The sequence below is a fragment of the Chiloscyllium punctatum genome, chromosome 3 (assembly GCF_047496795.1).
Source record: "Chiloscyllium punctatum isolate Juve2018m chromosome 3, sChiPun1.3, whole genome shotgun sequence".
NCBI classification, from domain to species: Eukaryota; Metazoa; Chordata; class Chondrichthyes; order Orectolobiformes; family Hemiscylliidae; genus Chiloscyllium; species Chiloscyllium punctatum.
In genome coordinates this window covers 90,501,631-90,634,782 of record NC_092741.1, presented here as the reverse complement: position 1 = coordinate 90,634,782, position 133,152 = coordinate 90,501,631, and the positions used below count along the sequence as shown (strand labels likewise).

Here is a 133,152-nt window from a genome sequence, read left to right as displayed (position 1 = left end):
CTGACATGAACAGGTATCCTGTGATAAAAAAAGGGATAAACTGAGCTTGTTTGCATTGGAATTTAGAAGTCTGAAAGGTGACTTTATTGAAGTGCATGAGATTCTGAATGGTCTTGACAATGTGGGCTCAGAGAGAATGCTTCCTCTTGTTTTAAAATTAGGAGTCGGGCTTTCAGGATAGAGATGAGGAGAATTTTTTTTTCTCTCAGTGGGTTATGGGACTTTGGAACTCACTGCCTCAGTGAGCAGTGGAGGTCGGATCAATTAATACTTTTAAGGTTGATGCAGAATAATGCTTGTTCAGTAATGCAATCAAACGTTTTCAGGCCGAGGTGAGAACATTGAATTTAAAGCAAAAACTAAAAGGACATGATCTTATTTAATGCCAGATCAGGATTGAGAGGTCCGAGGGCCTGCTTCAGTTTCAATTTATCATGCTCATTGATATATCTTTGATATAATTCACTATTCTTTGGGATATATGACCAACATACCTAGTCTCAAATTGGAAATAAATCCATATTATCAAAGTCATCACTTTTGGTCCCAAAATGCACCCATACTACCTCAACTTATCTTGGAAGAACCAGATATCACAAATGTTTGAGCAGTAGGCAAAGCTAGTTGTTTCACACTGCTGCTGTGCAGTGGTAACATGACTGAGAGAATATGTGCATATACTGTGTTTATTTCAAGACAATAAAACAGATGACTGCCATTTTCTGTTTAATGTCAGCAATCGGATTCAATTTGCTGATTAAAATTTAAACAAAGCTTGGCAATCAACTGTCATTCATCATCTTATGGGTGCATGGCAACTTCTCTACCATTCAGCACTGTCTTCACATATCATATAAAAGCTTTCCCTTTACATTGGTATTTCTTGTTAATTGTGTTAATGGTTAGAAGATAAATAGTTTTGAAAGGATGTATTTTTGCAGCAATATTAAAGTTCTGTATTACCTGTGATGATACTGTGGCTTTAAGAGTTGCGTTTTGTCCTGGTTTCTTTTAGAGTGAGACTAGGGGGAATAGTTGATGCATAGGCTATGAGAAGACAAACAACTTGTGAGGCCTTGGGTTTTTTTAACTTTGGGACAATAGAAGCAGGCTGAATGGGTGTTGTCAAGTACTCACAGATCAAGGATTTTTAGTTTGCTTGCAGCAGTTGCTGTTGTGGGCTTGAAGAAGTGGACGCTATTTTTCCCTATCTTGCCTACAGCCAAAAACTGGGAGTTCTCTTCCTAGACTGTATGAGACAAAATCTGTTTTCTAAATTAGCTTTTTTGCCAAAGTGTGTGCTTATGGGATATTACTAAAGAAGAACAAAGAACAAAGAAAATTTACAGCCCAGGAACAGGCCCTTCGGCCCTCCAAGCCTGAGCCAATCCAAATCTATTGTCTAAATCTGTCGTCCAATTCCTAAGCATCTGTATGTCTCTGCTCCCCACCTACTCATGCATCTGTCCAGATGCATCTTAAATGAATCTACCTAGCCTGCCTCTACCACCTCCGCTGGCAATGTGTTCCAGACACCCACCACCCTCTGTGTAAAGTACTTGCTGTGAGTATCCCCCTTAAATCTTTCACCTCTCACCTTGAAAGCATGACCTCTTGTTATTGAATCCTTCACCCTGAGAAAAAGCTTATCTCTATCTACCCTGTCTACACCCTTCATGATTTTGTCAACCTCAATCAGGTCCACCTCTTTCGAATGAAAACAAACCTAACCTACTCAACCTCTCTTCATTGCTAGCACCTTCCATACTAGATAACATCCTCGTAAACCTTCTCTGCACCCTCTCCAAAGCGTCCACATTCTTTTGGTAATGTGGCGACCAGAAATGTACACAGTATTCTAAATGTGGCTGAACCAATGTCTTATGCAAATGTCTTGTTACTTTATTCAAACAGTTAATTAGTATAGTTACTGTATCTATTATTCTGTTGAGCTTTCCAATAGAGTTAAGTGATTTTAAGTTCTTCTTTCTTTAGTTGTATTTTAACTATAACCTTTGAATAAATTGTGTTTTGCTTCATGTTGAGTAGTTTAACCAGATGAATTGCATCTGGAACACAGTACTTTAGATATCCTTTCAAAATAAAAGAAAGTTAGGCTCTAGGTTACCTTCTTAAAATATTTTGAGGGGGACTGGTCTGGTCCATAACAAACCAAATGACTAAATGGCTAAATCATTAACTCTAGGATCTTGTGGTTAACGTTCTTTTCCAAAGACTATTCAGGACAGCCTTACAAAATGCCCCAGGGACATGTTCACAGAATATCAGTAGTGTGTTTTAAGGTGTAAGGTATACAATCAAAAAAAAGTACAGTCACAAATAAGAAAAAAAATCATGGCAGGCCATGCAACAAGATGTAGAGATAAAAAGTTACTAGCAGCACCTGTAACAGAGATGCTGAGAGGGATTTTTTTTTGTCAGATTTCAGTTAATGAGTTCTTTAATTAATGTAAGCCTTTGCAATGAATTTCTTCAGTGTATTCAAAAAGATAAACTATCTTGCCTTTTTATACTACTGTTGTATTTAATCTACCTATAAAATAGGTAGATTTCCATACTCACCTTATCTCACTGCCACAGAATCTAACCTCCAATCTTGATTTCTGCAGTGCTTTTCTAAATGGCCTCCCAATCTGCACTTTTCATAAACATTAACTGACCCAGAACATTGCCACATGTACCTTTGCCAATGTTAATTTCCTTGCACTTATTATTGCAGTCTTTAGTTAACTCCATTGTCCCTTCATCCCTAACCATATTAATTTCAATATCCTCATCCACATTTACAATCCTCCTGAGCCTTGATCCTAATGACCTCTTCTTAGATATATTTATGGTCATAATTCACTTTTCAAACTATACTAAATCTAATGTAATGTCTCCTCTTTTAATGTTGTTGCATGATTGGATTAGATTAGATTCCCTACTGTGTGGAAACAGGCCCTTCGGCCCAACAAGTCCACACTGACCCTCTGAAGAGCAACCCACCCAGACTCATTCCCCTACACATAACACTATGGGCAATTTAGCATGGCCAATTCACCGAACCTGCACATCTTTGGACTGTGGGAGGAAACTGGAGCACCCGGAGGAAACCCACGCAGACACGGGGAGAATGTACAAACTCCATACAGACAGTTGCCCGAGGTGGGAATTGAACCCCGGTCCCTGGCGCTGCTAACCACTGAGTCACTGTACCACCCGCATGTTAACATCAATGAGTTAATGGGTCATGTTAACTCATTGCAAGATTTATTTTTAAATGATTTATCTGACACAATTGGCACCATTTTGTTCAGCTTTTGCTGTTCTCTGTTGCTCTCTGACTTTGGCAGCCTTCTAATGTGCAACCCCTTCCTGTGCTTAACCAGCTGACTTGCAGCCGCATCCTGTGTCCGACCATCCAAGATTGGAGCACAGACCAAGCTGAGTCATGACTGACATTCTGTTGCCCAGGAGAAAGGAGAGTAATCTCCATCTAGCCAAGAGAAAAAGCTCCACCATGGCTAAGCAGATCCTGGAGGAGATGCTGGCCAGCAAGAAGGGATGCCACAGCCTCACAGAAAGATTCTCTCAGGAAGCAGCTGCAAGATGATCAGGAACAAGCAATACAGTCAGTCAAGAAGGTAGTCAGTTATAATGAAGACTCAAGAAAGAGACTATCAAATTCTCAAGATTAGGAATTGAAGCACTGTTTAATTCAATTCAGGACATGCGATAGAAAATAATCTTCTCTCTCTAGTGTGAGTACTATAAAAGAGTGCTTTTAGGCTTTATGAGGTTGTATTTTACCATGTGTTTTGAAATCTTTAAACATGTGTTATATGTAAATAGTTCAGTTTAATCTATTTTATTCTTCGCATAATAAACCACTATTTTATTGTTAAAATCTTACCTGCAACATTATGTACTTGTGTTTCAGTTAAAGGCCATCTCATTACAACCAAAAAAACAAATCTATGAGGCCAGATTTCAGTCTGGGATCTGATTTATCTAGTAACAATATCAGTTGGAATCATGACAGGATGAGCTAGAGAAGTGCTTTCCCACCTAGTTAATGGAGTTAGACAGAAGAATGAGTTTGAATATACATTGCTCAGCTCTTTTTTATAGATCATGGACAAGAGCAGCCAGCACATGAGCTTGTGTCTGAGAAGGAGGAGACTTCAGAGGATGCAATGTCATATCATTCCCCTGCACCTTTCACTAGAACAAGTACTCTCACATCAGGCAAGGAGTGAGGGGCACAATTTGTTGAGAATTGCAGCCAATGGAGAGGGTGACAATTGACATCAACCATAATTAGAGGGACTGAGAATGGCAGTAGTGATGCTGAGCATCAAGATATTTGAAGCCTCTTGCACAGTCAATGAGGCAGCAAATGTTGGAGCTGCAGCTGAGGTGAAAGAACATCCGCCAGAACTTCTAAAGCCTAAGCACAGCCATTCTGGACTCAAGAGGAGTACATCCAGGCAATGAATGTAGCCATGACTTGTACAGGCATGACGTCCTCCATTGAGAGTCTAAATTAGAGTGGTGCTGGAAGAGCACAGCAGGTCAGGCAGCATCCGAGGAGGAGAAAAATCGACGTTTTGGGCAAAAGCCCTTCATCAGGAATAGAGGCAGGGTGCCTGCAGAGTCCTCCATTGAGAGACTAGTGATCCTCTTAGGAAGTCAAATCCAGTGACACAACATAAGTTGACAGGATGAGCTGGAGAAGTGCTTTCCTGGACTGCACCTCCATGAGCTCTGTGCTGCAGTGGCAGATTGAAAGGGGAAGCAATAGTCCTTGAACTCCTCAGGAGAGCAGAGGGATGCAATATGCCTTGTAGGTGAAAAGGAGTTGCTGTTTGAAGTTTCTACTAAGGATACTGCTGGTGTAGATGACCTCAATGCTTCAGGAAGCTGCAAAGACAGTGGCAACTCTTACATCTGTGCAATAGGCTTCTGGTGTACCAGTGCCTTCTAGAACTCAGGCAACCAAAGGATGAGCAGCATGGTTCCCAAAAGTCATGGAAAAGGAAGCTTACCTGTCTGATTCCATTCAGCTGACAGTGCAGGGAGAGCATTACATAGGAGTGCCAAACGTCTATGTAAAGAAATACACTGATCTGGATGCAGGTTTGACAAGGTGAGCCTATGTGTATAGATCTTATTTTGTGTTTTACTTGTCTGAAATGTACAATAATATGCTGCAACACAGATATGCTATTCCTTCAGCTATTTAAACACAACTGGGTGACTAACAGATGGATGTCTTTCACAAAGGGTGCAATGGAATGAGTACACTGGATGAGGTCAGTGGGTCAGGCCATGGGTGAATGTGATAACAGATACAATGAGATGATGAGGCAATCAAGGAAAGTGCCACAAAGATTTATGAGGTGGAAGATTTATTTGAATAATATAAGGCATATAGCTTGGGCTCATGCAAGACCTGTCTGTATTGTGAGCCTCACTTGAACAAATTGTTGTTTTTGTCTTCATTATACTGTGTCTGCTCACAGTCCCTTTCCACATCTTTATCTTCAGGTGGGGCTTCATGTTCCCGAATGTTTTTTTTTGTACTACAATTCTTCCCTCTGTACTGTCAGTTGCACAGTGCACCACATACTGCCATAATACACAACACCATTGGTGAGATACATTGAAGGACTCCACCAGGCCTCTGAACGCATTGAAACCACATTATCTAAAGTCATATTTCCTGCTCAATAGCCACTCAGCTGGTCCCATGGTGATGCTATATATCATTGCTCTGAATCGGCGCTTGTATTTTCCACACAGACATGAGTAACCATCTCTTCAGCAAGGAGCCTTTGTCACCCAATATCCCTTTTTGAAGACATGAGTGATTCTGAAAAAGTCAAGCACCTTGGACTGCTTTAGAATATTAGTGTCATTTCAGATTTCCAAGAATTTTATGTAAAACTGAAGTAACTGACTACAGCAGTTATAGACCATTTACATATTAAATGGGGTAGAAGTCCTCCCAAGTGGTTAAGCTGGAAGTGTTGGTACCATATTATAGAGTCAATCAGACCCTGCATCAGGGAGACTCCACTGATGGCCTGAAATTGTACAATTCTCTCAGCCTGACTATCTGGATTGATGCCAAATGTCTTTCTTCAAGTTGGCTTTGGTGATTGTCATTAAATGGCGGTTAATGCAGAATATGAAATCCCACAACTATCTCCAGAAGATTCTGGAATAATTATGAGGCATAGAAATTCAGCCCCTGGTAACCACCAAAACAACAGGCATTGGGATTCACCATTGGGTTCAGCTCCTCCTTCAACACATCACAAAATTACTAAATTGGTACGATGCAGAAGGAGGCCATTCAGTATATACTGGCTCTTTGAACATTTTAAGTTAGTGCCAGTCTCCTGTTCTTTTTTTCCATCAGCTTGCATATTATTTCTATTTAAATAATTATCCATTGCCCTCTTGGCACAGTGCTCAATTAATCTTTCTCTGAAGAGATATAATCTTTGTCACCCAATTTCCCCTTTTTGAAGGCATGAGGTGGTCCTGAAAAGGTCACACACTTTGGGCTGCCTTAGAATATAGGTCACCTGTCAGGTTTCCAGGAACTTTACGCAAAACTGCTGCTCCAACATTGCAGGAAGCAGAGTCTCTGATAATATAATTCCTCCCTATTGGGTAATGCCTTTTGTGCCTAAGAAACTAGTTTCAGTCATCCTATTTCCTATTCTCTGCCAGTCTTGTACCCTGGTGCATCCTGGGGGATACTGCTTTCTCTGCCTCTAATGGTGCTCTTCACAGGAGGTACCAAGGCCTGACTGAATAATCCCCATAGTAAATTGATGCAATCACTATCAGGCCTCCAATATCCACATACACAAATTCCAAATCAAGTGTGCTTGACCAGAATGCTTGGGTTGCCTCCAGATTGCAACTGTCACTGTTTACTCAGTATCAATAATGAAATTAAAGAAAGTATGTGGGGAAAGTGACTTGTGGTGGTTGGGAAAATATAGAAAAGGTTTCACAGTAAAGAGGGAATGGCTGGTATTTAAAGAAGTATTGCATGGGTTACAACAGATATACCTTCCACTAAGGCACAAGCACTGAATAGGAAATATGAATCCAACGTGGCAAGCAAAAGAAATGAAATATTTCATTATATCAAAGGAAGTTGCTTATAAGGATGCCGGGAAAAGTGTATGGGATTGGGAATTATGTACTGACATGGGTAGAGAACTGGTTGGCTGGAGACCAACTTTCGGTGTTTGAAATTGATTGTCACTATGGCTGATGAGAAAAAAAATGCAGCAAATTCCAAGATGAAAACCATCAAGAAGATGGCAGGAAAAAGCAGCAAGAGAAAGAGAAAGTCCAGGAAAGAAAGTTACTCCATCTATATTTACAAAGTGATGAAACAGGTTCATCTGACACCAGCATCTCCTCCAAGGCTATAAGCATCGTAAACTCGTTCATCAATGATATTTCCAAGCGCATCATGGGAGATGCTATCTGCCTGATCTATTACAACAAGCGCAGCACTATCAGCTCCTGGGAGACCCAGACCACCGTGTGCCTGCTACTGCCCAGACAGTTGGCCAAGCATGCCATGTCAGAGGGCACAAAGACAGTGGCCAAGCACAGTAGCTCCAAATGAAATACCACATTATACAGTTTGTTCTGCTATAACGCGCAGTTCATCAATGCAAATTCGCTATAACACAATTGATGAATTGGGGACACTGTTTCTAAAGCATGTATTGGTTATAATGCGATTCAGGCCCCATTAGTTTAAATGGTGCTGCTATTACCTCATTTTCTTATAACACGGGAGTGCATGAGAATGGAACTACCATGTTATAGCAGAACTGACTGAGCGAGAAAACAAAGCAAACAGCAAGAATAGACGGCTCTTTCTCCAAGTGAAATAGCATAGTGCTCATTGCTTGGACCCCAATTATGAATCTGTGCCTCTATTCATAACACATATTACTGATTTAGATGTGGAAACTTAAACAAAATGTCCCCATGTTTGTAAACAATGCAAAGTTGGATGGCACAGTGAGATAAAAGGAGGATGCAGAGATGTTTCAGTGTGATTTAGACAAATTCAGTGAGTGGGCAAATGCATGACAGGTGAAGTACAATGTAGATATATATGAAGTTTTCACTTTTGTAGCAGAGGCAAGTAAGTGGATTACTATCTGAATAGTGATAAGTTAGGAAAGGGGAAGGTGCAATTGGGTGTCCTAAACCAGTCGTGGAAGGTAGGCGTGGAGTTGTAGCAGATAGTGAAGGAGGTAAATGTTATGTTGGCCTTTATAGTGAAAGGATTCAAGTCCGAGAACAAGGATGCCTCCTAAAATTGTACAGGTCCTTGGTGAAGCAACACGTCAAGTACTGTGTGCAGGTTTGTCTCTTTTTCTGAGGAAGGATGTTTGATCTATGGAAAAAGTGCAACAAAAGTTTACCAACTGATTTGTGGAAATGTAAGACTGACATATGAAGAGAGACTAGATTGGTTAGGATTACATTAATTGGAGTTTAGAGGAATAGCAGAGGCACCGCATCCTCATAGAAACTTTCAAAATTTCAATGGGATTAAACATGGCAAATGCAGGAAGGATATTTTGCAGAATCTAGAACCAGGAGTCACAGTTTAAGTATGGGTATCTGCTATTTAGGTCTGAGATGAGGGGGATCATCTTCACCCAGAGACTGGTGAGCCTGTGGAATTCTCTGCCACTGAATGTAGCTGATGTCAAAACATTGAATGTTTAAAGAAGGAGCTAGATTTAGTTCTTCTGGCTAAAGAGATCAAAGGGGACAGGGAGAAAATGGGAACGGGCCACTGAATTGGATGATTAGCCATGTTGAATGACGGAGCAAACTCGAAAGGCTGATTGGCCTACTCCTGCTCCTATTTTCTATATCTCTATGGTAAGCCTGAGGTTTGGGAGCAATTTAGAATCCAGAAAAGTATAATCAAGAAATGGATTAATAAAGAGGAACAGAGGATATGAATGCAAACATAAAGGTAGAATATAAAATTTCTTCAGGTGTGTGTAATGGATAAGATTAGCTGATACAAATACAGGCTCTTTACAAGTGGAGAGAGAAGAATTTATAGTGGACACCAGGGAACAAGCAGAAAAACTAAACAAATCATTTTGTATCTACGTTCACGAAGGAAGACTCAGAAAATCTCCCAGAAATACTAAGCATCCAACAGTAATGTGAAAATGAGAAATGAAGGAAACTCATAATAAAGAAGCAGTTCTGGAATATTAACTAGATTGAAGGCTAAAAAAATCCCCAAGAGCAAATGAGATATGTCCCAAGTGTTGAAAGAAGTGGCTAAAGAGATAATGGATGCATTGGTGGGATCTTTCAAAGATTCCTGCCGACTGGACAGTATCAAATTGTGATCCCATGGTTGAAGAAATGAGTGAGATGGAGAATGGAGAATTAAAGCTCTGTTAGTTTGACATCATTAGAAAGGAAAATGTGAGAATCTATTGCAAATACACTTAGAAAATAATGTTAAAGTAGACAGAGTCAACAGGCTAATTGAATGAGCTGTAACAGGATAGATGGAAAATAATGTGAATATGTGTGGAGTTATTCACTTTGTTGGAAAAACTGAAATACAGAAGATTTCTTAAATGGTGAAGCGTTGGGAGATGGTGGTATCCAACGTGATCTGGGCGTCCTTGTCATGCTTCACTAAAAGGCACAACAATCAGTAAGCATTGCTGAGAAAGGTACATTTTATCTGAGCTTTTTGTCTTGCCATTATCAAGACAATCAGCACTCTCTTCTCATACAGTGTGGATGAGTTGATCCCTTAAACATTGGTATTCTTGTAAACTGCTCTGATGTATGTACAATGAAAAGATTTGACAAAATGCATCATTTCTTAATAATACTCAAATTCTACACATAGTAAACAACTAATTGATAAACAAGGCAAGTAACTTGTTGGCCTTCAAACAATTAAATTTGAATGCAGTAATAAAGATGTCTTGCTGTATCTTGGTGAGACCACACCACATTGTGTACAGTTGTGTACTTTCTGTGGAGGAAATGTAATGGAGGCTCACCAGACTAATCCCTAGATGGCAGAAGTGTCATGTAAGGAAAGCTTAGAGGAAACCCTGTCTTGTATTTCCAAGTGTTTTGAAAATTGAGAGGTTACAAAACTTACAAAATATTTACAGGCATGACAGGGTGGATGCAGATAGGATGCTCCCCCGGCTGGTGAGTCAAGTTCCAAAGAATACAATCATCAGAATAAAGAGTTGGCTGTTTAAGACTAAGACTAAAACTGCGATTGAGGAAGTGGTGAGCTTTTGGAATTCTCTGCCCCGAGGGCTGAAGAAGCTCAATTATAGAGTATGTTTATGACAGAAACCAATCCAATATCTGGAGAGTAATAACATCAAGACATATGGAGATAATACAGAAAAATGGCGTTGAGGCAAGTGATCAGCCATGATCTAATTGAGAATGGTGGAGCAGGCTTGTTGGATTGAATGACCTAGACCTTTTCCTATGTTCTAATCTCTCTACTTTCTTTTAGCAGTTGAGGCATTGATACATCATTGCTCTTGTTTACCACTTACAAAACGTAAAAATGTTGGTAAATTTGTAGTTAATTGCAACTTTAAAAGACTTAAATACTTGAGACCGGCAAACAGAGATATCCCACCAATGGGATATCTCTGGGAGTAAATATCCCAAACTTCAGATTACAACAGGATCTTGACCAGATGGGCCAATGGGCTGAGAAGTGGCAGATGGAGCTTAATTCAGATAAATGCGAGGTGCTGCATTTTAGGAAAGCAAATCTTAGCAGGACCTATACATTAATGGTAAGGTCCGAGGGAGTATTGCTGAACAAAAAGACCTTGGAGTGCAGGTTCATAGCTGTTTGAAAGTGGAGTCGCAGGTAGATAGGATAGTGAAGAATGTGTTTGGTATGCTTTCCTTTATTGGTCAAAGTATTGAGTACAGGAATTGGGAGGTCATGTTGCACCTGTACAGGACATTGGTTAGGCCACTGTTGGAATATTGCGTGTAATTCTGGACTCCATCCTATCGGAGAGTGCGTGTAATTCTGGACTCCATCCTATCGGAGAGATGTCGTGAAACTTGAAGGGTTTAGAAAAGATGTTGCCAGGGTTGGAGGATTTGAGCTATGGGGAGAGGCTGAACAGGCTGGGGCTGTTTCCCTGGAGCGTTGGAGGCTGAGGGGTAACCTTATAGAGGTTTAAAAAATTATGAGGGGTATGGTAAATAGGCAAAGTCTTTTCCCTGGGGTCAGGGAGTCCAGAACTAGAGGGCATAGGTTTAGGGTGAGAGGGGAAAGATATAAAAGAGACCTACAGGGCAACTTTTTCACATACAGAGTGGTACGTGTATGGAATGAGCTGCCAGAGGAAGTGGTGGAGGCTGGGACAATTGCAACATTTAAGCGGCATTTGGATGGGTATATGAATAGGAATTGTTTGGAGGGATATGGGCCGGGTGCTGGCAGGTGGGACGAGATTGGTTTGGGATATCTGGTCGGCATGGACGAGTTGGACTGAAGGGTCTGTTTCCATGCTGTACATCTCTATGATTCTATGACTCAATGACTCCCAATACCTATCGCTGAAATTTTCTTTCTGTCCCAAAGCACTCTTCAGTAAGTTGAGAAAGTCCTGACCTATGAGATTACGATCAATAGCAACTCCAGCTATGTTTTAAAGTGTGGACATGTAGGTGTGTAAGCATCTGTGATGTATTGTCTTTCAGTACTTATTATTCAATGTTGTTGCTAAATGGGAACATCAAGTTCTGTTTTTAATTTCTTTGCACCGATAAGACTGGCTGTTTTCACATGACCAGGAGGCAATCAGCGGGCACATTGTAAGTTTTGTATCACCCAGGTGAAGTGGGAATTGAAGGCAGATGAGAGGCATATTAGTGAAACCCCATGATTATAGCAATTGCTTCTGGCAGGGCCTTAAAAAGGACATGGTAAAAACTGCCCCCCAGGAAATGAACAGTGGTTTACTCCATCTACTTTGCATATGCTTACAATCATTTTGTGAAGTGCACTATCAATCCAATTTGTTGTAATTGTGTGGGTGACTTACAAACTCTCCCCATGGATTTACCCCCGTTCTTCATAAACCCTTTTCTGTGGCCCTGATCGTGCTTCAGCCTCCTCTGCTTTCTTTTTAAATCCTTTCACATCTCTATAAATTAGCACACGTTGCCACTAGAGGCCATGACTCTGGAGATTCCTTTGCTCTTGATGGCCCTCTGCTCTCCAAATATAGAGGACAGAGTAACAATGACTTGTTTGAACAACCCCCAACCTCTTCAAGAGCCCCTCCACCAAATTCACTGCCAGCTGCAACTTCTACTTGCAATTGCGCCCGTCACTGCTACCATTCTCTCTGTGACCAAATATAATAAAGCCCATCCACAGATTTTCATGATTGATTATGGCCCAAGCCCCAGTCTGCAAGGGGATGGATCTTCAGACTCATAGGACAAGAGCTGGATTGCCTGTGGCCAGCCCATGGTCTTTATACAGACCAGCTCCTTGACTGACTGTGGTTGGACCCTCTGATCCATCTTCTCTCTAATAAACACTTGTCCGCCTTGCTTTCTCTTATCACCATTTACTTCAAGCACATGCAGTGTATTTGCTGGGTAAGCTGCTGACATGTGCAATAGGAGAACACTGTACAGCAACACGTCCTCTGACTGATACATTTAATTTCCAGTGCTCCTCACCACCAATAATTGCCTGTCTCTCTTTTTGTGCTAAAAAGCAAAGAGGTTAAGGAGAAAAAAACATGGAAAATGCACAGGGCTGCCTGCTTATAAGTACTCAATAAAGACCTTGTGTAGAAGAAAAATAAGCTAAGACCCAGGAGATAACTGGTTCCATGTTAATGCTAACAATCTTGCACAGATAAAAGAAATGCCTGTCTGTCTCTCAGCAGCAAGTGATCTGGCAGGTGCAGCTAATCCCGCCTTTCCCTCAGCTTTAAGGTAGATGTTGGAAGCCCTAAAATGGTCGGCTCAGAAAAACTATGACGATGATGTGAGGCTGGTGGTTTGCTGATGCCAAGTTGCGCTGGCCAGGTTGTGTTGATGAGAGGCCAAGGAAAAGTGTGGCCACTGACCATAGAGGCAGAAGAAGTGACTGTGCGCACAGAAGAGCTAAATGGCTGGTTACAGGCATTTCATGAGCTGCAATGGACACTGCCAGAAAAGGCTCGGTTTTATATCATAAATGGGCACAGTTGGATTTCTTGTTTATGGAAAGGAAGATCAGGAGTGCAATGTTAATATGGTGGGTTGGGGTATTAATAAAATGCAAATATATGGAAACAAGCTTCCACTAATCATAGACGAGACTGTGATCTCACCATATAAGTCAAGAGTGTAATGCTGGAAAAGCACAGCAGGTCAGGCAGGATTCATTCCTGAAGAATGGCTTTTGCCCAAAACATCAATTTTCCTGCTCCTCAGATGCTGCCTGACCTGCTGTGCTTTTCCAGTACCACACTCTCGACTCTAATCTCCAGCATCTGCAGTCCTCACTTTCTACTACCTCACCATATAAGGCTTGTGGACTAAATTGGCTTGTTTTCCTTGACTGTTTATTTTCAATCCTGCCCTATTTAGTCATCTCACTCACTAGTAAGCTTGACATCTCAGTGAGGGGAAAACTATACTCTGTGTTTATAAAATAGGTGCTTGCACCTAATTGTGTTACTAATTTCCTGTCTTGTGAATCCCTTAGAACTTAATCTTAAAAGTCTCTCCACAGAGTACCTTGCATCAAGATCTAGGAGAACTGCATAGGCCAACTCCTTAGTGAAGCCAGTGTCAATAGGTTTCACCTAGCCTCTCAGTGTGTAACAAAATATGAGCATATAGCATTCCATACTCATTGAAGCACCTGTTGCATTAGAGAAACAATACTCCATCATATGGGGACCATGGCAAAGCCTGAAACATAATCAAACACAGCAGTTTAAAAGGTTGAATTGTATTTACAAAATGGTTCTCATGTGTTTTGATCCAACATTAATGGAACTACACTCACTTCTGCTCAGTAATGTGGACTGGCATATTATCGTCATCATTACCCTCTACTCTAATTACCTCACTGCACGGATACCAATCTATTCTTCTGTTGCTATCATATTTTGTTCAAGTGAACTCTCATGACACAGTGCAAGTAAAATAATCTTGCTTTATTTATTAATTTTGCTCACTGCAATACTGAGAAGCATGTGTACTGAACAGATTAAATTTTCCTCATGTCTAGCTTTACAGTAGCAGCATGAAAGAGACAGGTGGGGACAGGAAAAATAACAGAGTTGAGCTTAATGCATGTTTAACAACATGCATGTTATAGTCAAATAAAGTAGTAATGATATGGTAGCCCTGAAGATCAAATTGTGCTTGTCACTACTTAATTAAGATTCCTGAAGAAGGGCTGATGCCTGAAACGTCGATTCTCCTGCTCCTTTGATGCTGCCTGACCTGCTGCGCTTTTCCAGCAACGCATTTTCAGCTCACTACTTAATTTATTCTTGTCAGAAGCAATATCTCCAATAAAACAGATACCTAGTCTTGCACTCACAAAGGTGAAAGAGAATTTAAAAGGTCACAGCATGCTGTTAATTATCTGGGCTTTTGAAGGCACTGAAGGAAGGAAGTTAAACTTTCACACAAGGTGTATAATGCCCCCTGCCACCCCAAAATAATACCCATACTCAAGAATATTTGGAACACGTACTTCACAAGGGATGCACTCAATGAATTATTTTGGATTTGTTAACTATTACCTCTACATGGAGAACTTTGGCAGTGACTGAATAACCCACTGCCCTGCACTTTGATGATCTGGACAATATGCCAATGGACATCATTAAAATGGGACAATCAGTTGAGCATGGATACATTAAGTAAGTGAAAAATCCTTCCCTCCCTTAATCTCTGCTATTCGTAATCAACCTTTCATTTATTTGGCCCCACTGCTCCCATTGTGACAGCTAAGACCACTTCTGATCATTTATTTGTAGCGCTCACTACCCACTTCCCTCTCCAAACCTAATTTCCTTCTGGAGTCATCCCTGGAAAGAAACCTCTTTCAATTAAGTTACTTACCACTGCATTTTAAAATTCACAACTAACTGCCTAGCCGTGAAACCCCTATGCTTCATGATCTTTTTGCAATTAATGATTTGCAAAATGATATCGGCAAACAGAATTGGCATACCATCACTCAGAACCAGGGAGGGTTGAGCATTTGCCTAGAATTGCTGGCTGATAGAGGATCCGAGGAGGAGGCTATTTCAGTTGCTGGGAATTAAGCGAAGTGTTGGATTTTAAGAATGTAATTTTAATTTTTTTTTGCATACTTAAAGTGCGAAATTGTGGATAATGGAAGAGTAAACTTTTTAAAGATTGTAATTAGAGCTCCTTTTTGTAGGCCTTACAATATAAAATGGGCATTACGTTCTCCTAGCACAGAATGTTAACAGCAAGGATTTACAAACACTGGGACCCTAGCTATTCTCGGCAAATTTACGATTGTTAATTTTTACGGGGTAAGTGTGGTAATCAGCAGAATGGTATGCTCGTCCTGTCAGATGTGGGAGATCATGGAACAGTTGTCTGTCCCTTGAGACTACGTCTGCAGGAAGACCATTTGGATGCAGCCTGCATCAGACAGTTTTGATTAGCTGAAGACACAGTTGGAGTCACTGAGGTGCATTCAGGAGGCAGAGAGTATGATGGACGTGAACTTTAGAGAGGTGGTCACACTGCATGTACAGTCAGTTGACCGTCAGGAGAATTAGGAAGGTAGTGCAGGAGTCTCCTGTGGCTATCCCTCTCTCAAACAGCTATATTGTTTTGGATACTGCTGGGGGTCAGAGGAAAATAACAGTGGCAGCCCAGTCTTGGGCACCATGACTGAATCTTCTGTTAAGTAGAATTTGTCAACTTTCAAACAAACAGCTGTTATAGGGGACTGTCTAGTCAGGGGCACAGACAAGCAATTCTACAGTCGTCAGTGAGACTTCAGGGTAGTGTGTTGCCTCCCTGGGGCCAGGGTCAAGTTTGTCATAAAGAGGTTGCAAAAATTGTCAAAGGGGCGTGTGAACAGCCAGAAGTCTTTGTACACATAGGCACCAATGATGTAGGTAGAGAACGGGATGAGGTTCTGCAGAGTAAATATAGGGAGCTAAGCAGGAGGCTAAAATGCAGGATCTGAAGGCTAGAAATCTCTGGATTACTCCCAGTGCCACATGCTAGTGACAGTAGAAATAGCAGAATAGGGCAGATTAATGGGTGGCTGAGGAACTGATGCAGGGGCCAGGGATTCACACTTTTGGATCATTGAGATCTCTTCTGGGGCAGAGGTGAGATATAAAAGAGGGACAAGTTACACCTGAATTGGAGGGGAACCAATATCACGTTGGGGAGATTTATTTTTGCTACTCAGGAGGATTTAAACTGATATGGGTGTGGGTCGGATTCTAAGCAGTAGTGAGAAAAGGTTGAAGGCTGAGGATGGTTTAGATGTTAAAGAGAGCAAGTTAAATAGACAAGACGGGCAAGAGCACAGCAGACAATGAGGTTAAAATGAAGAATTAAGCTACATTTAGTTCAATGTAAGAGGCCTGGCAGGTAAGGCGGATGCGCTCAGGGCATGGATGGGAACATGGGACTGGGACATCATAGCTATTACGGAAATATGGTGGAGGGAGAGACAGAATTGGCAGCTTAATGTTCCAGGATATAGATGCTAATAGAAGAACAGAAAGGGAGGCAAGAGAGGAGGGGAGTGGAGTTTTTGATTAAGGAAAACATTACTGCTGCACTTAGAAAGTATATTCCTGGAGGACAACTTAGTGAAGTTATATGGGTGGAACTGAGAAATAGGAAGAGGATGATCACCTTAATAGGATTATATTACAGGCTCCCGCAATAGTCAGCAGAAAACTGAGGAGTAAATATGTAGGGAGTTTGCAGATATCCATAGGATTAAAAGAAGCGGTTTTTAAATTTCCAAACCTAGACTTGAACTGTCATAGTGTTAAGTGCTTGGATGGGGACAAATTTGTTAAATATATTCAAGAAAATTTTCTTTATCAATATGTCGATATATCTACTAGAGAAGGAGCAGAACTTGACATTCTCTTGGGAAATAGGGCAGGGTAAGTAACTGAAGTTTTAGCTGGGGACTAGTTTGGGATCAGTGATTATAATTCTCTTAGTTTTAAAATAGTTATGGAAAAGGTAGGGGAGTTCAACATTAGAGGGCATAATTTTAAGTTGAAAGGGGAAAGATTTAAAATGGAATTGAGGGCAACTTTTTCACATAGAGGTTTATTTGTAAATGTAATGAAGCACCAGAGAAAGTGATAGTTCTGGATGTAGGTTTGCCCGCTGAGTTGGAAGATTCATTTTCAGATGTTTCATCACCATACTAGGTAACATCATCAGTGAGCCTCCGGATGAGGCACTGGTGGTATTGCCCACCTTCTATCTATGTGTTCAGATTTCCTTGGTTTGGTCATATCATTTCCTGTGGTGATGCCATTTCCTGTGGTGAGTCATCACAGGAAATGACATCACCAACCCAAGGAAACCTAAACACATAAATAGGAAGTGGGCCATACCACCAGTGCTTCATCCGGAGAATCACTGAAGGTGTTACCTAGTATGGTAACGAAACATTTGAAAACAAATCTTCCAGCTCAGTGAGCAAACCTACATCCAGAACCTCAATCTGAGCTACAAATCTCAAAATGCACTAAAGTGATAGTTTCAGGTGTAGTAATAATGGTTAAAAGATCTTTGGTCAGGTAGATGAATGGGAATGTTTTAGAGGAATTTGGGCCACATGCAGGCAATTGGGACTGGTTAAGTTTGGGAAATCTGATCCGCACCGATGAGTTGGACCATGCTATATGACTCTATGACTCAAAAGATGCCTTCACCTCAATTTCTGATGTTCATGCTTCCATGCATACAAACCACTTGAATATTTTGTCCAGGTACACCCCTCACCTTCACTTCATTAATTCAGGACAATTTCAATGTCTATAGTGGACAATTGTTTCAAATGTTAATGTCAAATCTTCCTTTTTTTTATAGATGATGATCACAATTCAATAATCTTCTTGAAATGCAATATAACCCCTGGGTTTGTCCCTGCCTCTGAGCCAGAAGACCTGGGTTAAAGTCACACCTACTCCAACTATGGTATAACTCACTGGAGCTGATTGATTAAAAATATCTATAACCTCTGAGTTCATTTTCTTCATTGCAAAATGCTTTCTCAAACTGTATTACATGTCTGTGCCTCTACTCTTCTTATTTGTTACTCTAGTGCGGCCTGACCTTTACTTTTCTTTCATCATGTAAAGGAGAAACAAGTGAACAAACAATTACTGTGATCACACCCTCTACTGTCTAAGCTCACGAGGTTAATGGAGCTGACTGGCCTAAAATAGTTCTGTAGAAGCAGACCAGCCATGAATAAATTGGGAAGCTTTTAATATAATTCTGCAAATAAGTGCAGGTGAAGATTGCGTGCAAGTCTCTGGAGTTTGGTCGATGGAGATTGGTCGAGGGTGAAGAAGGTGTTTAGTTATTTGTATATTTACATATCCTTCTGTCCTTCCACCCCATTTTGCCCTGTAGGAATTGGTTCTTGCCGGAAAGGAGCTGGGAGCTCAGCCAAGCAGTCTTATAACATTGAACATGCCAGTGTGACATCACAGGCAAATGATTTTTTAAAAAAAGAATTCCTACAGAGTGGAAACAGACCATTTTGCCCCAACCCTCTGAGGAGAGACCCAACCAGACCATTCCCCTATCCTATTACTCTACATTTACCTCTGAGTGGTGCACCTAACCTACACATCCCTGAACACTGTGGGCAATTTAGCATGGCCCTTTCACCTAACCTGCACAGCTTTGGATTGTGGGAAGAAACCGGAGCACCCAGAGGAAACCCACACAGACACGGAGAGATTGTACAAACACCACACACTGTAGGTGAGTATTTCTCTTTTCCATCTTTCCTAACTTTTCTACTACTCTTACTATATTACAATATTTGAATGTGATTTATATTGTTTTTATATACTTGTCTTGTACTGTTTTCTCTTGGAATGAGAATAAGGGAGAGATTGAGTGAGATAGAAATGAGTAACATAGCTGTTAGTGCAGATGCAGATTGTGGAAAGGTAGTGAGTATCCTGAGTGAGAGAATAGACAGCACAGAAGCTATACAGTGTTGGTGATGTGGAGAATTGGCTGGGTATAGATGAGTGAGAGAAGGTGCAGCATGTAATAGTGAGAGTGGCACAGCACGAGGCTTGTAGCAAAGATAGAATGAGTGTGAGGTAGCTGAGAGAAGACGGTGACACTTAGCCTGATGGAGTGGAGAATGTCATTTATCTCCCTATAGGTCTCCCTCCTCTAGGAAGGATGTTGTGAAACTTGAAAGGGTTCAGAAAAGATTTACAAAGGTGTTGCCAGGTTGGAGAGTTTGAGCTATAGGGAGACGCTGAATAGACTGGGGCTATTTTCCCTGGAGCATTGGAGACTGAGGGGTGACCTTACAGAGGTATATCAAATCATCAGGATAGGGTTAATAGACAGAGTGGTGAGTCTAAAACTAGAGGACATACACTTAAGGTGAGATGTGAAAGATTTGAAAGAGATCTTAAGGGGCAACCTTTTCATGCAGAAGGTGATGCATATATGGAATGAACTGTCAGAGGAAGTGGTGGAGGCTGGTACACTTACAATAGTTAAAAGGCATCTGAATGTGTATAAGAATAGGAAGGGTTTCAAGGGATATGGGCCAAATGCTGGCAAACAGGATTAGATTTATTTAGGAAATCTGGTCAACATGGAAAAGTTGAACTAAAGGATCTGTTTCTGTGCTGTATATCTCTATGACTTTATGACTACTGGGTGCTCCTTCAGATGTCTAAGAACACTCTCATCCAGGTCATGACAAGGCTGCAAGGTCTGGGGTAATTCCTGATGAAGGGCTTTTGCCCGAAACATAGATTTTCCTGCTCCTCAGATGCTGCCTGACCCCGCTGTGCTGTTCCAGCACCACTCTGATCTAAACAAAGGTCTGGGGTCACCGTCTCTTCTGCTAGGCCTGTGGGAATTGGACATCCCTCCTCCACGCCATCCCATTCACCAGGACCTCCAAGTCCTTGTCCACACGTCAGCTGCCATATTTCACTTATCAGGGAGGAGGAGAAAGTGAGGACTGCAGATGTTGGAGATCAGAGTCGAGAGTGTGGTGCTGGAAAAGCACAGTCGGCCAGGCAGCATCTGAGGAGCAGGAGAATCGACGTTTCAGAAATAAACCCTTCATCAGGAGCTTTATCGGTGCACAGAGGCCCATAAAACTGGCACCAAGGATCCGGGGGTATCCTGGCAGTGGCAGTATTTTTCGCAGTGGTGAGTGAGAGACTTTGGCTAGCATTGGCAGAGAGGGGATGGATAGGTAGATAAAATGTGCGTTTGAGATAATAGCTGAAGAAAACTTGCCATAATGCACCAAAAAAGACTGTCTTTGAAATGCAACAAAAATTACTTTCCCAAAATGTGGTAAGATTTGCCCATCTGTTCTACTCCAGATAAATCTATTACTGAAGTATAGAACTGCAGCTTATCTTCGCAGACCTTTGGATGCATATAATTAGAGACATCCACATCACAAACACGCACTGCTTAATCTAACAATAAGTTTTCACCTGTTCCTATTTATATTTTTCTTCTGTTTACTTTAAAAATTAAGACATTTTATTTCTATTCTCATCCTCCAATTTCATGACTGGCTGATCTGTCCCCTGGTAAATATGGAGACAAAGTAAATGTTTCACATTTCTATGGGGTTTCTCTCTTGTTGCCCATTATTTTATTCTGGATTAGTGGTGCTGGAAGAGCACAGCAGTTCATGCAGCATCCAAGGAGCAGTAAAATCGATGTTTCGGGCAAAAGCCCTTCATCAGGAATAAAGGCAGAGAGCCTGAAGCGTGGAGAGATAAGCTAGAGGAGGGTGATCCAGAATCTGGTTTCCAGCATCTGCAGTCATTGCTTTTACCTAGTTGATTTTAACCCTACTATGATTTTATTCTGTCCATCCCTCAGTTTCATGATTCCCATTCCTACTTGCTTTTGTTGTTTGTGCAAGTAAACTATCCTATAATTTTATTTCATGTGCTCTGAGGTTTATCATCTTTCATTTTAAAATTTATCCCAGTTTTAGCATTTTTTTCCCCTTATGATGGTCTCCTTTAGTGTCCATGTACGTAATATACCACATATACTTGAGTAATAGTTGAATTTTTTTGACTACTGTTTAAGGTTAAATTTATGGAGTTGACTATTACGTGGCTACTACTTTTGAGGGGCTGAAGTTCATGCCTGTCAAAATTCATATGGTACCAATAGCAGAAGCTCAATTGAACTCTAAATGAATGAAGAAAATAAACAATGAATTATGGTAATTCTGAAAACCTGGAGGGGAGCATAACAGCCAGCAGACTGGAAGATCGGGAGCAGAACGGAACAACCAGCAGACTGGAAAGCTGGAGCAGGATGTGACAGCCAGCACACTGACTCATAAACGTTAATCTGTTACCTATGAAAAACTAGGGTCGATTTTTACATGCGATATATGGAAATTTCCAGGTAATTTGACCAAAAATAGGGTGTCGAATTTTACATGAGATTGACTATGACTCAAGTATAGTTTAGATCAGAGTGGTGCTGGAATAGCATAGCAGGTTAAGCAGCATCCGAGGAGCAGGAAAATCGATGTTTCGGGCAAAAGTCCTTCATCAGGTGACTCAAGTATATACAGTATGTCCATTTAGTGAATTTAATCTTTCACATATCCATGGTATCTCCTTGTGTTGAGATTATTCCTGTTTCCTTGTTAAATTTATTTTTCATGGACTCTGTTGAACTCAATCTTAAATATGCCCCCTTGTTAGTCTACATCACTGCTTACCCATATTGTTGACCATTTTGAAGGGTTGGTTAGCTCAGTTAGTTGGATGGCTGGTTTGCAATGCATGGGTCCAATTCCTGCATCAGCTGAGGTGACCATGAAGGACTTTCCTTCTCAACTGCTCCTTCACTTGAGGTGTGGTGACCCTTAGATTAAATCACCACCAAGCATCTCTCTCTATTGAGAGAGTGGGACAATGCTGACCTTACCTTTACTGTGCATTTTATTTTTCTAAGTTCTACTGTTGTTCTTCAATTTTTTTTTTGTTGTGCTTTATTATGTTTATTGCCCTCCTCAATTATTAACTTAACTTTTATTACAGCCACTCCCACCTAAATGTTCCTTTAATTTTGTTTCTTTCATCTTCTCTTGTTCCTGTTCCATTATGAGATTTTATGGCTGCATCTCCCTTCCCTGTGTATCTATTCTGCTGGGTCAGTTGGCAGATTGGGAAAGCTTGTAGGAACTCAATTCTTTTATGCATTTTACCTACCATTTCTGACCAATCCATTTCAGACTAGTTGAATTTCCCCATGATTTTTATTTTATTTTTATTCATTTACCTTAAGTGTTTATGTATCTATTTCTATATTTTGCTTCTACTCTTGGGTGATCTGTCGACTACATCTATTAAGACAGCTTATTTTTAATCTCTTTTCTTTCCCAACATGGATTCTATTTCTATTTTGCTGACGGCTGTATTACTTTGTTCATGCTGGTATCTTTAATAAATGCAGTTGCTCCATCATAATTTTTATCCTTCCTATCTTTTCTAAATACGTTATATCCTGCAATGTTTAATTTCTAGTTCAATTTTTTTCTGTAGGCATTCTCAGTAATCTTGACAACATCAATTCCTCAAAGTGTATGATTGCCCACAGCTCCCCTGCTGTGTTACAAACACTGTGTGCATTGCTGTACACATCTTAGCTCATTTCTCGCACAGTTTCTCTCACATTATTCTTAACAATGTTTTTACACATCTGTTTTATAACTATTTGTATGCCTTGGCCATTTACATTCTTTCATAATTAGTCTGTCTCATGCTCCCCATTCCTCCTTCATCTGTAAAAGCTAGTTTTATTCCTTGTAGAGTCCTCCCCTAATTATTGGTTAATGCCTTTACAATCTACATTTCCACTAGGATACTAATTCACTCCAGTTCAGGAAGAGCTTGCCTCATTATTAGAGCTCCTTTCTGTTCCAGGACTTGTGCCTGTGCCTACAAAAAGGAACCTTTTCACAACAGCTTTAATCACTTGTCACTTTGCCTGACCTTTTTGTTTCTAAGCCAGTTTTCATGCAGGTTGGGAAATGGTTTATGGATTGTTAGTCTCAAGATCCCATTACGAATTTTAGTTTCAATTTCTTCTCTCTTTGTGCCCATTCTTTATTCCAACCTGGATTATGACAACTGGATGACGACACATATATATGAATAAGGAGCAGGAATAGACCACTTCAGCCCATTTAGCTTGCTCCCACCACTCAATAAGATTATGTCTGATCTTGGTACTGCACTTTTTGACCTAATTCTGATAACATTTCAACCCTTTGCTTTCAAAAGAATCTATCTAGCACTGCCTTACAACGACCATTTCTAACCAATCCATTTCAGACTAATTGAATTTCCCCATGATTTTTATTTTATTTTTATTCATTTCCCTGAAGTGTTTATGTATCTATTTCTATATTTTGCTTCTACTCTTAGGTAATCTGTCGACTACATCTATTAAAACAGCTTATTTTTAATCCCTTATCTTTCCCAACATGGAAAAGATGTTCCAAAGACTCATGACTCTATGAAACAAAAATCTCCTTATATCAATCCCAAATAGACAACTCTTTAGTTTTAAACAGTGACACCCAAGTTCGAGATTCTCGCACAAGAGGAAATATCCTCTCTGCATCCACACTGTCAAGAGCTTCAGGATCTAATATGTTCTAAATAAATCACATCTTTTCTAAACTCTAGCCTGTCCTGTCTATCCCCACAGAACAAATTGCTAAACCTTCCCTGAACTTCTTCCAGTGCATTTATATCCTTCCTTAAATAAGGAGACCAATATTACACACATTACTTCAGATGTGGTCTCATCAATACCCTGTATAATTGAAGTACAGTGTCTCTACTTTGTATTCAATTCCTTGTGCAATAAATGATGACATTCTATTAACTTTCTTAATTACCTGCTGCAACTGCACAATAGCTTTTTGCCATGCTTACAGTGGAATACCCAGATCTCTCTGCACCTCAGACCGCTTCAATATCTCACCATTTAGAATAATATGCATCTTTTATTATCCTTCCTGCCAAAATGGATAATTTCACATTTTCTTACATTATACTCCATTTGTTACATCTTTGCTCACATACTTAAACGATCCATGTTTCTTTGTAGCCTACTTGTATCCTCCTCACATCTTATTTTCCAACCAACCTTTGTCATTATCAAATTTAGTCACCATGCATTTGATCCTTTTATCCAAGTCATTTATACAAATCTCAAAATGTTGACACCTAGCACTGATCCCTGTTGTACACACTCATAGCATCTCCCTATTTCCCAGTATTAATTTTCCAGTTACTGCAAAATATCTATATCTTTATCCTCAGCAATTATCAGCCATTTTTTGAACCAAAGATAATTCCATGTTATCTAAATTATCAATTAGAAATAATTGGAATGGCCCTAAACACTCAAATAATCATTTGATTGCTGTTGTGCCCTGGAAGCAGCACTTTTGCATTCTGATTCTGTCCATTAGTGACCAAGACAAAAAATCCTGGCCCATTTATATCCATATTATTTGGCACTGGCTGAACATAACCCCACGTAACATGTGAATGTGAAGCTGAAGCAATAGAAATTATGGGTGAAAGCATAATGGCTGAAGATTGCAGCAAAAATTAAGAAGAGATGGTTAAGTAGCAAATATTATGTGTCACCATGGTAATTGTCAGGTAGGTGTTGTAGATGGGTGTGAGATTTATTTGCAATTTTCAAAAATGCCTGCAAAAGGAGGAAGCGAAGGCATCAAAAAAGGAATCACACTGTTGAAACAGATCCAAATAAAACATTTCACTGCTAGGAGTTGAATCCATGATCATTCAACAAAGAGTAACAAATTAGAAAAAAGGCATTGGGTGTCCATGGGAGAAGGCCATAAAAATGTCTTACACGCCATGAGAAAGAATGTGACAGAAACCTACTTCATCACCCACCCTCACCCCCCCATGCACCCACAGCAACCCAATGCCTCACAAAATTCAATAACTTAACACCGACACGCAAATTAACTGCTCTCTCTACACAGAATCAAAACTATTCAACTCTTTAGCTGTTGATATGTAAAACACAATGTACTCCGCATACAAGTGCAGCCAAAGGGGATTATTTGGAAAAAGTAACATTCAAATTAGGGACATTTGATACTCATGGCAAATAAGGTTAATAGCCTTTTTGGTCAAAGAACCTGCTGCAAAAAAAAATCTTACGTATTATAAAATACACTTTTGCTTATTACTTCAAGGTTATGGTATAACAGAGGAATAATGCAACAATGGTGGATAATATAAATGTATTTTAGCTGGGAACACAAAACCAATAACTTTTAAAAAATGCATCTCATTGTCGAGGCATTCCAAAATGTTTGAGGTGTAAAGTGGTGATATTGTTACATATCCTTTACAGTAACACCATAAAAATGTTCTTAGAAAGTATTCTGTGCTGGATCTAATAATGCTTCGGGAGTACCATATTTTATCCTGAATACACAACTGAAGAATTCCCAAAATAGACTTTCTACCTCAAAACACATTTTTAAATAAAGCCCATAATTGGACAAAGCACAGTGAAAGTGGTAGGTTTTATTTTGTTAGCATGGTTTGTTTGAAGAGGGGTTAAATATGAAGGTTCAAGAAGTAGACCATTTAAGTTCTAATTGTGGGAAAAGTTTAGATTCTGATGCAAAGATTAGAGTTAATGTAATTCCTCATAGCCATCCTGTTGTGTAGGAGACTGCTGAGAAACTTCCTGCTGTGCTTTCTATATGTTCTTTCATGGGGATACAAAATTGAGGTGTCCTGACAACTTTCAGAAAAATTAATAAATGATAATTGGGTTGGAATTAGAAATCATTTATTTTACTTTCACCTCAGAGTTAATTGGCTTTCTTTTCCACTCTATTTTCAATTCCTTCTATGTTCTGATATGTCTTAAAATGGCAAAGGTGCATTTGAATGTGAGCAATCCAATCTTACCTGAATGAGAATCTCTGTGGCTTTCTAAATGTTATCAATTTAAGAATGGAACCGTTTCTAAAAGAGTAAATAAAGTTTCTAATACATATTCAATTTTGTAAAGTATTGATCTTGTATTTAAGAATAAATATACATGCATTGAAGACAAGGTTTACTAAAGTAGTCTCTGGGATAAGGAGATTGTTCTATAATGTGGGACTGAATAAATTCAGCCCATATTCTCTGGCATGAGTTATGATTCCATTGAAACATACATACAGGGTTGAATAGTTGTTTGGTAGAGGTGATGCTGAGAGATTCCGCTGGTCAAAGAGTCTAAAGGGACACAGTTGCAGAATAACACATGTTGAATAAGATGCATTGCCTTATGGCACATGGCACAACAGCTGAATGATACAATAAAGACAGGTTTTACGAATGTATTTTAGTTTGGATTACAGTAACTAACAACACATTACAAGGCATTCCAGAAAGATGGAGTTGTTAAGTGGTGATATTTGGCACCGTTTTGGTAGCACCTTTAAAGATATTTAAACATTTAGGATTGAGATCAGGAGAAATGATTTCATTCAAAAGATTTTGAACCTTTGGAATTCTTGACCTCAAAGTAACGGATAGAAGTTTCATAGGGAATCAATAGCTAAGAGATATGCTTCAAAAGTAGAATTGAAGTTCAAAATCAATATGCATGAACTTGTTCTGAAGAAGGGTCACCGGTCCTGAAACGCTAACTTTGATTTCTTTCCACCAGACCTGGTGAGATTTTCCACCAATTTCTGTTTCTGTTTCTGATTTCCAGCGTTCATAGTTCTTTCAGTATTTGTTAATATGTATTACACTGAATGGCTATATGTTTTTTAGATTAGATTAGATTACGTACAGTGTGGAAACAGGCCCTTCGGCCCAACAAGTCCACACCGCCCCGCAGAAGCGCAACCCACCCATACCCCTACAGTTACCACTTACCTAACGCTACAGGCAATTTAGCATGGCCAATTCACCTGACCTGCACATCTTTGGACTGTGGGAGGAAACTGGAGCACCCGGAGGAAACCCACGCAGACACGGGGAGAACGTGCAAACTCCACACAGTCAGTTGCCTGAGGCGGGAATTGAACCCAGATCTCTGGCACTGTGAGGCAGCAGTGCTAACCACTGTGCCACCGTGCCACCCATGTTATTTATGGGGAGTAGATAATTATTGATAAAGCAATGTGAGAAAATATGTTAGAGGTGCAAAATAATAGCACTTTAAAAAGAAAGTTAGTTATGATTTTTAACCAGAAATGAATTGGCATTTAAGATTAATTTTGACATTTACTTAACACCTTTTTAGACTTTTAGCTTTATTACACCTTAACAGCAGAATAACATAATCATTCCACATTATCCTCAAAGAGGATGCTGAATTACTAGAATGTTACCTACACATCCAGCTGATGGTAATACTGGACATATCAGACTCCAGAGTGAAACCTGGCTTGATAGGCCATTAGGTATTTTTATAGTTTAGTTATCAAGGCGGTCAGTTATTGAACAGATTCACATGAGGCTGACAATGTATTTTAAACCAAAGAACAACAAGCATTGAGAAGGTTTGTAGCTCAGGTTGAGTGTCTGGATGTAGATTTGTTTTCAGTTTCCTTCCAGCTCAGTGAGCAAACCTACATCCAAAAGAACAACAAAAACAAACAAGTTATGTGCACACAGAACATAAGTTAGAAAGATCTTAACTACAACTCCAAAAAGAACAATTCAGCACTCTGTCTCAATGACATCCTTTACAGACACTCAATCTCTGTAAAGTATCACTCCTATCTCAACTCTAATTTCTTACTTAACTAACAAGATTGCTAGCTGTTCCTTTTACACTTGCTGCACTTTCAGCAGATGTGATTTTCTGTCTTTCCCAGAAAAACAGAAATACAGGTTAATACACTAACTTTTTCACTTAACTTTAAGAGAACATCAGGGTCTTTCCCAACAATTCTCCTCGAGGTGCCAAATACTGTTAATTCCTCTGCAGCCTAAAGACTTGCATAAATGAAACTGCCCTTCTGCTGTTGTTAATCATCTTTCTTCCAAACTCAACTTGCCAGTGGGCACAACCATGTATTTCTCAGTAAGTCATAAAATTCAACTTAGTAAACATTCTGAGGCAGTTCTGAGGAAGTCACTGGTGGTTAACTCTGATTTCTCTCCACAGATGTTGCCAGACCTGCTGAGCTTTTTCAGCAATTTTTGTTTTTGTTAATAAACATTTCATCGATTAATTCCCTAGGTAGCTGATCAAAATATTTAGGTTAAATCATATGCTTTCTTCTAAAGGCAACCTTTAGATCACTGTTCCAAATTATTTTTAGATTCTTTCTTTAAAATAATCACCCCATAGAACTGAAGATTAAAATCTATTTATCCCTTCACTTTTGAAGCCAAGTTCATAAATAAAAAAATAATATTTTAAAAATTCATCTCAGTATTGATCATTCCTCTCTTTTACATCACCATATGGATACACTGTGTTAATAGGATCTAAGAATGATAACATTCTCTACCTTGTCTATTAATTCGATGCTTATTTTTGTCAATGTTAATTGGGGCCAATGATAGATCTTTGCAGAACAGTTTTAATCCCTGTAGGTTCTAATACCTTCCAAAAAAAATTACATTTCTGCTGACCAACTCAAAGGACTCATGCAAGATTTCAATTTCTAGTATTTTTACTCTAACAGTCAAATTATAATCAACATCGACCAGGTATTATTTAGTAGGTAACCAATCACAAAAAAGACATCTCTTTTTAATGTTTTAACGCACTCAAATATCCCATTTCACATTTACACATAACAATATGCTCTCAATAGAATTGCAATCTTTACAAGGACCAATCTAAAGATACTCCTATGGACTCCGTTTTACCCAGTTTCACTGAGTAGCAGCATCCAATGACCATTTGAGGTCCTTTCCCTCAGTGTTCTGAGATATCCTAATCAGACTTTCAGCAGCACAGATCATTCCAGTGATTCATGCTGCCACCCACACCAATGTCAATGCTGTAGTGTCCTTACATTTCCACATGTTCTATCTTTTTGTCTCAAAACATTCTCTCAAATGTATTCTATCTGGCATCTAACAGAGAAACAGTAATTTTCAATCCTTGTCTCTTTCTCTCTGCATCCATGGTTTTTTTATAAATCACACTGTATGAGATCTGTAAGTTTACTCATGTCAAACCTAATTGTTCTGTCTTTTATTTTTGACGATTAAACCAGCCATATGGATTTCAATATGCCTTGACCTGGGCTTCCTGTCTCCATGGCAACAGGCCACACTGGCGTTTTGCCTGGCAGAACTAGCAGGAGATTACATACTCTCTTTTCATGACACCATTTTACCTTAAGTTAAAAAAGATTGTTTAAAGTATGAAACCTCATAATAATAACAAAAGCGCGGGAGTTGGAAAGGAAGTAATTGCAAGTGATTCTCTGGCTACAGTCAGATGAATAAAAATAGAAGGAGGTGATAGCAGTCCCATTCAGCTGGAGACAACAGAGAGACATTAGAGGAAGATGCTTGTAATAACTTGCAAAGTTTGACTGGAAAGGAACATCCTTTGGTGTTGCATACCAAAATAGAGCCATGATTTGTGGGGTACACAGGTTAGTCCCAGCCAGGGACGGAGAGTTCTGTGCTTTATGATATTTTTAATCAACCAGTTCAGATATTTCATGGCACACTTCCGGAGCAGGTGAGACTTGAACCCAGACTATCTGCTACAGGGCTAGGGTCTCAACCACTGCACAACAAGAGGGGTCCCTGTGTTTGCTTTATATTTTTTTTAACTTAATCTATTTTTCTAATCAACCTGTTAACAAATGTTGTTACATATCTCTGGAGCAGGAGGGACTTGAACCCCAGGCCTCTTGTACCAGGAGTAGAGATGCTAATATTGCACCACAAGATGAACCCGTGTCTGCTTTATAAAGGGCTCAAGTGATAAGTTCCATTAGGGCAAGTCCATGTCTATTACCAAAGGAACTCATACTCAATAAACTCCACAGGGAGATTAATTCAGATTGCCGATGGGCCTTAAAGAGTTTATCCCATCCCTTTTCCTCCAGGTTTAAGGACCCCCTCCTCACTCCTTTGACAATGAGGTCCTTTGTAGCTTTGCCCAAAGACCCATTCCTGTTGCTTTCCAGATCGAGTTGGGAGTGGTATACAATAAGTAGGAAAATGTCCATTTTGTGAAGAATAACAAAGAGTAACTGCAAGGGGACTCCTCTTCAGTACCATACCCATTGACATAACTAGCTTTATGGAGGGTTCCCACTGGAGGTGGTTGACATGGTTTGTTTTTGTGATCTTCTCCCCAATTCTGACCATTTATGATACTGGTCCCTTTCTTTGAAGGGTAACATCTGGGATCGCTGGACAGTAGTCACCAATGTTTCTCACAAAGATTGTTTTTCCCTCTAGTAATGTTTTTGAGACAAAGGGAGAATTTTGACTATGTTGTGCTCCTTGGACTCAGAGCCCCCTTCTATGGTTTCCACCTTCTCTTCAACAGGGTATAATCAGTCTTTGGAAAAGCTCAGCAGGTCTGGTAGCACCTGTGAAGAGAAATCAGAGTTAACATTTCAGATCCAGTGACTCTCCCTCAGTCCTGAGGAAGGGTCACCCCAGACCCGAAACGTTAACTCTGACCTTTCTTTACAGATGTTGCCAGACCCCTGAACTTTTCCAGCGACTTCTACTTTTGTTTCTTATTTACAGCATCCAGAGTTCTTTTGGTTTTCATAATCAGTCTTTGTCAACTCTGTACTTGAGATATGTTACCTCGTTTATCTGGAACATGCCTTGTCCATTCACTCCTTTACAGTAGTTCCTGAGGTTAAAACGCCATCCACATGGACAAATATGCTGGATATCCCTTTGAGGATGTTCTCCATTACCCTTTGAAAGATGGCACCAGCTGAAGATACTCCAAAGGGCAAATGTGTGTACTCATACAATCCTTTCTGAGTATTTATAATAACATTCTTCATGGATGACCCATCAAGTTCCAGTTGGAGGTAGCCATGACTCATTCAATTTAGAAAATGTGTGACTCCAGACAGCTTTTGAAACAAGTCTTCAATGCATGGTATAGGTTATTGCGCTAAGCTGGAAACTCAGTTGATTGTCAAATTTGTATCCCCACACAGACAGACAGGGTTGTTAGGGACTAATGGCATGGCTGATTCAGCAAATTGTATTGGACATATAATGCCAAGTTCCTATAGATATTCCAATTCAGTCTCCACTCTGGGCACATAGGGCATAGGGGACCAGTCGTGCCTTCAAGTATTTAGTTCCGGCTCCTGGTCTTCATAAATCTTGGCCTGATCCTTTTTATCTTCTCAAGACACTCTTGAAATGCTTTGGGTTGTTTCCCAATGACTTCACATACAGTCATAGAGTCATAGACATATACAGCATGGAAACAAACTCTTGAGTCCAACTCGTCCATGCCCACCAGATATCCTAACTTAATCTAGTCCCATTTGCCAGCACTTGGACCTTATCCCTCTAAACCCTTCCTATTCATATACCCATCCATATGCCTTTTAAAGTCTGTAATTGTACCAATCTCCACCACTTCCGCTGACAGCTCATTTCATACAAAACTCCACCCTCTGCATGAAAAGGTTGCCCTTTAGGACCCTTTTATATCTCTCCCCTGTTAACCTGAACCTATGCCCTCTAGTTCAGGACTCCCCCACCCCAGAGAAAATACCTTGTCTATTTATCCTATTCATGCCCCTCATGATCTTATAAACCTCTATAAGGTCACCCCAATGCTCCAGGGAAACAACCCCAGCCTATTCAGCCTCTATCTATAGCTCAAATCCTCCAACCTTGGCACCACCCTTGTAAATCTTTTCCAAACCCTTTCAAGTTTCACAACATCTTTCCAATAGGATGGAGACCTATAGGAAGGTTAATGATATTCTCCACTCTGCCAGGCTAAGGGACTCCACCTTCTCAGAATTGCATGTAATATTCCAAAAGTGGGGTCACCAATGTCCTGTACAGCCGCAACATGACCTCCCAACACCTGTACTCAATGCTCCGACCAGTAAGGGAACGCCAAACACCTTCTTCACTATTCAACCTCCTTGTGACTCTACTTTCAAGGAACTATGAATCTGTACTCCAAAGTCTCTTTGTTCAGTAACATTCCCTACGGCCTTACCATTAAGTGTATAAGTCCTGCTAAGGTTTGCTTTTCCAAAATGCAGCACCTCACATTTTTCTAAATTAAACTCCATCTGCCAGTCCTCAGCCCATTAGCCTATCTGATCAAGATCCTGTTGTAATCGAGGTAACTTTAAATGTTATCAGCATTTCTGCCTCTATCACCTTTCAGGCAATGTTTTTCTGGTCCCAAAATCCTTAAACCCTAATCTATGTCTTCTGATTGTGGAGGGATCAACCCAAACGAAAAAGGGCCTCCTTGTTAAATAAAACCAGGCCCCTCATAGTGATTCATATGACAATTCTGCCTCCCTTTAACCTCCTCAACCCATTTATCTGAACTTTCCTCACAACTAAGATTCTCCAGTACATACAACATCTTTATAATTTTCCTCTGTACTGTCTCTTAACAATATCTTACAGTATAGCAACCAGAACTGCATGTAGTTGTGACGTAAATCCAACTTCTTACAAAGTTCAAGCCTAATCTGCCTAGTTAGATTACTGTTAATAAGGGTAAGCATCCTGTCTGCCTTCTTGATCCCCCCTATCTCCATGTCCAATCACCTTCATGCTTCTGTGGACATATATTCCAAGGGCTCTGGCTTCCTCTGTATTTCACAGTATCTGATCATTTCTTCTGTATTCCTTGGTTTTGTTTGCCTTCCCCATATGGTATCTAATGATGCACCACATTGAACTCAACTTGCCATTGTCCAACCACCTGACAAGTTCATTGTAATTTACCTGAAATCTAGTTCCAAGTTTTGTAATATCTGCAAACTTTTAATAACACTCGCAATAGTCATTCCAAGCCATTGATGTGTAATGTGCAAGAGACCTAATACTGATCTCTGCAACATTTCATTGAAAACAGCCTTCCAGTCGGAAGAAGCACCCATAACCCCTTGGTCTTGGGCACAGTCCACTGGTACAGTCCTGAAACATGGTCAAGCGGTGTGTACACCTGAGTGAACAGGCTATCATTTAGCCAGCTGATTCTTCTATCTGATTAACTGTACTCTCCTTGGTCCATTAAAGCAACCCAAGTAAAATCACTCAGCCAAATTCAATGATGCTTAATATAAGTCCTACTGCTCCTGGGGTAGCCACAAAAGTCAAAATTGTTGTCAAAGCACACAAAGCCCTCAATTTACTTGTCTTTTGAAATCAAGCTAACAGACGACATTGGTCAGGCCACAGTTGGAATATTGCGTGCAATTCTGGTCTCCTTCATATCAGAACTTGAAAGGGTTCAGAAAAATTTACAAGAATTTGCCAAGGTGGAGGATTTAAGCTATAGGGAGAGTTTGAATAGGCTGGGGCTGTTTTCCCTGGAGTGTTAGAGGCTGAGGGGTGACCTTGTAGAGGTTTACAAAATCATGAGGGACATGGATAGGATAAATAGACAGGGTCTTTTCCCCAGGGTGGGGGAGTCCAGAACTAGAGGGCTTGGGTTCAGGGTGAGAGGGGAAAGATATATAAGAGACCTAAGGGACAACCTTTTCACACAGAGGGTGGTACGTGTATGGAATGAGCTGCCAAAGGAAGTGGTGGAGGCTGGTACAATTGCAACATTTAAAAGGCATCTGGATGGGTATATGAATAGGAAGGGTCTGGAGGGATATGGGCTAGGTGCTGGCAAGTAGGACTAGATTAGTTTGGGATGTCTGGTCGGTATGGACAAGTTGGACCAAAGAGTCTGTTTCCATGCTGTATATCTCTATGACCCTATGAGTCTAAAATACTGACCAATTTCCTGTACTTAACAAGATCTACTGTTTATTCCAAATAAGCAAATTTTAGCCACAGTGAGCAGCTAATGAACTAGCAACATATGGCTCTACTAATTAAATCTGTAACACCAGTTCAAATCCCTTACATACACACACAAAAGATCACTGAGTGATGGAAATTAACTGGGAACCACAGTTCAATAGAATCAACCCATGGCATTCAATGACATGATCCTTTCGCTTGTCAGAACTTTCTGTTCTTCATTTTCATTTCTTCACGTCCTTTTCATTTCTTTACAGGAGGCACAGTGTGCTCAATGCACTCGCTACAAAGTCTGGTAGTTACTGTTTAAAAGCAACAGTTTTAGCAACTGGTGAGAGAAAAAAAGCTGGCATTGTTCAGTTTTTAGGTAATTTTACTGCAGAGAGAGAAACATACCATTTGCCCTTCTGGCATTCTGAAGGCTTCTCCCTTTATCATTCACACCCACAAACTATTCAGCTACTCAGGAACCAATTAGAGAGCTGTCATTAGGCTGACGATCTTAAGCATCCATGACTTGTCACAAATATACAAACCAATCAGCTTCTTGTTGCCGACCAATTTTCACTCTGTACATTCCCCGGTTCTGTGCCATCTACTTAGAGCTTCCCCAACAACTTGACCATGCAGCAATGTACCACTAAACAAAAGAAAGGCCAAAGAACTGTGGAGGCCGGAAATCTGAAACAAAATAGAAATTGCTGGAAAAACTCAATGGGTCTAGTAACATCTGTGGAAAAAGAAATGGAGTTACTTTTTCAGGTTCGGAAAATCTTAGTCAGAACTGATTGTAGCTCGGTAAAGGTTGATATATATGCTGAAGATTAAGGAAGGGGAGTAGGAATAAACGATTGGTGGAGATGAAGCCCGGAGAGAGAGAGAGAGAGAGAGAGATATTCGCCCTCACTCCCTTGTCAACCTTCCACAGGGACTGTTCCCTCCGGGACACTCTGGTCCACTCCTCCTCCACTCCCAACATGTACCCACACTGTTATGGTTCCTTCCTATGCAATTATTGAGGGTGCAACACTTGCCCGTTTACTTCCTCCCTCCTCGTTATCTAAGGCCACAGACATATCATCAGGATGAAGCAGCAATTCATCTGCACTTCAGTCAATCTACCCTACTGTATTCACTTCTGTCAACGTGGTCTCCTCTACACTGGGGAGACAAAGTGGAGGTTGGCCGATCGCTTTGCTAAACACCAACATTCTGGCCATAAAAATTACTCTGAGCTTTCAGTTGCCTGCCACTGCAACACGCCACCATGTCCTGTGGCCAGCATCTCTGTCTTGGGCTCCAGTGAAGCTAAATACAAGCTGAAAAAACAGGACCTGATTTCCACTTGGGAGCCTTGCAACTTTCTGGTCACCATATTGAGCTCATTAATTTTAAGGCCTGAGCACTTTCTCCCTTGACCTTACCCCAACTCCCAAACACCGGGCCTTGTCATCACGAGGGCAGCTACCATAAACAACCTATTGTCAACCACTAATGGTTCCCATTAGCAGTTATTGATTCTCCCTGGTGATCTTTATCCATTCTTCTGTCCAGCTGTTGTTTTTTTGCTCTCTCTCTGGGCTTCATCAGCACTATTCATTTACTCCTGCCCCCATCTTCAGCATACCAACCTTTCCCAGCTATACTCAGTTCTGAAGAAGGTTCTCTGGATCTGAAACGTTAACTCTACTTTCTTTCTCCACAGATGTTGCCAAATCTGCTGAGTTTTCCCAGCAATTTCAGTTTTTGTTTCAGCAATGTAGCACAATGAGTTTCAATAACTAGTTTTAGTCTAAGAAGCGCAGCAATTCCTTCCACAGTCCTTTGATTTTAAAACACTCCTTTTTCCCATTTTAGTCCACAATCAAAAACGTAGGAAGTAAAATGGTGTGGTCTTTACAAAATAAAGTTTTTGTTTTTGGATCTCAACTTTCTACATCACGTAACTGGTACGGCCTTTATGAACATTGAACACCCAACCTGAATAAACACCAATTCAGCAATCCACCATTATTGTGTATTGCTCTCATTAACTTTATGTATGATGGAAATTTGGAACTGATTTCATGCCAAGGTAATATGTCTGACAGGTTAGTATATCAATGTATCTCTGTTTATTTAAAACATATTTCCTCTTTCCATGTAGAGTATTGCTTGGAATTTGAGGTACAAGCAACTACTTCACTTTAGGAGTCAGGTTAATGTTATTACAGAACTTCCTTAATTAAATATGATTTTTGGAAAAAAAGTGCAGCAATATACTTTAGTGTGAACTGTGATGAGTCTTACTTTTGACAATAGACACAGTGCACTAATATAGGATTACGAATCACTCCCATGTGATAGCCTTATTGAATTTGACAGACAGTTCACACAGCTTTCCTTGATCACATAATCCTGTCACTCCAAAATGATTACCTTTAAAAATGCACTGAAAAAGAAAGGGAATTGGATGCTATTGACCTTGTCTACCACCTTTGAAGAGAGCTTTGTTTGAAGTAATATGTAGACCTAAATGTTTACATGGCACTGAAATTCAAGGTCACAGATACAAAGGTATCAAATACGTATCATTTTTCATTTGTATTGAATAATCTGGGTTTTACTATTAGGATAAAGATTGTGCCAAGGCTGTCTCAGCTTTACTGTTATTAGCCTGATAAGTGAAGCTACAACATTCAACTGGTTTGCTCTGCATTGCATGTCTTATATGTGATTTAGAATTTATATTAAAATTAATCAGATTTATAAATAGTTTTGTTGCATCTAACAGTTCTCATTTTGTGTTTTTTTGGCAGACAGTTCTCCTGCAATTACTGATATGTTTGATGACTTTCTATGCTGCATATTATATTATTGGCAGCATATTCTTTGGAGTTTTCAGGTGAGAATTCCTGATAGGAAATATAGGAAAACTTGGACGTTAATGTTAAAACTCTGATGACTTGATGAATTTGTTTGTTCTCTATTCTCCATTAACGCTATCCCTGCTTCCTGATACTTCATCCAGCAGCCATTTTAGATATCTGAGTTTGACGTAGAGAATCAGAAAGGTTATTTTACCACAAGAGTCATCCTGTGCTAACTTCCTTTCCCCTTCACTTAACATGCATTGAGACTAATCAACAACCCCGGTAGAAAACAATTGCATTGATGTCTTTACCTTGGCTTGATTTCATCTCACTCACATTACATACAAATATAAACTCATATTGCTGTGGTAATACTTAACAAATGTATTTAAAATTCCCTGAAATCATTCCTATCAATGAATCTCAGAGAAGCATAATGCAATTACTTTCAGTAGGGGACAATGGAAAAAATAGAGGATAATATCTGAAAATGGGTTCAGGGATCACAATGTGAGGTATATTTGCACCTTCTAACTTCATGCTGCCTGCTAATTACCAGCACGGTGGCTCAGTGGTGAGCACTGCTGCCTCACAGCACCAGGGTCCCAGGTTCGATTCTGGCCTTGGGCAACTGTCTGTGTGGAGTTTGCACATTCTCCCTGGGCTTCTTCTGGGTGCTCCGGTTTCCTACCATGTCACAAAGATGTGCAGGTCAGGTGAATTGGCCATGTTAAATTGCTTATGGTGTTAGGTGCATTACTCAGAGGGAAATGGGTCTTGGTGGGTTACTCTTCAGAGGGTCAGTGTGGACTGGTAGGGCCGAAGGGCCTGTTTCCACACTGTAGGGAATCTAATATAACATGCACTAAATGTTCTGTTGAATGACTGCACACTCCAGGAGGGGGCCCAAAATTCATATGAGGCTAGTAGCACCTAGAAAACCCACACTTCTTAAATGGAAGTGCACTCTGGCTAAAGAAGTTAAAAATCACACAGCACCAGGTTGTAGTCCAAAACGTTTATTTGGAAGCATTAGCTGCTCCTTCATCAGCTAGTGCTTCCAATTAAACCTGTAGGACTATAACCTGATGTTATATGATTTTTAACTTTGTACACCCCAGTCCAACACCGGCATCTCCAAATCCTGGCTAAAGGAGGTAATGCAAGGGAATGGTGAAGAGTGTCTAAGCAGAAAGAACTATGAATGATGGTAAAATAGGATAGAAAGCATACTCCAAGTTTCTCCAATACAGAGGCCTTGGTGCAGAAATAGAACAGAAGGGATGAGATGCTTCACCTCATGGGACTAGGGGGTGCAACATGTTGCAAAGACGTAAGGTCAGAGATCTATTGTGGTCAATGCCTGAGGACATGACTCAATGCTGCAAACTGGTGGGAAAGGATGGCATAGAACAAATGCAAGTCATCATCCCAATAGAGGAAATGCTGCTCACTATTACTGACACGACCATGTCTGAGTCTGTGACCAGTGATATGGTTGAAAGCATGTAAGGTAACAGTGCACTCATAACAATTCCTCAATCTCTCATTCCTCTTCCCTCTCATCCCATAATCTCTTCTGATTTACAAGGGCCGGGCTACTGTGAAGGAGAAACGGGAAAAGCAAATGGTGCATACTCCCCAGAGCCGAACTCATATTTTGCCTTTTCAGATGTTTCAGAATTGCTATGTGGCACAGGAAGAAAATAATGAAAAAAAACTGACACCTTTTCATATATCGAGACAAGTACTGATATTATGCATTTCGAGGGTAGTTTGGAGGAATCTACATGTGATGAGAAACTGTGCATAAGTAGCTTGCAATCAAGGGCAAGGGTAGCACACATGCTAACTCAATGAAAGATAAGATTTCAAATAATGTCTGTTGCAGAGTGCTGAGTTTTGATAAGGCAGAGTACAGAAGAAAAGACTGAGTATTCACACAAAATTGCTTGACGAATTGTCAGGGATACCAGAAAGTTTGTGGTCTTTGTAAGGAGCATTAAAGAGTTTGATAAAAATGGCACTTATGACTGTGCAGAGCTTGAAGCCTCTCCAATGCAGTGTGGAAGTGGTGACATTCATTACTCTGCATCTAATGGTTGATGTATGAGCTTTCATGTCAGCACAAATGGAAGGTACACAATATCTGAATGCTGCAGTGGAAACACTGCCTGAGGTGATGTAAGCTCAGTTTGTTACCTGCCATCATGACTATGAGCACCACTTGTTCCGGGTCTCACAGCAGTCTCACAATCTGTCTGTCACTCAACATTCTGCTAGGATTGCTCACCTAGGTCCTAGGGACTAGCAGAAGCACCATAGATCATGGTTACTCAGGGAGTAAGAGTCTACATGGTTCCCTTTAACTTGGCATGCCATAGCCAACAGTCATATAAAATTAGAGCACAGGAATACGTTAGATCAGCACTTGAAAAAAATTGCTTTTTGATATTATAATGCTTGCTGCTGGTTTGAATCTAGCTGCAATAAATGCAGTACCAGTGTCAATGTGATCTTCAAGAATATTTAGCTGATGCACATTGATTGTCAGTAGAACTCTGGCAGGTTTACATTTGGGTGCCCACCAACTGCTGGATGGTTACAGTTCAGGAACTGGAGGTGCAAGCTTCTCATTGACATTAATATGGAAGCTGCCAACATGCTGGCATTTCACATATAGAGCAACTATTACACTCCTTTCAAGGTTTCTGAAACGTACTTCAGGATAATCAGATTTTCATCTTAGATTATTTTACTGTTTATAAAAGTAATAATCAGAACTCACACACACCGTTTACTATGCAAACTTGTTTACATTGCTGAAGGTGCTTCATTTTCTCTTGAGCTTTTTCTTAAAAATTAATGCTAACAGTTTAACAGCACATCTCTGCATTTGAAACTTAGCACAGCTTCCATTGTGTAAGATGCCAGGGAGGACTTATAGTGCATTGGATGTTGTGTTTGCTCTAGAGTGAAATTTTGTGATATGTTATTCACATTTTTACTATTTTCTGAGACTACAACAAAGGTAATTGTGATGGCAGAAGCAGTTTTGTTATTGTATCAATCAACCGTTGCTTTATTGCACACTCTTCTGTATAACACCACAATAAACAATTCTATTGCATTTCACCATGGCAACAGTATTCCTGGAAAGGAGAAAAAGGTGTCTAGACATATTGTGATGAGGAACAACAAAATGAGTAATCAGTTCAAATCTAAGACTGCCTCATTGGCACTTCCTGTCGCAGGTTTATTACTTTAGTGGTTTCTACATCATTGGGTAAAACATCACCTGGATAATCCAATTGCACACGAAATGGGTGCACACATTTATTACCTGAATGCTGGGAAATGGATTCAATCTATGTTTCCCTCACTTTAGCAGTAACATAGCTTTAGCTAGAAGAGGCAATAAAGAAACTCTAAATGTCTTGTTTATGTCACTTCTCATAACGTTTAAGAGCAACTGTGTTTAAAATCCAGGAACAAACTCAATCTGTTGGTTCAGTTCAATGTGATACATGGCAATACAGAATAAAGAGCTACGAATTTGAAAACTGAAACCTTTGTCCTTGAACCAAGACGGTGCATGTGGTGCTGTTTTGCAGGAAATTCTAGGATTTTGATCCAACAGTAATGTGGATAGAATGATACACATTCTTCTTAGACTGGTGCATGTGACTTTGAGGGCAACTTGGATCTGACAGTTTCTCAATGTACCTGCTGCCTTTCTTCTTTTAAGTGGTAGAGGTTGTGGTTTTGGAAGCTGTAAGCTTTGATGAAATCCTGATGATAATACGCACTGCAGGCTTGCTATGCCATGAGAGTAGGTAAAGATTGTTAATGTCAGGGGCAGAGACAGAAATCATAGCCCAGAGTGTGCTCCAGCTCTTAACCTGAGAACTGCAACTCCGACCCCAACTCGAGCACAGAGATATACCCCATTCTATCCTGAGCATTGTGGCCCCACCTTCGATCTGAGCATAGTGGGCCAGCCCCAGACCCAAATACAGACCCCAGTTATTGGGCCCTGATGCACCCACCCTCCCAACCTTGGTTCTGATTAATGTGGGTTTATTTGAGGTACCAGGCAACACTTAGATTTTTATTGTCACATGTACGACAATACTGAGGTACAAAAGTGCCTAATGTCACCACACACAGCACCCCACACAGGTACAAAGGTACTTAGGTGCAAAAAAACTCAGGTACAAAGTAGTATAAAAAACAAAGTCAAAAAGTTAAGCATTACAGACTTTCAGAGAATAAATAGAAAATCAAGAAATAAGGTAATAGTTGACATTAAAGTCCTTCTTAATATAAATTAGAAAAATGAAAGAATTAAGTTAAAAGTTCAATAGTCTTGATGAGTGTTTACTGGGGCCCCAATGTTGTCCACTACAGCTACCCGTACTCATCACCTCTGGAGATATGGGGGACCTCCCTCACAGTGCATATTTCCTGCGACAGGCCATAATGCCATTGCCGCTAAAGCTGCCGCCTCTGGTCTCCTCCTGCTACCTCCAGAACATGCCTGTGTAGGATCTGCTTGCAGTCTCTGATCGCCTGAGCACACACTGGCCCCATTCTCACCACCGGCCCGTGGACACCTGGCCAAGACACTGCCATCAGCCATCGCAATACCATCATGGGCTGCTGAAAGACTCCCACTCCAGGCCGGGAGACCACCGCAGTGGCCCTGAGACTGCCACGGGACACCGAAAGACTCCCACGTCACGCTGGGAGGCTGCCATGTTGTGCTGGAAGGATACCTGCACTGAGGTCTGCACTGAGGCAGGGAGAGGAAAGAAGAAAAGAAACTCAAAGAGAAAAAAAGAGAAAAACTGGAAGAAAGAAAGAGAAAGAGGAAGAGTACTCCTTTGTCCTGGAAGGTATCCTGTTCCCTGAATATTTTGAGAGCTGCATGAATCCAGACATTACATCACACTGCTAGAATTTGAAGATCAGGATTTAAACTTCTTTTCCACAGAAAATCCATGTCTGTCCTAGCCTTTGCATGGCTGATCCAGTTGGGTTTCTGCTCAATGGTGAATTCAGGTTCGTTGCTGTTCATTGTATTGAATGTCATGAACTATCTTATTATTTGAGGAATTGTAAAGTGGTGGTAAACATCAGCATCATCAGCAAATAGCCCAAGGTCTGACATTAAGATGGGCAAAAAAATTATTGACAGAGCAATGCTGTTCGGATGGGTTTAAACTAATTCAGCAGGGCGGTGGGAACCCAAATTGTTGTTCGAGTATACAGGAGGTTGAGAGTTGTGAGGTCCGAAATAAGGTTTCAAGGTCGCAAGAGGGCACCAGCAGGCAAGAAATTGTTTTGAAGTGTGTCTACTTCAACGCCAGGAACATCCGGAATAAGGTGGATGGACCTGTAGCATGGGTTGGAACCTGGGATTTCGATGTTGTGGCCATTTCAGAGGCATGGACAGAGTAGGGACAGGAATGGTTGTTGCAGGTTCCAGGATTTAGATGTTTCAATATGAACAGAGAAAATGGTAAAAGTGGGAGGAGGGGTGTGTGGCACTGTTAGTCAAGGACAGTATTATGGTTGCAGAAAGGATGTTTGAGGACTGATCTACTGAAGTAATACGGGCTGAGATTAGAAACAGGAAAGGAGAGGTTACCCTGATGGGAGTTTTCTATAGGCCTCCGAATAGTTCCAGAGATGTAGAGGATAGCATAGCAAAGGTGATCCTTGGTAGGAGTGAGAGAGACAGGGTAACTCTCCAAATGTTGACTGGGAATACTACAGTTCAGTACTTTAAATGAGTCAGTTTTTGTCCAATGTGTGGAGGAGGGTTTCCTGACACAGTATATAAACAGGCCAACAAGGGGTGAGGCCACATTAGATTTGGTACTAGGAAATAAACCCGGCCAAGTGTTACATTTGGAGGTAGGCAAGCACTTTGATAGTGACCATAATTCAGTTATGTTTACTTTAGCAATGGAAAGGGATAGGTATATACCGTAGGGTAACAGTTACAGCTGGGGGAAAGGCAATTACGATGTGATTAGGCAAGATTTAGGATGCAGAGGATGGGGAAGGAAACTGTAGGGGATGGACACAATTGAAATGTGGAGCTTATACAAAGAACAGCTACTGAGAGTCCTTGATAAGTATGTGACTGTCAGCCAGGGAGGAAGTTGTCGAGTGAGAGACATGGTTTACTGAGGAAGTTGAATCTCTTGTCAAGAGGAAGAAGAAGGTTTATATTAGGATGTATAAAGTTAAAAATCACACAACACCAGGTGATAGTCCAACAGGTTTATTTGGGAGCACTAACTTTCTGAGCACTGGGCTCCTTCATCAGGTGGTTGTGGAGTATAAGATCATAAGACGCAGAATTTATAGCAAAAGTTTACAGCTTGATGTAACTGAAATTGTATGTTGAAAAAGATCTGATTGTTTGTTAAGTCTCTCATCTTTTAGAATGACCATGTTGGTTTCAGTTCTTTCGTATGTGAGTCACAGAACATTTTAAAATTTACATTCTCAAGTGAACTTTAACTATCGGTGTCATGTCGGTCCAGGTAATGCATTTAAGGGGTGAGGTGCCCTGAGTAAGACTGTGCGACAATGTTCAGACTGATTCTTATCTAAAGCATGTATTTACAGAATCTTACATGGATGTAGTTTTTGAGCAAAATAAAACATAATACTGCACATATAAATTCACACCACAAACCTATATATGTGTATGTGTGTGTGTGTGTGTGGTGGGGGGGGCGGAGTGAGTGGGGAGTGGTGGTTATGAGTGTCTGTGAGAGAGTGTGTATGTGTGTGAGTGTAAAGGGGTATAAATCTGTGAGGGGGTGCGTGTGTGGATGTGAGTGAATGTGTGAGCATATGAGAGAGGGTCTGCGTGAGTGTATCGGTCTGTAGGAGCGTGTATCTGTAGAAGTGTTTGTGCGCAGGTACCCCTGGGGATGGCTTCAGCTAGGATCTTGGGTTCACGTCACACTACAGATAACCCCACTGCACTACACACACACACACCACACATTTGTGGAGTGAATTTGTACTTGCACAATTACATTTTATTTTGCTCAAAAAGTACATGAATCCATGTAGGATTCTGTAAATGTATTTTTTAAGATAAGAATCAGTCTGAACATTACAGTACAGACAGTCTCACACAGGGCACCTTACACCTTTAATGCGTTATCTGGGCCGACATGACACCAATTGTTAAAGTTCACTTGCGAATGCAACTTCAGAAAAGTTCTAGGATTTAGATATGAAAGAACTGTTCATTCTAAAAGATGAGAGACTTAACAAACAATCCAGGTCTTTTTTACTATATAATTTCAGTTACATCACACAGTTACATCAAACTTTTCTGTGTCTTACGATCTTATACTCCACAGCCACTTGATGAAGGAGTAGCGCTCCGAAAGCTAGTGCTTCCAAATAAACCTATTGGGTGATAACCTGGTGTTGTGTAATTTTTAACATTATACACCCCAGTCCAACACCAGCATCTCAAAATTATGTTAGAATGAGATGTGAAGGCGCTGTCAGAATGCTTGAGAGTTATACGTTAGCCAGGAAAGACCGAAAGGAAGAGTTAAGAAGAGCCAGGAGGGGACATAAGAAGATTTTGGTGGGTAGGATCAAGGAAAGCCCTAATGCTTTTTGTAGGTATATCAGGAAAACATAATGACTAGACTTAGATTAGGTGTTCTTCCTCCAGGCGTCGGGTGGCTCAGGAGTGGCAGTGGGGGAAGGCTCTTGGGGGCCTTGGACAGTGGTGAGGGGGAGGTGTGGGTGCAGGATTTGCATCTCTGATGGTAGGGTCCATTTGTAGGTGGCGGAAATGGTGGAGGATGATGTTGTGGGTGGCAGAAATGGCAGAGGATGATGTTGTAAGTGGAAGAACAAGTAGACCCCACCACCAGAGATATATTTTTCTCCCTATTCCTATCAGCTTTCAGTAAAGATCATTCCCACTGCGACTCTTGTCAGGTCCACACCCCCACCACCTATCCACCCCTCCCAGCACCTTCCTCTGCCAATGAAGGAATTGCAAAACCGGCACCCACAACTCCCCCTCAACACTATCCAAGGACCTAAAGGAGCCTTCCATATCCATCAGAGTTTTACCTACACTTCCACACATGCCATTTACTGTATCCGTTGCTCCTAATGCGGTCTCCTCTACATTGGGGAGACAAGACAAGACACCTACTGTAGAGCGCTTCAGGGAACCCGCATCAACCAACCCCACCACCCCATGGCTGAACACTTCAATTCCCCCTCCCACTCCGCCAAGGACATGCAGATACTGTGCCTCCTCTATCGCAACTCCCTAAACACCTGATGACTGGAGAAAGAACGCCACATCTTCTGCCTCGGGACCCTCCAACCCCCTGGCATCAATGTGGAATTCACCAGTTTCCTCATTTCTCCTCCCCCCACCGTGTCCCAGTTCCAACCCTTCCAACTCAGCACCGCCCTCATGATTTGTCCTACCTATCCATCTTCCTTCCCACTTATCTGCTCCACCCTCCTCTCCAACCTATCACCATTATCGCCACCTCCATCTACCCAGCGCAGCCCACCCCACTCCCATTTATCTCACCATCCCCTCAGCTCACAGCCTTATTCCTGATGAAGGGCTTTTGCCCGAAACGTTGATTCTCCTGCTCCTCGAATGCTGACCTGCTGTGCTTTTCCAGCACCACACTCTTGACTTTAATCTCCAGCATCTGCAGTCCTCACTTTCTCCTAAGGTTGGTAGTGGGAAGTTGTGTGTGGAGTCAGAGGAGATAGGGGAAATGCTAACTAAATTTTCTTCTTCAGTATTCACACTAGAAAAACACAATGTTATCAAGGAGAAATCTGAGTTACAGACTACCAGACTAGATAGGATTGATATTCACAAGGAGGAAGTGTTAGCAATTGTAGAAGGTGTAAAAATAGATAAGTCCCCTGGGCCGGATGGGAGTTTTCCTAGGATTCTCTGGGAAGCTAGGGAGAAGATTGCCAACTCTTTGGCTTTGAAAATTATGTCAGTCATTGTCTACAGGAATAGTGCCAGAGGACTGGAGGATAGCAAATGTTGTTTGCTTGTTCAAGAAGGGGAGTAGAGATAACCCTGGTAATTATAGACCCGTGAGCCTTACTTCGGTTGTGGGTAAATTGTTGGAAAGTGTTTTAAGAGATAGGATTTATAATCATCTAGAGAGGAATAAGTTGATTAGGGATAGTCAACATAGTTTTGTGAAGGGTAGGTCATGTCTCACAAACCTTACTGAGTTCTTTAAGAAGGTATCCAAACAGGTGAATGAGGGTAAAGCAGTTGATGTGGTGTATATGGATTTCAGTAAGGTTTGATAAGGTTCCCCATGGTAGGCTATTGCACAAAATACGGATGCATGGGATTGAGGATGATTTAGTGGTTTGGATCAGAAATTGGCTAGCTGAAAGAAGACAGGGGGTGGTGGTTGGTGGGAAATGTTCATTCTGGAGTTCAGTTGCTAGTATCTATTTTGGGGTCACTGCTGTTTGTCATTTTTATAAATGACCTGGATGAGCGCATAGAAGGATGGGTTGGTAAATATTTGGATGACACTAAGATCGGCAGAGTTGTGTATAGTGCAGAAGGATATTGCAGGTTGCAGAGGGACATAGATACACTGCAGAGCTGGGCTGAAAGGTGGCAAAATGAGTTTAATGTAGAAAAGTGTGAGGTGATTCTCTTTGGAAGGAACAACAGGAATAAAGAGTACTGGGTTAATGGTAAGATTGTTGGTAGTGTAGCTAAGCAGAGAAATCTCTGTATCCATGTGCAGAGATCTCTGAAATTTGCCACCCAGTTGATAGGGTTGTTAAGTAGGGCATGTGGTGTGTTAGATTTTATTAGTAGTGAGATTGGTGCTCGGAGCCGTGAGGTCATGCTGCATTTGTACAAAACTCTGGTGTGGTCGCACTTGGAGCATTGCATACAGTCTGGTCACTGCATTCTAGGAAGGATGTGGAAGCTTTGGAAAAGGCTCAGAGGAGATTTACTAGGATGTTGCCTGGTATGGAGGGAAGGTCTTACGAGGAAAGGCTAAGGGACTTGAGGCTGGTTTCGTTAGAGAGGAGAAGGTTGAGAGGTGACTTAATTGAGACATAGTTTAGATCAGAGTGGTGCTGGAAAAGCACAGCAGGTCAGGCAGCATCCATGGAGCAGGAAAATTGGCATTTCAGGCAAAAGCCCTTCATAAGGAATAGAGGCAGGAAGCCTCCAGGGTGGAGAGATAAATGGGGGAGGTTCGGGGGGGGGGGGGGGGAGGCGTTGGGGAGCAGGTAGCATAGTGTACAGTAGGTGAATGGGGGTGGGGACAGAGGTGACAGGTCAGAGAGGAGGGTGGGGAAAGGTAGCAAGGAGTACAATAGGTGAATGGGGGTGGGGATGAAGGTGATAGGTCAGAGGGGAGGGTGGAGCAGATAGGTGGGAAGGGAGATTGGCAGGTAGGACAGGTCATGAGGACAGTGATGAGCTGGAAGGTTAGAACTGGGGTAAGGTGGGCGGAGGGGGAATGAGGACTCTGGTGAAGTCTACATTGATGCCCTGGGGTTGAAGTTTTCCAAGGTGGAAGATGAGGCGTTTTTCCTCCTGGCGTCAGGTGGTGAGGGAGCGGTGGTGGAGAAGGCCCAGGACCTGCATGTCCTCGGCAGAGTGGGAGGGGGAGTTGAAATGTTGGGCCATGCGGCAGTGGGGTTGATTAGTTCAGGCATCCCGGAGATGTTCCCTGAAGCGCTCTGCAGTTGAATGAGCTCTCCAGGAATATCTAGAGGTTGAGTAGATTTGCCTCCACAAATTGCAATCATTACCCTTTAAGTTAGGTATGACTCCAGCCAGTAGACAATTTTACCACTGATATTGATTTTACTGGGGTTCCCACATTTGGGACACAACATTTCTGAAATTCAGCTCTTGGGTTTAGATCCAATGCCCTAATTAGGTCCAAATCCACCTGCTACCATCTGAATCCAAAAAAACATTGTGAGCAGGTTATTACTGACAAAATGTCAATTGATAGCACTATGGACAATATAAATTGACAGATGCTTGAGACTAAGTTGCTGGAACATTTATTATCCTAATTGTCCTTGTCTTACGTTTTGTGAACAGGGCATTACCATGTTGTCGCGTAAGTACTAATATTGTAGTTGTACTGGAAAGGATCAGCAGCACGTGTCTTCAGCAGTACAATTATATATTCTCAGCTCTAATAACCTTTGTTGTGTTCAGTAAATTTTGCTGTTCCTTAACATTGCGTGAATTAAACTAGTTGAATATTGCCACCAACAATGGTGAGAACCACAGAGAGAAATCAAGTATGTTTGTCCTCTTTGTATATTAGGCTAAAGATGGTGTTGCCTTTGCACTCAGTTGATGTACTCTGCCATCAATGAAGATGGGTAAAGAACATGTTTGTTATTTTATTGCACATCAATGTGAATGTGTGGATGTGGCTGAGATATATCTGATCTGTTAGTTGTGACATCAGACATACTACTTCTGCTACTTAGTATACACTTAGCCCTGGATTGTAACTTCGCCAGGTTAACATTTACTTTCAGACATGTTTGATGCAACTCTGGCAAATTCTACCATTATCCTCTTCGAACTAAGACTGGTAATTTGGCTTGTTACTGATGGCAGAGTGAAGGATATGCTGGGTAATGGGTGTGTGGATGTAGCCATTGACAGTTCTGTTACAGCTGACAATCCATAGCTTCTTGGATACTGAGTTATCAGTTAAAAATCACACAACACCAGGTTATAGTCCAACAGGTTTAATTGGAAGCACGAGCTTTCGGAGAGCTGCTCCTTCATCAGGCATAGAATTTATAGCAAAAGTTTACAATGTGATGTAACTGAAATTATACATTGAAAAATACCTTGACTGTTTATTAAGTCTCTCATCTGTTAGACTGACCATGTTAGTTTCACTTCTTTCATACGTAAATCACAAAACTTTTTTTAAAAGTTACATTTTCAGGTTAACGTTAACAATTTAATTCAGATAAATGCGAGGTACTGCATTTTGGGAAAGCAAATCTTAGCAGGACTTATACACTTAATGGTAAGGTTCTAGAGAGTGTTGCTGAGCAAAGAGACCTTGGAGTGCAGGTAGATAGGATAGTGAAGAAGGCGTTTGGTATGCTTTCTTTTAATGGTCAGAGTATTGAGTACAGGAGTTGGGAGGTCATATTGCGGCTGTACAGGACATTGGTTAGGCCACTGTTGGAATATTGCGTACAATTCTGGTCTCCTTCCTATCAGAAGGATGTTGTGAAACTTGAAAGGGTTCAGAAAAGATTTGCAAGGATGTTGCCAGGGTTGGAGGATTTGAGCTATAGGGAGTGGCTGAACAGGCTTGGGCTGTTTTCCCTGGAGCATCGGAGGCTATAAGGGGTGACCTTATAGAGGTTTACAAAATTATGAGGGGCATGGATAGGATAAATAGACAAAGTCTTTTCCCTGGGATGGGTGAGTCCAGAACTAGAGGGCATAGGTTTAGGGTGAGAGGGGAAAGATATAAAAGAGATCTAAGGGGCAACTTTTTCACACAGAGAGTGGTATGTGTATGGAATGAGCTGCCAGAGGAAGTGGCGGAGGCTGGTACAATTGCAACATTTAAAAGGCATTTGAATGAGTATATGAATAGGAAAGGTTTGGAGGGATATGGGCCAGGTGCTGGCAGGTGGGACTAGATTGGGTTGAGATATCTGGTCAGCATGGACTGGTTGGACTGAAGGGTCTGTTTCCATGTTGTACAGACTCTGACTCTATGATTCTAATTGGTGTCAGCCCAGATAATGTGTTGAAGTGTTAGCCCCCTGTGTGCTGTTGGCTGTGCCATTGTGTTTAACTGATTCTAATCTAAAAAATGAGTTAACAGAGTCTTACATGGATTCATGCAGTTTTTAAGTAAAGTACAAAGTAACTCTGCAAGTACAAATTCACACCACAATCATATATATGTATAGGTGTATGTGTGTGTCAATTTAGGAGTGTGTGTGTCACCTGTAGTTTGACATGAACCCAAGGTCCCGGATGAGGCCCTCCCTATGGGTACTGAACGCTGCTGCCTGTCCCGAAGTCCGCCTTGGAGGATGGTCAACCAAAGCTCCGAGGTCGAATGTCCTGGACCGCTGAAGGGTTCTCCAACTGGGAGGGAACACTACTGTCTGTTGATTGTTGTGCGGTGCCCATTCGTCCATAGCCTCTGTTCGGTTTCACCAATGTACTATGCCTCGGGGCATCTTTGCCTGCAGCGTATGAGATAGACAATGTTGGCTGAATCGCATGAGTACCTACCATGTACATGGTGGGAGGTGTCCCCATGCGTAATGGTGATAATCCACGTCCACACTCTGACACGTCTTGCAGGGTTGTATGGAGTTGTCCTGAAAGCCGGGCAGTTTTCTACGAACAATGATCTGTTTGAGATTTGGTGGTTGTTTAAAGGTGAGCAGTGGAGGTGTGGGGAAGGTCTTGGCGAGGTTCTCGTCCTCATTAATAATGTGCTGCAGGCCACGAAGAACATGATGCAGTTTTCAGTTGCTATACATCTTCATAGTCTGCTGCACTTGGCATAGGGGTAGTGCTCCACAACAGTATCTTCAATATAAAAACTGGACTTTGTGTCATGAGGAGTGTGTGCGTCATTCTTATGAATCCTAACATGGACAAACGAACCTGCGACAGCCAGAGTGGGAAGGACAAAGTCTCATAGAGCTCAAGTTTCCCTTGAGCTTTTTCTCTCTCACCGCATGAGGTAAATACAGTCTGTCCACTTTGTTCATCAAAAACCTAACAAGCTCAGTCAGTGATGGCATTGTCAATCCACTCTCATGGACCAAACCTTGAAGCCCTGCCAGCTGAATACGCTCTATGCTACCCTCAGTGCGTTATCCTAGTAGCATTCTGGAACTTTGTAGCTTGACCTGCCAAATCAGTGTCCAGCCACCAACGAGCAAGTGATTGTAACTATGTCAGTGATCAGTTGTACAGTGCTTTTATTTTACAAACAGAATTGTTAGAGTGAAAATAAAAAGAGTCAAAATGTTTAATTTGACTCAATACATGGTGTAGGATTTGTCATCCATTATCCTGAGCCTGTTTCCATTGAGGTAAGCAGACTTTACAATGTCTTATCATTGATATGATTGTAGCCAGAAACCCAGTACATGGGTACTGACTTGGTACAAACCAGGGAGCTTCCAGGACTAATACAACCTACTTCTAACCCACACTTCTTGAAGGTAGCCTGTCCATGTTAAGGGAAAGATGCATTCAGGTTACAGCAGCTGTTGCAATCGTCCCAGGAAATCTTTGGAAGAGGGTAAAGAAATGACTGTGGAGCAACAGAATAGAGAAAGGACCCTGGGTTCTCAGATAGAAATGACCTCAAATGATGTAAATGGAAAGGAAGAGGCAAGAACCTGAAGGCATTCAACATAAATGGAGCAGGAGCCAATTTGCAAAAACTGGTCATGAGGAATTTGCAACAGTGTCAGTTCAGTGACTTCAAATGGGTCACTTTCTACCCACTGCATCTCTTAACCTCTCACATCATTCAATACATCACAACATTTTACTCATCCATCAACCTTCAGGACGCATACTTCACAGTCAGATTCTCCATCTCATTCTCAATAGCATGGATTTCACCACCAAAGGTCTAGCCCTGCAAGACAACCCACCCACCATCTCTGAAGAAGAGAGCACAGAGTCCCAGAGGAAGCATTGAAAAGGCAACCTGCTGCACCCCCTCCACCAGGTCAGATATTGACTCCTCAATGGGAGTATTAGCTAGATTAGAGTCAGGAGTACCTCGTGGTGAGCACTTCACTGCCCCATCTCTGCATCTGGTCAGGAAGAAATGCTGGCACACAGACGAATCAGTGAACATAGGCATTGCCCTCCTGTATGCAGTCCAAGTCCTTGGTCCAAGCACTCTTGTAACATCCGGAATCAATCCACAAATGGCTGTGATGCACAAGCAATTTATTGTGACCCACAAAGATTGTCTTGAGTTTCCAAAGTAACAATCATTTTCCACGGTCCATAGCCAACCATAGCACAGGAATTGTTCCTTCACCCTTTTGACTGTAAAACCTCTCAACACTGAGGATGACTAGCCTCTGTATCTTCAATGTTGTAGTTGTGACTTGACAGGCTTTTAATCACACAATTGATAGGGAAGAGTGAGTTTTTATTCATTCACAGGATGTGGGCATCTCTGGCTATGCTAGCATTTATTGACCATCCCTATTGGTCCAGAGCGCAGTTAAGAGTCAACCCCATTGCCTTGGGTGTGGAGTCACATGTAGGCCAGACCAGGTATGGATGGCAGATATCCTTCCCTAAAGGACATTAAAGAACCAGATGGGCTTTTCTGATAATCGACAATGGTTTCATGGTCATCTTCAGACCTCTCTGTCAATGTCAGCAAAACTATAAAACCGATCAATAACATCAGAAAGAAAGGAAGAGAACATGCCCGTGTCTACATCAACGGAGCTGAGGTTAAGAGGGTGGAGAGCATCAAGTTCCTAAGAGTGATGACAACCTACAAACTGTCTTGGACTTCCCACATATATGTGATGGTCAAGAAGGCACAACAATACCTCTTCTTCTTTAGGTAGATCAGGAAATTTGGCATGTCCATTAGGACCCCTACCAACCTTTACAGATGTACCATAGAAGCATACCATCCAGGTGCATAATGGTCTGGTATAGCAACTGCTCTGCCATGGACCGTAGAAAACTATAGAAGGTTTTGTGCACAGCCCAGACCATCACAGAAGCCAACCTTCCATCCATGGTCTCTATTTACATGAGTCTTTGCCACTGAAAAGCTGCCAACATCATTAAAGATTCATCCCATCCCAGTAATGCTCTCCTACAACCTATTCTATCAGGCTGAAGATACAGAAGATTGAACACATGCACCAGCAGATTCAGGAACAGTTTCTTCCTGCTGTTATCAGACTGCTGAATGGACTCGCTAACTTCAAATAATGCTAATCTTGTTAACGTTGACCTTTCCTCGTGCACGTCCTGTGCAGTGTAACCTGCATGCCTAACTCTGCCCAAGCTTTTATTTTTACCCTATGATCTGTATGTCCTTGCTTACTATCATCTGCCTGTACTGCTCATAAATAAAGCTTTTCACTGCACTTAGGTACATGTGAGAGTAAGTCAAATCAACATCAACAATAATTCCTGGTACTATTTACTTAATTCAAATTCCACCATCTGCCATGGAGGGATTTGAAACCATGTCCCCAGATTACTCCCTAAGCTTCTGGATTAATAGTTTAGTAATAATGCTGTCAAGTGAGAGAGTATTTACAGTGACCTATGTGCCCTTACAAGACCTTAATACTTCTTACCCTCCCACTGCATCCCTTTACAATCTGAAGTTCCACTGCTGGAGTGAAGGGAGCCTGCCTGCAGCGGAGACAGTTGGCCTTTGGTTGGCAAACCCCAAGGATATTTGTGTCAGCAGGTCCCAGATATGCTGAGTGTATCCTGCTCAGAGGAAAGCTGAGGGTGGGTGGACGGGCAGAGATGGATGACCTGGCCACCTCTGGAAGGTCCTGAGAGGAGACCTCCCAGTCTCCTTTTGAGGAAGGGATGCCTGGAGGGAGCCCAAAGATCCTTCGAAACCCATTGCCTTGGTGATGAGCCCCAATGGCTACAGTGATGGAATGCAGGGAGCCCAAGCTGCTGGACCTTTGGAAATGGTTGTCCATGGCAGCCAGACATTCACATTCCTAAGGCTGCAAGATCCCAACTGCATTGCTGCAGTACCGGGATCATGTTTCCCAGTGCCCCAGACAAACTGCTTGCTGTGTCTGCGTGTACACGTCAATGGAATTTTCGGTGCCGTGGGCTTGGGCTGAGCCGATGCTGCCGACTGTCTTCCAGCAATTGGACCCACAAGGCTGGCCATGGCCCACTCCCAGACTGTGGGGGAATGGGCCATTCCCAAGTCTCTGACTGATAGAGGCTGCTGTTGACTTACTGTGCAGTAATCACTTCTTGAGGGGTGTTGCCCCTGGCCTGACTAAGAACTCCTCCCCTCAGACTTTAGGAAGTAGGCTTTTGCTTGAAGAAAATGCAATACATTTCATAGGATACAGCCAGAACACAGTTCAGGTGTGAGATTGACTTAACACTGTGTCATACAACAACATGTTTACCCCCTTGACTGGTGACAAGCATGGCAAGTTGTCTGGCTTTGTGTTGATGCCATAGGCAAGATAGAAACACTGTGATCCCTTCAGGCTTGGCTGAGGGGTCAAAGTTACAAAAGGCAATGCAGGAATACTGTGAGCACTGAGCACTGCACAAAGTGAGTGAGTTGTAAGAGAGTAAGCTATCAGTCCTGATATGTAGCCTAGACCAATTCACAGTGCCTATTAGTGTATACAAAGTGTCCTTGCAGCATTGAAGTGTAGACCCATCCTGTGAGTGGATCAGAGAGTGTCATGGGCATACAGTGAGACTGCTGTATGTTGGAAGCCAAGATCCCTGGATGTGACAGGGGGGCGCAGTTGGTACCAAATGTCCAAGATGAAGGTCCACAGGAGCAAATATCTACCTAGAATCATAGAATCTCAGAGTAGGAAAGAGGATTTTTGGTCCTTCAAGTTTGTATCACCAGAAGTATACTACTACTTACACTAGTCCCATTTTCCTGCACTAGGTCCATAGCCTTGAATGTTATGACACTTCCAAGTGCTTATCAAGTACTTTTTAAAGGTTGCGTGGTTCACAATTACCTTCCCAAACTCCCATCATACTCTGGGGTGAAAAGATAATTCCTCAAATCCTTTCTAAACCACTTGCTTTTCACTTTAAAGTTATTCTCCCTTATTTTTCACCCTTCAACTAAGGGAAACAGCTGCTTTCTAGTCACACTTTCCATGTCCCTCACAATTTTATCTGCCACTATCAGGATCTCCCAAGCTTATCCAGCCTCTCTGTATTCATAGCTGAAATGCTCCATCCCAGATAGCATCCTGGTCAATCTTCTTTAGATCTCCTCCAGTACAATCGCCTCCTTACCATCATGTGGGAACCAGAACTGTACATGATACTCCAGCTCTGGCCGAACCACAGTTCAGTGTAACTCCAACATGACCTCTCGCTCTTAGAATCTATGCCCCAGCTGATAAAAGCATGCATCCCATATGTCTTCTTAATTAACATGTTAACATGCCCTGTCACCTTCAAGGATCTGTACACAAGCACCCCAAGATTTCTTTGTTCCGCCAAGTTTCCTTCTGTCTTGCTATTCATTGAGTACTCCCTGGTCTTGGTCCTTCTCCCAAGGTACATCACCTCACGTTTATCAGAGTCAAATTCCATCTGCTACTGATCTTCCTGTATATCTCCCTGTAACTTGACACTTTCCTTCTCATTGTCAACCACCAAGGAAATCTTTAAGTCACCAGGTAATTGCTCTGACTTTCATGTCTAGTTTCTATGTGGTGGGTGGGAGATTAAGTAAATGATGAAATGCTAATCCATGATAATACTTGCAAGCAGGTATCTTGCTGCTTTCTAGTGACCATTCAACATTTGCTTGGAAAATGGGACTTCCTGTTTTCGATGAAGGCTCCTTACTGAACATCTCACCTGATTTTCCCCAAATTTCTTTCAATGGCCCATATTGTTCAGAAGCTGGAAAGATTCTACCCTAAGCCTCTGATATAGCAGAAATTTTATTTGTCTTCACATTTGCAGCTACCATCTCAGAAAGTATTATTTTGTACTTTTTAAAGACTTGCTTAGAATCTGCACATGGTAAGTCACGAGGCAGGAGTGGGATGGAGCAAGTAAAAAGTGGTTGATTGGCGCTGGTCCCAATCCATTGGAGGATGTTTACAGATGTTTTCTGCTACTGTTGAATCACATGAAGATGTTAGTGGGAAGTGTACAGGAAAATGCTGATGAGGATGAACACTGTGATGTTTAGTGCATTGACAGGATTGCTACACATCATTCTGTCATTGTTAAGTAGTATAGAGAAGTCAAGCATCAAAGTGGTGCAGACATCAGGTAAAGCTGAGAGTTCACCTTGCCAACTTAGAAGTGGTAACCAACTCCCTGAGAGCACTTGGACCCATCAGTGATGTGGCATCTTGCAGCTAACATCTCCGATTCCATTGCAGCTCTGGCAGGAGCCACCAATGTCTCAGTGGAAACTCACACTGAGACAATGAAATCCATGTTTATTGTTGTGCAAGCCTTTCTTGCCACCAAACAGATTCTGCCAGTTATGATAGCTGTGGATACTAGTGTTCCAAAACGCTTGTAGGGTACAAGGATTTCTGAGGCACCCCCAGAGCCATGTAAGTAGTTGTTTGGTGTATGGACTTGTTGTCCCCCTCCTTCAGGATGCCAGTATTCATTGCCAGTCTACCAGTGCCCCTGATGCCTCTTAACCAGGCAGCTATCTCTGCTGATGCGGTGATGACATTGTCCAATCTGAAGCCTAGTCATCAAGACTCAGAACCACTTTAGATTGGCCTAGAATCACAGAGCCACTGACCGGTACAGCACGGAAACAGACCCTTCGGTCCACTCATCCATGCCAACCAGATATTTTAAATTAATCAATCCCATTTGCCAGCATTTGGCCCATATCCCTCTAAACCCTTCCTATTCATATACCCAGATATATGCAGATGCCTTTTAAATGTTTTGATTGTACCAGCCTCCACCACTTCTTCTGGCAACTCATTCCATACATACATCACTCCCTGCATGAAAACGTTATTCCTTGGAATCCCTTTTATATCTTTCCCCTCTCACCCTAAACCTATGCCTTCTAGTTTTGGACTCTCCCACCCCAGGGACAAGACTTTGTCTATTTACTTTATCCATGCCCCTCATGATTTTACAAACCTCTGTAAGGTCACTCTCCGACGCTCCAGGGAAAACAACCCCAGCCTATTCAGCCTCTCCCCATAGGTCAAACACTCTTGGCAAGATCCTTGTAAATCTTTTCTGAACCCTTACAAATTTCACAACATTCTTCCAATATTCCAAAAGTTGCCTAACCAATGTCCTGTACAGCTGCAACATGACCTCCCAACTCCTGTATTCAATACTCTGGCCAATAAAGGAAAGCATACCAAGTGCCTTCTTCACTATCCTATCTACCTGCGACTCTACTTTCAAGGAACTACCTGCACTCCAAAGTGTCTCTGTTCAGGAACACTTCCCAGGACCTTACCATTAAGTGTATAAGCCCTGCTCTGATTTGCTTTTCCAAAATGCAGCACGACTCATTTATCGAAATTAAACTCTACCTGCCCCTCCTCAACAGATTTGTCCATCTGATCAAGATCCCCTTGTACTCTGCGGTTACCTTCTTTGCTGTCCACTAGACTTCCAATTTTGGTGTCATCTGCAAACTTACTAATTATACCTCCTATGTTCACATTCAATCATTTATATAAATGACGAAAAGCAGTGGACACAGCCCCAATTCTTGTAGCACTCCACTGGTCACAGGCCTCCAGTTTAAAAAAATACAGCAGTCTGACCAGGGATGATTACATCATGACTATTCTAAGTTGGCATATTTGCTACCAAATGTGTAAGCTAGGAATGATGGTCCTTGAGGTTGCAGTACAACTTCCTGTTGCTATGTGAAACGCATAACATGGTGACAACTGATGGCTCCTGCACACGTGGGAAGTTTGCTCATCCTGCAATGTTACTTGCCCACACCTCCTGCTTCTCTCTACTGAGAAGGAAACCAGTAATGTTTCCTCTTCTGGGTCATCCAGCACCATTGATGCAAAGATGCGAAACTGAAAATGTCACCTGCTTTAAACGGCATAGAAATTGAAAGTTGTGGTTATCCCCACAGCTACTGATAGCCTCATCTTCAACCTGCTGTGTGGCTGCAGATCTGGTTATAGGATGCGACTTAGTGCCTCTTGATGAAACACAAACTAGGTGCAAGTGAAGATGCTTTGTGGGTTAAACATTCTTGAGGGCCTCTGTCCTGTTCCCTCTGTAAACAGCCTCCCCCAACCCTGCTGCCTCTGTTATATTTCTGTCATTATGCTGCAAGCCAAAATTTGGAAACCATAGTTCTCAATACAGCAAGCAATCTTTCTCATTACTTTCAGAAACTTGTCAGAGTCCAGTACCACTTCCTTGTAAATCCAAAAGCTTCTTTTAACTCTTCCAAGAATGCAGTGCTTCCACTCACGCTTTTGAAGCAAAAGAAATGAAACATCACCTGACATTTGTAAAGTGATCCTCTTAAAGAGAGCTAGTGGGGTACCCTCATTCATTTCATCGCATGTTCAATTAGGAGTGATGAAACTCAGATATGAACAGGACCTGCGAGGTCCAAAATGGCAGACCGTGCCTCAAATCATGCTCAAAATTATAGTTTGCCTCTCTGCCCACTGTGATACACATGGCACAATCAGTCTAGTGCTCTTACAGGTACAGTGCACTGTATGGATCAGACCCCCACTGGGTGGAAGTGTTCCATTGATATATTTAGAGCTTGGGGTCTTATGACACAAGCATCAACAATGTTGTGAAGACAATTTTTCTTGACTAGGGTTTTATTTTCCTGGTCAAATATTTTTCTAACCTCAAAAATGAAATAATCATTAAGACGGATAGCTTATTGGACCCAACAACTTCATACAAAGTTGTTTCTGATAACTATGAAGTACCTTGATAAATCTCACTGAAACCAAAAGGCCTGAATGGTAATCAACCTAAGCTTGTTTAAAGAGAGAAGTAAGTGGTTATGATTATCCTCACTGGAGCGTAGAAGAGTGAGGGAGGATCTCATTAAGATCGATTAAATTCTAACAGGACCAGACAGGGTAAACACAAGAAGGATGTTTCTGATGACCAGGGAGTCCAGAACCGATGGTCAGAGTCTAACAATATGGGGTAGGCAATTTAGGACTACCAGAAATTTCTTCACCCAGAGATTAGTAAACCTGTGGAATTGTCTGCCACTTAAAGTGCTTGAGGTCAAAATATTGAATATTTTCAAGAAGGGAATAGAAATAGTTCTTAAGTCTAAAAGGGTCCATGGGCATGTGACAGGTGTGGGGATAGGGTGCTGAGTTGGATGGATTAGCGATGATCATATTGATTGGTGCTGCAAACTCAAAGGGCTGAATGGCCCATTCCTGTTCCTATTTTCTATGTTTCCATGTGTGGAATTGTGTGCCTAGTTTCAGCTATATGCTTTGAGAAAGGATAGACAGAGCTCTCCAGTTAGAATTTCAACATATCTGTCATCAGAAAATTCTGAAATTATATCTGCCTAAATTATAATTGTCTTCTTGTTTCGATTCACTTAACACTTACCAAACTTCTAGCCCTGAAGGAGGGATATGACACCTGTCATAAGCCTCCATACTAGACATAATTATCCACACAAGTGGACCCGCAGACAGTCTGAGGCACAGAGGCAGTGAAGCCTTTCTGATTGTAGATATTATAATAATAATAGTATTATTATTTTAGGTAACAATGGAAAAAACAGAGAAGAGGGAAATCAGCTCTAACATTTGCTGTATCTAGTGATGCTTACTCGTGATACTCATTGGGAACAAACAGCAGTACATTCTACACTCAATTTCCACATCGTATCGTTTCTCTTTGGTCATTTTTGTTAAGTGTTCTTACACACACCTGAATGTCTTTTCCCTCCAACACCAAATCACCTATCATCATGTAGTATCTTTATTGTATCAAGTTGTTGTTGTAAAAATACCACTCTCCACTCAAAGTAATTATTGTAATAGGTGCAATGAACAATGTAAATCAATAAGTCCTAAACATAGAATGAGTTACAGATCATGTATTGTTCCTATTAGTGCTAATTGGAATATCTGCCTGTGTAAGACAGGTCTCAACCTTTTTTGAGCACATGCTCCTTACGTAGAATAAAGCTAAAGGTTTCACAAGTTTGCTGTGTATACTCCAGACATTTATTTTTCATATTTATCTGTAGGATCCTTTGTTAATGAGGATGATTGCATGAGCAGCAATTTGACAGTGTCTCAAATTTGTTATAATAATGGAGCATATAACTCATGAAGGTTACTATGTTTGTCATCAAGGACTTATTTCCCAATCCATAATATTGATGAGGAGCCCTTTCTTCTGGAGTGCATATTATATGTATTCCCCACAGTTTTCTATCCATCAATTTTCTTCTTATTACTCCATGTGGGCAAGCCTCCCTGATGGGAGGGTAATTTCTTATAATAGACCCTTAGGCATTTATTACTAAGAGTCAAACTGTTAAAAGTGACACCTGGCAGGTAATTTAAACTGGATACACAATGTCTGACATTTAAACCAACTGTTTATTATAAGCCTAACCTGTTTTCTGAATATCAAAGATTCTAAATAAAAACATCATTAAACAAGAGGCATTATTTACTAATGATTTAGTGCCAGTTACTGCAATTTGCAGAACTCTTGACAGCAAATTCTTATATTACCCTTCCGAATTCACACACAACCTCAGGAGTTTGAACAGCACAGATTAATGTAGAAATATTGAAGTTGCAGTCTTTCACTTATTACAGCATCACAGGCTGTGCTGCGGAGACCGTCCCTGTGTTAGAGCTTTCTCCAATCACATAGAAACCTTGTTTATAAAAAAACTTAAGACTTGTTCAAGGCAGTTTAATTGGGCTTTTAACCACAACTTTCATCATAGCTACTTGTACACAGTTGACCTGGCCCTTGAAAGGTAATGTATATTTATGGCATTTGTCAGATCTTCCTATTATAATTAGTGCTGGCTCAGACATGGTGGGCAGAATGACCTTCTACACTGCACTTATTCCATGTTTCTATCTTTCCAATTGCAAGATTTTTTAAAAAGATGTTTGAAATAATTTAAATAGGTACTTCAGTTTCTACTTTAATACCCAGTAGATATTTTGTTTTCTGTAAACTTTAAAGGCATGATTTGATTCTAAGTGCTCTTGCTTTCCTGGTTTACCGTCCCTGATAATTCTTTATTGTGATAGTCTACTTGGAGAAAATGATGATAGCACTGCAGCCTGATATTGGGAATCCTCACCAAATTAAGTTGCAATCAATTGGGCACGAAGGAAGTTAAAGGTTTGCTTGAACTCATTGCCCTAGGCAGCTTCTTCTTTAAGGGAGAGTGAGCGTTCTTGCTGTGTTACTTTCTATAAAATTCCAGCCAAAGGAAGAGGACACAAGTTAAAAATCAGAAATTGGAGACAGTACATCCAAAATTTCCTTCTATACTGTCCCTTTGGAATCCTCGTCTCTCGGCACCTTGTTTCTTAAAGTCTATCATTAATCATATCTGTACATGCAAATGTCTGTGAGAAGATGGATATAGTTTTTCATAGGTATGATTCTTCCAGTTCTACAGCAGATTTGTACAATTGTGATTTGAGTTGTCAGTAAATTTTGTTGTGTTGTCAACAGCCTTGTTAAATTAGTAACACTCATTAACAACAGATAAAGGTTGTGAATCTATGGCAGTGAAGCAACTTTCAAGCAGTGCTCAAAATTGGTGTGATGCCAACGGACTGACCTTTCTGCCTGTCTGCTTGCAGCAATGTGAGATGTGAGCTCTTAGGAGATGTGGATCTCATTATCCTGCCTCCTGTGAACCAAGGGTACCAAATGAATGCCCTGCAGCAGCTCACCAGGTCTGGGAGGATGGAAATTCATCCAGCTCCCACACGGAGGTAAATTACAGATTGGGCCTAGTACAATGGGGAACACTGGCTGAGGAGAGCCTCGAGAACAAATGCAGCAGGTTGGAGCTTTCTGAGGACCCCAGGATTGCCAAAGAAAATTCTCAAACTGTTTATTAAACTAGAAGTTACAGTGAATAAAGTGCAGAAGATTGGAAAAATAGTGTAGATTAACCAAAAATGTGAAATGATTGTAGTTGCAGTTTGTAAAATCAAATAAAATCAAGAAAGGGAAATTAGATACATGTTTGAAACAGAATAAGATACAGAGCTAGGGGAAGAAACTCAGCAATTCAATTAGCTATGTGTTTCCTGGGCAGAGTTATTGACAACCTTTGTTTTGTTCTAAAGTTGCAGATTTTTTGTGTAAGACATGAGAAAATTCTAAAGGTGGAAAGGAGAGATGAAAAAAGGAACTTTTAGCATCTTGACATACAAATCATTAAAAGCTAGTTCGCAGATGCAAGCATGTGACCACAAATGCTGAATTTTATCATAAGAATATACAAGTGAAGATACATTACTGCAATTATACAAAACACTGCAAAGATCTTATTTGGAATATTAAAGTGAATCAAACTGGTTGGTAAATTTAAATGAACAGCAACTAAAGCTGTAAAGACACTGCCGTAGTGACTGTAGAGCCTGAAAATATGTCATTGTAAATCTGAAAAGCAGAATATAGAAAGCATATTTTAATCTTTTCTTCCTTACTGTTAAAAATAATAGAGGAGACATAATAGCAATGAATGTATGATATTACACAAGATAATATCTTTAATCTTCAGTTGGATCATGCTCTCCTTCATATTTCAGAATGTGTTTATACTTCAGTAAGCATTGTTAAAATCTTGCTGTGAAAATGCAAATTACATTTTTCAGGCTTGAAACATATGATGTTCTGATACCTTTCGACTTCAAAACAGAACCATCATGTCCAAACTCAAAATATATGGGTAAGTGAGTATAAAATTAAATTTGTATGATGTATTATAATACTATAATTATTGGAAACTTTGAGGGTCCCTTTGATTATGAATTAAGGGGATATTAGTAGTGGTAATATTAACATAATATTATGGTACTGAATGGTTGCTATTCACTTGAATCTGAATTCTCAGTCATAGTGAGGCAATTTGAACTTCTGTTGATGTTGTTATAGAGTCATAGGGCATGGAAACAGACTGTTCGATCCAACCAGTCTGTGCCAACCAGGTTCTCAAAACAAACTAGTCCCACCTGCCTGCATTTGGCCCATGTCCCTCCAAAACTTTCCTATTTATGTACTTATCTAAATATCTCTTAAATTTTGTACCTGTATCTGCATCCACCACTTCCTCTGGTAGTTCATTCTACATAACAACCACTCTTTGCATGAAAAAAATTGTGGTTCATTTCTTTTTTAAATCTTTCTCCTCTCACCTTGAAAATATGCCCCTAGATTTTAACTCCCTCACCTTAGGGAAAATACATTTCTTATTTACCTTATCTATGTCCTTCATGGTTTTAGAAACTTCTAGAAGGTAACCCCTCAACCTCCGACACTCCAGTCAAAAAAGTCCCTGCCTGTCTTTATAACTCAAATCCTTCATTTCCAGCAGCATCCTGGTAAATCATTTCTGAGCCTCTAGTTTAAAAATATAACAGGGCGACTAGAACTGCACGTAGTAAACCAGAGGAGGCTTCATCAACGTCCTGTGCAACCTCAACTTGACATCCCAACTGCTACACTCAAAGATCTGAGCAATGAAGGCAAGTGTGCTTAATGCTTTCTTAACCATTCTGTTTACCTGTGACACAAATGATTGATTTGTAAGTAAACATGGCAGCAACTGATGCAACATCAAAGGTACAATTACTCAATGCTCTCCAGCTACTCTTGAGTTCCCGGATGTGATTTTCCCATTTCTTTACAAACGTTGGAGTGGATATGTTTGCTGGAGACTAACGTGCCACTAGTGTGAAAAATCAGCCAACCATATGTCAAACAGCTCATTACAAACGAGTGTTTCTCAGCATTTCGTAGGCCTCAATATTGCCATTCTGGGTCACCTGAAACTGTTCAAAATAAAATCAAGGTTAGCAACATCTGAGTCTTAAAAACTGCTGATTGATGCCTAGTCCTTGGAAAATACAACAGTGAGGAGGTAAGTCATCGTTTCTTGGGATGGAGGGAGGGGTTCACAGAAAAAGTGGAGTCAAGTAGGTTGGAGGCAAGGAGGAGGGACTAGCTTTCAGATGCCACCCTTCCCACCACACACCTTCCAAGCCTCCAATTGCCCCAGATTGGGGTAATTGATGTCTATGTTCCTTTAGCTAGCTGATTTCCCACCTGGCTTTCCTTGATTTCCCATATTCCCTACCTGCTGGGAAGGCAGGTAAGTGGTGAGGTGCTATGTTGAAGCTTTTAAGTGATCACGTAAAGGCCTTATATTGTGGAACTTAATTAGTGAAGTGGTGAGAAGGGGGTAAGTAATCTACCAGGGCCAACTCACCACAATATTTCCCTAGCTGACAAACTCTCCCATCACCTTCAAAGAGGAGACAATTTTTTGATCAATACAGGGCATGCTTGATTCCTTGGGTTGGGGTTCAGCACCAAAGGGTAGTACCAACACATCTGCCAAGGGCTTCTTCAATGATGCTAATGAGGACTGCCATATAGATTAACACAGATAGCTACCCACAGCACTGTCTGCCTATTTAAAATCCATATACTTCAGAACAAACATATTGCTTTCTACAAATATTTCAAACATATTGCAAGGTTCAGTGTAATGTTGTCAGATGTTTTTTTTTCTTATGACCAACCTTTATTCCCAGTATTAACTTGTTAAAATCCTTCTTGCACTTTCTATAATCATGCTGCTGTTTCAAAGAATCATGCTCCTGGGAATTTGTAAAAAAACCCTATTTAGTTTTCTTTCCTTTATCATCCAGGCTTTATAGTAACTTCATATTCCCTACCCATTCACTTCATTTTCTGATTTGTTTTCACAAACATAAAATCATGTTTACAAAAATTATGAGGGACATAAATAAGGTGTATGGCAAAGGTCTTTTCCCTAGGATGGGGAGTACAAAAGGAGGGGGTGTATTTTTAAGGTGAGAGGAGAAAGATTTACAAGGAACTTGAGGGGCAAACTTTTCACACAGAGGCTCGTTCATATGTGGAATGAACTGCCAGAGGAAGTTGGATGTGCAGGCACAGTTACTACATTTAAAAGACACTTGTTGGATGTGTTGGTATACGAATGGGAAATGATAGGAGGGATATGGGCCAAACACAGGCAGGTAACTTTGTCGGTATGGATGATTGGACCGAAGGTCTGATTCCATGCCGTATGATTTTATGCCTCTATGAAATTACTTGAACTGAATTATGCTGTGATTACTTATGATTCCATGATCTTTTATTGTACCAGAATGCAGTTACTCTATTTTATTTCCCAGATCCATATCCAATACTGCTTCATTCTTTGATGGGCTAGAAACATATCAGAGGCTTATACTTGTGTTGAGAGCATGGTGGCGATGAAGGTCTGGAGCTGTTGGGAACTTACGCATGGAAAATCTGGAAGTCCAGGTTTTCCCATATTCTATAGAGCTGAAAGTTCATAGTGTGCACCTTATGCCTCAGATAGGTTCTATATCCAGAAATAGTCTGATGCTCAGACTGGGTTGCTGATCAGATAATAGGAATGGCTTGCAGCTCAGAAACTTTAAAATGCTGGATTTCTGCTACTGAAGCATAAAACTTACAACAGGAAATGTTCTGATTTGACAGAAATGCCTTGGTTTAAAGTATACATTCTGAACCCTGACAATGGAAAGCTGATTCCTGTTGTGGGCAGGGGTAAATTGTTTCTGACTCCCAGACACAGGCTGGAATTCCTGGCACTGAATTTTTTCGAAGACAGGATTTCTTGAGCTATAAAGCAGGTTAGATTTGCAAGTGTTAGATTTGGAAGTAGGTGACCACTTTGGAGATTGCGATCACAATTCTGTCAGGTTTACTTTAGTGATGGAAAGGGATAGGTGTATTCCACCAAGCAAGAGTTTACAGCTGGGGGAAGGGAAACTATGATGCAATTAGGAAAGATTTAGGAAGCGTAGAATGGGAAAGGAAACTGCAGGGGATGAGCACATTAAAAATGTGGAGCTTATTCAAGGAAAAGCTCCTGTGTGTCCTAGATAAGTATGTACCTGTCAGGTAGGGAGGAACCAGGAGGTTATGCTGCAGCTGTACAAAGCTCTGGTATGGCCACACTTGGAGCGGTGGTTTACTAAGGAAGTGGAATCCCTGGTCAAGAAGAAGAAGAAGAAGAAGGCTTATGTTAGGACAAAATGTGAAAACTCAGTTAGGGCACTTGAGGGTTACAAGGAAGTCAGGAAAGACCTAAAAAGAGAGCTCAGAAGAGCCAGGTAGAGACATGAGAAATTGTTGGTGGATAGGGTCAGGATTAACCCTCAGGCTTTCCATAGGTATATCAGGAATAAAAGAATGACGAGAGTTAAATCAGGGCCAATCAAGGATAATAGTGGAAAGTTGTGTATGGAGTCAGAAGAGATAGGGGAAGCTCTAAATAAATATTTTTCAACAGTGTTCACTATAGAAAATGAAAATGTTGGCGAGGAAGATACAGAGATACTTGCATCTAGACTAGAAGAGATTGAGGTTTACAAGGAAGAGGTATTAGAAATACTGCAGAGTTTGAAAATAGACAAGTCCCCTGGGCCAGATGGGATCCATCCTAGGATCCTCTGGGAAGCAAGGGAAGAGATTGCCGAGCCTTTGGCATTGATCTTCAAATCATCATTGTCTATAGGAATAGTGCCTGAGGACTGGAGGATAGCAAATGTGGTTCCCCTGTTCAAAAAGGGTAGTAGAGACAACCCTGGTAATTACAGACCAGTGAGTTTCACTTCAGTTGTTGGTAAAGTGTTGGAAAAGGTTATAAGAGACAGGCTTTATAACCATCTAGAAAAGAATAATCTGATCAGGGACAGTCAGCACAGTTTTGTGAAGGGTAGGTCATGCCTAACGAATCTTATTAACTTTTTTGACAAAGTGACCAAACAGGTAGATGAGAGTAAACCAGTTGATGTGGTGTAAATGGATTTCAGCAAGGCGTTCGATAAGGTTCCCCACAGTTGGCTATTATACAAAATGCAGAGGAATGGGATTGTGGGAAACATAGCAGTTTGGATCAGTAATTGGCTTGCTGAAAGAAAACAGAGGGTTGTAGCTGATGGAACATGTTCATCTTGGCGTCTAGTTACTAGCGGCGTACCGCAAGGTTCGGTGTTGGGTCCACTGCTGTTTGTCATTTTTTAAAATGACCTGGATGAGGGCTTAGAAGGGTGGGTTAGTAAATTTGTGGACGACACTAAGGTCGGTGGAGTTGTGGATAGTGACAAAGGATGTAGTAGGTTGCAGAGAGACATAGATAGGATGCAGAGCTGGGCTGAGAGGTGGCAAATGGAGTTTAATGTAGACAAGTGTGAGATGATACACATTGGATGGAGTAATCAGAATGCAAAGTACTGGGCTAATGGTAAGATTCTTGGGAGTGTAGATGAGCAGAGAGATCTCGGTGTCCATGTAGACAGACCCCTGAAAGTTGCCACCCAGATTGACAGGGTTGTTAAGAAGGCATACAGTATTTTGGCCTTTATTAATAAAGGGATTGAGTTCTGGAACCAGGAGGTTATGCTGCAGCTGTACAAAGCTTTGGTACGGCCACACTTGGAGTATTGTGTACCGTTCTGGTAACCGCATTATAAGAAGGATGTGAAAGCTTTGGAAAGGGTGCAGAGGAGATTTACTAGGATGTTGCCTGGTGTGGAAGGAATGTCTTACGAGGAAAGGCTGAGGGCCTTGAGGCTGTTCTCGTTAGGGAGAAGAAGGTTGAGAGGTGACTTAATAGAGACATACAAGATAATCAGAGGGTTAGATAGGGGGGACAGGGAGAGCCTTTTTCCAAGTATGGGAATGGCAAACACGAGGGGACACAACTTTAAAGTGAGGGGAGATAGGTATAAGACAGATGTCAGAGGTAGTTTCTTTACTCAGAGAGTAGTAAGAGTATGGAATGCTTTGCCTGCAATAGTAGTAGATTCACCAAGTTTAAGTGCATTTAATTCGTCATTGGATAGGCATATGGACGTACATGGAATAGTGTAGGTGGGATGGGCTTCAGATTAGTATGACAGGGCGGTGCAACATCGAGGGCTGAAGGGCCTGTACTGTTCTATGTTCAATGTTCTATGTAAATCTGAAGTGTTGAAACTCATTAATGCATTTAAAATACCAACCCACTTTCTGAAAGCAATTTGCACGTCCACCCCTTGTGCTATTTGAACAAAAGTCAGAAGTCAATGGGTTTAAATTGTCTCTCCACCAGCTTCAAATTTTTGGCCATTTAATCACCCACCAATATCCAATTCACCCTGTTATTCCATGTTCAAATTACCTCTATTGTATAATTGTTTCAGAAAGTTATCCTCACTATATGAGAAATTCTGCTCCTTCTTTCCTCGATCCACCAGATTCTTTATTCTGATCTATAATAGGATAATAAGGCCTGGATTTCTTTAGAGTGTACCCGGATGCAGATGTCCTGCTCCCACTTTGAACAGTTTTCACTTTTGCCAGAAGAGGGAAGGAGGTGTATATCATTCACAAATGAGAGAAACAGATCCATTTGAACTCAGCACTGAGTTACACCTGAAAGGGGCATAGTAGCAAAGATAACATTAACAGAAAGTTACCAATTTAATTTTGAAATACAATTTGTGCTCTCTATTTCCTGCCCTTGGTCAAAGGAGGCAGACACTGCATGCTTCATCTCCAGGGATACCCTGGCAGGAATGTCGCTATGGAAAAGAGGCAATGGTTATTTGCTACAACCCCCACCACAACCCACAGCCTTTTAATGACCAATTTGGGCAGGCCTACCGGCAGACTAATGAGGAGGCCTTCTGATTTACTTGCAGGTTCAAACCCATGCACCAGGTGTCCAAAACTGAGCAGCATGAGGCTAAAGTATAACCAAACCTCATGAAGGCCTTGGAAAGGGGCTGCAATCCTGTACAATCTACAAAAGTGTAGAACACAGTCTCCTGAAGGCCCAGAAATTAAAATGGAAGCTCATGAACTAACATACCTTTCTATTCCATGTGATTGTGATACCTTTACACTAAACCACAAAGGAAAAGTGTGGGGGGGGGGGCCTCCATACAAAATGTTCTTTTTTTATATGATTTTGAGAACAAATAGGAAGTAATAACACAAACAAGCTAATTAAACATATTAACTAATGATAAGCCTGTAAAAGATCACTAAGACAAGAATCAAATCATTGAAAGAAACTGACAGACTTTAAAGCATCAGTCCTAGAGATAAGGATACATCCCATCAAAAAGTGTTTCTTTGTACAGAGGAACCTCAATTATCTGGCATTTGATTATCCGAATATCAGATTATCCGTCAAGATCGCAAGGCCCTGATGCTTGGCTAAACTATTTTATCCGGCATTCGATTGTCTGGAATTCGATTAACTGAATATAATACTCCCTGCCCATGTTTTTCAAGGCTCCTCTGTGTGTGCAAGAATGATCAAATGTGTGCCCCCTGTTGGAAACTCTTAACTTTAATTGATGTAGTTACTGTGAGCATGCAGACTTGCTTTGATTTTATTTCATCAGACTTTGTGAAAATGGTACTTATTTTTGCTGCTGTATTGCTTCCTCACAAAATTATAGGATAGTTCAGTGATGTTTTTAATGTCATTTAAATGATTACACCACTTCTTCCTTTGTCTTTCAGTCAACCTCATTTCAATGGAGATGACCTACTTTGTCTGTGGGCTGCTGTTTGCTGGGGTGGTTGAAGAATGTGTATGGGATTATGCTATTACAGTGACTCTTATTCACATCGCTGTTACTTCAATAGGTAAGCAATGTTTTAGCTCAAATAAATCTCAGTTAAAGGTATTCCATTTTATTTAAATGCTTAAAGTATATTTCTATTTTCTGAAGAGATACCTGATAGCAACATAAATAAAACTTCATACATCATAACAACCTCGGCCTGAGTAAAGGCAAATGGTACCACCATTTATAGAGAGAGAAAGAGGATACAAAATCTAACAGCATGTGCAGTTTGAATTCTGAATGCTCCTTGCTTAATCCTGGTCTCGGAAGGATGATGTGAAACTTGAAAGGGTTCAGAACAGATTTACAAGTATGTTGCCAGGGTTGGAGGATTTGAGCTATAGGGAGAGGCTGAATACGTTGGGGCTGTTTTCCCTGGAGCAACAGAGGGGTGACCAAACAGACATTTATAAAATCATGAGGGGCATGGATGTGATAAATAGACAAAGTCTTTTCCACAGATGGGGGAGTCCAGAACTAGAGGGCCTAGGTTTAGGATGAGAGGGGAAAGATATGAAAGGGACATAAGAGGCAATTTTTCACATAGAGGGTGTATTGTAATGGAATGAACTACCAGAGGAAGTGGTGGAGGCTGGTACAATTGCAGCATTTATAAGGCATCTGGATGGGTATATGAATAGGAAGGGTTTAGAGGGATAAAGGGCCAAGTGCTGGCAAATGGGACTAGATTAGATTAGGATATCTGGTCAGCATGGACGAGTTGGACCGAAGGATCTGTTTCCGTGCTGTACGTTTCTATGACTCTAAGTAATCTTACTGTTTCTTGCCAAAAAGTCACAATTGCATCAAAGAGGGTACAAAACAGTAAACATTGCTTTCAGCTAGGAAACCTCTGGAAGCTGTTTGTCTACTTTCTGTGGTCTACCCAGCATTTTAAGTTGGGAATTTAGAGAACGTATTGAGGCTATGTTAGAGATACACTGGAGGTGTTCTTACTCAGGATTAGCAACACAGAGAGGTCTTTAAACTCTCTCTCACACAGGCACAAACATGCACGTACACTCATCTCACAAAAACAAGTATCCAAACAAAAGAAACATTTATCTTGGATCATTGCATAGAGGTTTTTCTTAAAAGGAATGCAATCCCAGATCCTTGACTATGCACTATCCCTGCACTACAGCTAACATTATCCATCCCTATCTGCTTCATGAAGCCATAATCTGGATTCCAACATTGACAATAGTGGTTATGAAGCTTTGAAAGTGCAATTTCCAATCGGAGACGAAAAAGCTTTACCTGTCTACTGTGAAGATGAAAATTTGGAAGATATTTTTGAGACACTCCTCTGCAAGAGGAAAATGACTCAGCAAAAATGCTGTAATGCTGATATATTTTCCAGAAACTACAGTAAATAATTGCTTTCTGACATACTAAGCAAGAAGCAAATGAGACAATTGATAAATTTTGCATACACCGTCCTAACCATGAACCAAATGTGATTTTGGTGATGACAAACATGTCAAAACAGGAATTCAAAGCACAAATAATCCAAAATTTTAAAAAAACTGAAAGAACTGCATATGCTATAAATCAGAAACAAAAACAAAAACAGAAGTTGCTGGACAAGCTCAGCAGGTCTGGCAGTAGAACTGAGGAAGGGTCACCTGACCTGAAATGTTAACTTGGATTTCTCTTCACAGATGCTGCCAGACCTGCTGAGCTTTTCCAGCAATTTCTGTTTTTGATTGTTTCTATTGAATGAGCAACATGTGCTGTTGTTCATCATGCTGAAAATCTCACAATACTATTGTTTACTCTCTGGTAGATTTGTTGCCATAATCTTCTTTTCTGGAAGGGCTTTACAGGGACCACTTGCTCCAACATGGTAGGGAGAAACAATTTGGTCACCCAATGAGAATTGCCTTAAAGATGTAGTTCATTGCATGACAACACCTATGTATACGTTCCATTGAGATGATGGACATTGTTAAAAATGACACAACACCTTCATCGGCAGCAAATTAGTGTCATCCGCACATTTGAAAGCTTGTGCTTTCAAATAACCCTGTTGGACTATAACCTGGTGTCATATAATTTTTAACTTTGTCCACCCCAGTCCAACACCAGCACAACCATACCATGATAGATATTGTTACAGAGACTATGAGGTAGACCTAAATGGTAGGTCTTACTCCTTCAAGATCCTAAGCTGTTGCCCCATCAAGTCCACATGACTTTATAATGGTGGGTAATGCTTAACGCATTCATTCGTACAAACCCCTTCAGAATCTTAATCTCTTATACAAGATTCTGTCAAGGCAAATTCACCAAAAAAACACTCAAGAAAAGCAGAACATCATCAGAGCTGGAGTTAACAAGATCCCTTTTTTTTAGACAGTGCAGAGCTACTGAAGTGAAGCTGCCATTAATAACTCTCACATTCCAAGTACAACTCCTGTTGAACAGTTCTGGAGAACACATTGCAAAGCAATAACAGTTCTCCCTGAGTTTCACGTTGACCAAATATTGTTTCCATTATGACAGTGCTTACCAATACCACGCAGAATGTCCTGCTGCTGGCAAATACATTAAGGCCCATGTAAAACTCAAACACCTTTCTCATAGTTGTTGCTCATTAGTGAATTCAACTACAAAGACCAATATTAGAAGAAGGATGCCACATATATAACTGAAATAAAACAGTGAGGGAATACAGCTTGTCAAGGCAAACATGCAAAGCAATCACTTTGTGTAAAACTCACCATTGACTGTCTGAAAGTAAATGCTTTCATAGATACTTTCATAGTGGAAAGTTGTGCGTGGAGTCCGAGGAGGTAGGGAAAGCACTAAATGAATATTTTTTGTCAGCATTCACACTGGGAAAAGACAATGCTGTCATGGAGAATACTGAGAAACAGGCTACTAGACTAGACGGGATTAACATTCGCAAGGAGGAGGTGTTAGCAATTCTGAAAAGTGTGAAAACAGATAAATCCCCTGGGCTGGATTGGATTTTTCCTAGGATTCTCTGGGAATCCAGGAAGGAGATTGCAGAACCTTTGGCTTTGATCTTTGTTGTCATTGTCTACAGGAATAGTGCCAGAAGACTGGAGGATAGCAAATGTTATTCCCTTGTTCAAGAAGGGGAGTAGAGACAACCCTGGTAGTTATAGAACAGACAGCCTTTACTTTGGTTGTGGGTAAAGTGTTGGAAAAGGTTGTAAGAGATAGGATTTATAAGCATTTTGAGAGGAATAAGTTGATTAAGGATAGTCAACACAGTTTTATGAAGGTAGGTCATGCCTCACAACCTTATTGAGTTCTTTGAGATAATGACTAAACAGATAGATGAGGGTAAAGTGGTTGATAGATTTCAGTGAGGCATTTGATAAGGTTCCCCATGGTAGTCTATTACACAGAATACAGAGGGGTGGAATTGAGGGTGATTTAGCAGTTTGGATTAGAAATTGGCTGGCTGAAAGATGGCAGAGGGTGGTGGTTGATGGGAAATGTTCATCCTGATGCTCAGTTACCAGTGGTGTACTGCAAGGATATGTTTTGGGTCCACTGCTGTTTGTCTTTTTTATAGATGATCTGGATGAGTACATAGAGCAATGGGTTAGTAAATGTGCGGATGACACTAAGGTCGACAAAATTGTGGATAGTGCAGAAGGATGTTGTAGGTTACAGAGGGACATAGATAGGCTGCTTTGCCTGCAACAGTATTAGAATCGCCAACTTTAAGGGCATTTAAATGGCAATTGGATAATATATGGATGAAAATGGAATAATGTAGGATAGATAGGTTTCAGATTGGCTCCACAGGTTGGCACAACATCGAGGGCCAAAGGGCCTGTACTGCGCTGTAATGTTCTATGTTCTCTACTTAAGTTTCTGTCAATGTTATGGATGACAAAACATTCAACAAACTTTGGTACTGCTATATTCTTTCCATCCTTTACTACTAAAAGCAGGGGAGTGGCGGTACTTATCCAGAATAATCTTCTGTTCACTTTATTAGAGCAGGTGAAAGATGAGCAGGGACAGTTTGTGATACTTAAGGCCCTTACACATGGGGAGGAATATGGCATTATAAATGTCTACTGAAGTCTGGCACATCCCCTCAAATTTCTGATTAGTGCTTTCTCTAAGTTGAGTGCTTTTGGAACACGGCACATTATTATGGGTTGGGGGGATTTTAACTGTCTTTTGGATCCGACAGTGGACAGGATGCCTTGTGGGCCCCCAACTATTTCTTCACAGGCCAAGCAGGTGGTTGACTTATGCGAGGAGTTGGGGCTGGTGGATATTTGGAGATGTCGTCACCCTACCGGCAGGGACTTCACCTTTTTTTCAAACCCACGTAAGTGTCACACGAGGATTGATTCTGGCTCCCTCGGCCCTTCTGGATTCGATTAGGGGTTGTAAAATTGGGAATATAGCTATCTCTGATCATGCAGCGGTATATTTGGAGGGTAAGGCCAAGAGTGAAGGGCTAGGTTTGCAACACTGGCGTTTGGACCCTTTTCTCCTTAAGGATTCCAAATTTGTAGAGTACTTTTTGAAGGAGTTTCAGGAATTCTTGACTATCAACTCAGGCACGGCTAGTAGTCTGTCTACGCTATGGGAGACTGCTATGGCCTTTGCTAGGGAATTAGCTATTTCCTATTTGGCTAGCCGGAAACGACAGAAGGAGGAACAGCAGCGCCTACTTGAGACATGGTTGAAAGCTGCCGAGGTGGCACATTTTGTGTGGCCTTCGGTGACTAAGCTACAGCGGATCATAGCCCTCCGGGCTGTCTTGAATTCAATACTGACACAAAACGCAAAGAAAGAACTTACTTTTGCTAGACAGAGGCTGTTCAAATATGGGGATAGGCCAGGGAAATATATAACATACCTGACTAGGAAAGAACATGCTCCCCAATCCATTACTGCAATCAGAGAGAGCACCGGGGTCCTTACATACGATGCTAAAAGTTTAATGAGGCTTTTCAGAGTTTTTACTCTGAATTGTATCGGTCTGAAGGTTGCGAGGACAGGAGGGCTAAAATGGAGACCTTTTTTAAGAACCTGGACCTGCCAGGGGTAACCTTGGAACAGGCCTCTCTCCTTAATGCCCCCTTGATAGTTCAGGAAATAGAGGAGGCAGCTAGGCAGAGTGGGGAAGCGTCTGGCCCTGATGGTCTCCCGGGTGAGTTTTATAAGGAGTTTATAGGGATTCTGTCAGGGCCGATGTTGGAGATGGACAATCACTCCTATATTCATGAATGCCTATCACCTTTAAGAGCAGCTAATATTTCCTTAATTCTTAAGAAGGGGAAGGTTCCTGAAGATTGTGCCTCATACAGGCCCATTTCTCTATTAAATTCAGATTTCAAGATTCTGTCCAAGATCACGGCGCTGAGATTGGAAAGGGTGTTGCCCCATATTATTAAAGAGGACCAGACAGGCTTTATAAGGGGCTGTAGGTCCTCTAATAATATTAGAAGGTTGCTGAATATGGTCCAAGTTTGTCAGCAACAATCGATTCAGGGGTTGATGATTTCCTTAGATGCAGAGAAAACATTTACCAGGGTGGAATGGCCATATCTTTTTTATGTCTTAGAACAGTTTGGGTTGGATGGGGTCTTTGCTGGGTGGGTGGAGGTTTTATATCGCCACCCTCTGGCTGTGGTCATAACCAATGGGGTGAAGTCTGGGAATTTTAGGATTGGTCAGGGTAGTCGGCAAGGCTGCCCCCTCTCACCGTTGTTGTTTATGTTGGTGATCGAGCCGCTGGCAGAGGCCATTCGTCAGAACTTCCACATAACCGCTCCGGAAGTGGGATCGAAGGCACACAAGATTACACTGTATCTGGATGATGTGATGATGTCCTTCTGTTTTTATCAAACCCGATGACCTCCATACCCCATTTGATACAATGTATCAATTCATTTGGGGCTACTTCAGGATATAAGATTAACTTTTCAAAATTGGAGGCTCTGCCTTTGGGGAATCTTAACGATGTGCCAGAAATTGAAGGTGGCCCTAAGTTCCCTTTTAAATGGTCACGGGCAGGGTTCCAATACCTAGGCATTTTTATTACCCCAAGTTTGATCTGTTATTTCAGACTAACTTTGCTCACTTGTTCGACAATATTAGGCGAGATCTCCAGAGATGGGAGGCTCTTCCAATTTCATGGCTGGACTGAATATCTCTCATTAAGATGAATGCTCTTCCTCGTTTGCTTTATCCCATGTGTATGCTCCCCATAATGTTTCCCAGGTCAATGCTGCAGAAGCTTATGGGGTGGTTTAGTTCCTTTGTCTGACATCGTGGGCAGCCCCTCATCAAACTTACTAAATTGCAGTTGCCTCATGGAGGGGGAGGAGTTGATTTCCCAGACATCAGGAGGTATCAATTGAGTTCCCTGCTGTACTCTGTCTGTGATTGGGTAGTAACGATCCAAACTCAATATGGCTGGATGTTGAGGCCTCCCAGGCAAAGTGTCCTCTTATTAACCTGTTGTTCATGGATAAGATGAGGAGAGTTATGGACCACTGTCGGAACCCCATTGTCATTAGTACAGTCAAGGCATGGAGGGCGATGCGTCAGAGTGGGGGTTGTTTATCCAAGACTTCGCCACTTATGCCTATAGTTGGCATACCAGGGTTCTGACCAGGGATGATGGACTCAGAGTTCAAGCTATGGGCAGCGAGAGGAGTTTCTAGTTTGAGAGACTTGTTTGAGGGGGAGGTTATGATGTCTTTTGAGAAACTGAGCAAATACGGGTTGCCCAGTAGAGATCTTTTCCGTTTTTTTTCAGGTTAGGGATTTCATCCAGAAGAAGACTACACTTCTCACTAAGCCCTATAAGCCTGATACAGAGAGGTTGTTGCTACGTTCCACAAGTACCCTTTCAGTTAGTGCCCTCTATAGCCTACTTGGTGGCAGGGCTTGGCAGGATATTAACCGGTTTTGTGAGGTCTGGGAGCAAGAGCTGGGAGTGGAGGTCACTTCTGAAACATGGGAGAACATATGGGAGAATACTCAAAAGATCTCAATCTGTAATAGGACGTGTGCTACACAGTTAAATGTTCTGCACAGGGCTCATCTGGCACCAGACCATCTGGTGAAGTTTAAAAAAGGGGCATCTTCAGTGTGCCCCAAATGTAAAATAAGTGTAGGTACTCTTACCCATTGCTTCTGGACATGCCACAGGCTCCGTGTTTATTGGAACGTTGTGGCAGGAGAGATAGGGAGGGTATTGAAGACTGAAGTCAAAGTAGACCTGATATCTCTCCTCTTAGGTCTACCGAATTTACCATCTTTAGATGGGCATGGGAAAAAACTATTTAATATTCTTGCACACTGTGCACGGAAGAATATTCTAATGAACTGGGTGTCTGAGAACCCGCCGGGCTTACTGGGATGGCAGAAATTAATTATGGAGCACATTTCCTTGGACCTTTTTACAAACATGATGCACCACACAACAGACCATTTTTATAAGAAATGGCAGCCCTACTTGAATTACTTGGATATAGATTTGTCAGTTATCTTAACTAGGACATTTGTTTAACCAGGATGGTTGGATTTGTTGAGCCCTGGGCCCTGGAGGGCGTCTCCTGAGTTAATATGGGTGTATATACAATGCTCCCGTTCTTTTGTTTGGGAGCTTTGCGCCGCGCATAGCTGTTCTGTATTTTGTGGGTTTTTTTTATTTTTGTTTTTGCTTTTATTTCTTTTCTTTTTTTGGTGTTGCTTTGCACAGTGTTAGGGTTTGCTTTGTATTATAGAGTAGGTTAGCAGTTAGTAGATAGTAATTGTATTGTAATTTATGTTTTTTTTCTTTTTATTATACTGATATTTATTATTGACTGTTTTTTCAATAATTTTATATGTTTGTAAAGTTAAAAAAATTTGCTAATAAATATATTTACAAAACAAAAGGGAGGGAGGTGTCAGAGATGGAGTGGGGTGGAAGTTATAGGCGAAGTCAGTGTAATGCTCCAGGTCAGTCTGGGTGCAGTATGCTGCACCGATGCATTCATCGATGGAATGGCGAAACAATTGGAGCACAGTGCCTGAGTAGGTACTGAAGGGGGACTGTTCGGCATAGCCGACAAAGAGGCAGGCGTAGCTAGGGCCCATCTGAGTGCTCATGGCCACCCCCTGGATTTGGAGCAAGTGGGAGGAGTTAATGAAAAGGAGTTAAAGGAGTTGAGGATGAGGACCAGTTTGGTGAGGCAGAGGAGGATATTGGTGGAGGGGGATTGGATGGGTCTGTTGGAGAGGAAGAAGTGGAGGGCCTAGAGGCATTCCTTGTAGGCTATGGAAGAGTATTAGAACTGGATGTCCATAGTGAAGATAAAGCACTTGGGGGCCAGGGAACGAGAAGTTGCTGAAGAGATGGAGGGTATGGTTGGTGTCGCAGATGTAGGTGGAAAGTGCCTGAACTAAAGGAGAGAGGCTGGAGTTGGAGTAGGCTGAGATGAGTTTGTTGGGCAGGTGCATTTTGAGACATGTAGTTGGGCTTGTGGATCTTGGGGAGCAGGTAGAGCCGGGCAGTGTGGGACTGGGGGACCATGAGTTTGGAGGCAGTGGAGGGGAGGTCACCAGAGGCAATAAGGGCACAGACACTGTGAGTGGTTTTGGCCTGATGGGTCACAGTGGGGTCGTGATCAAGAGGGATGTAGGTCCTTGTGTCGGATAGTTGACATTCGGTATCTGCGACATGGAGGTCCCCACACAACCACCACCCCACCTTTGTCAGCAGGTTTGATGATGAACCAGGGGTAGGTGTGGAACGAGTGGAGCGCTGCACAATTGGAAGGGGTGAGGTTGGAATCGGTGAGTGGGATGGAGGCCACTGTTACATCGGCACTCAGCAATGAAGAAGTCTAGGGCGGGTACAAGGCTGGTGGGGATGGGGGGGGAGAGCAGGTGTGACCAAGTGGAGGAGGAAGGTTGGAGGTGGGAAAAAGGGTTCTCAGAGAAAATTTGGGAGGTTTGGTCAAAGAAGAAGACATGGAGATGGAGGTGGCGGAAGAAGAGCTTAATATCATGGCGGGTGCGGAATTCGTTGAGGTGGGGATGGACGGGTACAAACGTTAGCCCTTTACTAAGGACGGACCATTCAGCCTCAGAGAATTCGAGGTGGGGTGGCGGGGGGTGTTGAATAGTGGATATGTGGCAACGTTGTGAGGTGAGGTTTTAGGGGAAGAGGCTGAAGCAGAGGAGGGGAGTGAGGGTTGGATGTGATGTGGTGAGGGGGAGTAAGAAAATTGGGAGGGGATGGGCTGGGGTATGAGGTGGGGGGTAGGGGAAGGTGATAGATGGGTGAGGAGGGAGAGTTGGTGTGCTGGCTGGCAGAAGGAAGGCATTAGGACCCAGGGGTGACCCTAGGAAATGTAGTCTGGGAGGAAGCACTGGATCTAGATTCATCACTTTTCACACTGCAGGAGATCTGCAAATAATTACAGTCACAGGCACAGTTCATACACATATTAACAATGTTCTTGAATTGCATGCTGACTACTTCTTCAGTATCAGAAAGCTGAATTCTAACAGATTTATCAGGAATGACCTCCTCTTGATGAAGCCATGCTGCCTCAGCACTATTTTACCATGCATTTCCAAATACTCTGCAATCTCATCCTTAATAATGGACTCTAAAATATTACCAACGACTGAGGTCAGGCTAACGGACCTATGGTTTCCTGTCTTCTGACTCCTTAAACAGGGGTTTTATAATAGCCATTTTCCAATCCTCTGGGATCCTCCTGACTCCAGTGATTCCTCAAAGATCACCACCGATGTCTGTACAATATCCTGAGCTGTCTCCTTCAGAATCCTGGGGTAGAATCCATCCAGTCAGGGTGATTTATCCATCTTTATATTTCCAACTTTCCCAGCACTTTCTGCTTAGTGATGGCCACTACACTCACCTCTATCCCTGAATCTATTGAAGTTTTGGTATGCCACTAGTGACTTCTACTGTGAAGACTAATGCAAAGTACCTCTTCAGTTCATCTGCTATTTCTTTGTTCCCCATTACTACTTCTCCAGCCTCATTTTCCACGGGTCCAATGTCCACTTTTGCCTCTCTCTTACCTTTTCTTTATTCATTCATTCACGGGATGAAGTCATCACTGGCTAGGCAGCATTTATTGCCCATCCTTAATTGCCAGAGGGCAGTTAAGAGTCAACCATATTGTTGTGGGTCTGGAGTCACATGCAGGCCAGACCAAGTAAGGATGGCAGCTTCCTTGAATGACATTAGTGAGCCAGATGACAATTGACAATTTAATTATTAAACTCTTAATTCCTGATTTTTTATTGAGTTCAAACTCCACTGTCTGCCATGGTGGGTTTTGAAACCGGGTCCCCAGAAATGATCTGGGTCCTTGGATTAACAGGCCAGTGATAATACCATTAGGCCATCGCCTCCCCATTCCTTTCATGGATCTTAAAGAAAAACCCTATAATCTGCTTTTATGTTCCGGCTGGCTTACCCTCATATTTCAACATCTCCCCCTTATTGCTGTTTTAGTTGTCCTCTTTTAAAGGTTTCCCAATGCTCTGCCTTCCCATTAATCTTTACCCCATAATAACGCACCACCTGCTTGAGTAGAACGTTGGACATTCAAACAAGACCATGTTTCCTCAACCCAGTGAGCATAAATTCAAAGTTCTTTTGCAACATATGCCTTGAAGAAAAAAAATATCAACTGCTTCACCACTAAATGCAGTGGCAAAGTTGAGAAAACTGAAACATGACGAGGCATTGCAACTATGTATAACAGTACGGAATTAATACTGGAAAGGTATGAGCAAACAAGTATCTGCAAACAAAATTTCTCACCCATTAACAAATCTTCCGAACATGCAAATTAAGCTCACCTTTACAGCCACATCTGACCTTGTGTGACACAACAGACGTTAGTCAATCTGAAATTTTTGAGGGATAATATTGTTGATAAAACACTCGAGATAAAACACCAGGACAGTCACAGAACCAAACAACATGGTGGGAAAAGCTGTGTTTCCCAAAAATTGACTGCATGGTAGATCACAAATTCAAAGTTCTTTTTAATGTCAAACAACCACAGCGTCGATCATCGTGATCTTCTCAAGATATATGGGCTATTCTGCAGAATTAATATAGTCAGATTAGCCTATATGACAAAGTGCAGAATAATTGAATTGAACTAAGTGCAAAGCAAAATATGAAATTTAGAGCTATGCCATGAAAGTTAAATGATAGAATACTTAAGGGTCAAGTCAGAAAGCAAATGACCCCTTCTGACATCCAGCCATTTGTTGTGATGGAGAGAAGGAATCCATAAGCACTAAGTGTGGTTGCAAATCATCATTTGAAACACACTATTCTTCATAGCACTGAAAATACCATTCAAACTATTGAATCAACTTCAGATTCAGTTGCAGAACTTGAGTTCAATATGACCACACCTGATGGTATTCTACTAGTGAGGAAAGTCATGTACTGGACTTAAATGATTATTGGTGGGATTCGCCCCACACACACACACACACACACACACACACACACACTGCTCCCCGCCCCGCGCCCACAGCCCCCCCCCACCCCCCCCGACCCAATTGTTGAGAATGATGGTGAAAATGATGACAAAATATCATAAGATTGAAAAACTATCAGGTTCTTGATGTTGAGAAACATTTTCTGATATTCCATCCAAAACATAAATGGTGGTTTCAGAATCCTGCCCTTGAGAGGGGACTATCTTATTTCCATTTCATTAGAGCCCCAACTTGCCCTATTTATACGCCATTTCCAATTCTCCATTCCTCCATTGAGAAACTGGATGGTGCAAATTCCTGACTGGTACTTGGCCGCTGCAGCCATAACAGCTCTGCTTCTTATGCAGAACAAAACACCCCATGGACACCGTCTTCCTCCACACTCTGCATCTGCAAACCTCCAGCCTCATAACATCATCATGCCTGCTCTCGGACCAACTCATAAACTGCTTCACACCTTCAACACTGTACTCTGGAGTTACAACTAACTGATATACACGATTCCCCTGTCTGCTGGTGCTAGCCCTGCAGAACAGACTATTGGTCACTCCCTGGTCTGCAGTTGGACAGATCCCTTGTTCCCTTCCAAGGCATGCCACGAGAAGCTGTGAGCATGTACTGTGAGGTGTTAGTCAGTGAGTGCTAAGGAAGCAGCCCTGAGATACAGTGTAGTCCATACCAGGAGTTGGATGCCTCACCTTTCATGTAACACGTACCTGTTGGGGACTTTCAAAACTAGTTACTGTTGCACCCTGCAATGTGCTTCCTCAGTATCATTCAATTGGATCGGGGAGGTGTCTTGATAGTCATGAAGGATTATCAAAGTCCGCAGTCAGTATTGATGAATAGGAGTACATGGTGCTGGTGGTCCTGGATCATGCCCTGAGATGCTGTTTGATGCTGAACAACATGAAGGCTCCTCACAGTCAGCAGCATGCTAAAGTCGCCAGTGACAGCATGTGAATTCCATTTGAATTCCCAATGTCAAGCTGGATCCGTATCTTCAGTGAGGTGGGAAGATGCATATTAATGAGCTGAACTGAGGTATTAGTTTGGCATTTAACAAGTGATAATTCACTTTAATTGACAACTCACTGCAGCCGAGTGAGAAACTTTGTTCTTGCTGAACTTCTTGTCTGACTGTGCCACAAAACACACCATGGGCCACATAAGATGGGCAGCATGGTGTCTCAGTGGTTAGCACTGCTGCCTCACAGCGCCAGGGATCAGGGTTTGATTCCAGCCTTGGGTGACTGTCTGTATGGAGTTGGCACATTCTCCCCGTGTCTGCATAGGTTTCCTCTGGGTGCTCCAGTTTCCTCCCACAATCCAAAGATGTGCAGATTAAGTGAATTGGCCATGCTAAATTGCCCATAGTGTTCAGGGATGCGTAGGTGTGGCGCATTAGTCAGGGGTAAATGTAGAGTAATAGGGTAGGAGAATATGTCTGGTTGGTTGCTGTTAGGAGGGTTGGTGTGTACTTGTTGGGGTGAAGGGCCTGTTTGCACACTTTAGGGATTCCATAAAAAATGGTTCTACCCTTTGTTTAGGGGCGGCACGGTGGCACAGTGGTTAGCACTGCTGCCTCACAGCGCCAGAGACCTGGGTTCAATTCCCAACTCAGGCGACTGACTGTGTGGAGTTTACACGTTCTCCCCGTGTCTGCGTGGGTTTCCTCCGGGTGCTCCGGTTTCCTCCCACAGTCACAAAGATGTGCAGGTTAGGTGAATTGGTCATGCTAAATTGCCCATAGTGTTAGGTAAAGGGGTAAATGTTGGGGAATGGGTGGGTTGCGGGTCGGTGTGGACTTGTTGGGCTGAAGGGCCTGTTTCCACACTGTAAGTAATCTAATCTAATCAATGTTGGCACCATGAACCTCTGTAAAAGGAAGATCATATCTATGATCAGCAAACATTTGAACGTGTCTTCTGATGAATATATGCAGTTGTTATGTGGACACCTGTGGTTACATGGATGCAATGCCTTGGATTCTTAGGATGTCATCAGTTGGTAATGGATCTCTTACCTCCCTGCAGGTTTTGGTGGTTTTGAGGTACAGGATGCTTTTACTTAAAAACTGTATTTCCAAATTCTTAATTTACAATAATGGGGTACTGAGCTGTATTTAACCTCACAAGGTATGAATAACAATTTATCAAGTAGAATTTATTGAGCAGGTTATAATAAATAATTAATCAAGCAATGAAGACAGCACGTTGTTTCTTTCCAATTCTTCAAGGCCAATAGCCTGTATGAACATGGCCAGCTCAGGCAATGTCTTTCTGCTTCTGCCTCAGAAATGTTTTACATTGAACCTTGCCTCGGAAACAATTTCCGACAGAAGCAATGATACACCTGTGTAACGTAAAACTGAATTTCGAACTCTTACACCCTAATTCCACAGCCTGTCAACAGATGTCACCCCACCTCAGTAACTGGAATCAAGGAGGTTAAATATACGTCCATCTGTATCTCTCAGCCCCACTGAAACTGACATTTCAACATGCAAACAAATGACAATTTTTTTTAAAATACAGAGAAGTTGTGCAAACAATGTTACATTGATTTTACTAGTAATGCCAATTTTCATACACCATTTGCCTCCTACTACCAGGAATATCAAATAATTAAGAACAAATGTTTCTACCAGAATATCAGGATGTCCTTTCAAACACTTTTTTTTTGTTCTATGGAAACAGTTAATTGACATAGCAAACTAAGACTTTTTCAAAATACATGATTCATGTTTAGTGTTGGGTGTTACAGTCAGTTCAAGCTGCTCAAGTTCAAGCTTTTCAGTTATTCATTTGAAGTTGACAAACATACCTCAAACTGCACACAGTGTAATTAAAACAGATACACAATTGCTTAACCCAACCTCTCTAAAACATTTAAGCCCAGTTTCGCATGCAGCTGCCTTAACTGTTAATTGTCGCACAAGCAGCAATTCAAGTAAAACCGTTAAATAGGTAACCATGGCAAAATCATAAAATGTTATTTCAAATCAACATAGTGCCCTAAAATTAAAATGATCAAAATCTTTCATGTTCAGCTATCAACTCTCTTCCATTGGATAAATTGCTAATACATATCCTGGTCAATCATTTACTTATTATAAAGAACTACAAAACTGACTTAATGTGACAGATATGCCTGCGAGCGACCTGGAAGTATTCTACTGCAAGATTTAATAACTTTTTGTCTTCACCAAGAGCTTTACCAGTTCTAAAGTTGGCACACATCAGGCAGCAAGGTCTGAGGTATCCTGCTAATCTGAGTGCATGGGGCTTTTTAGTTATCCAGAAATAAAACCTTTCAGCTGACTTGCCCTTCTAACTCAAAATAAATTACTCTGACACTCAAAAGTCTACCCACACCGTATGTTCACACAATCAGGCAGAATCAACAGGTTTTGTGAAAGGGAAATCATCCTTAATTTCTTCATTGGAGTTCTTTAATGAAGTAACAAGCAAGTGGGTAAAGGGGAAATCTGTAGATGTGGTGTACCAAAAGGCATATAAGGTGCCACTTCAAAGGTTACTACAGAATAAGGGCAGAACATATCAGGAGGAAACCCACACAGATACTGGGAGAATATGAAAACTCCACATAGACAGTTGCCCAAGGGTTCAATCGAACCCAGGTCCCTGGTGCTGTGAGGCTGCAGTGCCAATCACTGAGCCACTGTGCTGTTGGAAATGAGCATAGATAGAAGATGGGTTAGCTAATAAGAAATAGAGAGTTGATATAAAAGGTCGTCTTTGAGTTGGCAAGCTGTTATTAGTGGAATGCCATAGGAATCAGTGCTGCAGCTTCAATAATTTACAATCCATGGGTAAAATGTCCCCCTCACTGGAGGGGACAAGAGAAGTGGTGAGAAGGTGAACTAATTGAGTGAATCAGCACTGGAGAGAAACTCACCTCCTTCTACCACATCAGTAACGAAATATTGGGTGAGAAGGTTTGAGGAAAGCTTTACTTTTTTTACATGTGCAAGTATTTATTAAGTTCCAGGTCACAACTGGAGTTTTGCCTCCTATCAATTGCAGGGAAAAAAAACACCTTCGGAACAACAATGTTCTTTTAAAATTGCTCACAAGATGTACAATTACGGCTACAAGAGAGAAAGTTCTCCAAAGTGTACCCTTCCACCACTTACTGTGCAAACCCTACCCAGCTCAGGCATACTCAAAACCCTCATACTGTCAACGCGGTGAATATTTTTGCCCAGCAGGGGTTTCAAGCTGGATACCAGCCATCTGCTGACTCCAATGAAAATAACTTAAGATAAAAAAATAGACTTAGCACTTGCAAATATGTTGTAAGTTAAATATAATTTCTCATGTTGCAATGAAATGATTGTAGGAAACTTTATTGACTTACAACAATTAAGGCATTTAAGTAATCAATTTATTGCTGTTTAGGGTCTCAGCCACCTACGTCCATGATCTTGTGGTTCACTAGAAGTATCACTACCTATAGACCAGGGGCTCAAGTCCCACCTACCTTAGAAATGTGTAATAAAATCCCTGAACAGCTTGACTAAAAAATACCTCAAGCTCCATGATTACCTGTCTCTCTGGCAGTGGCTAGTTTCCCAACTGTAAAACCAGGGCAATATGCCAAATGAATTTGGGGGGGGGGGGGGGGGGGTGGACATCTCCAATTATCTCAATCAAGGGGCAATTAGAGACGTGATTGATGGTGAAAGGAATCCTTGCCCTTGCTTTCAACCATTCCTTTGTCCCTTGATCCCCATCCTACAAGAAGAAAAATGTAATTTTCCCTCTAACCATTGGAGATGCTCTGCAGTAGGCCTCATCTGATGGTTCTGGTAACAACACATCAGTGTAAGGCACCTACTCGGCAACACAGAGGTGAATTTCTTGCCGTAGCAGCTCTTACTGAACTGACTTGCATTCAATGCTGTGAGTTATCTCAGCGGAGGAGGCAATGCCTAAAACATTTAGGCAAAAAAATGGCAAAGTTTCAAACCATATTAATGACTTGGATAAAGAACCAAATTTGTGGTAGCTAAATTTGCTAACGGCTCTAAGATAGAGAGGAAAATTAGTTATCAAGAAAACATAGAACATATAAAAAGGGGTAGAGATAAGTTTGGTGAGGCAACAAAATCTTGGTAAATGAGACATAATGCAGGAAAACTTGAACTTGTTCACTTTGGTAGAATAACAAAATAAGAAAGAAACAGTATATTATCTGAATGAGGAGATACTACAGGGCTCTATGTTACAGAGGGATGTGGCTACCATGGTATATGAATTGCAACAAATGAGTATGCAGGTTCAGTAAGTGATTAGGAATGCAAATGAAATATCAACCTTTATTGTAAAAGAGGTCAAGTAGAAAAGTAGGAAGTGTTGCTGCAGTTGTACAGGGCCTTAATTAAACTGAATATTGTGTAGAGTTTTCCTCTCCTTATAGCAGAAAGGATATAATTACATTTGTAGTCTTTCGGAAAAAGTTCACGACTGACTCCTGGGATGAAGGGGATAGCTTATGAAGAAAGGTTGAAGTTTAGTTGAATGAAAGATGCTCTTATTGAAACATATCAGGTCCTCAAGGAACTGATACAGTGGATAGTGAAAGATGTTTCTCTTTCTGAGAGAATTTAGAACTGTGGCTTGCAGTTTAAAAATTAATGGCTTTACATTTAAGATTGAGGTTGGGAGGATTTTGATTTTTCCTCCAAAGATTGGTTGCCAATGGATTTCTCATCCCCAGAGATCAGTAGAGCCTGGAATCATTGACTATATTCGTGACAGAGTTTCATTGATTTCTTTTTATCAAAATAGATTTAAGAGTGTTGGAGGCCAGATAGCAAAGTGGAGTGGTGATTGCAATCACATCAGCCATGATATTATTGGATGGTGGAGCAAGTTCAAGAAGCCAAATAGCCTAATTATTGTGTTCTTGTGACAAATTCACATTGTGTTCTCATTTTCAACACAAATTATGTCACTCTCCAGAAGGCGACAGTCCATATTGTTCAACAAAGCAGATAACAAAGCAATGAAGATTTAAAATAAAATATTTAATTTATTGCAATAAACAGATGCATAACAACATGGACATTGCTATATATACCCAAATGAATGCCCTTGCACAACTACTAAGCCTATCTTGTCTGCTTCCCTGTGCTAGGCTAGAGCCTGTCTGCTTGTTCCCTTTCCCTGAGATCTGACATCCTCTGCATCTTGGAGCAAGTGAGGGCCCAGCATAGAGTGTTTCAATTGAATTGGCAAAAGACAAAATGTGAAACAGAGAGCTGGCTTAATGGTGACAATGTGACTACAGTTAATTATCATAAAAGCCCATTGGTTTAACAAATGTCCTTTAGGGAAGGAAACCTGCCACTTTACTTGGTCTGGACTCCAGACCCACAGCAATGTGGTTAATTCTTCACTGTCCCCTGGGCAATTAGGGATGGACAATAACTGCTGGCCTAGCCACCAATGCCCACAACCATTAAACAAATAAAAAAAAAGCTCTATCATCAGGGCAGAAGGCAGCATGTGCTGAGGAGTGTTGGTGGAATAATACATAAACAGTGGGAGCACCTGTCAAGATCCACATGAACTTTCCTGCTGATCAAGAGCTGGGGAGAACCCGGCTGAGTCATTGAGCGACCAAGGCCAAAGTTTCATCCTCCCTGTTTAACATGACAGAGTGAATATATCAGCCATTAGTCAGGGTCTGCTGTGTTTGATTCTTCCTGCAGGTGGCAACTCCTTCCACGGAGGGGGCGGTGAGCAGGTCAGTGAACTAAAATTCCCACTTTGGAGTGGACAGTCCTTTTATGTCACAAAACCTCATCGAGAAATTCTAAAGTCTAAGTGATTCATGGTTTCATAGGTGGAAGTAGATAATAAAAATGCATACTAAATCTATGTAAAGCACAGGTTCATTCTCAGCTGAGGTATTACATTCATTTCTAAGCAACACACTTCATGAAGGATAGCAAGACCTTGAAAACTTTGCCGAAGCACTTACCAGAATGATATCAGAGATGAAGGACTTCAAATTAGGTGAAGAAGTTGAAACTGACCTGCTCAAAGATAAGAAGAATAAAAGGCTATTTAATTAAGCTATACAAAAGTAAGAGAGATTTGATGGTGTAAATTAGAAGCAGGAGAATCAGTAAACAAAGATACGGCTTAGAAATAGTTTGCAAAAAGAAACTTGAGAGGAGGTGAGAGCTTTTATTCAGTATCAAGTTCTTCTGATCTAGAAGGCACTGCCTGAAAGGATGTGGTAGCACATTCAACAGTGACATTTAAATAAATTAATTAAATCTATGAGAAAGAATATATTCAAAAATACATTAAAGAGCAGGATAGACATTTTTTTGGATGTTTAAAGCATTCAGGGCTATGGACAGAAATCAGAAATATGGCATCAAGGTGGAAGATCATGATCATATTGAATGGTAGAATAAGTTCAAAGAGCCCAATAGCCTATTCCTGCTTCTAGTATTTATGAAATAGATTCCAGAGTGTGGGGCAAGATTGGAAAATGAGACTAATTGCATCCAACAAGTTGGGACAGGAATAGAGGCTCACATGGCTTCCTTTTGTCTATGATTTCATGATTTCAATAATTATTAACAAAGTTCGTACTTACTCTTACAAAGCTTCAATACATTGCCTGAAATTACAGCATTATTGCAAAGTGCTGCCGCAGTGAAAACAGCGTCAAAGCCAACATCACAAAAGGGCATTGCAAACTCAGAGCATGCACCTAATATTTTTTAAATTATGGGATTGATATTGTAGTATAGCATTCTAAGCGAACCTAAGATACATTGCATGAAATGCTGTTCTGCACTGCTGACCATGTGATCCATTAGTTCTTTAGAGTTAGTAAACTTTATATTTACTCATTCCTGAAGAAGGGCTCATGCCCGAAACGTCGATTCTCCTGGTCCTTGGATGCTTTTCCAGCAATACATTTTCAGCTCTGATCTCCAGCATCTGCAGTCCTCACTTTCTCCTAGTAAACTTTCTAGCCTATTATTAGAACATGTAACTTTCTGACTATTCCTATGTAATGGGTTTGACAACAATTACAATGCAGATCAGGACTCATAGATTGCCCACTATTTTGCAGTACACCCTGAATCACTTTGCTTATGCATGTGTGTTTCAAAAAAGGTCTTTAATGGAACCAGTTGCCCTGTTCCATAGATATATACAAAAAAATACTAAAATGACTTGGTGTCAGCATGCTGGTTCAAGTCACATTTAAGGTTTGTGATTGATGTTTGCGTAAGTGCCTGCCTCTCTCACTAATAACGGCCACACTTGAAGAAATATCAGCTACATGTCAATTTTGGGAAGTTTCTGAAAGTTTCTCTCCGTAAACTGTATCAAGTTTTCTCATACAATTCTCCACAGCTTACCTCATTAGCTTTGCACCATTCCTCCAAGGCACCATTCTCATGCTATCATGCACTCAGCATGTGTGGTGGCACAGGGTCTCAGTGGCTAGCACTGCTGCCTCACAGCACTATGGACCCAGACTCAATTCCACCCTTGGATGACTGGTTGTGTTGAGTTCGTATTTTCACCCCATGTGTATGTGTGGGTTTCTTCCAGGTGATTCAGTTTTCTCCCAAAATCCAAAGATATGTAGGTGAGATGGATTGCCCATAATGTTCAGGGATTTGCAAGCTAGGTGGGTCAGCTATGAAAATGTGGAGTTAAATAATAGGGGTGGTAGGTTTGAATATGAGGCTCTTCAGAGGGTCATGTGACTTGATTGGCTGAATGTTTCCATACTGTAAGGATTCTATTCACTGTGGGACATCAAGGATTCCCAGTGCTGAGGCCATTTTGAAAGCTCAGTCTTGCACTTGATCAGGAGCTGCCTTCACAGTTCACAAAGTGGGAGGGGAACGATAAAGAAAGACTCCTGAGGGTACATAGGTGCCAAAAGCTCATTGTGAACAAAAGTTCACATTCATAAATGTATTACTATTTTAAATCATCCAATCCACCATCACTGTAATTGCGAGAACAAGCTTAGCCATACTTATCATCAATAATTCTTAGAAACCTAGTAAGGGAGCACAACTGTTTCCATAATACCTGATGCACGTAATGTCTTCTCATTTTTCAACATGGGACCATTGCACGCTGGAAAACCTTCATACTGTTGAAAATACTCACTTTTATTCAACAGTAGCAAAAGCAAAGATAAAAATGAGCAAAAATAATCTGCATTTGCTTCTGGGAACAGACATTGACAATTTTCAAGAAAGCAACAACAAAGTTACAGTCAATGCATGATTGTAGTACAGTGGCCATAGTGATGATAACTCCCACAGTGGCTTGCTTCATTGATCACAATTCTAATGAACCTGTGTGGGAAATATTAGAAATAGAACAGATAGACTCATAGAGTCATAGAGATGGACAGCATGGAAACAGACCTTTGATCCAACTTGTCCATGCTGACCAGATATCCTAAATTAATCTAGTCCCATTTGCCAGCACTTGGCCCATATCCCTCTAAACCCAATCCCGAGTAATATGAGCATTTGACATTCACAACACAAATAAATGACAATTTAGCATGGTCATCTTTGTAGTGGTACGTGCAGAATTCCATAAAGATGGCTATGGAATGCCTCAACATGGACTTCTGATATGGGAGATATTATTTGGATGGATTCAGCACAAGCCATGCTCTGCAAATTCAGTAGGAGATTGTAAGTACAGTAGGATTACTGATACCTTGATCCCTTCCCTATCCCCTATACTACCCAAGAAAGACAACATTGTATATTACAGAATGTGGATGAATCATTGCAACTCACCGGAAAAGGAAATCAATTCTGTGTCTTTGGGCTATCTGTGAGATCGCAAAGTACCTTTGTGAGTTGTGGCTCATGTGTGACACTTCTTCAGTCACTAATCATAATGTTTGATTCACAGAGATGATCACTGACAATTGATAATGACCAGTGATTTAGTTAAGATTGCTTTGGCCGCAATTTGTGTTCCACCTGGTTGGTCACTACATGCATTTCAAGTGCAGGATGCTATAGTTATCATAGAATCCCTATAGTGTGGAAGCAGGCTCTTCAGCCCAACAAGTTCCAACTGACCCTCCAAAGAGTATCCCACGCAAACCCATTCCTCCACACTTCTACATTTACCCCTAACTAACACATCCCTAAACATTATGGGCAATTTAGCATAGCAAATTCATCAAACCTGCACATCTTTGGATTGTGGGAGGAAACCGGAGCACCTGGAGGAAACCTGTACAGACATGGGGAGAATGTGCAAACTCCACATAGAGAGTTGCCCAAGGCTGGAATTGAACCCGGAATCAATTAGTGTTGTCAACCATGACAAGTTGCCGAGCTTTATATCTGTGCTAAACAGTAAGCAAGAGAGAAGTCCTGAGTCAAGTTCTGAAGGAGGCACTACACGAAAAGACAAGGAATTGCGAGGCAGAGGTCCTGTGAGCATCCAAATAGATGCAAAGTGAGTGAGCACTAAAAGAGGAAACGTGGAACCCTGAGATGCACTCTGATTCAATTGATATGATGGGTGTTTTCTCTGTGAGGCATTACAATGAAAGATGGCAGCATTATGTCCTGTAATTTACTTTCAGTGCACAAACTCTGAAGTCTGCACATGGCATTGTGAATGTGTCAGTACACTGACTGGCATGCTCCAAGTGGCATAGTGGGAATGCTGGGTGACAGTGTGCTCCTAGGTGTAGCGTTGAAGTGGAGAACAGTATTGTAAGTAGGTCAAAGATGTAGTGATGTTGGTATGTTTCCAAAAACATCATGAATGAATGGGTGGGTGTGGCCCCTGCTCATGGAATATAGCCTGAGATATTGGTAACTGTTGTTCAAGTTACACCCAAAATGTTGACTTCTCACTTCCTGATGCTGCCTGGCTTGCTGTGTTATTCCAGCCTCCTGTCTGTCTGTTCAAGATGAAGGCCCAGAGGAGGAAATTGTAAGCTGGAGCTGCCAGGTACCTACCCTGATTTTTTTTGTTGAAATTGTCACCATTTAGTTTCCAAGAAACTGACTATCAATGAGGTGACATTAGGGTCTAATTGCAGAGAAAGGCATACAAAATAAACTTCTCCCTGCACACTAGCAAGAATCTTACGTCACCATGCAAACTTTGGATTCAGCATCTGACTTTATTTTTCTGGACTTTGTGTGTCTAATTGCTGCAATTTAACTATATCTTCTCAACTGACTTACCATTGCCTACATCAGGACCTGGGAAGATTCTGTCTACAATTTCCTTACTGCTTCAGATTAGGATTGAAAGTTTGTTCTCACTGTTCAGAATGCATTGTTTTTTTCAATAAAATATGCTTGCAATCCAGTTACACTGGGTTGTGATCTACAAACATTGACACGTGAACTTTCATTTTTGTAAATTGAAATAATATTAGTGTTAAAATCATGCTGTTGATGAATTGACTATCAGAATGACTCATTTCCTTCAGGATAATTAAGGAGTATTTGCATGATGGGACTATTTCAAACACTATTATTTGTTGATATTTACAAATTTTAGGGACATTTTACAAAATATTTCTTCCACAGCGAGTTTTATTCATCAGGCTGTATTATATTGCAAACTTGATTTTTCATCCGTGAATGTAATGGCTAAGAACAAATTATCACATTTCATAGACAAGTCTTTTTGTTCAGTGCCTGAACTGGACAAAGAACTAGCAAAAGTTTGAACCTACCATGACAGGCATGGTAAGAGTCCAAGGATAGAGGTATCTATGGGAGAGGCTTAAGTCAGCAGAATTAGATTACTTACAGTGTGGAAACAGGCCCTTCGACCCAACAAGTCCACACTGACCCGCCACCCACCCAGACCCATTCCCCTATATTTACCCCTTCACCTAGGAGTGCTGTAGGGCAAGTGAACACTTGAGTGTGAAATGTCTGGTGTTAGAATCTGGTCCAGTCCATGAGCTGGGTGCATATCCCTGACTGTATAGTGTCCTTACTGCAGCATTTCAATGCTAGTACAGCCCAAAGTGTAGCATTGAAGTGTAGAAGCATCTTGTCAGGGGATCAGAGAAATGCCATGAGGGTTCTTTGCGGGGTTTACATGGCAGGTGCCCATGGAGCATGCCCTGAGATGTTTCCAGCATGGAGATTGACCCCTTGCTGAGATATTTGTGCCATCGATAGTCACAGGTGAGGTGCCAGAAGACTGGAGGTTGGCTCATGTAGTGCCACTGTTTAATAAGGGTGGTAAGGACAAGCCATGGAACTATTGACCAGTGAGCCTGACATTGGTGGTGGGCAAGTTGTTGGAGGGAATCCTGAAGGACAGGATTTACATGTATTTGGAAAGGCAAGGACTGATTAGGAATGGTCAACATGGCTTTCTGCATGGGAAATCATGTCTCATGAACTTGATTGAATTTTTTGAAGAAGTAACAAAAAGGATTAATGAGCACAGAGTGGTAGATGTGATCTATATGGAGTTCAGTAAGGCATTCGACAAGGTTCCCCATGGGAGACTAGTTAGAAAAGTTAGATCTCATGGAATTCAAGGAGAGCTAGCCATTTGTATACAGAACTGGCTTGAAGGTAGAAGACGGATGGTGATGATAGAGGCTTGCTTTTCAGACTGGAGTTCTGTGATCAGTGGTGTGCCACAAGGATTGGTGCTGGATCTACTGCTTTTCATCATTATATAAATGATTTGTATGTGAACATAGGAGTGTTGTGGGGAAAAATACCAGTCTCAGAGTCAGAATCAGGGTTCAATGACAGAGTTTATTGCACAAGAAAATACTGGAGCTCTGAGGAGAGAAAGACACCAACAGCACAGTGGTCAGCTTCAAGTTTTCTCTCGACCTGGAGCACATGTCAAGAAACTTTTTTACATCTTGTGATGCAACAGGTCAGTGATGACATTATTGTCGTTGTAACATGGTTTGTTTAAGGCCATCATCGCAGAATCGTTGATAGTTTTGATACAGTCTTTGTCAGTCCCCACGCAGACATTGTTAATTTCCGCGTGGTCATCGTCAGTTTCAGTGTAAACATTGTCAGTTTCAATGTCTGCATGGAAATCCATTGCTATAGTAATGGGTGCTAATCGCTCCTCCTGAGAAGGATGATTACTGCAGCCCTAGCTATTAGCATTTCATATTGAGTCTGTATCAAGCTGTTAGCATTTCTATAAGAGGTGTTGGCTGGACCCAGACACTTCGGTGGAAGTGTTTGTTACTCATGTGTATTCTCTCCCCTACCCACCTTAAACTAATCAACTGGGTTGTGAGTGCCTTGTGCTGGCATTCTGGCGACCCCAGGCAGTGTCTGTATCTGCTCTGCTGTTTCTCTCCATATGGTGATCCAGCAGCTATCTTGTCTGTCAAGTTGGCCAGCTGATGGTTCAGCGGCCATCTTGTGTGTCTGTGTGCCTAGTGTCATGCTGCTTCATGCCATCTCCCTCTTCACCCTTTGTGGTCAAGGAGGTAACTTCGGAAATCTCCCGCAGACCACCCAATTGAAATGTAGACGTAGGTCATCTCTAGGAGCTCCTTCTCCCGAGGGGTATCATGGAGTGCCAATTTCATTGGGGGCTCTTTCCATGATGACACTTGTGCTAGTACAGTTCTTGTCAGTAGCGTCTTACAGCAGAGTTTTAAACACCCGAGACCCACACAGAATGCCAGCATGATTGCAACGAAGTGAACTATCACGTGTGTCAAATAGGGTCCCCAAGATTTACCGGGCAACCAATTTAGCCAGCTGTTTGTAATTGTGGTTCCCAATTGAAAACTGTCTAGCTGGTCTCGAATATTCTTGATGGTTTCTGTAATGTTATAAGAGGCATCAATCCACTTCGTAACATGTCTGCTGTGTGTAGAGTCTGAGTTCAGCCAACTCTGTGTTAATTGCTTTCAGAGCTTTCGAGGTACTGTTACCTAGGATAGTTCAGCCATATACAAGATAATTTCGGTTTTTAGTGCTGATTATTCCTGCTGTGCTCCCAAAAGACAGAGATCCCCAAACTCCATATCCCAGTGATGATCCCAAAGTGGTGGGGGCCTGCCAGTCAGCACAAAACCCTGACTGATGGAGCAGGGCACTATCCTTCTCTGAATATGTCCCCCGCTGGGCCATGGTACAGTAAGGGGCGTGATTGTCCCTACTGAGAACAGGTTGGGGAGGTAAGTCCCCTTAAATAGGAAAACAAATCCCATCGCCGCTCGGTAACAGGCATTGTCCTGTCCTTCTGTTTGTCTGTCCAGCTATGTCGCCGCCAATCCCCCTTGCTGGTAAGTATTGGATGGGTATGTCCAGGTGGCAGAGTTGTCATGGGTGCCATTGTACTGACCACATATGAACAGCAGTGACATTCAAGCATGTGCAGGTAAACTGTCCCCCAGTGACTGTGCAGTGCTGATGAGTGCACTGAGTCTGGACACGAGTCATTTTTTGAAACCAGGGCATAAATGCATTCCCACCCCTGTCCTGCGAAACAGAGTGGGTAATTACCGGGTTTTAAATGGGTCTTCTCTTCCCTCGGCTGGACGTCCATGGGCCGGTGGTCCTGTCCAGCTGCACACATCTACCCTGGAGTCCCTGCTTGTACTTCTCTATCTGCCCCTTACACGGTGCTCCCGGGTGTCTATTGTATACAGGTCATTCGTGGGGGGGGGGGGATCCACACCGGGATGGCCACAAATAGTGATTCCACTAATTGCAGCAGTGGGTAGCAGACAGTTTGGTTCCCATGCAAGCTGAGGTGGGTTTTATAGAAGAGGTTATCCTCAAATCCTGACATGCTCCTGATAGTTGTGACACTTAAATACAATGAAATACAGATAAGTATATACATATTGCAGTTAAAATAGAGTTGACAGTTAAAGCCTTTGTTCCTATTAGGAAATGCAGGTGTGCCTTGTTCTGTTGTGTTTTTGGTACTCTCCCTGGGATGACTGTCTTGTCCAACTTTGTTGCTTGCACCTGGGGGATGGTCAATGACATTAGTTTGGTCAAAGAACTGGCTCAAAGGTAGAAGACAGAGGGTGGTGGTGGAGGGTTGTTTTTCAGACTGGAGGCCTGTGACCAGTGGAGTCCACAAAGATCAGTGCTGGGCACTCTACTTTTTGTCATTTACATAAATGATTTGGATGTGAGCATAAGAGGTACAGTTAATACGTTTACAGATGACACCAAAATTGGAGGTGTAGTGGACAGCGAAGAGGGTTACCTCAGAATACAACAGGATCTGGACCAGCTGGGCCAATGGGCTGGGAAGTGGCAGATGGAGTTTAATTCAGATAAATGCGAGGTGCTGCATTTTGGGAAAGCAAATCCTGGCAGGACTTATACACTTAATGGTAAGGTCCTAGGGAGTGTTGCTGAACAAAGAGACCTTGGAGTGCAGGTTCATAGCTCCTTGAAAGTGGAGTCACAGGTAGATAGGATAGTGAAGAAGGAATTTGGTATGCTTTCCTTTATTGGTCAGAGTATTGCGTACAGGAGTTGGGAGGTCATGTTGCGCTGTACTGGACATTGGTTAGGCCACTGTTGGAATATTGTGTGCAATTCTGGTCTCCTTCCTATCGGAAAGATGTTGTGAAACTTGAAAGGGTTCAGAAAAGATTTATAAGAATGTTTCCAGGGTTGGAGGATCTGAGCTACAGGGAGAGGCTGAACAGGCTGGGGCTGTTTTCCCTGGAACGTCGGAGGCTGAGGGGTGACCTTATAGAGGTTTACACAATTATGAGGGGCATAGATAGCATAAATAGACAAAGTCTTTTCCCTGGGGTCGGGCAGTCCAGAACTAGATGGCATAGGTTTAGGGTGCGAGGGGAAAGATATAGAAGAGACCTAAGGGGCAACTTTTCCACGCAGCGGGTGGTACGTGTATGGAATGAGCTGCCAGAGGAAGTGGTGGAGGCTGGTAGAATTGCAACATTTAAGAGGTATTTGGACGGGTATATGAATAGGAAGGGTTTGGAGGGATATGGGCTGGGTGCTGGCAGGTGTGACGTGATTGGGTTGGGATATCTGATCGGCATGGATGGGTTGGACCGAAGGGTTGTTTTTCCATGTTGTACATCTCTATAACTCTATGGTCACAGGAGTCTTTAAACTCTTTTAGTTGGGTCCAGTGCTTCCATGTGACTTTCCCTTGAATGTCTAGGCAGGCACAGGTGTCCCCATGTATTACTATGTCGTATGGCCCATTGCATTTTGGGGCAAAGCCTGGTTTGTCAGGCAATGCTCGCGCTAGGACTCGGCTTCCTGCTGCTGGGGCCTTAGGGAAGATTTTGTGTTCTTCAGCCTTGTCCTTTTTGTCCTGTTTATCAATTACAGATTTCTGCATCCCTTTCAACTGGGCACTAAATTCTATGACATATCGCCGAATTCTGTCTTTTAGCAGACCCACATTGGTATCACCTGTTATTATTGTCCCTGGCAATCGCATTGCTCGCCCGGTCATTAGTTCATAACGTGGTAGCCCAATTGCCTGATTTGTGGTAGTTCTCAAGCTCATTAGTATGGCTGGCAGCACTTCAGCCCATGTTCTGCCTGAGGTTTGCATAGCCTTAGCTAAAGCAGTTTTGAGCGTTCTATTCATTCTGTCCAACCCCTGAGCTCTGGGGTGATAGGGGATGTGCAATTTTTGTCTAATGCCAAACAATTGGCACATAGTCTTCATGACTTTTCCTGTAAAATGTCTCCCTTGGTTGACGTCGACCTGGAGGGGTACCCTCCCACTTAGCAATTACTTAGAAATATTCTGGCCACAGTGGTTGCAGTGCAGCTTTTGGTTGGGAATGCTTCTACCCACCGTGTGAATTGGTCTATGATGACCAGGCAGTAGGTTTTCCCACGGGAAGGTGGTAGTGGCCCTGTAAAATCTTTCTGAAGGTGTCCCCAGCGTCCCCTAGGTCTGGGCTGGTGTCCTATCCTAACTTCAATAGTTCTCCCTGGGTTATATTGTCCACAAATCATGCATCTGCAGCACTACTTCGCCACACCTCTTCCCATTCCCTTCCACCCCCAATCTTACCCTTGGCTTGCTATCATGGCCTCTCTACCTATGTGGCAGAGCCTGAGGTATAGTTCCAGCAATGTGTTCTGTATACATGCTGGTGCTACCACTTTGTCTGCTCACCGCCAGGCACCATCCTCCCATTTGAATGCCCCCCTGCAGTTTCTATTGTTCTTTCTCTTCCTGCGCGGTGTCCTCCTGCAGCTGCTGAATTTGGATAGCATCTTTTGCTAATTCAGTAGTGGCTATTGCAGTCTTATTAATGGCTTCTTGTTCTAGGGCTTTCTGAGCTGTTTGGTCTGCTGCTTGGTTTCCTTTGAATTGTAGCCAATTTGGGCTCTCTTTTCCTGGCTGTTTTTGATGGGCCTTTATTTTTATTACTGCAGCCTCTTTTGACTGTTCACTGACACAAAATAGTGCCAGAATAGTACCATAAATGGTGTCCCCAGCAGTGCTGAACCCTCTTCTGCCCCATGCCACCATGTAGTGATGGACTACACCAAAGGCATATTAACTGTCTGTGTATATATATTCACGGTTTTTCCTTTTGCTAGTTCTAGTGCTTTGGTGAGTGCTACCAGTTCTGCTACCAGTGTGGATTGATCAATCCTCCTGGACATAACTGTTTCTAATTTATCATTGACCTCAGCCCATTCTGTTCGGGATGACCTTGCATTCGTACTTTTGTGACCCGTCCACGAGGAGGGTGTCCTCGGCTGTGTGTGTGGGGGGGTATTTTTACTCGCCACCTATCCTCATCCCCATCTATATCCTCACAGTTATGCAGTTCCCCTGCGTCTAAAATTCCATCAGCTGGGTTTTCTCCCATATCCCTAACTATTACCACAGATTGACTTGGAGATAAAAGCACTGCCTCCCACTTTGCCCTTCTCATATTGGAAACAGCCCTCAGTTTCCCTGTGTTTAGCATCCCTACTAGGGTGTGCTTAGTGTGGAGGATGATATTCCCTGTCATTACTATAGGTTTGCTAACCATAACGGCCCAAGCAGCACAGTCTAAGGCTGCCAAGCACCTGGGCAGCCCTTCTGTAGTTGAGTAGTACCCTACGGGCCTTCTCCTGCTATCATGGTCCTGGGTGACCACTGCAGAGCAAAATCCTCCCTCCTTATTACAGTGGACGTGAAAATCCTTGCTGGGATCTGACAGCCCGGGGGCTGGTTGCCTTCTTGCGGTCGCTGGACATTTCTTTGAGTCCCTGGGATATAAGGTGTCCCAGGTATAAAACTTGTGTTTTGCCAATCTGTGCCTTTGTGGGGCTGACTTTTAACCCTGCAGTTGCCAATTCCTGCAATACAAGCCCTAAAGCTTCCTGGTCTCCTGACTCGGACTCTGAGGCAATTAGGATATCACTGACACATTGGAGGGCAGTGCTACCCTCTGGTAAATCTACTCTCTTTAGGATGTCGCTCATCACCCTGTGAAAAATAGTGGGCCTGTTATGGAACCCTTGGCAGGCGAGTTCACCTATGCTGTCTGCCCCTTACTGTAAAAGCGAATTTGTTCTCGGACTCAGGGTGTAATGGAATAGATCAGAAGCCATTGGCTATGTCTAAAATAGTAAAAGTCTTGTGCTCGGGGGCCAAGCCGTTTAAAATGGTGGAGGGGTCTGCTACAATGGGATGCAATTTGGGGGTGACATTATTTAGTCCCGTATAATCAATGGTGAGCCTGTAGCTCCCATTAGGCTTTATTACTGGCCACCTGAGGGAATTAATTGTACTTGTGGTTGCTTTCAGGATTCTCTGTTTCACTCGTCCTTGCACTATCTTCACTATCTTCTATTCTGCTTCGCGTTTTATTGGGTATTGCTGGTGGGGCTCATGCTCCGGTCCGGGAACCCTTATCGGGTCTATGTTAACTCGACCTGTATCTAACTTTGTTTCTGCCCAAGCTCCGGGGACAGAGGCTCAGCTGGCTCTGAATCCCCCCTTTTCAAGGTTCCAGTCTCTATTGATGATGGTAGCCACTTTAATAGTATCAAGGTGACTTGTGAGTTTCCCAATCTCAGTCTTCCAACCATCCTGTCTGGGCCAAATCAATTTCCCTTTTGCACAATCGATTAGAACATTATATTCTTTCATAAGATCATTGCCCATTATGGTGCCCTCATTATTTTGGCATCCATAGAATCTCATGGGGATATATATGATATTTATTTCTACGAGGGTAGTTTCGCTGAGGTAAGCTGGTGCTTTATCCCCTCCTACCCCAGTTAAGTGAATCATTTTATTTGTGTGGGGTAATGGTAGGTTTCTGATGGATACAGTGGCTCCTGTGTCCACTGGCATCTCACATTTCCTCCCTCCTAATACTGTGGGTAGGTAAGTTCTCCCATCTCCCTTACCCTCACAAATGGAGGCAGGTGGTGTTTGGGGGTGCCCTATGTTTTTCCCAGCACATAGCTTCTGTGTGTCCTGTTCTTTTTGCAGTGGCTGCAGTATTTTACATTGTTCCATTGTCCCCTGCTTGAGGGACCCTACACTCTCTAATAAAGTGTCCCTGCCGGCCACAGTATTGGCAGGATCGTTTCATTTGACTCTCGCTTCCATTCCGGTAGGTTGCTTTGTCAGGTCTTGCCTTTGTTGCGGGAGCTTCTGCATTCTGCACCCCGCTAGCCCACTCGACTAGGTCATCATATTCCTGGCACGTTATTACTCCCATTTTCAGGATGGCTTGATGGGTGCTAGAGAGCCCATCTTTAAAAGCTTGGATGATTGCCCGGTCCCCCCGATGTGGGTTTGCTTTCCCCGAGCATTCCTGATAGATCCTAAATAATTGTTCCCTTCTTTTTCAGTGGCTCCTTCCCCCTTTAAGTTGCTTAATGCTTGTAATCCTGCTCCAGTTCATGGCTACATTTCCGAGCACCCTCTGGATTTCTTCGTTAAAGTTGGTGAAGGGGGCCTGCTGGGCATCAGCTGTGAGGGTGATGGCATGTGCCCACCACCCTTCCCTAAAGTCTCAGGCTGCTGTGGCATCAGGTCTGCCAGTGACCTGCCTCCACTTGTCTGCTTGGCAAGCTGCCCGGACTAGCTGGTGTATGTCCCTCAGGTGTAGCTGGTGCCCTATCCATACAATATCCAGCTCTTCCCAGAATCTGGTGTTTGTGCTCCAGGGCTGTAATTTGCCCAGGGAGGCAATAATCTGCTGCCTCTCCCCTGGGGTGAAGGGATTATAATTCGCTTTGGGTTGTGACTCTGTGCCTCCTCTGGTAACGGGTGCTAAGTTATACTCCTGCACGGTTTGTCCAACAGAGGGAGCAGTTGGCTCCTGTTGGACAGTTTCGTAGGAGGGGAGACAGTCAATTCCTCTCTGCTCTCCCATTTTTTCTGAGGTGAATTCTAAATTTTTCATTCTGTCCTCCAGTTCTCTGACTTGCTCCTGGCCTTTTGTCCACCTACTTGTGGAGTCACTCATTTGTTCAATTAGGCCTGCTAGTTGATGTACTAACATTACCTCTATCTTTTTAGTTTTATTCTGTTTCTGCTTATGTATCCACTCTCTCTGTTGTGCTAATGTTTTGGATGGGTCACAACCACTCTTTTTCATTTGCTCTGTCAGCCCTTGTCTGTCTGCCTTGTACTTCTCAATAAGGGAAACCTGCAGTATCCCCCCTAGAACATTGATCTGCCATTTAGCAGATTGTGTACCCCCTGGATACTACCAACGGTAAAGTGTTCCTAATCCAGTGGGGGACTTCTGTACCCCGGGCAAATAATACAGTCCCAGCACTGTCCGTGCGGCCATAGCGGCCTCCTAGCAAGGTGTGCTCTCTCCCAGTGGGACTTCTGTACCCTCCCAGCCACCTCTACTGACCCAACACCTCCCGATAGGTCCAGTAACCTACCTCTAGCCTGATGTGCTCTCTACTGGTGGGACTCTACTCTCATGGCCACCGCCACTATTAAAGCTCTGTCGTTCGACTGTGGACTGACAGGATATCACAGTTACCCACAGTGTCCACGTTCCCCACCTTGATTGCGTGAGCTCCACTGAGGTTTGGCTCTTGGTCAGAGTGATCAGCTCCTCTTCATACTGGAAGTTACAAGTACAGACAGTACCGAAAACTTTTTAAAAATATATTTTTATTGGAAAAATAGATTTTGGAATATTACAAGTACAAAACAATACAATTCAAAACCATACAAAAAGAACAACCCAAGTGAAAACCAACCCACCCTCATGTACAACTGTATAAACATATATACATATATACAGTTCCTGAAGAAGGACTCATGCCCGAAACGTCGATTCTCCTGCTCCTTGGATGCTGCCTGACCTGCTGCTTTTCCAGCAACACACTTTCAGCTATAAACATATATAGAAAAGTATAGAATAAGAAAAACCCAAACTGGCTATTTAACTAAATAAATAAATAACGAACAACAAACTAATAAATATTAATAACTCAGCCCAGCTAAACAAAACACTCGTACATTTACAGTTCCTCCACCCTGGATATTGGACTCATAAAACCCAATTGTTACGGCTATATAAAAGCCCTTGTTACTGTGGCAGATAAATCTGTGTCAAAGTATTTCAAAAAAGGCTGCCATGTCTTATATTGCCTGCAATTCTGGTCTCCTTCCTATCGGAAAGATGTTATGAAGCTTGAAAGGGTTCAGAAAAGATTTACAAGGATGTTGCCAGGGTTGGAGGATCTGAGCTACAGGGAGAGGCTGAACAGGCTGGGGCTGTTTTCCCTGGAACGTCGGAGGCTGAGGGGTGACCTTATAGAGGTTTACACAATTATGAGGGGCATAGATAGCATAAATAGACAAAGTCTTTTCCCTGGGGTCGGGGAGTCCAGAACTAGAGGGCATAGGTTTAGGGTGAGAGGAGAAAGATATAAAAGAGACCTACGGGGCAACTTTTTCCACACAGAGGATGGTACGTGCATAGAATGAGCTGCCAGAGGAAGTGGTGGAGGCTGGTACAATTGCAACATTTAAGTGGCATTTGGATGGGTATATGAATAGGAAGGATTTGGAGGGATATAGGCCGGGTGCTGGTAGGTGGGACTAGATTGGGTTGGGATATCTGGTCAGCATGGACGGGCTGGACCGAAGGGTCTGTTTCCATGCTGTACATCTCAATGACTATATGACTCTACTTGTGAGAAAATCCAGGGGAATATGCTCCATAACAATCTTCCACCAACCCGACAGGCCTGGGGGGTTGAGGGGGTGGGTGAGGGGGGGAAGTGTGTTTCGGATATCCAATCTAGCAAGATATTCTTTCTTGCACAGAATGTGAGAATATTGAAAAGTATTCTCTTAGGCGGGTCTGCCGTAAATACAGTAGGCAGGCCCAAAAGGAGAGAGATAGGGTCCTTCTCCACCCTTATACCCAAAATCCTCTCCATTGCACCTGCCATAGCACTCCAGTATGTTTGAAGCCTATCACAAGATCAGAGACAATGGGTAAGAGTGCCCGTATAGATCTTGCCCTTGGGACATGCTGAAGATGCCCCTGGTTTAAATTTTGACAAACGGTCCAGAGCCAAGTGGTCTCTGTGGAGAATCTTCAGCTGTAAAGCATGGATCCTATTGCAAATTGATGTCATCTTGCCTTCTCCCAAATATCCTCCCATGCCTCTCAGGAAACTTCAACACCTAGCTCTCTCTCCCACAACCTGCAGAGTCGATTGAATTTGTCTGAGGAGGCACTCCCCAACTGATGATATAAAGTACTGTCAGAAAGTGTACTCTTAGCACTTAGCACCCCATCCCACCCCATGTCAGATTTGTAGGGAATCAGTCAAAAGTGTGGCCTTTTGTTGAATAAAATCCCTAACTTGAAAAAAACAAAAGAAGTCTCCGTCAGATAACTCACACTTCCGTACTAACTGATCGATGGACATCTTTACGCCTCCCTCAAATAAATCGCCCATGCAAAACAAACCCTGAGCTGCCCAACATTTAAATCCTGAATCTATCATCCCCTGTTGAAAACCCAGCATACCCACTAAGGTATACACAAAGATGTTTTGCCAATATTGCCTTCCCTCTGCCGAAATGCCCTCCAAGCCTTAACAGTATTGATAACTATTGGGTTATGGCAGTATTCCCTAACTGTCTTAATTTTGTCCAAAAACAGCAAACTGGTAAGGGAACACCTTGCCTGGGAGACTCCAATATCTAACCATATTGACAGAGGATCCCCACAAATCCAGTCACTCATGTAGGACAAAAGCGAGCTTAGTTGCTAATTTTTAATGTCCGGAAGGTCCACTTCCCCCCCAGTCTGTGAGGCAGTTTCAGTTTAGCTAATTTAATGAGGGGCTGCTTACGATGCCAAATAAATAAATCAGAGGGACCATCCGTATAAGGCACAGCAAACGAGGGAGAATATTCATCTTAATAAGCGCTATCCGACCCAATCATGAGACTGGAAGTGCCTCCCATCTTTGAAGATCTTGTTTGATTTTATCAAATAATTGGATACAATTAGCTTTGAACAGCCGATCCAGAACTGGAGTAATGAGAATGCTCAAATGCACAAAACCCACCTGTGACCACCTAAATGGGAATCTATAGTTGCCCTCAAGACCTAGCTCCTTCGTAAGAATCCCCCCCCCCCCCCCCCCCCCATAGGCATAGCCTCTGATTTCGCAAAATTAATCTTGTACTCTGAAAAAGTGCCAAACGTGTGAACGCATTGTATCAGGCGAGGCTCGGAAACTGCTGGATTTATCAAAATAATTAGAACATTGTCTGCATACATAGAAATCTCATGTAATTTTGATCCCACTTCTGGAGCTGATATATTGGGATTCCCACGAATGGCCTCCGCCAATGATTCAATCTCCAACGTAAAAAGCAATGGTGAAAGGGGACAGCCCTGTCGGCTGCCCCTAAAAATATTAAAATTGCTTGAATGTATCCCATTGGTGATGGGCACCATAGAGAACCTTTACCCATCTTATAAAGACTTCGCCCAAACCAAACTGCTCCAGAGTATAGAAAAGTAACAGTCACTCAACTCAGTCAAATGCCTTCTCCGAATCTAGAGAAATCACCAATCCCTGTATTGACTGTTGTTGACACACTTGAATTTCATTAAGCAGCCTCCTAACATTATTGGAAGATCTGCAACCTTTTATGAAGCACGTCTAATCCTCTTTAATATTAGAAAGTAACACAATCTCCAGCCTTAACGCGAGAGTCTTAGAGAGGATTTTAAAGTCCACATTTAAGAGCAAGATGGGCCTGTATGAAGCACAGTCTTCCGGATCCTTCCCTTTTTTAAGGATAAGTGAAATATTGACCTCTCTCAGAAATGGTGGGAGACAATCATGACTGTATGAATCATTAAACATATTGAGCAGAGGGTCTGACACTCTACTTATAAATTCCTTATAGAATTCACTGGGAAGTCTGTCAGGACCAGGCGCCTTTCCACTCTGAAGGTGCCTCACAGCTTCCTGCACTTTTTGCACTGATAATGGGGCATTGAGAAAGGACTGTTGTTCGGGAGTCACATCTGGGAGCTTCAGATCCTTAAAAAAAGATTCCATTTTGGCCTGCCCCTCCTCACGATGCTTGAATTGGTATAATTTAGAGTAAAATCTCTGGAACACCATGTTAATCTTTTTAGAATCACATGTTAGCTTCCCAGACCCTTCCCCAATCGCCGTAATGGCTTGTGGAACACTCCTTTTTCTGACGGGATATGGTAGGTATTTGCCTGGCTTTCACCATGTTTATATAACCTTTGCTTTGCAAAATCCAGCTTCTTCTTTGCTGTCTGCATGAGCACGGAATTTAGTGCAGACCGCAGTGCCGTAATCCTCTGTAGTTTGACCAAAGAGGGTCTGTCAAAGTAGGCTTTCTCGGCTGCCTTCAAGCGTGCTTCAAGGAGACTTTGCTGCTTACTCTGACGCTTCCCACTGGCGGAGTAGGAATTAACTAACCCCCTGGCATAGGCTTTGGCAGTTTCCCAGAGGACGGATGAATTACCAACCGAGCTTAAGTTGATGTCTAGGAATGCCCGAAATTCCCTAGAGAAATATTCCACAAATTTATTATCTTTGAGGATAAAGGGATCCATTCACCAGTACCTCGAACCCACTGTAACGTCCTTAATTGTAACCATAAGGTATACTGGAGTATGATCAGAGATGGTAATATTACCAATCATACAAGATTCCACTAAATCCAGGGTTACCACAGGGGTCAGAAAAAAATCAATCCTGCTGTGACATCTGTGCAGATGGGAGAAAAACGTAAAATCTCTACCTGTAGGGTGGAGATATCTCCAGGTGTCCACCAACCCTAACTCCCCACACAGACCCACTAACTGTTTAGTTTGTACAGAGGGTATCGAGGGACCTTTGGGAAACCTGTCTACTGTGGGATCCATGAGACAGTTAAAATCTCCCACAATAATAATATGCCGGGACTCGAGACTTATCAGTTTAGAGAAAGTGTCTACTAAAAATTTAAGGGGATGAGCTGAAGAGCAATAAACATTTAAAACACCATATTCTTCCCCATTTATGAAGTCTTTAAGAATTACAAACCTCCCATGTGTGTCTTTAACACACTGTAACAACTTAAATGGGAGATTCTTCCCAGCCACTATAGCTACTCCCCTACTTCTGGTATTAAATGATGAAAAATAATCTTGGTCAAAGCCATCCTGCTGTAATTTCAGATGCTCCTTGTCATCCAAATATGTCTCCTGTAACAAAGCAATTTCCACCTTCTCCTTTCTAAGACTCAAGAGTACCTTTTTCCTCTTCATTGGTGAGTGACTTCCCTTGATATTCCATGTACACCATTTAATCAAATCATTAGCTATAATCTTCTGCAATAACATTTAAATTCCAAAGAGGAAGAACCTGAACCACAAATCACTGAGCCTTAGTGTCACATGATCCACCAAAAATAAAAACTACATAAACTAAAACCACTACATTTAACAAACCTACAAAACTATTAAAAATTGAAAACAACGAAAACCAAAAAACAAACCAACATATAAAGCACCAACAGTGCTGAGTAAGGGAACTCCCCCCTGCCATGAGAGGGCAACAACCCAACCCAAACTATACATAAGTAGCATTTAACCATCCCAACCACCTTCACTTCTCCCAGCTAGAGCTGCACTGCAAACACAAGTAGAAAAGAGTAAACACCCTATCAAATACCAATATGAATTTTTAAAATTTCTTTAAAAAAAGAGGAATAAATACACCAACCATCCTTTGGTAAATCCTAACTTAGATATTAAAAATATCCATCTCAACCGCCACCAAACAGTTTAAACCAAATTATTATCAATAGAGGAGAAAAAAAAGAAAAATAAAGCTCCAACTGGACTGCCTCCGTTTCTTTTACAGAATGATAAACACATACCAAAACAACACTACTTGTACATACTAAAGTTGTTCAAATTTAGGTTAATTTGACCACAAAGTCTCTTGCCTTCTCCGACATGTCAAAGAGATGTATGGGTCTATCGAAGGTGACCAAGGCACTACCCGATACCTCAGGGAGTACTGAATCCCATGCTCCCTCAGTCTTCTCTTGACACTGTCATAAGATTTTCGTTTCAGGATCACCGCCGCTGAGAAGTCCTGAAAGAACATGATCTTAGAGCCTCGTAAATTAGGGCCTTTGGATCCTTCCCCTGGAGTCTGGAAACCTCCATGACTCTCTCCTTATCCTGGTAATGATGGAACCGCACCAGGAGAGGACGAGGATGTTGACCCATACCCGATCTCCGCATTGAGACCCAGTGAGCCCTCTCTATTTTTAATCCTCTCATGCCAGCCTCCAAGTCAAGGAATTTCGGCAGCCAGTCCTCAACAAATTCCGCAGGCCGCTCACCTTCCTTACCCTCAGGCAGAACGATGATCCGAATGTTTTTTTCTCCTGCCCCTGTTCTCAAGATCATCTGCTTGGTCGCGCAAATTACAGACCTGTGTCGCCAGGGCTTGGATCCTATCCTTGGATGAACTGGCATCAGCTTCCACCACTGTGACCCTGTGCTCCATCTCATTCGTCCTCTTCTCCAGGTCTCCCAGCTGCTGCTCATGCTTCTGCAGCATGAGAGAGATTGGAGCCAGCTTCTCTTCAATCTGTTTCCCCAGCATCTCGTGAGATTTTGCGAGCTCATTCACCAGGGCCTGAAAAGTAATCGACTCTGAGGATCCTGCAGACTGAACTACAGGCCCAGCCTCGGATGCTCCTCCTCCATTTTTTGGCATCTGTGGATGGCTGGAAATGCAGGTAAGTTAATTTTTCAAAGTTTCTTAGGACTCCACGATCTTTGCAGAGTCCCAAGATATTGCGATGGTCTGGGTTGGGCAGGTTAAAGGTTCGTCCTCCTTGTGCTGCAATGCGGAGCTCTGCAGTGCAATCTTCTTAGATCGCCACCATCTTGGATTCCCCTAGCACCTAACTTTTAACTTAAACTCTAATTGGACTCTGCGTTGTTTGCTCCCACAGAGTCCAATGTTACTTGACTTTGCCACTTGTGCTTCACAGCTCCTTAGTGCCCTTGGCGCCTCAATTCCCACTTCAAATCCCAACCTTCACACTGGGGAGCTACTCCTCTTAACAACCAGTTTAGGGCAGAGCTTTTGAGATAGGCACTACCTTGTCCTCTGGCTGTTTCAGCATGAGCGGCATATTCTTAAAGCAGTTAATACAGTTAAACAGATATTCTCCACAGACAAGCACTTAAAAATTTTTAACTCAGTACTGTAGCAAATTAGACATTACAATTGGTGTACCTTTTAAACTGTGTCATTGGCCCGGTCTGACTCTTCCCGTTTACAGGTACAAATTGTTTCTTACCCCGGTCCCCCAATTGTGGCCTTCGACCAAGGCACCAGTAAGAAGAACCCTGCTCGCAGCACCCATTGCTGTGGGGAGTCAGAACTGGGGTTCAATGACAGAGTTTATTGTACAAGGAAATACCAGAGCTCCAGGGAGAGAAAGACACCAACAGCACAGTGGTCAGCTGCGAGTCTTCTCTCGACCTGGAGTACATGTCAAGAAACTTTTTTACATCTTGTGATACAATAGGTCAATGATGAGATTATTGTCTTTGTAACATGGTTTGTTTATGGCAATCATTGCAGAATCGTTGATAGTTTCGATACAGTCTTTGTCAGTTCCAGTGCAGCCTTTGTTAGTTTCCGCGTGGTCATTGTCACTTTCAGTGTAGTCATTGTTAGTTTCAATGTCTGCATGGAAATTTATTTCTGTCGTAATGGGCACTAATCGCTCTTCCTGAGAAGGACAATTACTGCAGGCCTAGCTATTAGCATTTCATATTGATTCTGTAACAAGCTGTTGGCATTTCTATAAGAGGTGTTGGCTGGACCCAGACACTTCGGCGGAAGTGTTTGTTACTCAAGTGTATTCTCTCCCCTACCCACCTTAAACTAATCAACTGGGTTGTGAGTGCATTGTGCTGGCATTCTGGTGACTCCAGGCAGTGTCCGTATCTGCTCTGCTGTTTCTCTCCATATGGTGATCTGGCAGCCATCTTGTGTGTCAAGTTGGCCAGCTGATGGCCATCTTGTGTGTCCGTGTCCTTAGTATCACTCCTGCCTGTGCCATCTCCCTCTTCAGGAGGTATAGTTAGTAAGTTTGCAAATGACACCAAAATTTGAGATGTAATGGACAGTGAAGAAGGTTACCTCAGAGTACACAGGGATCTTGATCAGATGGGCCAATAGGCTGAGGAGTGGCAGATGGAGTTTAATTTAGATAACTGCAAGGTGCCCCTTTCTGGCAAAGGAAACCCGAGCAGGATCGATACACTTAATGGTAAGGTCCTAGGGAGTGTTGCTGAACAAAGAGACCTTGGAGTGCAGGTTCATAGTTCCTTGAAAGTGGAGTCACAGGTAGGTAGGATAGTGAAGAAGGTGTTTGGTATGCTTTCCTTTAGTGGTCAGAGCATTGAGTACAGGAGTTGGGAGGTCATGTTGCAGCTGTACAGGACATTGGTTAGGCCACATTTGGAATATTTCATGCAAATCTGGTCTCCTTCCTATCAGAAAGATGTTGTAAAACTTGAAAGGGTTCCAAAAAGATTTACAAGGATGTTACCAGGGTTGGAGGATTTGAGCCAAATGGAGAGGTTGAATAGGCTGGGGCTACTTTCCCTGGAGGGTTGGAGGCTAAGAGGTGACCATACAGAGATTTATGAAATCATGAGGGCATGGATAGGGTAAATAGACAAGGTCTTTTCGCTAGGGTGGAAGAATCCAGAACTACAGATTTAGGGTGAGAGGGGAAACATATAAAAGTGTCCTAAAGGGCAACCTTTCCATACAGAGGAATGAGCTGCCAGAGGGAATGCTGGAGGCTGGTACAATTACAACATTTAAAAGGCATCTGTATGTGTATATGAATAGGAGGGGTTTGGAGGGATATGGGCCAATTGCTGGCAAATGGGACTAGATGAGGTTAGGATATCTGGTTGGCATGGATAAGCTAGACTGAAGTGTCTGTTTCCGTGCTGTACGTCTCTGTGACTCTATGAGATCGTTTGGAGCAGGAGGCAAGCTGAATCCATGAGGTGAAGGTGTTCATTTTAGATTCCTTTTTAAGTTTACTGACTTTGAGCTTGTTTGGCAAGATGGGATCCTGAATATTAATGAGGAAAGTTTTGTCATTGACAAGATGTTTAACAATTGTTAATCCCTATCAAGTGGCAGCTTGCCGCCACATGTGATCATATGCTTTCAGTTTATGAAAGCATACAAAAGATGGCCTGAGTTTCTCCCAAAGTCAGGATGAACCACTGTGCTTGTCACCTGATTCTGCCATTCATCTTATTATAGCTATATCCCTCAGACCCCAATTAGATTCCACTCATTGGTTATGACATTGGATTTCTTATTTGAGGTATCTAAGCTAGGGCATTGTACCTGATTAGCTGAACTGTAAGTTAATTAACAACAGTGTGGGCATTAATATTTTTACAGACATAGATGCAATGTTGGTGTGGGTTAAATCAATGGAAATGAATAGGGTGATGAAGTAATATTCAACTACTTATTGTATTCGTCAAAGGACTGTAAATAAATTTGTCACGATGTGAGCAGTACTCACCAACCTTTAAGTGTATAACTTGCATTCTTTATATTTAATTGTAAGCTACAGAAGAGTTTAGCCAAATTTTCAAAGGTGTTATCTTGATCTCTTGCCAAAATCAGTTATGTCATCAACAAATCTGCAGAAATAAAAGCAGGGTAAAAAGGAATTCTGTACCATTGCTCTTGGAGTTCTGCTGATTCCCCGATAGCAGTTGCAGCAAAAAGTCAGAACATCTTCTGTTAAATTTCAGGTCCAAAACGATTATGAATGTGTCCATGCACACATATGTGTTTGTGTATAACTGGTCACGTATATTCTGTTTCCCATTTCTATATTTAGCTACTAGCTAAAATTAAAATTAAAATAGTGAATCAATAATTAAAAATGAGCAAAGTATTTGTGATGTTACAGAAATGTATTTGGAGCTAGAATTGATATCCTGTTTTGCAAGTGAATACAGTATTTTGTAAGTGTCCCAGTAAAGAAATTAATGATGTTGATATTAATTTTTTTTTCAGTTATGGCTGAATTTCCATTAGTGTGGCATTGGTGGTTAGCTCTAGGTAAGATTTTCACATTTTTGTATAAATATCATGTGTATTATGTGAAATGAGTAAGTTTGGCGTACTTTACCTGTCTGAAACTGCTAATTCTGGTCACATCTGAACCTTGTATAGCTTTTAAATCCAAAAGTATTCCCCACTCATGTACACAGATGCAATCACACACATGCATATTTAGATATTTTCCAACCCCGCCACTAAAGTAAAGATTTCTCATTGGGCTGGACACCTGGGACCTTTTGAGTTGACCCCAATGAATAAATATCTTATTAGTTCTTCACTCAAATTCAGCCAGTGCTTGAACATTGTGAGAGGGTATAACAATTGCTGAAATGGAAGGGAACATTGTCATTTATAAGTAAGAAACCACATGCAATGGGAAAAGCTTTTCTGAAGATTATCAATATTGCTAAAGTGCAGTTCCATCTTTCCAAGAGTCAAAAAATAATCTGTTTTAAAAAGTGGAGTCAAAGAGAAGCCTTCATCCTATTTGATAAAATACAAACTAGATGTTCATTGGATGTGAAGAAAGTTGCTCTATTTGATGATCCTGGCCACCCACATGTCTGGCAGGGTGTGACAGCCAGGCCTAATGCTGTGTACAATTCCTGCAATACCTGAGAGTAAATGCAGAAGGTAACAAACACTAATGAATCAACCAAAACAATGAATACCCACTAGAGCCATTTATCAGATAAATGTTCCAAAGTGTTACCAGCTAATTTACTTCACGTTTACTGCTAGCCCATGCCAAGTCTGCAAAGATCCTTACACCTCCTGCGACACTCAGAGTTACGCTGCATATTACAACTGAATCCCTTGACACAATCTCATTTTCCAATAAACTGTTCTAACACAGGCTAACTAAATGGGATATTGAAGATGAGTTCCTGGAGGGCCATATGGCTACTGTCAATGACTCTGCTACTTTGAAAATGTAGCAGTGTGTTAATTGTGCTCTGATCAGTATTGAATAGAAAAGGAGATCACATTTATGTTGATGCTAGTCAATGTATCAAACACCCATGAACTGTGCATCGTCTAGAAGAGCTCTTACGTGGGGTCACATCAGAAAAGCAAGGATATTATCCTTCAAAGATATCTGCTTTCTTCCAGTAAAAAAATCTTGTCAAGATTGAATTAACGAAATCACTGACAAAACTTGCAAAATGTATCAAAATATCCCATAGTGTTAGGTAAATCATTTGATAATCTAACCAAATATAAATTCTGCAGTTTTAATATCCTTTCTTAATTAACAGTCAAGTTGTTAACTTTTGTAAAGTGACAAAACACTTTGCATCAATTATGGACCTATCATGTCAAAGTTTTAAATATATAAAGTTGATGCGTATTTTAAAAAGTAATACTTTAGTAAACATACAATTTTGCACTTCATGGGATATTTTAAAAGTTATATCAAATTTTCAAAATTAAATAGAAAGTCTGGTAAGAAAATAAATAAAACAGCTTGGAACTGTAAAACTTAAACATTAAAGATTCAGAACGCAACTTAAAGAAATTAGCAAAATAGTTCTGCAGGGAAATGAGTCAAGTTTGAGCACACTTGCACACATACAAGCTGAACTATTGGACTCTGCCTGCTATTGCTTGTGTAATGTTGAGACATGTTGATAATTCTTTTGTGCTGTGTTCAGGGGTGGGTGAGAGTGGGATCAAAAGCAGCCTTTACACATGTAGCTGATATTGAAGGAGATGGATAAAGGTAATGAAGTTTATTGTTTGGCAGCTGGCTGCTAAAGGTAATAATTATTGCAAGCAAATGTCTTGTAACATTGGAATCAGAACAGTGTGACAGGAAAAGTGTGATTAGGAGAGTGCTACAAGAAGCACCAGAAATATATAAGTGACACAAAGATGGTACAGGTAAGGCTTCCAATATAATTGTCTTGACATTAGAAAATCTCATGTAGTGTCGCGCATGATAACTAAGAAAAAGCAATCCAGAAATTGAGTTGAAGAACAGAGACATGTATGAAGTTGGGGCATATTTTCAGTTTCTTTTAAGTTTGCAGAAGGATAACATTTTTTTAAATTGCAACTTAAATTTAAAAAATATATATGTATTTCTTTAATAAATTAATTTCTTGCCACAAAATCTGTGCCCAGTAATTAAGATTTTTAGTTTAAGAGCAATCAAAGAGATTACAACAGTTTTGCTGATGGGCTCAAGTGTAAAACTGCAGTGGAATAGCATGTTGACATAGCAACTTTCTGTTTTAAATATTGTCTTTAAAAGTGTGACATACAGCACTGCTTATACAATGATTTTCCTGCCCTTCTTGCCTCTGAAGACACTGTACCTGTGGAGCATGTTTGAAGTGTGCCATGTCTGTCAATGCCCCTTTTGCCATCAATCTTGCACCATCTCACTTCCCAACCCCCACAACACGAATATCAAAATCAGCCACTTAAAACTAATATCTAGATTAGTAGTGAAGTGAAAATTGATATCGCTTTTGTTAAAAAATGAACACTCACTAAACATTAATTTACCATTTCATTAAAAGAATTGAAAAGAGTGAATAGTACCATCTTGTGGTGTAGTTATGCAACTCTTATTATGAAACTAGTTTTGAATTGAAATTTATTTTTGTAACCCATTTTATTTCTCTTCCTTCACATAAACTACTGTGCTTGCATCAACATTTTTGTTATGAGTTTTGTAATTGAGATGTTCACCATGATTAGTAAATAATACTTGCAAATGAGGAGATTTTCAATTACACCCTCAGATGGATCATTCTGAAGAAATTGTTTGGTTCATAATGTTGGTGATACCTACATCCTGGCCTCCATCTTCTGAAAAAAGAGCGAGGCCATTTGGTCATCAAAGAAAGGGAATATTGTAAGGCTGTTACATCTATTTATGATCTTCTCACCTCTTTCTTCTTTGAAGATACTAACTTGTATTGTAGTACATTGCCCTTGTCATCAACAATCATCCAATTCCATGGCATTCTTCTTCTGTGTTAGCTAGCAATTCAACTACGGGGAATACAGCAGCCCAGGTCAATGCCATCTTCAGGCAGTATCCACACATGTACACAGTGATCAAGAATAGATGTCATTGCCAGTTCTTCCTCCCAATTGGGAGACACAAAGGCCTAACATAGCACAACCACCACTTGCTGGGTACTGTCAACTAGCTGAACCAGTTCCAGTGATTGATTCTAGGGCTTTAGGCAGAACCTCACCATACATCTCATGGATGATATTGCTACCTAAAGTTGAAGTGCATGAAATTGGATCTATCCGCATGGAATGAAGATCAAATGGGTTAAGAGACAGAGTCAGAGAGTTAGAACAAAAGGACATTCATGGATTGGGGACAGTAACAAATGGAATCCCCATTAATTAGCTATGATTGGCTCTCCCTGTATTTCCCTCTCATTCACACTTATGATCTGGACCACAAACAGAAAGAAATATATTCAAGATTGATTGACACACAGATACATGGGCCTGCAAAAAAGGGCAGAAAATTCCCAATTCATGTACATATTATGCGAGTGAACAAAATCATGATAAATGCAGCTTAATGTAACAAAGCAAATATAATAAACTGTTCATAAATTCAGGACTAGGCTGCTGAATGATTTTTCCACACTTCTCAATTCCATTCACAGCAAATCTGACAATAGACAAGCTCAGGACAGCTGACAACAAAACTTGGGCAAATCGAAAGCTTTCAATGATGAATTCTGCTGCTGCTGCTGCTGCTGTCATTAACATCATTTTTAAAATTCAATCGGGGCAGTGGTTGTTTTAACAGCTGGGCCAGTGTTTATTCCTCATCCCGAAATTCCATTGAGAAAGTGGCAGGAAGCTGCCTTCTTGAAGCACTGCAATCCATTTCCTGTAGCAAGAGCTGCAACACTGTTAGGGAGGGATTTCCAGGATTTTCATCCAGAAATAAAGAAGGAACAATGATATATTTGCAAGTCAGGATGGTGAGTGGCTTGGAGGGGAACTTGGGGTGGTGGTGTTTCCGTATATCAGCTGCCTTTGTCCTTCCAGATGGAAGTGTTTGTGTGTTTAGAAAGTGCTCTAAGGAGCTTTGGTGAATTTCTGCAATGCATTTTTACACACCGAACACCAATAGAAGTGGGTGTTGATGTTAGTAGATGTGATTTTAATCAAGTCGGCTGCTTTGACCTGGATGGTGTCAAGCTTCCTGAGTTTAGTTGGAGTTACATTCATCCAGGTAAGTGGGGAGTATTCCATCATATTTCTGACTTGTTCCATTTAGATGGTGAACAGGATTTGGGAAGTCAAGGACTATGTTCCTCACTGCAAAATTGCTTGCCTTTGACCTACTCTTGTAGCTTATATGTCAAGTCCAGTTCAGTTCTTCATCAATGGTAGCCCTCAGGATGATGATCGTGGGAATTTAAGCAATGGTAATGCTACTGAATGTCAAAAGGTGATGGTTAGATTCTCCCTTGTTGGAGATGTCATTGTCTGGTATTTGTGTGGTAGAACTGTTACTTACCACTTGTCAGTCCAAGCCTGGATATTGTCCTGGTCTTGCTGCATTTGAACATGGACTGCTTCAGTATCTGAGCAGTCATAAGTGGTGCCGAACAATGTGCAGTCATCAGTGAACATCCCCACTTCTGCCTTTATGATGGAGGGAAGACCATTGAAGAAGCAGCTGAAGATGGTTAGGCCAATGATACTATCCTGTGAAACTCCTCCAGGTATGTCCTGGGGCTGAGATGACTGACCTCCAACAGCCACTAATATTTTCATTTGCACCAGCTTTGACACCAACCATTGGAGAGCTTTCTCCCTGATTCCAGTTGACTCCAGTTTTGCTCAAACTCCTTGATACCACATTCAGTCAAATGTGGCTTTGATGTTAAGGACAGTCCATCTCGCCTCATTTCTGGAATTCAACTCTTCAGTCCACGTTTTGACCAAACCTGTTATTAAGTCAAAATCTGAGTGCCATGAACTCATCTACAAAGCACAAATCAGTATTTTGATGAAATATTCCCCACAAATCCTCGATGAATGCTGCTTAAAGAACACTCAAGAAGTTTAAATTCACCAAGGATCTCTAGACAACACCTTCCAATCCCACAACCACAGCAGAAACTACTACCTGCAAGTTCCTCTCCAAGTCACTTATGATGCAGACGTGGAAAGATATTATCATTCTTTTATCGTTGCTGGGTCAACATCCTGAAATGCCTTCCCTAATGGCAGAATGCATCTGCCTATACCAAATGAATAGTTTCAAGAAGGATGCTCATCATCACCAAGTACAAGTAGAGATGGGCAATAATTGCTGGCCTAGCCAGAGATGCTCACAGTCCTTGACTGAATTTGTGAAAAGATGCATCATGGGGCATTGTTTATGTTAATACAAAGGAGACTCGATTATTAATTAGTTGAAATGTCTGTGGCTTAAAGTGTTTTGACATACTTGTTGCAGTTGTTTGAGGATGTTATTTGTAACAAACAAAGAATAATCAGTGTATGTAGTGAGTTTTAATTTTCAGAAGCCTTTTTATAAAGTTGCATTGAGGGGGATTGAGTATACTGAGAGTTCTGGTCACCCTGTTATAGGAAGGATATTGTTAAGTTGAAGAGGGTTCAGAAACAACTTACCAGGTTGTTGCTGGAAATGGAGGGTTTGAGTTATAAGGAGACGCTGGGACTTTTTCACTGGAGCGGAGGAGGGGTAACCTTTTAGTGCTTTATAAAATCATGGGGGTGTAGAGAAGGTGAATGGCAGGTGTCTTTTCCCTCAGGTGGGGGGGATGGGTTTCAAGACTAGGGGACAGTATTCTTAAGGTGAGCGAAGAAAGTTTTAAAACAGACATGAGGAGCAACCTTTTTACACAGACAGTGATTTGTGTGTGGAATGAATTTCCAGAGGAAGTGGGGGATGCGGGTACAGTTACAATGTTTAAAAGACATTTGGATAAGTATATGAATAAGAAATGTTTGGAAGGATTTGGGCCAAGTGCAGGCATGTGGGACTAGTTTAGTTTGGAATTATGCTCAGCATGTACTGGTTGGATTAAAGGTTTGTTTCTGTGCTGTATGACTCTAACTCTATGGCTGAATATGTAAAGGCAGCTTGCTGTATTCGAATATAGCCTTGAGGACACCTCATCTTGAGAACTGAGTATAGTTTTGGTGTCCTAACCTAAGGAAAGATATACTTACTATAGAGAGAGTACCACAGAAGTTCACAAAATTAATTCCTGGGATGGTGGGACTACCTTACAAGGAGAGTTTGAGTAAACTGGGTTTGTATTCTCCAGAGTTTAAAAGAATAAAAGGTTATCTTATTGAAACTTAGAAAACTCTTACAGGGCATGACATGGTGAACAGAGACAGCATGTTTCCCCTGGTGATTCTAGAAAAAGGAACATTATGCCAGGATTAGGGAGCAGTTAATTAAACTAAGTGACTGTCTTCACTCGGAGGGTGGTGAGTCCTTGGCATTCTCCAGTCCACAGCAGTGTGACTAATGATAGTGTGAGAAAATGCAGGAAAATGTCATTGAGGAGATGATTAGCCATAACCTAGAATGATCTAAAAAGGCAAGGATTGTTGAAGTATTGGTTAAATACCTAAATCTTGAGGAACAGTGATCCAGATAGCACATAGATTGAGTTAGCTAGAATTTAATTGCAAATTTTAAAATGCTTAATCGGAATGGAGAGAAAAAAGAGAGGGATAAAGATAAATACAAAAATATGAATTAAAATCTCAAAGATCAAGAAAACAGGAAACCTTAGTTTTCAAAAAAAAAGTAAATGATAAAATAAAAGGAGACAAATTAGAAAGGAAATTTGAACTCAACAAAGTTTTAACTTTGCAAACAGGAAGATGTAGGTAAATTAACAGTAAGCCAGATTTAACTCCTGGTTTTGATTCAGCAAGGAACATTTGCCTTATGCCTAATTTCACTGAGGAAGGAGCTGAAATGTTTTTGTGCCATTTGATGCTGAAATTCGGAAATAAAAAAAACAAACAAAAAGAATGGCAATACTCAATATCAGGTTGAGCAGTATCTATTAATTGGTGGGTTTGCAAACGTGGCACACGATTCCCATTGCAGAACTGGTGCCATTCCCTTATCTTAAGTTTTGCGAGATCCAACACAGTTCCAATTAAAGTTTAGAGAACTGGGGGTGTGTACAAGCAATATATGTGATTGCTTTGCAGAGGGAATCTTTCACTGCTGTAACTGACAGTGCAGCATGCACATGTGGGCTATAAAATAGCCCCCTGGACTGACTCCATGGCTCTTTATCAAGGCCACAGCTTTCTTGCCAAGCTTGATTGCCATTAAGAGTTATTGAAGGCACAAAAATGACACAGGTATTTTTTTCAAATGTAAATTTTACTTATAAACAGTTGAGATTACATTGGCTTCACTTTGTTCATGTCTCCAATTATCGTTATCTTTGAGATTAGCTTAGTCAGTGAGCTAAATCTACTGGATCACCTTATGGCATGTACTAATGGCCATAGGAGAGACAGGTACCTTGCCTTTATTACAGAAGAGTAAACATTATTTTTCAGTACCCTTTTTATTGAATACTCATGTGCATGTCTTGTTGTATTCTCCATTTTATGGGACATGCAGGCTCAGCTTTGTAAGGGAAAGGACATTGTCTTGGATCAGTTTCAGGGAGATTCAATGACATAGCGCCAGATTTTCCAAGATGTAGCAACTCATGCAGATTGCCACTCCAGCCTTTCATTTTTATGTAAGAAGGGAGCTCTGCTGAGAAGAAATTTTGCTCAGAAACTCCTTCAGAAATGTAGAGCCATAATTCCATCCTGACAGATCTTTTGTAAAGCAGACCTGTCAGAAGAAACCACAACCTTTTCTCACAGCAGTCAACTGCCATATTCTGAAATTTTAAAATGTTAACAGACACTTCACAGCTGCTGTCAAACTACAAGTACATAAGCTAAGTGTAATGTTATGATGCTGGAGGACAGAGTACCAGATGATTGGGGTATGAGAGGGGGTAGACTGCCAGGGTAACTGGTGATTAGGGTACCAGCTGGGTAGGGGTACAGAGCCAGGCATTAGGATTCATGGGTGGGGACTGGATGCTGGGCAATTAGAATGTCGTGTTGATAGGATGCCAGGTAGTAAGAGTGCCAGTTGAGTTGAGTGTTTGGTGCCAGGTAGTAAGATGCCAGATAGTTTGGGGGTAGGGAGCCAGCTAAGTAAGGTGCCAGTTGGATAGAGTGGGTAGTGTGCTAATTGGGAAAGAAGGGGTAGGATGCCATGTAACTAGTGTCCTAACCAGGTAGGGTGCCTGCTAGGTTGAATGCCAAGAGGATAGAGTGTAGGGTGGGCTGGTCCTAGGTGACAAGGAATTCAGGTAAGCAATGGAGTATTTAGGGTCTATCTGTGTAGGTGGTCAAATTAGAACTGGTCATGGGGCAGGGGGATGGGGAAATATTGCATGCCAGTGTCAGTACTGGGGGGTTTCAGATGCGTTGCTAGAGGGCCATGTCTAGTCCAGCAATGGCATGGACCAGGTTTGGTCAGTGGTGGGGGTGGGAGTGGAAGGGGGGGAGGGAATGCTGCTCAGGTTGGATCTAACAGCAGCTTAAATGGATGGTGAGGGCAAGTGGTCAGAAAGGCGCATTGATCAGGTCCGTTGGCAGGCTGATTGATTCGGGTTCTACAGCGGAAGCAGGGGTGGTAGGGTCAGGTCAGGTCAGGACAGGACTGTGTAGAGGGGGAGCCTGGGTCATGTTCCAGAGTGAGTTAGGGTTGTCAGATTCCTCAAGAGTGTCAGTTCAGGATCTGGAGTTTGTAAGTGAAGTGAAGGAAGTGTAGTTATGTGCTTGAGATAAGTATGGAGGTCAGTTAAATAATTACTCAAGCAATAGATTATGATTTAATAGTCAAACCTTTCCTCAGCAACTATTTACTTAATTTCAACAGAACTTTCTAAAGTCTCTGATTTAAGTGGAAACGTTTGGAGGGCTCCAATGTGGAGACATTGCAGACTTTTTGATTTCCTGGGCATCTTCTTTGGAGTCTGCTACAATGTGGAATCTGCAGATTCCCTGTGCCCAGATTCCATGCACACAGGAATAGCAACAGTCTGGCCATTGGAAGACTCAGCCATAGTGCATTATATTAGACCAGTGTTAGCGATTGGACAGTGCTTATTAAACAACCTTGATTATTAATTACACTAATGACAAAGTCAAGCTAGGAATATAGCTCACTGACACTTGCTAAAGCCTATGTATACTCATATGCAAGTTCTTTTACTTGCAAACAGAAAGAACATGACCATACATCATGCCTCACAGTGTAAACGTTTGAGGGTTAACCGTTCCCTGATGCATAATCCAAGGCAATGATTCATCCAGTTAGAGTCCATTAGCAACCAATGAGCACATTCTTTTCATGCCGTGTCAGTTACTCTTTACAATTTGATATTCTTGTGATTCCATCCAAGATGAAAAACTTCAAAAGGATTCTCTTTTCTCAGCAATAATTGAACTTTAGAAAGTGAACTCAGATTCCAGCACGGACTCTACCACCTAGTACCCTGAGATGAATCCATATGTGGACAGTATTGTCTGAGCTGTTTAGGCCCCTTATTGTCTTATCTTGACTGACTGTTTTTATCACCCCTCCCCAGTCATACCTATGACTCCAGGTCGTTCCGACTTCACTGCTTCATGCCCCAACTTCTGATATCCTTTTCCATGTGCTCAAGCCTACTCCACACTACCTATCCTCTACAACTGACTCAGGGAAGTGAAAATCAGCTTTCACCCAATAAGTGACTAAAGTCACCACATTTCCCATTCTTGTAGATCCATAAAATCCTTCTCCCATAACAGTTCAGGTCTAATGAAAGGTTACAGATCTGAAATGTTCATTTACTTCACTTTCCCAAGATACTGCCAGACCTGGTGAGTACAGTATTTTGATTATTTTCCCTTACTGGATTGGTTGTTTGTGATTGACTCATCCAACTGTGATAACTGTAAACAAAGCTGCAATTCCCCAGTCAATCCCACACCTTATGTTGCTCCTGGAGCATCACAGTGTCTGCATGACCATGACACAAAAATAAAAGCCTATGCAGAACAAATATTCCAACTCGAATTTATAGGTCAAACTGTTGCCATATTAGATTAGATTAGATTACTTACAGCGTTCAAACAGGCCCTTCGGCCCAACAAGTCCACACCGACCCGCCGAAGCGCACCCACCCACACCCATTCCCCTACATCTACCCCTTACCCAACACTACGGGCAATTTAGCATCGCCAATTCACCTAACCTGCACATTTTTGGACTGTGGGAGGAAACCGGAGCACCCGGAGGAAACCCACGCAGACATGGGGAGAATGTGCAAACTCCACACAGACAGTCGCCTGAAGTGGGAATTGAACCCAGGTCTCTGGCGCTGTGAGGCAGCCGTGCTAACCACTGTTATATCATGCAGAGTTCTGCTAAACGACCATGGCCTGGATATTACAATGGTGAGTTAGTTGTTAGAGCAGCACAGATTGTTAGTACCCAGGAGAATCCCAGACAAAGTAGACTCTATGAGAATTGCCAACACCATTGAAGATTCCATTAGGCAATTCTCAACATCTGGAAACCTGAAAAAAAAGATTAATGTTGGAGATTTTGGAGGACTCCATTTTTGTTAAGTTAATAGTCACCCAGGAAATGTTAGGCAATTAAAAACTAATCTTACTCCTGGTCAACTATTAAGCTGACCCTGCCTCAACTTACCATACAGACCACCAACTACACCTCCCCTGACCCATTACACACCTGAGATCCCTGACAACCTACCCCAACCCAACATGGCTATCTGTTGGATCCTAGCTGCCTCGATATCCCTGGCCCACCAGTCTCAACCTGACACCTTACCCACCCTACACCTGAACACTACACTTCTCGGACACAGTTACACTTTGCCAGAAGCGGTCAAGGTGTCTGCTGTAATTCTGGAAATTTAAATCAGAGAACATGACACGCTGATTCCTGCAAAGGGGGGGCATGGTTTGAACTCTCTGAGAACCTTGCACGACAGAGGAACTGTGCTGATTCCAGCCACACCCCACATTTCGAAAGGATCCAAGGTCAGGATTGGCGGCTAGAAAAGCAGTATTTAGCACTGACATAAAAACAAGTGTTAGGTGGCAATCAAACTGTGACCGCCACTCAGTGGGATATATGGTCCATGTACCTGTTTTCTGTCTTTCTTTGTCGATCTAAATGCTTTTTTATAGTGCTAACCCCCCCAGTGGCTACAGCATGGCTGATGGCATTTTGCTGATATTCAGTCGTGAGTACTGCAGGTGGCATTGCAGGATGACCTTAAGCATTTCAAGCTCTTAAAGACCTGGTTTTGTATTTGCACCACCTCAGTGTTGGAAGCAGAAATCCAGGGTGACTGGTTGACGATTAAAAGTAAGGCCAAGTGGACATTGTGAGAGGACAAATGTTATCACCCCAACAGAGGACAGGTTTGCGTTTCGCAGAGCCACTGCACCTCTGCTAGGGCAACACCTTAATAATGCCAGTAATATTTTACAGGACAGATTGCTGTGCAAGCATCTTTGAATGATGCTGTCTACAGCTACGAAGGTGAAAATCTAAGTTGCATGGCAGGAGCTGACCTGATATATCGAAGTCTGAGCATCTAAACAATGGGTGGTTTTGACTTGAGTTATAATGCAACTTTAGATATCAGGCATGTTGCACCACAGTTGGACTCGTAAGAGTTCTAATACAAGTGGCCATCAGCCCCCTGCTGCAAAGGTTGAGCTCTAAGCTTTGGTACAGTTCTGTTATACGTTAGTGCCAGACTTGTCCACGTCCCTTGATATTGCATTACAGGCTTTCTGTTGACCTGGAAATGTGCCAAACATTTCATTGCACATGACTATCAGTAATCTTCTGTTGTCTATTCCATCCAGTGCTTTTTGCGTGCTCAGTAACACAACCTGTGCACACGTTCACCTTTCAGCAGGCTGATGCCAACACTACACAAGGCCACTTGTGTCCGTTATCTCACCGCAAACACATCTTTAAGTTATCCTTTGAGTGACAGAGTCAGAATCTGATCTGCTGACTATGACTGTGCAAATGAATGATGGTGATTCTTTTTTCTTCATGATTGTCTTCTGCTTTTTGTTCCCCAGCTCTAGCACTTTCTCTCTCGCTGGTTTCCAGACTTTGGATATTTGGAATGCAATAGACCCAAACAAAGGGTTCGGAAGGCAGGATATCAAGAGGCACACACTTATATCATGTGTATATCAACAGAAACTGTGGGATGAGGGAGAAGTGGGATGTGAAGAGGACTATTTGAAGATACCATTAGCTATGATTGTTTCAGCTTTGCTGCTGGCCACAGCTTTGTGTGCTGACAGTAATTATTGACTTCTCCATCAGGGTAATGAAATACAGTATGGCTGTTTTCTACAGTTAGCTCCTGCTGCCTCTGGTTATGCTGCACTTCATCAGGTGGTTGAAGAAGCAGCACTCCAAAAGCTAGTGCTTCCAAACAAACCTGTTGGACTATAACCTGGTGTTGTGTGATTTTTAACTTTGTCCTGGCACCTTCAAGTTATTTATATAGGTCCCTTCCTGAAGATGTAATGCGGCAGGACTGAGTTATGGAGCAGCGCAAAGGTAAATAGCTACTCATGCAAAGACTTTAATGAGCTACAATAGACTACAAGAGGCTGTTTTGTGCACCCAGACAAGTGGTAGTGTTTGGAGCTTCCCCATATCACTGCACACAGTTTGGTAAATACAAAATAGACAAACAGGAGGCTGAAATGCTACAGTAGGCCAGGCAGCTTCAGGTGGAGATGTCAACATTTCACGTATAATCCTTCTTCAGACCCCTGCTTGTCCACCTTGGATTCCAGCATCTGTAGTTTTTTTTTGTCTCTAACAAAGTTTGTTCGACTGCAAAGTCTCTTCAAATGATGCCCACTTTGAAGAGGTTCTCTGCCTCCCTCGAATATACAGTGGCAGACAAGGGGAAAATTAAGGCCCCACTTTGTGAGTACGGGCATCAAAGCTTGATGCAGAGGAGGAGCATCCATCTTAGGTGTAAAAGTACCTAATGCAGCAACTTGAACAAGCTGCCCTCCCATCTATCCAAACCAAAGTTTGGGTCCACTATGTAGATGACACCTTTGTCATCACAAAAGGGAACAAATTAGAGGAAACATACAACACCATCAACAATATCCTGACAGGCATAAAATTCACAAATGAAGAGGAGAACAACAACAGATTCCCATTCCTAGATGTAACAGTTGAATGTACAGTGAATGGAGAGCTTCAAAACAGCATCTACAGAAAAACAACACACACGGACCAAATACTTAACTTCAGAAACAATCATCCCAATACCCACAAACCAAGCTGCCTCACACTGCAGCAACCAAGAACTACAAAAGACAAAAGAAAAATATCTATGCAACATTTTCAAGAAAAACGGTACCCAATAAACACAATCCGCCGATTCCTCAGATACAAACCCAAACAAGCAGACACAACGTAACCAAAAACTATTGCCACATGACCTTACATCAAAGACATATCAGAAATGGCTTCCAGACTACTCAGACCCCTTGGCATCATGGTAGCCCACAAACCTACCAACACACTTAAACAGCGACTAATGAACCTAAAGGATCCATTAGATACTACAGCAAAACTAATGTCATTTACAAGATACCATGCAAGAACTGTACAACACAGTACATCGGAAGAACTAGAAGGATACACAAACACCAAATGGCCAGCAAAACACAAGAACACCAACTGGCCACCAAAAGACATGACCCACTATCACTAGTTTTATATACCCACAGACAAAGAAGGACACTCCTTTGACTGGGACAACACACACATCCTAGGACAGGTGAAACAAAGACACACACAAGAATTCTTAGAGGCATGGCATTCTTACCAGTACTCCATCAAGAAACACATCAATTTAGATCCTATCTACCTTCCTTTGAAAATAGAATCAGAAATGACATCGCCCACCTTAGGAAACCAAGACCTATAAATAGAGAGGTGGGACATACCATCAACGCTTCGCCAGAGCCTCTCACTGACGATGTTACCTGGTATGGTGGACAAAACCTCTGAAAACAAACCTTCAAGCTCAGCAAGCTAACTTACAGACTTACCAGGTTATGGTCCCACAGGGGGTGGCACGGTGGCTCAGTGGTTAGCACTGCTGCCTCACAGCACCAGGGTCCCAGGTTCAATTCCAGCCTTGGGCAACTGTGTGTGTGGAGTTTGCACATTCTCCACGTGTCTGCATCGGTTTGCTCCAGGTGCTCCGGTTTCCTCCTACAGTACAAAGATGTGCAGGTCAGGTGAATTGGCCATGCTAAACTGCCCGTAGTGTTAGGTGCATTAGTCAGAGGGAAATGGGTCTGGGTGGGTTACTTTTCAGAGGGTAGGTGTGGACTGGTTGGGCCATAGGGCATGTTTCCACACTGTAGGTAATTTAATCTAATCAGGTTTACTCAGAAGTACAAACTTTTGGAGCACTGCTCTTCATCGTTTAGCCCAGTCCAAAACTGGCACCTTCACATCATAGCCTTAAATACAAACAAGGCATCTGCCCACCACAGTTTTCTTTGGCAAGGGATCCCAAAAGCTGTCAACCCTCTCAGAGAAGAAATTCCTCCAGATGTCAGTCTTAGATTGGCATCCCTTTATTCTGAAGAGAAAGTGAGGACTGCAAATGCTGGAGACTTGTGTTGAAAAGTGTAGTGCTGGAAAAGCGCAGCAGGTCAGGCAGCATCCGAGGAGCAGGAGAATTGACATTTCGGGCATAAGCCCTTCTTCAGGAATGAGGCTGGTGTGCCAAGCAGGCTGAGATAAAAGGTAGGGGGGAGGGAATTTGGGGGAGGGGCGCTGGGAATACGATAGGTGGAAGGAGGTGAGGGTGAGGGTGATAGGCCAGAGAGGGGGTGGGGGTGGAGAGGTCGGGAAGAAGATTGCAGTCAAGAGGGCAGTGCTGAATCCGGGGGTTGGGACTGAGATAAGGTGGGGGGAGGGGAAATGAGGAGGCTGGAGAAATTTACATTCATCCCGTGTCTCCCCAATGTAGAGGAGACCACATCGGGTGCAGCGGATACAGTAAATGTGTGGAGGTGCAGTTGAATTTACAATGCATATGGAAGAATCCACTGGGGCCTTGGAGGGAGGTGTGGGCGCAAGTTTTGCATTTCTTGCGGTTGCAGGGGAATGTGCCGAGAGTGGAGGTTGGGTTGGTGGGGGGTGTGGACCTGATGAGGGAGTCAGCACCACATTTTTCAACCCCCTTTATTCTGAGACTATGTCCTCTGGTCCTAGATTCTCACACAAGGAGAAACATCCTCTCAGCATTTACTCTGTCAAGCCTCATAAGAATCCTGTATATTTCTTCTAAACCTCAGTGCATTGATTTCCAAACTTTTTAATTTTTGCCGCTGAAACAATCTCTTCATACCGGGAATCATCAAATTGAACCTTCTCTGAACTGCCTGAAATGAAGTAATATCTTTCCTTAAATAAGGGGACCAAAACTGCTCATGGTACTCCAGATATGGTCTCACCAGCACCTTGTACAGATGGAGCAAGATGTCCTTATTATACTCTAAACCCTAAGGGCCAACATTCCATTAGCTTTCCTGATTACATGCTGTCCCTGTGTGCTAGCTCTCTGTGTTTTGTGCACAAGTACCCCAAGCCCCTTTGTTTGCACACTTTATGCCGATTTTCTCCATTTAAATAATATTGTTCTTTTGTTCTCCTTTCCAAAATGAACAACTTCAAATTTCCCAAACAGCAGACAGATGAAAATTGGTTATCTGCTTTGTTGACAATAACCTGGTGGTGCTGCTGGATGGGGTGGCGCTGATGTTGGGTTTCACCCTCCCTCAGGACCAGAAGTGCAGGACACAGTACCAGATCATTCCAGTCTGATCTAAGGCTTTAGGGTTAAAGTAGTTTCAACCAGCTGAACGAATGCACAGCATCAGATGAAGAATGTAAATGTCCTTCTCTACTCCTTCAGCATAGCTCACACACATTACATCTCTGCCATTGTACTCACCTGCCACCATGGCTCATGCACCAACACTCTCACTTATGCCTGCAACACTTTCCCCACATTCCCTCACCCACCATAAAGCCCAACGCCACTACCCCGTTATGGTCTCTGTGCTACCTACACACTCACTGAGGAAACATCCCTACCTGCATGAATGGTATTAACTGTGCCACACTATGCCTTTTATCTCCTGTATTGGAGTCTTCTCCCACTCCGTGAGGAACACAGCTCACAGTGGGACAGAAAGGGTCAATACATTGTGGTATGCTATTGTCTTTCAGTTCGTCACCACTTATTCGGAGAGGATCCTTTCTTTGACCTTTCCAAACAAGGCCTTGACTGCTATTGGAGGCTGTCTTGACCTCCTGTGCCAGGAACTCCTGAGTGAAACCTCTCAATGACTTGGCTGAGGCTTGCTGTCAACTATGGCTATCTGATTGGTTTGTGTTTACATTAGATAGTACTTTAAGACAGCTTGGTTTCCCTGGATAAGGGGACAAACTGGAAAAAGGCGAGGCAAGACAATGTAAGGTAGGGATGCTGTAGGCATCCAGATAGGTTCAGAGTGAATGAGCATTATGACAAGCAAAGATCCCAGAATGACTGCCGTATCCAGTCCATGGCTGGGTTATATCACTGAGTGCAGTCTCCTTGCCGCAGCACTACAATGAAAGATGCTGGTGCAGCCTGAGGTGCAGAAGTACAAATGTAGTCATTTTTGTTCCACTATAAATTTCCATGCCGGCATTTATACTGGAGAGGATTTAAGCAAGGTTTGCAATGCCATTCCTTGCCATAGGATGAAATGACATGATAATAGATTTACATAGACAGTTTGCATTGTAAATTGGAAGCTATGGGTTTGCAGTATAACAATCTAAATAAAGACAGAATGAATTAGTTGAAAATATGATGTGTCTGTTGATGGAATTTGTTGTCAGATGGTTGTATAAATGTGAACATGCACAACAGCAGGAATTACGGTCCCTTACATAAAATAAATCTAAAAATCACGCAGCACCAATTTATAGTCCAACTGGTCTAATTGGAAGCACTAGCTTTCGGAGCACCGCTCCGTTATCAGGCACAACCACGTGATGAAGGAGCGACGCTCTGAAAGCTAGTGCTTCCAATTAAACCTGTTGGACTATAACCTGGTGTTGTGTGATTTTTAACTTTGTACACCCCAGTCCAACACCGGTACCTCCAAATCATAAAAGAAATCAACCAACTGTGATGTTAGAGACCTGGAACAAACAAAAACAGACATTGCTGGAGAGGCTCAGCAGGCCTGACAGAATCTGTGGAGAGAAAACAGAACAGTAATCTGGAGAAGGATTGTTGGAGTCGAAATGTTTACTCTGTTTCCTCTCTACAGATGCTGCTGAACCCACTCAGTTTCTCCAGCAATAGTGTTGGTTTGTTACAGTTTGTACAATTGCCAAAGGTAATGAAAGAATTGCAAAATCCTTACCTGCTGACTCATTTACATGTGTACCAGTTATATTGCTTTTGTTAGATTTCACTGTTGACATTAATACTGAATACATAATTATAAAACACAAATTAGAAGGATGATTGACAAACTAACTAGTTAAACAAGTGCCTTGTGAATAAAGGAGACAATAAAGGATGGGAAACAATCTGTAGAATGAGTAAAATTCCCTCAGGTGCGTAAATTGTGGTGGGCATTCACACACTGCCCAGAACTATATACTGATGCAAAACTGTTTCTGTGCAAGGAGTATTAAGTTCTAAGGTTTGTGCCTTCTGAAATGTACCATGAAACAACATAACTGAAATGCTTGCAACAAATAATTAAAAAGCACTAAACTTTCAGCACATTGCATCTAATTAAATTCAAAGAATTTTAATTAGAAGATATGCTGTAAAGTGCTCTATAAAATATAATCAAATTGATTTTAATTAATGACAGTTTAAAATACCCATGGGTTTCCTCAGTTATTAGATAATTAGAATTTTATTTCTGCTTATATGATAACTTTACCTGTTATGACATTGTGGAAGTTTGACAATTTGATAGGTACATTAGATCAGTTCATCCAATCAAGGAAGAAATATTTCCACGAGATTTTCCTGAAATGAGCTGTCAAAGTACCATCTTGGGAGAACCAATCATTATTATACCATGCACACAGAGCTAATCTCCTCTCTATCCAGGCCGAATGGAGTCCAGTCAAGTCTGTAATGAAAATCACAATCTATATAGATTATCTTGAGTCAAATTAAAAGGATATCTATTCGCAGTATCCAAAATCTGAGTTTGCTTCTATGTCTGTTTTGTTATCTATGTTCTAAGCTTTCTTTTATTTCCTTTCAGGTTGTGCTTTGACAATAATGATCTGTAGTGGACACCTTCTTGTGCATTTTGCATTCCAAGACAACCTCATTTATCCTCTTCTGGATGACTTTTAAACAGAGAAGACATCTCTCACAAGAGCTGCGCTTTTGAATTGTTGCTGTGCCTTCCCTTCGAGATTGGACTCAGTTTGAATTTCTCATTGGCGTATTTGGCTCTCACATGAAAATGTCAGAATGAGAAAATGCATTTTAAATAAGGCAGATCCCTCAGCCCTTTGTATTCGGTTCGAGCGCCTGATTAAAACATTAAAAGATATTTTCTATCCACAGCTGTTGAGATGGATTTATAGTTTATCAGCTGGGTGTAAACTGGCACTGGGACTTGTCATCTATTACAGTAATAAACCAATTCTTATTTACAGTCAAATTACTACTGAGCTATTTCTGTAACAAGCAATTGATTCACAATGGCAATCCTATGTTGGGTAGTAGTTTGAAATTCTATCACATTATCCCATAGTTTTTGCTGAATCAAGATTGAATTACATGGAGGGAGCATTGTGACACTAGGTGGCAGTTTATTCAACAAATTCTGTGTAAAAAGTAAGTTCTTATTTTCTGGACTAATCGCTTCACTTTTCTCAGTTTGTAACAATGTGTGTGATTGTGTGTGTGCTGTCGATGCTTTCAATATTTCATCAGCTGCTCTTGGTATGTTAAAAAGTGGGATCATCTCCCTGGACCATCTATTTTTTTTCTTATACAAAGATAGCAGACATGGTAATGCTTAGGCTGCTTTGCTGAACAATTATAAATGTTTTCTTACATTGAATCAAGATCCAACCACCTCACAGTTCATGTAAACCAAATGAGTGACACAAGTCACTTTGGTAATGTAAATGATTAGAAATATTATTTTAGAATTTGTGAACTGCAGGTAGATTTCTCATCAGCTAAAGAGAAAACAAAGTGTATAGTATTGACATGTATATTCAGCAATTACTGAGAAAAAAAACGTTCACTTGGGTATGGCCAGAAAACTGTTATTGATTGACTCCCCATATATTCCCCACTTGATTTTAGAACCATAGAATCCCTACAGTGTGGAAACAGTCCATTCAGCCCATCGAGTTCACACCACCCCTCAGAAGAGCATCCTACCCAGATTGACCCCCATTCCCTGTTACTCTGCATTTTCAATGGCTAATCTACCTAGCTTGTAAATCCCTGGACACTATGGGCAATTTAGCATGACCAATCCACCTAACCTGGACATCTTCGGACTGTGGGAGGAAACTGGACCATCTGGAGGAAACCCATGCCGACGTGGGGAGAATGTGCAAACTCCACACAGTCACCCAAGCTGGAATCAAACCCAGGTCCCTGGTGCTGTGAGGCAGCAATGCTAACCACTGATCCACCGTGCTGCCCAATTCTTTCCCATTGAGATTTTTTTCCAATAATGCCAGGAAGATGTTGATGTGATTACATGTTACAAGTTGGCTGATCTTTTTATTAAAAAAAAGCATTGGCCCTCCTTTGATAGTATTTGGAAGTTAAATAGCCCAAAACAGATTCATTTTAATATTTTGAATGGCACCATATTACATTAGCAGATTTTGAAAATCTTGAGAAACTGCATATATCATGTGTAAAAGAACTATAGTTAACCTATTTATGTTCTCTTGCTTTATAAATATCACAAAAACAAAATGAACAAAAGAGAATAGTGTTCAGTTTTAAAATATTTGAGTTTTCCTCCAGGACTATGAGATCGAATGAAATATTACTGCAAATTAACTGTTTGAAAGTTAATGTTCGGAAAGCAGACCACAATATTCTCAAAACGTGGAAGGAAAATCCAGCTTGAGAAATGATAGCAATAAATTGTGTTGTTATATCCATGTCTACAGAGAATATTATTGTGATAAAATAGCAATATGAAAAATATATTTGATTGATCAATTGCATATTGTGTTAGAAATACAATTTTTATAAGATTGTAGTTTTGGAGGCTATCCCTTTAATTTAAGGTAAAGTGGATGGGTCATATGACTTGTTCTCAGACCCAAAACATGCCTAATGACTTTGTTGCTATGGAGACAGGAGGAGCAATAGACTTTCTGAGCTTTTGAGATATTCACCTTCCTTTTTTGGCATTAGCTTCTACAAGAAGCAGCTCTCCAGAATGGAAAATTGTCTGTCCCATCAGTCTACTCTCATTTGTCATGTTGGCATCAGCACCAATCTGATCAAATTGCATTTACCTACCAACAACCTCCTCATTGATCATACTGGATTCCATCAGGATCAAATACCACACTACAGCCTAAATCCAAACATGGGCAAAAGAGCTGAATTCCAGAATTGGGGTGAGAGTGAGTACCATGAACATTAAGGCAACATTTGACCAAATGAAGTAATGAGGAGACCAAGTAAGGACATCAGTTCTTTCATAGTTGCCTAAATTTCTTTCTCATTCTTTCCTCTCTTTCTACCCATGTCTGGTGATCCTG

The 133,152-nt window shown here is 41.7% G+C and overlaps 1 protein-coding gene across 2 annotated transcripts; it reads left to right on the top strand.

Moving 5' to 3' along the window:
* Positions 1-36,792: 36,792 nt before the first annotated feature.
* On the top strand, positions 36,793-132,545 carry tmem244 (transmembrane protein 244). 2 transcript variants are annotated; one of them, XM_072549694.1, is made up of 6 exons: positions 36,793-36,929; positions 37,176-37,257; positions 62,909-62,982; positions 69,858-69,983; positions 112,131-112,175; positions 130,656-132,545. In XM_072549694.1, exons 2-6 carry the CDS (start codon positions 37,202-37,204, stop codon positions 130,748-130,750), a joined length of 396 nt encoding a protein of 131 aa, XP_072405795.1. In that variant the 5' UTR covers positions 36,793-36,929; positions 37,176-37,201; the 3' UTR covers positions 130,751-132,545. The 2 variants fall into 2 exon arrangements, with proteins under 2 accessions (XP_072405795.1, XP_072405790.1); XM_072549689.1 differs by having other exon boundaries at positions 37,172-37,257.
* Positions 132,546-133,152: the final 607 nt, after the last annotated feature.

Bases quoted from the DNA above. Each gene is read 5' to 3' on its own strand.
- tmem244 (XM_072549689.1), top strand. From the start codon at position 36,897: ATGGCACTGAAATTCAAGGTCACAGATACAAAG. The intron at 37,258-62,908 runs GTGAGAATTCCT...TACATTTTTCAG, and splicing joins ATATTCTTTGGAGTTTTCAG to GCTTGAAACATATGATGTTC. The intron at 112,176-130,655 runs GTAAGATTTTCA...ATTTCCTTTCAG, and splicing joins GCATTGGTGGTTAGCTCTAG to GTTGTGCTTTGACAATAATG.